The 118,721-nt window shown below is 45.9% G+C and overlaps 1 protein-coding gene across 4 annotated transcripts; it reads right to left on the bottom strand.

The window, feature by feature from the left end:
* Positions 1 to 31,433: 31,433 nt before the first annotated feature.
* On the bottom strand, positions 31,434 to 109,977 carry LOC149275469 (ELKS/Rab6-interacting/CAST family member 1-like). Of its 4 annotated transcripts, XM_089504666.1 has the most exons (19): positions 109,309 to 109,977; positions 96,473 to 96,889; positions 93,477 to 93,551; positions 92,688 to 92,843; positions 92,078 to 92,170; positions 90,140 to 90,307; positions 89,556 to 89,723; positions 86,791 to 86,928; positions 86,441 to 86,581; positions 85,153 to 85,293; positions 83,112 to 83,305; positions 80,339 to 80,350; positions 74,117 to 74,252; positions 65,140 to 65,271; positions 57,083 to 57,243; positions 45,790 to 45,937; positions 41,162 to 41,263; positions 32,257 to 32,445; positions 31,434 to 31,571 (listed from the first exon to the last, which is right to left on the bottom strand). In XM_089504666.1, exons 1-19 carry the CDS (start codon positions 109,975 to 109,977, stop codon positions 31,434 to 31,436), a joined length of 3,378 nt encoding a protein of 1,125 aa, XP_089360792.1. The 4 variants fall into 4 exon arrangements, with proteins under 4 accessions (XP_089360792.1, XP_089360793.1, XP_089360795.1 ...); XM_089504667.1 differs by lacking the exon at positions 80,339 to 80,350; XM_089504669.1 differs by lacking the exons at positions 80,339 to 80,350; positions 92,078 to 92,170.
* Positions 109,978 to 118,721: the final 8,744 nt, after the last annotated feature.

Raw genomic sequence — 118,721 nt, 5'->3', positions numbered from 1 at the left:
AGGTACGATAAAAGGTGCTGCATGCCTTTAAGAAACAAAGCGACAGGATATGATGTCATAAGGTGCGCAGCGTCTTTTAATGAAGTCACAGCATCCGTAGGATAAATAGGCCAGTTGGGGAGCTCAAAAAGCATTTGATGTAACTGTCCCATTGTGCTGAGGGATACCGGGGGGGGGGGATTTGTACCAGGGGGACTGCCACCCTAGACCCGGGCCTAGGCCTGCATACATCACTGCCTAGGGGTACTTGGTATAGTAATCAGGATACCAGTAGACCTGCGTATGACATCTGAACTTCAACTGCGATTATCAGACTGCTGGGATCTGGAAAGCCCAGGCTGTGGAAACACACGAGTTTGTGTAGGCCTCTTTTTTTTGTGAACACAGCCTCAGGGACGTTCCTCTAGTGCTGAATAGAAACAGGAAAACCATTGATGCCGGGGTAAATCTGATTGCCATTACTGAGGTCAGGAAGGAATTATTCCCATATGTGACTAACAGGTAAACCCCTGGCTTGCTGCGCTACATCTGGACCCCTACAGAAAGAGATCCTCAGTTACGTTGTAACACGCGGAGACTTTGCCGTATTTCCTCCCCAATCGCAAAAATATAGATGAGACAAAATTCACACGTTACTCCTGGAAAGGGAGTTCAGAACTAGTTATAAAAGTTATATATATATATATATATATATATATATATATGAAATTCAGCAGAGTAGGTGGAACTGCACGTTTAAATTGGACCCGTCTTTCCAAAACAATATTCTTTTAGTCAATAAATGTATAAATTTAAAAAATACTGTCTGCTTATTCTGCAAATTTCTGAATATTGCAGCGTCTCGCTTTACAAAGAACTACTTAATTAACTAATTATATTGTTATGATATAATTAATGTGTATACAATGTATTAATAATAACAATAATAATAAATTATATGCATACCAATTATAAAATAATAATACAACTAATAATAATACTGATACAAATTATACACAAACCATTTATAAAATAATAATAATAGCAGTAATAATTTATCTAATTGTATTGTTATAATTTTAAGAATTGGCTGATGAAGCTTAAGGGTTAACAGACATGTCGCGGGTCTAGGAGTGAATGAAATCACTTTATAGCCATAAAAAACATGAGCGATCCCACTGAAAAGAATATACAAACTGGGATAAAAAGGAGCTGATCCCATTGCGCCCAATATATAGTGCTGGTGACTGGGATCGATGTAAAACAGACTGGGAACAATGGGGAGCTCTAGAATGTTACCATGAGATCAGGAACACTGAGCAGCTTTCAGCACTTTTCCATAACCAACAATCTCCTATTAAGTGCCCCACATACTTATTAACCCAAAGATACCCCCCTCTTTGTCCCGTGGCATTACTGCAGGGGTAACAAGGGGCACAGTGGGACGTGGGGGCACAGTGGGACGTGGGGGCACAGTGGGACGTGGGGGCACAGTGGGACGTAGGGGAACAGTGGGAAGTAGGGGCACAGTGGGAAGTAGGGGAACAGTGGGAAGTGGGGGTACACTGGGAAGTGGGGCACAGTGGGAAGTGGGGGAACAGTGGAAAGTAGGGGGCACGGTGGGAAGTGGGGGCACAGTGGGAAATGGGGGCACAGTGGAAAGTGGGGGCACAGTGGAAAGTGGGGGGACTGTTGGACCCACAAACTGGCTTCATACAGTATCAATTTGTCTGTCCGGCATCCATTCCCTTAGTATGCACAAGTGGAGTCACGTAACATGACATCACGTGACATCGAAGTACACCGCCTTGTTCCGGTATATATCTGTCTGCCGGGAAGGGGTCTGCACATACATTACGTGTCACATTTCGACACACATCGAGTCAATACATGGGTTGCCATTTTCATTCATCGCCGTTAAACATTGACTTTGTTAATAATAATTCTTTGTTATTTGCAGCTGTTACTGGGTAGATCGCTACATTATTGGACGTCATTCATTTCAGCAGCTCAGAAGCCATTCATGTGGGTCGACACAGAACGCCTGGGGAGATTTTTTGCTTTACTGGCAGACAGGTAGATTAGCCTCCCAGCAGAAGTGGTAGAGGGTAATACAGTGAGGGTATTAAACATGCATGGGATCGGCATACGGCTCCTGAATCTAAGGCAAGACCAACGACTGATTAAGGTTTGAGTCTTTACAGTAGGCAGAACAGGGAGTATAGACGGGGGCCGAATGGGGCCGATCTGCCGGCAGGTTCTATGTTTCTTTGTTTAATATTCTGGTTATTTTTTCTTTTAACCCTATAATCTATTCAGACAATGGGTTAAGTCCCGTGTAAGGGTTTTAGAAAATCCCCTTTTCAAGGGTAGGATCTCAGCTGGAAACGACCGACTCCCCACCTCTGGCACACAATGCCTCCCTCTCCCCTCTCTGGAGAGCCGTGCAATCATCTGGAAATGGAGCGGCAACACAACGATCTGATTCGCTAATTATTTTCTACCCTTGATTGGAACAGCCAGGGATTCCCCCCCCCCATCCGCCATCAAAATCCTGTGCCCCCCAAACCCCCCCCCCCCCCACAAATAACCAGAACATCAAACTTTACTATTCATTCCGGCTACAGATAAGCCACAGCACAGCGGGCAGTCACGCTTACCCGCTGATCCCGGCCTGGGGTGGCGGGCACTTTAAAGGTGTTGTTTCGCTCTTCGGCATGCTAAGCGAATAAACCTCTGCGGATCTGACATTGAATTCTTTCCTCTGAATATGTAAATTATATATAAATATATATATATAAATATATTTATATATATTAATACAAAGAGATTATCAGCAGACTGACATTGGAGTTCCAAATATTCCCCGGGACAATAAGCAACCGCTTAGGGCCCCGTCAGGGTCCCGTGTGGCTCATGGGGCCAAAATCAGATGGTGGAGAGACATCACTGTAAAAGTGAGGCAGGTTTATGTGAATGTTACGTCCTTATTGAATAATTTGCTTTTAATAAAAAAAAAAATTTTCAATATTCCATAATGTATATATAACTAAACCAATCATGTGTTTCAAATAGGGGGCCCCTAGGTAAAAATCCAGACTACGGGTCACAAAATTTTAATTGATGGATTACAAGTAAATTACAGAAATATGAACATTTCTGAAGAATATGGAATAAAGAAAAGACACCCATTGTACATCGCTGTGGAATAGGATGGCGCTATACAAAACAATAAATAATATAATAAATATGTAATAATAATGATATCTACAGTGTAATATTGCATTTATTAAAGGTGCAGTTCCTCTTAGACAACACATGAACTGAGCTTTAGAAGGTTTTATCCCTTATATATACTTTAAAAAAAACTTCAAAAAGCTTTTTTTTCCAGTTTCTGCAGCAACAACCATTGTCACATGACAATTAAGCATTCCCTGAAAAATCATTCCCTGAAAAATATGATTAAAGTCAATTTTTTCACAGTCGGAGACGTCCTTTTCCGGGAGGGGTTTCGGCACTTCGCTGTATTCGAAATGGGGTTAAATACTCCATTTAGTTGGAAAAGTGTTACATCATCCCCTGCACTGCTGCGTTATACCACCAACTTGGTCCTGAAATGCCCCTGGGTACATATTTTACCCCCCCTAAAGTATGATAAATGAAACCAGTTTGCACCTGGAGTGCCCCTAGGCACACATTCTCAGTATAGGAAGCGAAATGCCTTGTAACGTTTCCTGATAATGAGTTAGTAACTCATGGCGAGGATCCAGTCACTGCAGGGGGGTCGCATTGGAACCACCATGATTAATGGAGAGACCCCTGCTGTGGGCCATATGTACTGTCCCGCCGGCAACATGTTGAATTTACATACCCCTACGAACACCTGAGATGGCCAATGAGGCACAGCGTTGTTTAAGGGGTGTGTTTAGAGGCGGGGCTTCACCCAATATATTCTTATTTATTTAGCGCCTTACATTAATCTTGTTTAATCACCTTTTGCTCTTGTATGTCCAAATTCTCATGTGTGCACTACTTGCTATGTCCTGTCTGCCCATTGTACAGCGTGACGGAACATGATGGCGCTATATAAATCAATAAATAATAATATAATAAACGGGAGGTACTATAAATGCAGCCGGATAATAAGTACATTATGAACAGGACGGTCGAAGTATTAATCGCGGCATATAGAGCCCTGAGATACCCTCATACCCAGCAAATAGACAAGAGGGGCACCAAGGGAAGGAAAGTGAGATCAGAGGGACTGATCCTATTAAACAGGGACACTTGGCGAGTATGCAGATGTATACATTATGGGTTTCTGGACTCTACTCGCTGCTCAGTTCAGTTTAACAAACACTCCATCTTATAATTTAGTGATCTTGCCACCTCCCAACCATAACAGAAGGAAAAAACAGTTTACGTTCTCCCCGTGAAATAAAACACAAGCCGCACATTGTTTGGGATTTCCACCCGGGAGAGGGGGGGGGATTTCTTTTTAATGTCCCTCATGTGTGTTTTTGGCTCCCCCTACATACAGGTTCTTGTTTTTTTAGTTAAAGAGCCCTGTTCCACCAGTCGCCCTGCTTCTACCATTAGCCAGATGTTCCTCATATGATCACTTAAGCTCCTGACTGTCAAGGGGTGAGGAGTGGGGCTGCTTTTGCGTTTAAAGGGTAAAACCAGCTTCCCTAATGCGGAACAGGAGCGTAATTTATAGCAGAACTTAAGAAGAGTGGGTTACCAACCGGTCAGCCTCCCGGTCAGCCTCCCGGTCAGCCTCGGTTAACTCTTACCCAGGTCCAGGAACCTGTGCTAGCTGGGGGCTGGTCGCTTATAGGCATCCATGTTTCATGGCTAAGGAACACCGATAGAAAGAACAATCATACCAGGGCAGATGTAGGGGTTGCTACAATGTACTAGACTTTGTCTTCAAAGGGCCACCAACAACTGTGGTGGACACCAATTGCCGTGATCCAACCACTGGACTACGGTTGACTTTCGAGGTTAACAAGAAGTTCTGAAAAGAATTCTAAAGCAACATTGTAACTGTTGAAGTAAGAATTAAAGGTCTTGGAAACCAGTATTAAAGACACTTTTGAGGAGCGTTGGATAATAACGCGCTTTATGATGTCTTCTATTCCGTACGCATCACAGATCTCCAGACATGGACCTTTGTTGAACTGCCCAACAGACATAAGCCTTCCCTGAAAGCAGCCTTCTCATGAAAAGTCTAAATTACACACCTTACCCTCCCCCCCTCTGTGTGCCGGGCAAGTGAAAGATATTATCCAGCCCACCAAGGCTCCTCAAAGACCAGGAACTGACAAGACCCCATAACTCTTCCAGCACAGGAGGGTTTGGAGGCCTTGCAGAAGTCCGATGAGAGTCCTAGTGGACTCACTCTTAGTGCCAGGTCGGAGTGGGCTGTCCCTTTAGCGAGTACTGAGATCTGTAGAGGAATAATGTTTTTTATTTCCACAATAAACCATTTTCCTTTATTTCTATACACATTATCGGGGTTTTTAGGGCTGTAGAACCCTGTGATACCCTCATACCCAGCAAACATTCTGACCTCCTAGAAAAGAGGGGCATCGGGGCGGAGGAAACAGGGACAGAGGAACTGAAGTTGGACTGTCCAAGCGTCCACCATAAAGACCGGCGCGTGGGTGGTATGCGGGTCCAGGGGCTATTAATGCTGTAGCTGAATTGAGATTCTGGTGCCCCCTCACCCTTCTTTATGATCTCTCGTATATGTGCATGGCGCTTGGCCCTTATGCAGCTGCCTAGGGCCATCATGGCCCTGATGATTGTATAGTGTGAGTACTGAAGGTAAGTAAATACACATAATTAGGATTAATAAACACTTCTTGGGTTTAAATAAAATAACATTGTTTCTAATTATTTTATAGCCGCCAGGATTCTACCCAACGTCTTTCTTCCCATCAAACGATCAGCTCTGTACTTTATAAGCACAGTTTAGGCGACAAGGTCCCTTTAATATCATATAAGTGTCAAATTTGCCCCCGTAAAACCTTTTTTTTTCTCCCTGTGGCTCCTGAGATCTGAGGTTTGACACGACTGGTTCCAAGGAGAAGTGTGAATAATCAGCGTCTCTCTCCCCATAACACGCGTCCCTGTATCAATAAACATGCGGTCAGCAGTGCCTGGTATTGTAACGAGGTCCATGATGGGGTAGGGGGGTAATAGGGGGGGTTCAGGAGAGGTAGTTTCACCCCTCGCCCCCCTTTGTCGTGTTTGCGGTGTGGCGAAGTGCGGATGTGAAGGACCGTCTGGTATGCGGAGACACGCTGCAGACAAACATCTCCTTCACCCTTGGTGACAGCATATATGACACAATGCATTCCGAGCCCAGACCGGCGGACCTGAAAACTATTTACACCGGGGCAGTTAGTACATCCCACAGTCCCCGCATTTAACCCCTTCAGCGGCCGTGTACAGAATGCGCTCTGATGTTAAAAGCCACCGTTGTCCAGAAAGCCAAACAAAAGGGGTAAATTGTTGTTTACTTTTAGAATACGCGAGTATTACATACCTTCTACTCCCGGCCAATCGGGATGCTGGGGGGGCGGAGCTTGGGAGGTAGCTTGACACTTAAACTGGCAGCGCCACTGTCCATGCGCACAGTTCCCAGGCACTGGAGAATAAAATTGGGGCCGCTGGATGACGGTTCCGTGTCCCGCTGAGCTCTATCTCCTTCTCCCGAAAAGTGTTGCAAAATCAGGACTGTCACGTGCAAAGCAGGGCAGTTGGGAGGCATGTTGTAGTGTGGGGGCCAACCGAGTATCTGACAGCAATACAGGTAATGTGGGTACAGATGTGGGTTTTCCACACCCAATAAAAATGAATCGGTAGTAAACTGGTCACCATAACCTGAGTGTTAATCGTGAGCGGCGGCCATTACTGGGGGGCCCCTTCCCACGCTTCAGGGGCCAAGTCTAAGCTCCTGCTGCCAACAATGAACCTATCACATCATCACGCGCTCCCCGTGTATCCCCGCCATACCCAGATATCATCTCTCCGCCATATATCCATCCTTCATGTTTCTCTAACCCCGTATCAGTGGCAGGCCGGACTGGAGGCCGAGGATCCCCGGGGCGGGAAGGACCCAAGTAATGAATCATTTACTACGGGCAGCGATCCCACTTACCGAACGATTCCAACGTGGGCGACTGTCTTTTTAATAGCTTTTTAATGATATTTTATTAAAACATATTTTACTAAAACGGCTCATTTTTTCTCTCGAAGTGGCCTCGGGGGACAAAAGGCAGAATTCCAAGTCCTCCTGTTTTTGTAGTTTACCGCATTAAAGAGGAAATAAAATCTCAAAATAAGTCATAAACGAGGACTACGGACGCCAGGCTGTAGAATACGGTTCGGGGGGGTGGGGGACTCTAACGCCCCGTAAGCTCCCACCAACAAACAATGAATATTACTTTGCAAGGCAGAGCTTCCTTCGCAGCGACCATCTTCACTACACATAGCGACCACATCATACACATAGAAAATAAAATCTGCCAGCAGATCGGCCCCATTCGGCCCCCGTCTCAAGCGCCAGGCCTTTCTATAGGCTGGGAATGTTCTTACTCCACTGGAGATTGGAGTAAAATCCCGAGAGTGAGCGTCGGACACTCAAAGCGTTAAACCGGCTGTGAAGGGGTTTGCCGGCCATCGGTGTGTTTGGGTGAATGGAGGGGTGTGTGTATGTACAGTGCGCTCAGCCATTTCCTTGGCATTCGTAATACTTGTTGTAATTTGTCAAAGGACAAAGGTTCGCTAAATACCGCCACACAGGGGATACGACTCAAGGTGTCCCCCCCCCCCAGGAAAGCCTTCCCATACCCCAGGCTGCAGCTCTACCCTCCAACCGCGCAACAATCATTAAATGTCCCCCCCAAGGTCTATAAAGTTGGGGAACATATGTCCCGGATTAACTAAGAGGCTCAGAAAAGGGGAGCCGTGAAAAGTGAGCAGTGTGAGACATGGGAGAGGGGCAGGAGAGGAAGCCGAGAGAGGAGGGAGGAGGGGAGAGAGGAACGCAGTAATGTGTAGATTGAAAAATCCGTTTTATTAGAACTGACATCTCCAGAAGGTTTAGGGAATTACAAATCAAACTTTTTTGGCACTCGAGGTAAAACAAAAAAAAATGGCCTATGAAGCTGGGGTATGAGCAGACGGGTCGCGGTGCAAGAAAGGGGGGGGCTTTCTTTATTAACCCCTTTTGCTGCTAACTTATAGAAAGGATAAAAATAATGTACAGGTAAAGAATGAGCAATTCGCTGTAACCTTCATTATTGTTACTGTTTGCCAGTCAGGGACGTGCGTCTTATGCTATCGTTTGCCCTTTCTTGACTTAATTTGAGATTAACCCCGTGCAGGCCGCACACGATGATGCGTAAAGCTTCAGTAGACATAATAAGATGTTGAACATTCTACGCCTGAGCCACAAAATAAAGTCAAGGCTTTATGAATGTTACCGGCATCGGATTTTGGCTTCTTGCGAGGTTGGGAGTAGATTCCGGCGAGAAGGGGGGAGGTAAGGAGCGCGTTGGGGGTGGGTATGCCTGTCCCCTACTGCCAACATAAAGCTTATTATATTGTTATTACTATTACACTTGGCCATTTGTGGATATCAGTTTAACCCCGTGAGCCTCACAATGCTTTGCTTGTTCCAGCTCGTATACATAGGGTTAATCCTTTGAGTACGGAGGTAGCATATTGTTTCATGGGTGGTTATACTTTTAAATTGGGGGTTGGGTGACTTTATGCTCTGAACCAGCCGGTTAGGGCCGGCATCGGCTTTCTGACCCTAATTTTGATGATGGGATTTTTAAGGAACATAAACTATGGAATCCGATCACAGGGTCAGTCTCAAAATACAAAGTTTTGGTTTAAAGAAAGATCCCGTTCCAGCAATACATAGAGGGCAGATGGGTGGAGGTGTATTATGACACGGCTTCTAGGAGATTTCCAACATGGCTCCTACTAGGGACGTCTTTATTGCTAACAAGACCCTCGGCAAAGTCCAAGTGTCCATCTTTGGGACTCAAATCCCTGCTGCCCCTCTTACGTCCTCTAATGCCCCTCTTTCTAGGAGCGCAGAATGTTTGCTGGGTATGGGGGTATCTCAGGGTTCTACAGCCCTAAAAGCCACAATAATGTGTATAGAAACAACAAATGACTTTATAAATGAAATTGTGTAAATAAAATACATTATTTTAATAAATGTCTTACTCTGTTACATACATGGCCATCAATAGGTCACAAAGTCAAATGACGCCCCACTTTAGGGAGCCAATGCTACAGCACTGGGTCCTTCATTGGGTTTCAGCTGCCCTTTTTGCCATGGCCTTCCTAGAAGATGGAAGGGTGCCTAACATCATACACAGCCCCACAACAATATGCAGGGGGTGTGATGGTTCTGACATCATGCCACGCTATGCGAGTTGCAGTGACATCATGGTACATTTGACCTCCCATAAGGATACACAGAGCCCAGTTTGGCTTCTGAGCACCTGGAGATACCAGGAGTTCCTTCAATTAGGACACAATGGCCAAGTCGATGGGACCTGAGGAGTCATGAAGAGTGATACCCAGTTGGGTTTTAGTGTAGGTCCTATATTAAGTAGGAGGTCTAACAAGATATAATTAAGGCAGCTTCCTTCAGCTGCCCTTAATATTGACAAAACTCCTTCTTCTGGTCCACAGTTGTGTGCAGCTATGGAATGTACGTAGGTAGTTATGTAGGTAAGTAGGCAGGTAGGTAGATATGTGTTTGTGTCAACCATTGAACTGGTCAAGCAGTATTGGAACCTGGCCTGTTATTTCACCATAGCACTTCCCCCAACACGTCCTAAAAGAAGTAACAATGTGAAAAAGAAAATCCATGTTTTTAACAATACTGCCTTCTAGTATCTCTGATGTACGCTATTCTCTGCTGGATACTTTGACCCAATCGCAGGTAACAATGAAATACAAAGTTAGTTCCAACATTCTATTTCTGCTCTGCGTACACGTTATCCATGGGTGAAAGACCATTGTGTTGTTCCAGAAATATCTCCAGACTGATAAACATTGAGGCATCTGTCCAGCACTTTGTATGCGAGTGAAGGCAACCTCCATTGATTCCCGCACTCAGATAACAAAGGAGGTGGAGAGGTTTAAAGATAAAAAGTTACAAAGAGTTATTGTTTCTCCCACCTGGGGAGTGCAATGTATTGATCTGATACAAATTGTATCTTCTGGTCCACGTTAACACTTACAAATGATGCCTCAGCTCAATGTAAACAGTTCAGTCAGATCCTCTTGATGCCCAGAGCTTATCTGCTTTCTCCATACACTCAGACTCTTGAACTTCTGCTGTTACCTCTCTGTATAACTCTACTCACACCTTCCATATGGTGCTCCTTAAAAGACGCTATGGTCCAATTTTTTCAGGGATCGGAAAACTTCTTCAGGCCTATCTCACCATACCTTCTTCTATGGCTAGTCTACTTCTTTAGTTACTGGCGAAGCAGACAATGTAGGCTTCACTGGCTGAACCTGGCTTTGACCACAACTTGTCCACCAACCTTCCAGTTGGCTCCTGACACTACAGAGATTTCCATGAATGGGGAATCCAGATTACTAAAGGTACCACCACCCGCTGGCCGCTGGGCTTGTACCATGTGGAGCTTTGGGAACTATAGCCTTTCCAAAACAGGAGGAAAGGAAACGTTCAGTAACATAAAAGACCGTTCCTTTAAAAAGTCTCCTACTGGGAATTATTTCTCGAAAACTTTCTTCCTAGAACATTAGGATATATTAATAATATTCAAACATTATACATTATTACCAGGACTGTATTATTCTTCCTGGGCCAAATCTGGACAGGCCATCCGCTCCTTTTCTTCCTATTACTCCAGGTTTCCCCCTGTCTATAATGTCTCCTGACATTGGATGTCTAGCAACTAAGAAATCTTTAGTTTAGGTTGCTTTCAGGCTTTCTCCTGTCCTGGTTGCCCCATTCCATATCATTAAACGTTATTTGACCCGCTATCCCCAAGGCTTACTTTCCAATTCATGATTTAAAGCCCCCACTCTTCTCTCACACTCCATCACTCCACATTTCTCATGGCTACTTCAAAGGGAAGGTGGATTCGACCAGACAGCAGATCCTTCTCTCTACCTAATTAAAACCCTGATGTTTTGTCTTGTCTAGCTGACATATTTTCATCTCTGGAACAGAACATTAGTCATAGTCCTGGGTTTATAACACCTGCAGCCCTAGAAGGTCGCTTTTCAGCTCATCCTACCCCAATATTTCTTTCTAGTGCTCAAAACATAGCCATGTATCGTATACAACAATCACGGGGAGCGGTGGAATGCTGCTTGTGAGTGGTGCACCATGGATCCAAATGTACAATAGGGTGAGTTTTGCCCTGTAATGCTCATGATGCCCCCAGACCTGCTGCCCAAGACCTATGCGGATGTCTTCAAGTCTCCAGTGACTTCTCCAATCTCTCCGCTCCACTCCTTACCCGCTTTCTCAAAGAAGGAGTGTGTCTTGCAGCAGATTATGGCACAAAGCTTTTGCATATAGAATTGATCTTCTCAAAGTATATGTTTTTTATCATGTAGTAGCAGAATATTGGTGGGATGCCCCAATATACCGTATTTGCTCGATTATAAGACGAGGTTTTTTCCAGAGCAAATGCTCTGAAAAATACCCCTCGTCTTATAATCAGGGTCGTCTTATAATCAGACCTCAAATAGGTCTGATTATGAGACTAAGATCCAGATCCCCCGCAGCGATGCAGAGGACCTGGATCCTCCTGTGTTAATCCCCCCCCCAACTTACCGGTGCTTCTGAGTCCCCGGTGCTTAGTCCGGGCTGCGTGTAGAGCTCTACGCGATACAATCGCGTAGAGCTCTACACGCTTCCCGGACTAAGCACTGGGGACCCAGATGCAGGGGACCTGGATCCTCCTGTGTTAACCCCCGACCCAACTTACCGGTGCATCTGAGTCCCCGGTGCTTAGTCCGGGCTGCGTGTAGAGCTCTACGCGATTGTATCGTGTAGAGCTCTACGCTCTACACGATACAATCGCGTAGAGCTCTAAACGCTGCCCGGACTAAGCACCGGGGACTCAGAAGCACCGGTAAGTTGGAGGGGGGGGGGCATAACACAGGAGGATGCAGGGGACCTGCATCCTCCTGTGTTATGCCCCCTCCAACGTACCGGTGCTTCTGAGTCCCCGGTGCTTAGAGCTCTACGCGATTCGCGTGGAGCTCTACATGCTGCCCGGACTAAGCACCTGGGGCTCAGATGCAGGGGACCTGGACCCTCCTGTGTTATGCGCCCCCCCCCAACTCAGAAGCACCGGTAAGTTTGGAGGAGGGAGGGGGAGTGTTAAATGTGGGTTTGAGGCATTTCTGGAGGCAGAGTGCTCTGTGAAATGCCTTTTAACCCCTTTAATGCCACTCTGCCTCCTGAAATGCCTTAACCTCCCTATATGCCACTCTTCCCCATAATATGCCTTTTAACCCTCTAAGTGCCAGAGTGGCATATAGGGTTAAAAGGCATATCATGGGGCACAGTGGCATATAGGGTTAAAAGGCATATTATGGGGCACTGTGGCATTTAGAGGGTTAAAAGGCATATCATGGGGCACAGTGGCATATAGGGGGTATAAGGCACTTCTGGGGCAGATCAGATGTGCATAACTGGGGGACAGGTTGGAAAATAGAAGGAAATAAAACCAAAATATTTTTCTCAAGCATAGCTTTTATTAAAAAATAAAAAGATTTGGGGGGTCGTCTTATAATCAGGGTCGTCTTATAATCGAGCAAATACGGTACTATTCATTTTTGAGAGCCACAGACTTTTCGGAGTAACTCCCTATCCTGCTTCTACTTGTTACCTTTAAACCACTACATAAAAATGTAAAAGGATCATTTCATGTAGAAGAGCTCTGCACGGAAGCCCAATGACCTTCACCCATTTAACTCAAATGTTTAGTGCTATTATATTGTACTTGTCTGCTGTCTGTGGACCACCCACATCACACTTTGTTCCACTTTGCGCCTGTGACCAATATCCCCCGAATTCATGGATCTTATTTTAATTGTCTCCTAATTTACAAAGTACAAACCACTGAATAAAAAGTTTTTAGGTTTTTTAAAAAAATATGTATTTTGAAGGGGTAAAAAAGTATTTCCTGGGAAGATAACCAAAGAGTTACAGTTAGGTCCTCACTGCTAAGCACCGGGATATGACATCATACTCCAGAACATGCGGTGCCAGCTAGGCACAGTCCTCCATAGTGTGCATGCGTCAGTTAACTGGCCCATGTAACTGGCCCATTGATCGGTAGATCTGTCGCCAGTTTTGTGGCAAAGGGACCATCGCGTCTTGGACCGTTTATCGACAATCAAAGGAGACCCATGGAAGAAGCACACAATGGATACACACATGGTTACAGTGCTGGCTAAACATGCAGCCCCATTTGGCACACCACCTTTTATGGACTACATTTCCCATGATGCATCACCAACCGCAGTCTGCAATCTATGGAATGCTAAAACTTCTGACCCATCTGTAGGGTACTTTAGGCGCCCCTTGTGGGCACTGGTGGAATTGCAGCGAAGAATATTTAGTTTCATGCAGGTTTCAATTCCAAACATAAGGGAAGACCCCCTCTCCTTGCCATCCGCCTGTCCTTTTATCTCCTTAGCAAAGATGGCTATTATACTCAAGGCCAGACACTTCTACAACAAATCTGTTTGCCTTCTTCTCAGACGTGGCTGTTTGCTTCCCCGACAGTGGCACAGAAGACTACGGCCGTTTCACAAGGATTTCCTCCTGTTCTTGAGGACGTTAAAAAACGAAACCACATTTCTAGGATTAGGATAGATTTCAAATTTATGTTTAATTTCCCCAAACTGCACAGTTCTGTACCCCCCCTTTTCTGAAATTAAAAGTATATTTTACGAATAACGGGAATAAGGAGACGTTTGAACTATAAGATCCGCGTAGCCATAAAAGCCACATTGTCATTGCTACCCATAGTTGTTATTCTGTAATCTTATTAGATAAATGTATCACGGTCGGAGTATTTTTTTCACCCAAAATTCTAGCGCTCCGGGTTTTAGAGACTCTGGCTTGTCCTCCGAAGCCTTTAATCATTAAATATGTGTACAGGATCTCCAGGATCATCTGGGCTGTAGAGCAGTAATCAGCACAGAGCATACAAGATAAGAGCGTTATCAGATAGGCTTGTTAGAGAAGGCTGGGGTTTAATCTCTAACTGAGATTTAAGTCTGGAGGGAACTTATCCCTTTGTTCTAAAGCACAAACTCACTCCTTATCTGCCCATCCCACTGCAGGCTTTCCTACGCAATTTGCCCCTCTGACCCTCTTCTAGTTATTCTGCTCCAGTTACCCCATTCCAAAATTCCCCCAACACCATTTTCTAAATGCTGAGACCTTTATTGAAACATTTTGTCATGGTCTGCCATTTGTCCTCATCCTGCCCCGCTCATAAGCATTCTGGTCCCACATTTGCCCTCCTACTCCTTTTGCCCTACAAGTGTTACCTGCTTAAACATTTGCCCCTGTTCATCTACCATCCCATATGGCCTCTTTCCCACAAGTCATCTCAAAGTCCCTTTCCTAAACATTTGCCCTCTGGCCCCCTTACCATTTCACTCTTTCCATCGAAAGAGGATACCTCTGAGGCCTCGAATGCTTATGTGACATCGCTTTCTTTGTTGGCCCAACTTCTACTAAAGTCTTCTCCTCCACCAATACAGCTATTTCCATCTTCCACACTGTCCCATGCCAAAACATACCCCCCTCCCTAATACCCTCTCCTCTATAATACTCAAAAATCCCCCCAACCATCCTTACCAAACTGACCACCAAAAATGACCTTGGCTCGGACAAATCGTTATCAATGAATATGGACCCGTCTGGTTCTTGGGTCGGGAAGGCTCTGAGACCGGTTCATTCACATCATTACAGTAAGTTCTAGTTCTGGAAGTCCGGGTGAACGACACGAATCTACATCTTCTCCCATTGCCAACCCACAATGAAAGCCACCTTGTACGTCCAATAATGTCTTCATATGTATCCCATTCACAGAGGTGACCTTTACCATACCTTCAAATATTTGGCCGAGCGCTTCATATGACAGGTTGGGAGGGGGGCTCTATATACATATTTGAACTAAGAACGTGCCACTAGCTATGGTATGCATCATCAGTCTGTACGTACGCGGAGGCTTCTATGTACGACAAGATTATTTAAATTCCATTTTCAACAGGGAGCAATTTTCTGTTGCACTTGCTCTTCAGAGCACTTCCTGTACCTGGTTAGGAAGACTCAGTAGGAAGTGAAGAGGTCTATCGGCTTCTGAAATGGCTGGTAGCGCCTCATACAGTTGCCCATGGCTCCTGATCATTGACACACTTGTAATGGCCGGTGTACTGGGAGGCTACTGGTGGGGTAACAGGCCACAGATCACCAGAATTAAAGCGTGTAGCTACACCACAGCATATGTTAAAGGGTAATTTATGTATCTCCAATGGCCTGTCCACCATACCCTAACCCTCACCCTTGGGTAGGTGTCAGGGAATAAACAACAGCTGATACAATGTATACAAACTTTTCAGCTTCAACACAACTGGCAACATTGTAGAACCAACAATCCCTTCATTTTTAATGTAATTAATTATTTACCGGACTGAGGTATAGGGATACCCCAAAACATTGGACACCACATTTAGAAAGACACAGCGCTCTTACTGTCCCTTAAAGAACTGACTCGAAAACGGTTGCCATTTTTTCAATTTAGCATGGTATTGCCGGGGGGGGGGGGGGGCACCTTGGAGACCCAATTAGCTTACTGGTTCCTGGTGACCCTTCAGACCCCTGATCCATTTAATTGGAAACATGTCAAGAAAAGATGCATCCTGCAGGAGGGTGATATTTATAGGGTCCCAAAGCAAAGGTAGTGAACGTGGCCAGCAAAAAGATCTGGTAGCCCCAGAGACATGTTAAGCGCACATACATGTGGTCACCGGGGTAATTCAGTGCCTGGGACATGTTACTATACCAATACCATTTGCCGTAGGTAGACCCCGGAGCAGCAGATGGTGGAGATGAATTGCTGCCTGTTTAAGGGCTTTAGGGTAATGTAACTTAAGAAACTGTTAGAATGATTTCCAGTTCTGCTCTCCAAAGCCATCCAAGGTCTTCAAGACCCCCAAAACTGCCCCATCAAAGCCCATTACTTGGTTCCCCGTGGATATGAGAACTGTTGCTGGCAGCAAACATACACACCAATGGCTATTTACCCCCCAAGTAAGTAAATTTACCCCCTTCTGCAACAAATATGCCCCAGCCAATCTTGAGCTATGATTTTAGCTACTTTTTTATTAATAAAGTCTAGTTTACTGTAATAATGTAACACTTTAACCATTTAATTTCCATGGCTCTGGAACTGTACACCCCCCCCCCCCCCGCTTGGCACACAGGGGGTTAAACCTGCAAAGCAGCCTTTGCCAAACCATCCATGGTGGTCATAAAGATACTTGTTACCGTTATGTGTAAAAAAAGACAGCTTTTTAAGACTTTCCAGTAAAAAATGTTTAAAAGTCTGATACATTTCTAGCTCTTGCTTGGCTTTTTACCCCATGAGGGCATTTAGCATCCCTTTATGGCCCTGGGACTATAACATCTAACACCAGTAAAGTTGTTTGCACAGAGGGGGGGCTGTGAAATTAATTTGGCTTAACCCTTCCAGTGCCAGCGCTGTGGGTAAATCATTACCTAAAAGTTCATCAAACCAACCTACAGGGCATTTGTTTTTAGAAACTGCCCTAAGCCTCCATGTTTGGAACACAAATCCCATAATCTAGCACCAAACTACCCCTGATCATTATAACCATGCTCTCTACAGAACAAACTGCCCTCTGATCTAGCACCAAACTACCCCTGATCATTATAACCATGCTGTCTACAGAACAAACTGCCCCAGAATTCCATCACAGAGAGGAGGCTGCAGTCTCTGGTTCAGAGGTATAAATGTTTCTTATAACCCCCACAAGGGGTTCTTTCTGTGAGTCATGGATCCTGGGAGGATTGTGAAAAGAGGAACATGTCTGACTCTAGAACTCTTGTATTTAAGGAAGAATAAACTAAGAAGAAACAGGGTGACCTGGTGAAGAACACAGGGCCGGTGGGCAAGTTTTGTAGGAGGCACCAAGATGATGGATGGTGGTCCTTAGAAGTGTTTCAATAAAAAACTCCTAATATGCAGATTTTGGGACAGACAGGGAATATTTCATACTTTTTACGAGGTTGATACATTTAGCATGAATGTTCTTGTAATGTTTGAAGGCTCCTACCTGCATGTGTCCCTCTAGCTGCTGTTCACCTGTTGCTATAATCCTGAGGGTTCTTCTCCTGTAGGGATGGGTCAGGAGATGTTCTTTATGAAGTTCCTGCACACAGAAGATGCCCCTTCCAAAAACAAACAGAAGTTACGGTGTCCCCTTCCCAGGAGCACCCCGACACCCGTGGGATGAAGACTCCACAGCACGTGGGTCTCCCCTTCTTCTTCCTCGGTGATATAATTCCACTGGCAGGGGGTGAAGTCCAAGCCCCGGGAGACGGGCTGTTTGATCAGGTGCTGTGACCTCTCGTTGGCTTCTTGTCACACTTGTTGCGGTGACAGTGCCGTGTGCGGCAGCTGTGGGGCTGTCACTGGCCTCTCACTCGGCGGGTGTCACAGCTGGAATGACTGCCACACTTAGGTCCAAAGTCGGATGCCGCCAGGCACAGCTACTCTGCGGTGCTCCAAAGGTCCTGCCCTGCGGTCTCCTGCTGTGGCTCCTGGCCCCTGGCTCCTGGCTCGGTGAGATGCTGGCCGGGATCCTGGACCCGGCTGTCCCGTGTCAAGTGTGAGCTGCAGCTCCGGAGTGATGAGGAGTCGGGGTAGGAACACAGAGCGCTGAGCGGATCGCAAGCTCCTCCCCCTCCACCCCGCCCCTCAACCTGCGGACCCGCCCCCCCGCAGCACTTACCGAGTGGGGGAGGCAGGAGAGCAGCAAGGGGGGGGGGGCGTGCGGTATATATATATATATATATATATGGGTGTGTGAGTGTGCGGGGGTTATATATATATATATATATATATATATATACGGGAGTATGTATGTGAGTATATGTGTGTGTGCGGGGGTATATATGTGTTTGTATGGGGGTATATATATATATATATATATGTGTGTGTACAGGGGGTATATATATATTTATGTATGGGGGTATATATATATATATGTATGTGAGTATATGTGTGTGTGCGGGGGTATATATATATATTTATGTATGGGGGTATATATATGTATGTGAGTATATGTGTGTGTGCGGGGGTATATATATATATTTATGTATGGGGGTATATATATGTATGTGAGTATATGTGTGTGTGCGGGGGTATATATATATATTTATGTATGGGGGTATATATATGTATGTGAGTATATGTGTGTGTACGGAGGTATATATATATATATATATGTGTACAGGGGTATATATATGTGTATGGGGGTATATGTGTGTACAGGGGTATATATATATATATGTGTGTATGGGGGGTGTATATATGTATGTATACAGAATGAAGCAAAGAAAAAAAGAGAAAGAGGAAAGAACAGGCAGCGGTCTCCTGCGCAGCTCTAAGCCGGGGCTTTGGGGTCTCTAGTTAAATAGATTGTAAGCTCATAAGAACAGGGCCGTGCTGTAGCAGTCTGTCTCGCCGTGTGCTGATGTCACATTGTTTATTGTCCGCGCTGTGGACTCTGCTGGCGCTATTTAAATAATATGTTTGTAATAGAGATTATTCAGGTTATCCTGTGTTTATATATCACCAACAGATACTGTGGCGAGGATGCAGGGGCATTTTGCATTAAACTTTTGGAGGGGTAGATGGTAAGAGACAGAGAGGAACGAGACAACCCGGTGTAGATCACTGAGAACCAGCCCACGACTAACTGGACTAACGTAAGATCAGTGGCTCCTGGTGGCACCTAAAGAGGAACGGCTGTTACAACCTACCAACACCGGCCCCTATCTGACGTGAAATTATATACATCGGGATTCCCTGCGTGGAATAAAACAAAACAACTTTGCTGAGAGAGTGGTAGATAAGTGAAATAGCCTTCCAGCAGAGGTGGTAGGAGTTTATAAAGTGGGGGAGTGACACAAATATACTCAGGAGAGCCCAGGATAATGTGGAAAAAGTTTGAAATTAATCTTATCACCATAGCAACCAGTGTTGCTGCTGATTGGGCCTTTCCATTGGTTGCTACGGTGATAACATCACTTTTTAAACTTTGTACCGTAATCTTTTTATGTAAAAACTCATCTTTCTTACTTTCTATACATCCAAAGAAGGGACCTCTGAGGTCTTAAACACGTATGATAAATGGTGAACACGAAAGACTAAAAAGATCTCAATATCTCTGGCTTGGAGGAGAGAAGAGAGGGAGAGAGAGACATTTAAATACATAAAAGGCGTTCAACAAAGTAGAGGAGAGAAGTTTGGTTTTTTTACAAAAAAGAAGAAAATCTAGAGGGTCAAAGGCTTAGAAGGAAGAACGGTTGATACGTGGAACAGCCTCCCAGCAGAGGTGGTAGAGGCTAATACAGTGAGGGGATTTAAACATGCATTGGATAGACATACAGCTTGCTGTGCATATAAGATGTACGGAAATGTATAGATTTATTTAAAGTTTGTAAAATTAGCCTCTAATGAGGTGGGTCTAGGCGCCGGGGGTCGTATTTTTGGGGGATTTCTCGTATGATCCTGATAATCACGTTTATTTTTATAATTTTCCAGGTAGATTCCTTCCATTAGTAAAATCTGCCGTAATGTAAACATTGTGTGCGATGGAGAAACACCCAGCTGGGTCGGTGACCATGCGCGGCGCACACACCCAGCCCGGCGGAGTCTCCGGAGACCCCCGGGCTTCCAGAAAAAGAGCCCAAATATCACGTCTGCCGCGACCGTCACCGCCTGGAAACCATGACTTAATATTACTAAGAAATAAGGTTTTACTGTAGAAATTAGTGATAATAAACTCGGATTTAAACGTTTCTTAGAACTTTGGCCGCTTGAAAAGTTACGAGTTATGGGTTTTTCGCGTTGAAATCCCGGGAAGGAGAGATGGGGCGATTTTATTTTTCATTTAATGATTAAAAAATGTTTATACACATATATTGCTTATTTTAACCCGTTAATAAGATTGCGCGGGTTTATTTAGTAGGTGAAACTGGAAAATGTAGGATTCTGAGAATATTTCCGTCTCTCTTTAATGTCATTATCGTCTTCTCCGTGTCTCCGGGACGCCCCCTGAAAGCAGAAAGGCTGAATTTATTATGTGACACCCCAGAATTCTTCAAAATATGATTCATTATTTTTATTATAATGAATTATTATTTTTATCATTTTAATATTTATTATCATTATTTTTTATTATTTTTATTGTTATTATTATTATTATTATTATTATATTTTATTTATATAGCCAACATGTTCCGCAGCACTTCTTACGGTCCCTACATTCAAAGCGTCCGACGAAACTAGAACCGACAGACTAAGATGAACATATATATTAGGTAGAGAGGGTCCAGCTCGCAAGAGCTTACAATCAAAATGAATGAATGAACAACCCCCCCAAGACTGCATCGGAAGGCAGCATGTAATGCCATCTTGCGGTCCTGCTCATGTATGTCTATACGTCTCAGATGTTTTTAATAAAGTCTACATCCCCCTCGTTCAATGAGTTGTCGGCATCTCTCTGGTTAGTAAGCGGTTAACGCTAGCCGAGCTGTACGTTGCATGCCTGCGCGACCCCGTCTCCCCTCACCCCACGCCATTTCTATAACTGGGACTTATTATCCTGGCTATTCCTGGGCTGCGCATAAACGTCTCTTTGCAGATAAAAAGCCGCTCTTTCTTTGGCCCGCGACGCAATTCTGTCACCTCTTTTTTTGGGATCTTTTTGTTGTTCCTCTTGCCCTAGAAATAGAAATCTGGTTTCCTCTGTTAATCCGCCCGCCGCACGCAGACTGATCCTGCCTCAGCGCGGCTTTCCACACCGCAGCCGCTGCCCCCATCTCAGGCCATAGGAAGCCTTTTGAAGGTCTGCGTCCGAGTGGCTACGGGAGCAGAAGAATGCGCGTGCCGCCGAAACGTGCGACGGTGTCACTATGTATCACCGGGATGTAACAAAGCACGAGCGGCCGGGACCAGCCTCGCCCCACATATCCATATATTGCGTCGTCGTGATGTAATAGTTCCACCGCGAGGCTGTATTAGCGCTAAAGGCCCATGCGCAGTCCGCTATAATAATGCAAGGAAGGACCAGGAAGTGGGTCACAACTTCCTGTTTGGGGTGACAGCAGAAATGTCACCCCAATGGTCGAGCGGTTGTCAGATGTCAGAAAAGCGTGGAACTTGCCACGGAGGGCTACACAGAGCTCTCCCTCTTTCTGGGGGGTGTGGCTTTATTAAAGGGGTGGTGCTAGCCCCTTTTGGTGGGTGGGGAGTGGGAGGCTAGTGGGCAGGGAGTGGGTGTGAGCAAATATCAGCACTGACAAAACTGACCCGGAGAGCCAGGGAAAGCAGACCTTTGCCCAGAGACTCCGGGTCCAACCCAGAGCGATCGGTGCGCAGAAATCACCCACATTCATTTCAGTCTTCCTGCCGCTGATTGGCTGCTTTCAAGCGGCGGCCTGAATTATTACACCACAGAGGAGGATTTGCACGGCAGCCCTGGAGCTGCAGCTTCTAATTAAGTGAAAACATTTTGTATGACTTCTTTATTATCAAGCACTCTCCTTGTTTGGGAGGCTGCCTGGGACACTGGAGTGCCCCTTTAGGGTAGTCATTCCTCCTTGGGTGGATCCTTCCTGTGCTCTCTGAGTGGACGCTCTACCTGTAAGCGCTTTGCTATGTTGGCCGGAGACACCCAGCACACACGGCTGTAAAGTGTGTTATTTTAACTGCCTTAATACTTTTCTGTTTTTGTTGTCAGACCAAATTGCTCCTGGTAAGTATACAATAGAAAAAAAACAAACTCTTCCTTAGGTTCCCTCTAATCTGCAGCTCTCCTGCAACTGATCTTCCAATTAGACAGGTCCGACCACGCCAATTAGTGGTTGTTGTGTCCCGGGGCTTGTGGGGAATGCGCAGGACCCGACACACGGAACCACAGGTGTAGCTAAACCTGTTTGAGGAAACTCCCAGCTGTGAGCAGCTGCCCGGAGAGCCTCTGATCTCCCAGAAGCTTCCAGCTCGGTCCCCCGAGATTCCAGCTGACAAAGCAGAAGAACTTTGCTTCCCAAATAATGTCCCAATTAGTGCTTCCAAGTATTCATTGATATGATTTATGTGAGGCTCTACCTGGAGAACCCAAACATTCCACCCGTGTTCTAGTTGGAACCAGGCTGAGGAACCCTGGTTGATCGATTAGGTGGTAAGCCTACCGAGTTCACCAGGAACCAACATTGGCCTTGGTTGTTTTTTTTTGAGGAAACCTCTTTATATTAGGGCAAGAGGGAAATTTCTGGAATTTCAAGGTATGGAGGGCTGGGTATTTGTACCTAGGGGTGCACAAGACATTATTTTGCCTTTCGTCTACCGCTGAAGAACTTTTCTTAACACCCATGCTCCGGCATTAATGGTGACTCTCGGTGGGGTTGGATCACTTGTGATTTAGTAAGCGTGAGCAGAGTTTCTGGTCAAAACCGGCGAAGCAAGTATGCCGCGGAAAGAGAATCCTGAGCTCGGCGTGGCGAAATAACATTTAATGTTTAACATCTTCTATTTCATTCTCGCGGAATACCTGGCTTACGCAGCAGAGCGTTCATTCATGCATTGGGTCCAAAAAGCCTCTGCACGTTTTTTTGTGGAGGTTCCTAGGATATGAATATTTTGAGACAGAGTTGAAGCTTCTGCTTTAAATTATGCTATATTTCCTCGCAAGAGTTGACGTTCAAAATTGATTTTTTGATATTAATATCTTATTGCTCTTCCCTGAGCCCCAGCCATTCCAACACATCTGGCACTGCCGAAAAACCCTCGGTCATTTTTTTTCACAAAAAGAGGAGAAAGTTGGAGGGGAGGAAGAAGCGATGCAGAATTTCCAAAATATGGATTTCAGCAGAGCTTAAGTAGCGGTAATGAAGAGGAGAGAGGTAGGAAAGCCAGACAGAAAAGGTTGCAGTAGTCAAGGCGGGAGTGAATAAGAGCATGTAGGATTTTTTGGGACTATGATAAATGTAATATTATTTATTTATTATACTATTAAATTCATATTTACATGATATACCCATACATCATAATAGGGCTGGCCATTGGGTTTCAGGTCCCCTAGGCATACTATGTACTCGGTGCCTGCTCCTGCATTCATTTGCTTGCTATTGTAGGCGAGACATGGTGAGGGGCTTCGCACCACCAGCTTGATGACGTGGGCTAGGGTCATCATAGCCTAACGGGTAGTCTGGCCCTCCGCCTGCCCCATCTTACTATCACTCCACATATATTTAACATTCTCAGCAAAGTTGCATGTATTGCCCCCCGTCTTCTACCCCACCAGAACTGCCCCCCACAATCCTATAACACAAACAGGCCAACTGGGGTAGATAGAAGTTGTGAACATTGGGAGAAATAACCACCAATATTCCAAGTTATATATATATCCCCTTTTGTCACGTTTTGCCACGTAAGGCATGTCTTTCCAACATGGCATTCCAAAATATTCAAAGCCGTCTTGTTGCCCGTTTCAGATGTTGAGTGATGCAGAACGCGTGCCGAGGGAAAGTGACCGTTTATAAACAATAAAAAACGTGGCTTTGGGGTGTTTGAGATCTCATAGTAATCGGACGTAAAACATATTAAATAAAATATGTACACGTATAAAATAAAATATAGAAATAGGAAATTTATTTTAAAATAGCAATTGCCTATTATTGTGGTAATGTTTTAGGGACATCCAAGCTTCAAACCATCCCTTCTCCTAACCCTCATTGTCAAACAAGCTGGAAGCCTCCTTGGGTATGACATCATACCGAGTGAGTAACTATGTGCACATAGTATCACTTTTAATGAGGACAGTGGTGAAATATGATGCAGAATGAATGCTCCCTTGCACCTCATTAGAGGCTTGTTACAAGCTTCAATAACGATGTGCAGGCTCATATTGGCTCGGAAAACACATATTTTGGGAGCTGTCATGTAAAAACGCAAAGTTCTATCTCACATCGTTGGTGATGGAACATTAAACCAACAACACATTGTGATCTGGAATTGTCTGCCTGCCGCACAGAACGACGATGACCAAACCTTTGGCATTTGAGTTACATTTTTTTTTTCTGTTAGACCCCATGATTTCCAAGTAAAAAAGACTGAAGACAGCACCGGACCCTTGATTTAAGTCGTTAGCCCCGATGGGTCCGCGGGAACACGAAAGAGGCATTTGTGACATTCCATACTTTAGAACTTCTCGATAAACCATAAAGTAGGAGGAAGCAGAATTTTGTCTAATTTTTTTTTTCCTGGCAAAATCGTTCAATACGTCTAGAAATCTGCAATTTATATTTGAAGCCCCGTGGTATTATATTCTGGAATCCTAAATACTAGATATTCAGCTTGTCTTATCAACCATGCAAAACTATCTGCAAGATACAAGGTTCCGATGTCAGACTTTGACTAGGTCTATTCTCTTACGACCAGCCCTTTTATTTGGTCCTCCCCTGGGGTATGAAGAGGAATCCACCTCCTTGACCGAGGCCTTCACCCCATTTCTTTAGGCTTCTGGGGAACTCCAAACACCTTGCTTCATAATACCCCCCCCCCATCCTTTGGTTTCATTTATTTCCCATCATTAAAATGCTTCAGTGAAAACAATAGCCTTGACCCTCGCTAACCCATCCAATTAGCAGCCTGTCTCTACCCACCAGTCCTGTCCTTCTTTGTAACATGTATTGAACCTTCCCACATAGCACTTCTCCTGTCTTCTCCAGCAGAGTCGTAGCTCAGCGCTGGTTCTTGCAGAGCTCACTCAATTGAAACGAGAGTCAACACGTTGGTAAGTGACCTTGTTATTTCTTACCCATTCTACTTGACCTGTTTTCGGCCTTTGTTAACTCCAGACCACCCACTTCTTCGCAGGCTTTCAATGTTTGGTCTGTCCCTTTGGTTACTCGATTCTTCTCAGCCGTCTCCTGTGTGGTACAGGAGAAAGCTACCCATGTGAAGCGAAAAAAAATAAATAAATGTGGGGACCATTCGAGATTTGACTTAATCCTAGGATGCGGGAGCAGTCGAGGTACAATGGGGGGCACCAGTTCAGCCTTCTTTCCAAGAGTTGGTCCCAGTTTGGGGAAATGTTGGAAGATCGAGGCAATTTGGGGACATGTAGGAAGGGTGAGACAATTTGGGGACATGTCGGAAGATGGAGACAATTTGGGGACATGTCGGAAGATGGAGACAGTTTGGGGACATGTCGGAAGACTGAGACAGTTTGGGGATGTGAAGGAAGGGTGGGACAGTTTGGGGTCATGTAGGCCGGTTTAGCTGTTCCATAAAAATATCCCAGATTTCGTCATTTTTTTTTCTGCTCAATGAAGAGGACAGCAGCTAAGAGATAAGGATAAGTTATAACTGGGGTTCTGCTCTGGGCCAGGCCTGGGTTAGCCCTCAAATACATCACTTCATCAAGGGCCAGAATGCATTGTAATATTGCATGGATTGTAACAATGCTTCATACTCTGCTATGTTAGGAGAATGGGAAGCAAACTCTAGATGCAGGTACCTGGGGCAACTGTAAAGCTACTACCACAAATTTCTTAGGGCAGAAACAGAAAGACGGCACTCAACACACAAGTGGAAAAGACGATTAATAGAAACATAGAACATGGATTCTGATGACAGCATTTAAAAACAATTCCAAAACCTAGACAATATTTTTAACTGGGCTGTGTGAATGTAAGGGTTAAACAGTAGACTCAGGGTTAACCAGTGGTTTAACTACTTGGCTGCCGAACTAACTATTGGTGCAAAGGCCAGGTAGGCCGCTGCATTTCGCATCTCAATTATGAGCCCGGAACCAGGGATCTGAATAATTCAACAAACTCATGTTTTATTTTTATTCTCTCTTTATTATATTTTTTAATGTTTTTTTTTTGGCATCCTGTGCAAAGAGAAAAAATGCAAAACAAAAATCACAACAAAAAAATTACATGTGAAGAGAAGGGGCAGGTAACACGAACTCGTATTCCTGCCAGAGCCGTTCTGAGTGACTGCAGAATCCAGCCCCACGAAAAACACAAAGGAAATTTAAAAAAACATTTGTTGTTGTTTTTTTTTAGAACATTTAAAAAAAAGGCACAAAATAGGCCAGTATAAAACAAAGCAAAAAAGTGATAGGACATTATTAAAGAAAGGCTGGGCAGCTGAGTCCTCCAGCTGCAGTGATGCTTGGGTACCCACTTCTGGATCCTTGCTGGGTTCCTTATCATCTTGGGAGACCCCGCGGGGTACGGCTCAGCTCGCTATGAACCCGCAGCTTCCAAGTTACCCCATGTTTATCTGCAAGGGTGGATTAAGAGTATTATGAGTTGGCCATGTTCCTACCGCAGAACGCTGGCCAAGTTAAAATCATGCAAAACGTTGGATAATTGTTGGTTGGCTGAGGACAATGAGATTTGTATATCAGCAACAGTTGGAGGTCTAAGCAGCTCAGCTCTTGCCCCCCTGAGGAGTCTGCATTGCCCCATAAAGGAGTTTATATGTTTAAAGGTAAGCTCCTCTTAAAGGAAAGCACTGATATATAATATATTATATATATATATATTATATATATCTATATTATAATATATATATATATATGACACACACAAAAGGAGTAGAGTTGGCCAGCAGCAAAACATTTTCCCTTTAATTAGAAAGGGGGTATCCTATTTACCTCCTATGCCCCCCATCCACTAAACATCTTCTGACCCCCTACAAGATGCATTACCCCCCCAATAACATGCCTAATTATTAGATTCATTTGCAATCTCTAGGCTCCTTTGCCCCCCTGTGCCAGGATTCAGAAATGTGACGTTAACCTCTACACTCCCAGAGGCTGCCAACAGAAACACGTCAGGCAGCATTTCCCGTGCGTCAGTGATAAAGTTCCCCGAAGAGCGAAGGGTTAAGCCATTAGTTGGCCTATTAGGGGTACATGCGTAACACCCGCCGTATCAATAATCTGATCCACGGTTAAAAACAAAACAAAACTAAAAACGGTGGCCGTGAGCAATTTCTTTAAATTCATAAAATCAGCCCTTATTGTGACACTGACTTGATCAAGGCTTAACCCTTTGAGGAGCGTGTGTCAAATACTCACTAGAACGGAGTACACTTATTTGCAGAAATTGCTACATTTTACACCAATGGGAGAGGCGGCGGGTGGTCTGTTTGGGTGGGCTTGCCCCCTTTACGTTTATATATATATTTGAAAGCATAGGGTAGATATCACTGATAATATTCTTTAACATACCTATGCCTCTCAACCCTCTGGCATTAAAAGGGTAAATGCCGAGAGTTTATTAATAACAGTCATCGTTACCAATTCTTCATGATTATTAGCCAACCTTCTGACCTTTTCAGTGCCCCGGCGCTGCTTCTTGCCCGAGCCTGAAAGGGTTAAACTACGCATGTACCACTCTTATTTCCAGGGGACTTCATGCACTGGCGCATGTGAATATTCTGCCGGTATTAAGGAGTAAAATACTTTTTTTTTTGTGTACAAACGTAGGCAGTAATTAAAAACCTATCAATACGGCAATTTTACTCATACCGCAAAACACACGCACACACGTTACGTTTATACACGTGCGTGTGGGCGAACAGCACACACATACGACTCTACTTCTGCGCGGTTTTCTTGTAAAATTTGTATATATATATATTTAAAAAAAAAAAAAAAAAAAAAAAAAGAATTATAAACGCCAGAGAAGGCCTCGGGGGCCGCGAAGGGCCGAGCCGGAAGCCCCTCCGTAATTAACAGATATTAGACACGTACACAAATGGTTTTATGGTTTCGATAAAGACCCGGCACAGGCATATTCACAAGAATAAAATAAAACAAAGTAAAAACTCAGAAAATTCCGATATTACACATTACTTCTCAAAACACGCCGGGAACAAGAGGTTCACTCAATTTTTTTTACACCAAAAAGTCTCAAAGAAATATATCTTTAAAACCCCCATATTTTTTATTTTTCACCCCCTAAAACATAGCAGCAGCCATTTTGCTCAGTAAGATCTGTCTGTAGTGTATTGTAACGGTTTATATATATTTCAGTTTTAGCGTAATTAAAAAAACGGATATGAATTTCTTTTAATAAAAAGAGATTTTTTTTTTTTTTTTGTGTGCGGTTGTTAAAAAATATAATACGATATCGGAAGAGGGGCGTTTAAGAAGCCATCTCCGAAATTTTTTTGTTGGTTGAGAATTGGCAGCGGGTGAGATTGAAATCATCGGACTCAACCTGCAAGGCACAAAAACAATTAACCAACACAAAATCCATGGCTAGATCGAGTCCCTTTCATAAAAAAAAAAAAGTAATAAATATGTAACAAGAAGCAATAAAATAGATCCGAAATCTGAACTGTACTACGAGGCTCCTTGGTGATCAATTTGTGATTTCTTTATATGCCATAAAAGGACCAAAAACGTCCTTATTCGGTCAAATCAAGACACGGCCGTGCTTTTTTTGGCAAAAAAGTAGTGTTTTGATGTCATAAAAGGGCTCACCGGGTAAACCTATCCCTGTCCTTATTCTTTGCTCCGGCTATTTCTACTAAAATAGAAGCGGTACCTCTCGATCCCCCTCGGGTGGAGGACAGGTGGCTGAGAGGTCTATTTAGCACCGTGCGAATCAATGTCATGATTCGGGCAACTATGTAACTAGGTAACAATGGACAATGTCCACTGAAGCAGAGCTGTCAATCGCCACTCGGCTTTATCCTCGATTTGGCAGAGAAGCTGTCTGATAAATGAATGAAGATTGATGCTTCTTCCAGAGATTCCGAGGACGAGAAGGTCTTTTTAGGTCAACAAATGCCTAATTCCCCACTTGTCCGAGGTGGGTAGTCTCAGCTTCTTCTGTAAGAGAGGGATCATGATGGTTTGTGGTCTACACTGTCATTATTAATTAGCTCTTAGTGTTGAAAAGCCTGTGAGATAAGAGGTGAGATAAAAGGATCCAAGGAAACCTTGTGTCATGGCCTCCGGAAAAGAAGACCGGAAAAGAAGACCGCTATGACCGATAATAAAGTATATTAAGGCAATATATATAAGGGACAAGATACCGGTGATCTCGAACCAAACCGAGTAGTTGGCCGGCAGCTCGCCCCCGCTGTGACCAAAACGTAGCTCCTCATCGCACCCCCGGTTATGGATTAGCACCAACGTGAGATTGCCAGGAATTAACAAATCAGCAAAGGACTCCTAGGGCTCCTTCCAGATAAAGAAACAACATTTTAGGAGGCATTGCAAGGTCTGAAGCCCTCTTATGGGGCCGACTTACTGCTCTCTGAAACCCAACTGTTCAGTCCACTCGAGGATTTCTGGATGATAATACTGATTGTATATAAAGGAGCGGAACAATTTTGGCCCTCACAGGCACCCTGAAATTTGGTAACTTATTTTAAGATCTCCCCCCATACATATTGGAGAGTATTTTTTTTCCTAGCGCTTTTCATGAAAAAACATCTACTCCAATTAGCCTTAGAGTAGTGACCTAGGTGAGCGTTGGGAACCTTTTGACCTCGACTTTGGACTAAAGATACATCCCGGTAGGGCTGGACGTTACCTACGTGGCCTTTAACTTAAAAGATTTTTGTTCCCACAGCAGCCTCTCTAGTAAAGGTCCTTAGCTGACCCCCCCCTTAGACCTCCCATCTTATCACGGATTTCATGGGATCTGTATGATAAATGGAATTCCTGAGGTTATCAGAGGATGGGGATCCTTTTACAACAAACAGAAGGGGGCAAACAGAATGTATGGGCCATAAATTAATAGGACACGAGTTGGGAGGATTAGGCAGGGCAGTAAAATCAGTAAATGTCTCAAAAACGTACATGGTGGGCTTGCGCATGAAGGTGGGCTACAGAGTTTCATCCTCATAACTCGCTTATGGCGGAAAAAGCTTGGGGGGTGTTCTGTTTCTATCCTCTGGATCTGATTTAGTGTTATTTCCAGGGAATTCATCCACAATGCCATTTATAGGACAAATAAGCCCAATATTGGTCAACTTCTACAGAATAAGTCAGCGGGGGTGATACAGAACCTGTCGGTGCCTTTAAACGCTACCAAGTACGTTCCTACATGTACGCGTTGCTTTGGCAGTGAGTTTTAAAAGTAGAACTTGGTATTTTTAAGGCTCTCTTAAACCTCATGTATCAGAGAAGCTATAAGCCTAGGCATGGAGGAGAGATGCTGGTGGCGACGATGACCGACGACGATGGACACCGCAGGGCAACAAAAGTCGGACAAGGAAACAATCGCCCAGCTAGCGATTGAGGAACCTGAGTAATGCATACACGTACGCTTATGGATAAAGAAGAAGAAGACCAATGATACAATTAAATAAAACAAATAAACTCACGCTCGCGACACTGCCAGCCACGGGAGACAAGTTCAGTGGGTGTAGAAAAGGTTAGTAGACTCACACTGAAGGCCACCAGACCACCGGCTACAAGTTAAAAGCTGGTAACGCGAACGGAATACTCAAGGCCAAGGGAGTCTGCGGCTTGGAAACAGTGTAGCGAGTGACCGCGGTCGGATTGCAGGAGCAATAATAATAATAATCTCTTTTGATTAAAAGGAAACCTCTGTAACAGTCGGTGTAGACAGCTAACAGCTTCTGGAGACCTAGCGGCAACTGCCTCTAATAAACGGAACGCTCTCTAAGGGTTTCAAGCCCACCCTTTCCCTCCAGGACGGGGGGGAGACAGGCTCTCATTGCATTTGTGATGAACGTTTACAGCGGATTGCCAAGGAGTTTCCCCCCTCTTGCACTCACAAGATCTGCGGTAGTTGCCCCTAACCCAAAAAAAAAAAACAAACAAAAAAAAAAACCTCCCCCTAAAATCATTTTGGTCCTGAGGGAACAGACTGCGACCCCCAGAACGTTGTGTTGAGAGTCAGCTCCTGCGGTCAGTGGGAACGGGCTAACAGCGCAGTGAGCTGACAGGCAGTGCAAGGCTGAACGTGTAGGTCCCTTCTACGAGGCAAGAGTCCGTTGGTATAGGGGAAGGTCATTGGCTAATGCATTGTCCGTCCAGAAGGGCCACCGGCGGGGTCCTCTTCTCTGTCCAGAGTAAGGTCAGGATGACTCCTCCAAGGCATTAACTACTTGCTCCAGTATATCGGGGCAGTGGTCGGCGATCTGCTGCAGGATGGTGTTGGCAAACTCCTGAAGATCGGCGCTCTCCCGCTCACACTTCTCCAGCTCCTCACTCAACTACGGGGAGAAAAGACGGCCATTGTTAATAAAATAAATATGGAAGAAAACCCATAAAACGTTAAGTCGTGTTCTCACCGTGTCTATACACGGGGGGGGGGGACATTCTCACGTATTTTGAATGCTCCGGAGAAATTAAAATTAAACCAAAAATGCCCAGTTTCTGAAAAAAAAAGGGGCAGCTGTATTGTGCTGCCTGCGAGACACGCGGCTTCCTATTGGCTCACAGAATCGAAGCCCGGACGCCGGCTTTTAGAAGGTTCCAAAATAAATAGCAGTTACACAGCAGGCATCAGAGAAACATCTGAGCTAATGGGGGATAGGAAATCAAAGACACTGTCTGTCTCCAAATCTGGGAGGGGATAAAAACAACATAAAATATACACATGGCTTATTTGCGACAGCGAGGACCCATTAATTACTTCTAAGTATCTGTGTCACCCCTGCGACTGGTGAAAAAGGTACTCACAAGAACGCCGTGCTTCTCCAGACACTAAAGACGTGTCCTTTCTGGGGCGACATCTACTAACTAACGAGGGAAGGCGATGGATCCATGTTAATTAAACTGGATTGCCCTGCTGTTTATAATGGATACAGCACCAGGGTAGGGTTAGTTAAGGAGTTAATTTTAATAAGGATCACTGGAACTCCCCCCCCCCCCCGCATCTGCTCAGGTTATTCTTACCTGGTCAGGTGTCATCTTCTGCAGCCTCTGTTCCCAAGCTGCCTGGCCGTCTTCCAGGTAGTAGGAGGCAGGCGGGTGGACGTTGTGGAGTATCTGGGGGTCTCTGTCCTGGCAGAGAGCCGTCAGGTGCCCGATGTACAGTTTGAGCTTGCTGCGGTTTTGGTCGAGGTCTATAATGGGTTGGATCATCTGAACGGAGAGCAAAAAGACAAAAGGTCAACCAGATGACAAAGATTTATCCAGCTAAGAAGAACAACCCCCGCCCCCCCCACAGAAATGATATGGGAAGGACAACACATGGAGATAGGACAAGAGAGAAGCCTCCACCACATCTATCGTTACCGGGCAAGGAGCAAACGTTCTGTTTGGGAAATTCTCTATTAGTTACGTGGTTAAACTGAGTCTATTTTCTCATATCCCCAGAGCGGAGTGGTCTGGATTACCCCCCCCCCAATAGTACCATGTGCCATAAAGGCCAAGTCCTGTAGACCTCTCTGAATCTTGCGGGCCGGAAAAACATACTTTACATCTGTATGTATGATCGCAGCTCGGGTTCGGCAGAGCAGACGGCATCCACCGGCTCGCGGGACGACGGTATAACGTGTGCCTGCTCTGCTGGAGTGCTGTAACTCAAGAGGCTGTCAGCGCCCGGATAAGATGGAATAAAAACTTCTGACATGAGCCAGTGAAGGCAGAGAGAGAGAGAGAGAGAGAGAGAGATAGGGGGCACATATTTAGACATCAACTCCCTTGGGTTTTACTAAACCGCGTGTAAAGAGAGCTAAAGGAATCGCAGTGTACGGTGGGGGGGGTCTCACTCAAAATATCTCTTGATGAGAGGGTTTAGCCATGAATGAAAAGTGCTCCTTAAGTTGGGAATCCTTCCAAAGTGGCCAGACACGTAGTCATCCTGATGCTGAGCGGCAATAGTGTGTATAAGAGGTTCCAGCAAAAAAAATTTGGATATAAAATTGACGAGGATACAAAGTCGCTGCTTAAAGGGTCCCTGTAGACTGTCCAGAGCGTGGTGGTAAGGACCATCTTAGAGGACTACCCAATCCTTCCCACAAGCGAAAAGCAATACTTGGGAAACATAGCTTTTAAATACCATTCCACATACAGCTGTCCTATTCCATCAGTCGAGATGGCGGAAACAGACTTCCAGTAACATACTGGTAAAGTAGAAATGGCAGGCGGAATACTGGATTAATTAAGACAGAGTCTCCAGGAATCCGAGGAACTGAAACATGCCGAGGAAACCACGGGAAGACAAGTTGTCTAAGTGCCAGAAATCCGTCCTAACATTACTTCTCCTAAAGGTCGTGTGGTGAAGACTCATTCAGCTTCTTCTACAAAATCTGGAACCCTTTGTTGTCTCAGTAACTGGGTGGTGGGAACTCATACACACGTAGAAGGGTAATTATAACATGGATCAAATATAAGATCAATAGGGGACAGAGATTGAGTGGATATCAGGGTTCCTGTAAGTGCTTTTATCGTGGTCACAGGAGGCCATCCTATACGTCCAGGTCTACACACCGAGGGCAACTGGAAAGATCCATCAACCCCAAGGAGGGCAAGGGCCGCAGAGAAATACAAGACGTTTAATTTGTTACGCAGGATGGGGGCCGTAACAAATGGAGTTTGTACATGTCCAAGTCAATGATAAGGGTCTAGCTAAAAACCATCCATCAACCAGGATCAGCATGTCACCCTCTCGGTAATGTGCCACATCCCATCGCCGATGAGCAAGAGTCTGTCCTACGCTACCCGGGACATGAACATCTGGGAATATCTTAAATACCAATAATGTGTATGTGTGTGTGTGTGTGTGTGTGTATGTGTATGTGTATATACATACATATATATATATATATATATATATACACACATATATATATATATACACACACACACACACACACACCGTATATATACACACACACATCTAAAACGCTACCCAACCTAATAAAGCATAAAGCTAGGGTTTGGGGGGCCGTATCATCCATTAAATACACTGAATGACCCCCCCCCGGATTTAAAGGGCCAAAGACACTTTCTTCAGAGCAGTAGTGACTTTGCCTACAGAAATCCTTTTTTTTCTCCTTCAAAAAAAAGAAATAAGCTTTTTTAATGCACAAGCCCCCCCCCCCTTTTCGATTGGTTTAATTGTTTAAAGGGCTAGATAGATATTGAATGCGATCATTTATGGATAAAGCTTAAGAGTAAGCGCAGTGTGTACCGCAAACCGAGCTGGCATATCCCGTCCGTTACCCCGTCCCGGCAAAGTGTCATTGGAAGGATTAGACGGCTCTCTCTAAAACTCGACCGGAAGAGACACCCATCTGTTTGCAATGTTGTATAAAACAGCCCTTGATTTGCGTGAGGCTTTGATCTTCAGAGGTAATAGGAGGATAGAGATTGGATCCAGCTAGACTTCAACCAAATGCGTCTGTCTAATTCAGAACAGAAACTGGGGGCCCCGGATTCGGGCCCTGTGATTGGTTTAATACCGAGCTATGCGCAGGTTGCTCTAAGATCAACCCCCCCCCCTCCAAAAAGAGTAATGGGTAACTTTAGACAGCTCTTCCCGGGAATGCGGACCTCTGGGAGTCATCATTCTGACATGGCATGCCTCGGAGTGCTAGGTCCTGAGATACTGCTAATGCCAACGAGCTCCGGATCAACAAACCTAAAGCGCTTGTGCGGAGCGGACAGAAATGATTCCCTTCTAGTTTACTGTAAAACGGGTCATTCCTGGGAATTTAGTAAATGAACCTAAGATTCTTTAACCCTTTAATACGTCGTCACAAACATTCTATTCTAGAAACTCGTTGAAGGCGGCAACCAAGCGGTTCTAAGAACGACCCTTATGAAAACCGTGACTCAGGAGGTAAAGATGTTCTGAATTAAATCACCTGTATTCAAGGAGGGATTTCTGCTGTGATATAGCAGAGAGAAAAGCACCAAATGGGATGATCAGATGTCATTAGAGTAGAATAGGAAGCGGTCAGCTCCAGACAATGAAGACCCTGAGAATCTGCCCCTTCACCCTGAGGTTGGGGTAAAAAAACCCAAGGGTGAAAAGTGCTAATGGCTTCAGTAGACTTTGTAGACATTGGAGATCCGCAACACAATTCACTGTATAAACAAGCACCGAACATGGTTAAAGACAATAAATCGTTCTATGTGGGAGGAACGCTGGAAATTCCCTTCCTACATCTGGGGGACAGATACCTCGGGGGTCTCCTTCCGCTCTCTCTCTCTCTCTCTTCCAAAGCCACCAGAATCAGATCAGGTAACCATCTTGCTCGCTAGTACATAAGGACTTAACTCCAAATTGATGGACCACGACAAAGAACTAAGTTACAATGTTACTATTTACGAGGCTTTTTGTGACAAATATTCCATAAATACCCCTAACAACCTCAGAACAATAACTAAAGTTATAAAATGTGTGGGGTTTGCAAATAGTCTTAAACTTGTCCTACCACCAACCTCATCCTCGTACATTAACCCATTCATCTTGTTGGGGATAGTTTTGCCATCGTTTATGGTGTCCATCGTGACATTGGTAGGGTTCTCCTCTAGGAACGCTTTCATTTAGATCGCCATACAACTTATTTTGATTCAATTGGATTCATTCTGAGATTATATACAAAATGTATTTATAATAAATAGTGTTTTCTTTAATTAGAAGAAAACAGACAGGAATCTTTGTGAAGGGAGCAAACCCGGAGATGGGAATTTAAGCAATGCTTGAAGACGAGCCACCTTATGAGAGTCCAAACGGCCAGCAGAGAGTTAAGCAGGCAGTAGGTTAACGCTGTGTGAGTGGGTGGCTTGTTCCTTTGTCACACCGGGGTAAGAAGCGGTTTAGGAAGGGTAAACAGCAGGGGCACTTGGCGGTTCACATGCTCCCGCAGGTCCCCGTCATCATGCCAAGGGACACGAGAGTTCCTCAGATGTGCGGCCAGCCATTTCTGAACCCCCCCCCCCCCGAGGGATGCGGTCCAGCTGTCCAGCCACAGAACGCCGCAGGTGGGAGCAAAAACTGCACTTCCCCGGCTAAGAACACGGAATTTGGCTGGTTTTGTTTCTTTTTTTTTTTTTTAGAATCCTGATGTAAACGGTGTTTTGAAGACTGTCTTCTCTGTCTCTTTGCCGCATAAACATAATCTACAAAGGGATTCTATTTGGAACGCTGAGGCTTCGCGCCCACTAAGAGCTCATCTCTTCATGCATACTCACGGGGTTAAAGGGGGACAGTCAGCTTCACTGCTTTTCGCGTTATATCAGCGGAGTTAATTTGGAGATAGGGAAGAACTGTTACGAATGACCTGTTTGTCCATCAAATCTGCTTTTTCATATACTCTTTTATTACTCATTTATAACAGCCTAGTCCCCCCCCAAACGGTATTTATATTTTAATGCATAGATTCCAATGCATTCGCCTGCATGGAAACTGGAGCATGCATTGTTTAATTATTGGTGGTCTCATGTAACTCCTCCCCCCGGCTGCCATTACTACGAACAGGAAGCATTCGTCAGTACACTTCTCGCACATGCTCAGTAGCTCTCCCGTTGACAGCAGCCAATACTTATATATATATGGATATAGACCCTCTGCTCAGACACAGTGACCACTTGAGTTAAGCTCTCAAAGGGTTAATGATGGGTGTTCTGTCTCAGTACTGGGAAGCTTTCTAAAGCCACAGGTTGAGTCTGGATTCATCAGCCAGCATTTTTGGAGTTAAGTTCTCCCAGTGTCGCTCGGATACAAAATATTTGGCAGCTGAGCAGAGGCACTCGCTGGCAGGAATGTGTCGGGGGCCAAGAGAGTTACGGATTAACAAAGTCCTTAATGGGATGATAAGCACAACGGCCACCACTTACAAAGACACCCGCAGAAGACCCTCGAGTCTTCCGATAAGGGCGGCCAAACGCCGCAAGATGTTAGAACCAGAAGAGACGACAGGGTCGTGGTGTTGAAGTGTGTGTGGGTCATGCGCCTGGTCATGAGGTGTCACCTTGTGCAGGGTGACGGTCCGACCCGACAGCTCCCGTCACCGAAATTACATCCGGACCTCGATGTTCTTGCGACACAGGCGGCAGGACTGAAGCTTTAATATTAGTTCTGTACAACAGAAAAAAGACCAAGTAAACCTGCCTTGTAAACCAGACCTGGAACCAGAAGCTCTTCTCATAGCCTTGAACTACAAGTCTCACATTCCTCAGCCGAACAATGGGCTACAGCAATTTGAGACAAAAGAGCCCAAAGGCATCGTGAAAGGCGCAGTCCGAGAACACCTCGATGGGACTCGGTCACCCAAGCTTTCCATCGGGACAATCATGTAAAACACGATCCGTATCGTACTCGCAGCTGTTGGAAGGAAAATAGTTAAGCGAGCCGGTGGATTTCCAAAGTCTTTGATCTGTGGGCATCAAATTAAATCTCAGGGGGTCAGATAGCTGTGACCTTGTGTCTAGCACTCTATAAGCCTCTATCAATGAAGTACCTCGGCATAAAGGCTCCTTTTGCTCGAAACACACTGACAGATTAATAGTTCAGCGTCCCATTCCCAGAACGAGTTGGGAAACCCCCGACACATATAGGCGAGGCGTGAGAAGGTGCAGGAAGGGTAATGGAGGTAATTAATACACCGGTCCACGGCAACAGCTACACAGCCATACTTAAAGGAAGGACCATAAGGATCAAGACTGGGTTTGTAGACCTCCAAAACCTTCAACGGGGCTTGGGATTTGCCCAAAGACTGGATACATTCTTGAAACAATCCATTCGAGACAAGTGTCAAAAAAGTTTTAAGGGATCTCAACGGAAGGGAGAACGTCACTCGAGTCTACAATTGTATCTTTAATGTATCCATTTGTCTCAAACCTGCCGGTTCTAGTTTCGTCGGACCCTTTGACGGTAGGGAGTGTAGGAAGCGCTGCGGAAATTGTTGGCGCTACATAAGTAAAAGATATTAACGATGTAAAAAGTGGATTATTGTAGATCTTATATGTCTAAAATCTATTCTTTAGTTATAGTGCCGTATCCGTATTAGCGCTTGGGATTTCCGCTAGTCATCTGGCCAATAAGCACGGTGGGACGCGCTTTCGTCTCTGGGATGTGTCGGTACGCTCCGACCGCCTCCATGGCCGACGAGGGGTTACACGGAGAGGGTGAGATAGGAGCACCCTGATCCCGTCACTATGCTTGAATAACCCGCAGCTATGCAGAGGACAAGAGGCTGGAGGGATATTCCCATAGATTGGTAGAACATTCACAATGCCCAGGACTATGCATTCCTCTAATTACATGCTCCGTGAGTTCTTCCAATGTCAACAACACACCAAAAAAAAAAACCCCCAAAAGCAGGATTAAATCCCGATTAACCCCTTCACCTTTCGCTTCAAGAGCTCAGTACTCTGCAGGAGTTGGGTTATCAGAACAAAGCGGACTTTAATGATGCAATTACCTTGGGAGGGGCACAAAGAAAAAAAAAAAAAGAAAAAAAAAAAAAGTCTTAATATGTTTTGTTTCTCACCCCAAAAAAAAACCACTTGATTTTTTGAAAAAAGAGAAACGAATTAATATGTGGCACAAGGAGGACTTTTATAAGCAATGGAATAAAATACAAAAAAAAGACGAATATATATAAATATATAAAATAACTGGAAGAGAACGAAGCAGAACGTGGATAGGGGGTATTACTGCACCAAAGACCACGGAAGAGGGATATGTGTAAAGCACCAAGGACAGGGCCGGACAAACCATAAGGAACATTTAACCCCTTCCCTTGAATGACACAAGAGGTGGGCACGGTTAAATGTTAGCCCCACCCAGTTCAGGGTATGCCCCACCCATGATAATGTTAAGATTGTGGGGCAACTTGGATCTATATATCCGGCCCTGACCACAGAATGAATTTCACAATGGCGAGAGGGGTATCGTAATGGACACGGGGAGGAAAAGGACGAGCAGCATGCAGGAGGATGAGCAGCGTGGAAAAACAAATCGGCCAATGATTAATCAAAGCAAGATTCTCACCGTTCTGAACAAAATGGCTGACCTAAGCGTCTCATTGGCTATGCCCAAATACCCTCCTCATCATCCTGTTGGGTCAGGGATGACAAGGGCAGAGGCAGTATCAAAGAGCAGCATGAGGGGTGGAAAAACATTGTGTTAGTATCAGGAGTAGAAACATTTAAATGCACGTAGAATGTTAAACAGACCCTTCAAGAACCCTGTGCTCCCCGGCCCCTAAAACAGCAATAAGTTACCTGCATTATGAGAACCTGGAAGGAAAAGGGTTAAACATGTATTATAGAGAACCTGTTATATTCATATCTGAGAACACTAAGGCCAAGATGGACCACCAACAGCCCTGAGATGCCTACCCGGCCAGCGTCCATCGCTACTAGGCCACCAATGGGTCCCACAGAGCATCGCCATGTTTCCGCAAGCTGTTTGAGTCGCTCTTTTTTTCCCGAGTGAAAAGTTGTGTTTTAGCGGAGCGTACGATCTCCAAAATTTTAAACCGCCAACCTTCACCCACATCTTCCTAATCTGGAAAGGAAAATGGCGGGCAGCGGTGGGATTTTAGACGAGGAACAAGAACCTGGCCGACTGTTCTACCAAGGCATTCGCACTTTTACTTAAATGGCTTTAAACGAACCCAAATGCTCACCAGAGCAGGAAATGTTGCTTGCATTTTATTTTGACTTTTCAGGTCCCCCGCCCCCCAGCAATTTGTAATTAATTACAAACTTCATCGTGAAAAGGCAAACAAAAAATGTTATGTTCCAAGCGGCCGGCTAGTTAGCGTAAACCGGCTATTAAAAAAACCCCTGAAAACTGCTGAACCATTTAGAAACAAGGCTTCGGTAACATTTAGACTGTTTTCATGCTCTATTGAATGATGTAATTATTAATGTAACTTTCTGAGGTTGACATTAACTGCGGGAATTAGCATAGAAAGGAGAACGGGCCGTTGGAGGGTATGCTGGACGTCTACGGAGAAGAGGGGGTATTTTAGGGCAGGGGCAATTGCTATATATAGAGTTTTCGGAGCCTGTGTACCGTTGGGGGTTGGCGTTAGGGATCGTGGGTATTTGGCCCCGGGATTTGTCCAGCCTCACCTTATTATTTTTATATTATTTTTGGATGAGAATTCATGGAAGAAAATCCCAGGACAGATGGTAGATGTTATTAAAAGTTGGACAGCTCCGCAAGGCATGCTGTAGACAGACAGCAGTTCGGAACACACGAGACAACTTTGTTAAAAGCGGAAAGCTTGATTTTAAAGTTTAGTTCTTCTTTAATTCCAGATTATCCGCGGGGAGACATAAGGAACCTTTTGTGAACGGGGCTTAGAGAGAGAAAGGATCCACCAAGGGCTTGGCATGGGATACAAGGAGGAAAGGAGTCGGGGGCGGGTGGCTCGCATAATGTTTTGGAAACCCCGGGGTCCTTGTATCAAAGCTAATGTCCAACGGGGGCCACAGCATTCCTGCCGGGACACAAGAGGAAGCAATCACGCTGAACTCAAAGAGATGTCATTATTCATTGACCTGGCGTTTTATCGTCTTTTTACCCCGATACACAAAGCCAGGGCTGGATTTCACGCGGCTTGGCCAATGATGCAACCATTTAGCGGACGTTTCCCCACTTGGCTTTCACCTGAAGCTGCAGTTCAGGGCATCCTGATCCAAGTACAAACAGCAAAGTCCAAAGGGTTGTATACGCTTTAGGGGTGTCCGGTGTTGCCCCCGTTTCATATTGCCATAGGCGTCGAGGATGCCCGGTGTTTAACCCTGTCCTCTTTGCAGCCCTGTCCCAGAAGCTAGCTGGAGTGTTAAAATACAATTAATGTGCGATTTAACGCTTAGAAAACCATACCTGATCTGGGGAGGGCTTGTGGTTGGTTTGGTTGGCGTGGGCAGAAGATTTCATATGGTCCCCTTCATAATTATCCGCCATGAGCTTCATTCTGTTTTGCGTCTGCGGGAAGAAAGGTATCTGATGTATCAGCATTCAATATTTTAAGGATACAAATGCAACAAACAAAACCAAAACAATTACTCTCAGCCTAAATTACGTATGGATCAAAAATCCAGATTCCGGTAAAAAAACGATTCACTTTATTATGTAAATAAATAGATTTTTACAAAAATCACCAATCCTGGAAATGACGATTGCTTTGCGGGCGAGCGACGTCTATGATCTCATTATTATCATTCTTTACTTATTAAACGCTAACACATTCCGCGTTGCTGTACAATTTAAATACGATCTGGTTGGCTGGCCCCCTACAGCAGGAAAGGGTTAACCGCGTTCCTCCGCAGAAGCAAAAAAAAACAAAAAAAAAACACGACATCCCCTGAATCTCAGGCTGGATGCTGCAGCCAACTCCTCTGCAGCGAGTGTGGAGGGGTCATCCAGCCATAACAAGCGCAGGGGGTTAAACAGCTGAGTACATACAAAAGACATGAGAGCAGGAATTTGCACATACGTGCAGGACACTTGTCCCCAGCTGGGCCTGATGCTGACATAGCATCCTAACACCCAGGAGTAAATATTGCTTCAGCTCCAAAGTATTTCAACTTGAGCTTCGGGGGTCACATGTTTATTTACAAGCGTAAGGGAATAAAATAAGTTACTTATTACAGGGGTAGACAACAAAAGACTTTGCGAAGGGTATTTAACCGAACAAAATGGACTGGTTGCCAGGCTCACATAACATACATTATCTGGGATCCTCTGGCCTTAACGAGCCAGGGCCACCTAGTCATCCCCAGTCCGGCCCTGCTGGTTACCCTTGCCATGGACACTTTGCCGGAGGCTACGTAATGGTGAAAGAAGCCCCATTCCAGATGAAGACGCAAATCCAAACGCAATGTGTCTACACCGAGCACAATGCCGAAAGCTCTATTGCCAGCCCTGACCATGGACCTTGCTTTTGGCCCGTGGACACCGGCCATTGGCATCCTCCAGCTTCTTCCAGCTAAACGTTGTTCGTTTTTGCTTCTCTAACTCCCATGATTCTATGCAGAGAAATATAACTTGGACTTTTTAAGGCTGAAAAAGTCACAAAAGGTCCATCAAGTTCAGTCTTATTAGATCAACGTCATCGTTTGGGACGCAGAAGACGACTGGGGGGATGAATTTATTTTAAAGGAATGACTGACAGACGACATTAATCACGTGGAATCCGGCAAGAATTGTTAACCGAAGGAGAGACGAGGAAAACTCCGGGATCTAAAAACGGGGACGTCTAAAAGGTTCGGTAGAAAACGATACAGAAAGGGAAGGTGTGACACGTTAGCCGATTTTATGGTCATTCACAGATGGCTAAATGTTCTAAAATGTAATGCTCGTTAAATGGAAGATCTTAAGTCCTTAACTACCACAATGTTCCTACACAACACACAGCCAGTCTCGACTTATTCTCATAGTTGTTGGGTTGTGTAACTCTTGTGTCTGCGTGCTCCAGCCTAAACACCACCGATTCCTCCTTTTCATGTCTGTTTCAAAGAACCGCAGATGAAGTGACTGTTACTGAACGGCCATGCTCTTGTCAGACGGATTCTCGCCGCTGGCCAAAGACCTCTCCGAGCTCGCGAGACATGACACTAGCCGCAGAGAGAGAGAGAGACAGAGACAGAGAGAGAGGACGGAGAACGTGACTCTCCACCAGAAGGCTCTGGGAATGTGTGAGAGACGACCCCATTAGGCTAAATTAGAGAAATAATAATAATAATAATGATGATGACGGGTGAAATATGACCAATATGATGCTGTGACATTCATTCTCTGGAAGCACATGGATCACTTGAGAGGTCAGTGGAATGGACACCAATACCATTCATCTATGCCATTCATCATCTACTATGTACCATACGGAATGTTTCAGCGTTTAACTGATTAACATTCATTAGGTTGGAATAATTAGAATAGCAAAGCTAGAAAAAAATTTAAGGAGCGCCATCTTGACAAGGTTGGCTGCTGTTTTGGGAACCGCTAGGGCCTCCATCTCCACCTCCAAGAAGGTTGGGTTGCAATGGCATGTTACAAGCAGAACATAAGGAAATCGCTCTACTTTCCGGAAAACACCACAATGGGGTCAAGGTGATGAGACAAACCCCAACGGAGCAAAGGGTACCGGTCCTCTGGAGAGGCTGAGGGGCAACGGCAAAGGGACTGGGACATGGATATTATCTGGGGAAGTCTGGCACCAGGACTAAACTAGGGGAAGGAAAAGATGGAATTATCTGCGATGGAAGAGATGAAGAACGCCGGCAGTGGGCAAGCAAGCGGCTTCCAGGAAGTGCTTCTGCTTGCAACACTTGACAGTGTTCTACTTGAGAGTTTCTGCCACTTAGTAAAGCCCTCCGACAGGCCAGTAGCAGGTTTCATTAGCACCCCAGTGATGGGTGATTCGGCGTCGTCCTCGCTAACTGATCTTTACGACCCAACGGTCTTAATTAAGGTGTCACCTTTCTGTAGTTACAAGTAATTAATGGCAGGGTGGTGAAAGGGCCATAGAGTTAAAGAATCACAGAGAGATCAAGTTTGCAGTTTCTAAAAGGAAGTAGCAGCGGCCCTTCACATCGTAAAATGAGGAACACCTCGCCTTTCATGAATTTTACTACCGGCATGCACTCCACAAGCCGAAAAAAGAGCGGAAATCTACAGCAAAGATATTAACGAATAGTTATTTACTTGTTGCCAATGAAACATTTTCTTTTGCACCCAATCGGTATCCAGAAGCAATTCATTATGGAATTAATGCACAGGAGCAGGTTCTCTCTCCATGCTGCCACCATGTGAAACTGCAATCAAACTATCACTTGATCTATACATTTGCAAGCTATTTGGCTGCCACAATGTATAGGACATCCACTTTTTTCCTTTCAAAAGCAACGATGTCCCCCGACTGCTGGTCCCACAATCTCCCAATCCATGAAGGCACAGACGAGGACTTAGAATTCCTAGAGAACGTTCTCTAAGGGAACGTTTAAACACCCGTAAGAAGAGCGACAAGAACATTAAACCCCATGTCTCTTGCGGTTATCAAAGCCGAACCGGGACGCAGGGAAGCGAGTCATGTAATATTTAAAATGACGTGTACGATTTCCTAAAGGTCCTCATACCGCACAATCCGTGGAAATATGCAGTCACTGTTCACGCTGGACGGAATCTGGATAGGGAGGCTCTGTCGAGCCCTGACGTCTCAGAAACTTTACTATTTTTGCAAAGGACGTCCGTCGGCTCCTAAAAGGTCGGTTCCACAGGAACGTCTAAACAGAAGCTGCATTAGTGACTTCTAGAACTACAACGCACCTACATCCCGCAGCCTCACCGCTGACTGGCTTAGTGTTTGCCGTTATTCATCTGGAACTAAAAACAGGAAAATATAATTCCTTCGCAGCTAACAACGACCCTCAGTGTGTTGTCGTGAGAGAATATCACTTAGTCGCATGATGGTAGCCTGTCACAACTGTTAATTGCACGAAAAGACATCAATATCCCTTGCCCAGACTTCCGATGTGGACTGATCCAAGTGCTGTCATGGAAACAACAAATCAAGTAAAGATATCCTATGTAAAACTTTGAATGTTCCATTCAAAGAGTTTTTGCAGGTGATGACACCAATTTTATACATAAACAGCCTATGTGCCCTAAAGTTATCCATCAGGTGAAGCCAGTGGACGGAAAGACAATAAATACCAAGAAATATACTGTTCATGAGACCAAAATCCCTCATCTGAGACAGAAGAAGGCACCAGTAACACAACGCCTGGTGCTATTTCTCCAGAACAGACACAAACCAAGATATTTCTATGAAGAGTGTGGGACCAGGACATAAAAATGTGAACTGGAAGGATTTACGTCTGATCTCATCCTCACGTCTGCAGAGTGTCACAGAACACTGTGTCTACACACACACACCCTTCACTTAGACCGCTGGCGAGAATCCCCATATAACATACGCTATTCCTAGGGAAAAAAATGCCTGGCAGTACAAACCAAGACCATGATTTATAATCTGTAGTAACCTAGAGCACCATAATGGTGGGGGGGGGGGGGGTGTAAGAAGAGGGGAACGAAGGTGTCCACAGCAAACATCAAACCCTTACGCAAAGGTCAGCTCTGGTGCCTACAGAACCGCACCGGGGAGGCGGCACTTAATGCCCCGAAACTGGTGATTTTACATACAATATATTCCAATCTCTGTAACAGAAAAATACTTGCCTAAGGAAGTTTCTAAAACAAGCCAAAAATATATAGATTTCAGACCACTTTAAATGACACCGAACGGGTGACTTTGGAGAATGAAAGAAAATGTGGTTTTGAAGCGTTAACAGCAGTTAATCTAATGCCATCGGGCACCGCAATGTCCCTAGGCCAGGGGGGCAGGGGTGTCCAACCTACGGCACTCCATCCTCCTACATCTCCCATCCTCCTCTGCCAGCCTGAAACCGCTGTCCTTTTAACCAAGGGCCGCAGGTGGCCGTGTTGCTCACCTGCTGTTTGAGCTGCTGCACTAGCCTGTCTTTCTCCCTCTTCAGAGAAGCGACCTCGTCTTGGGTTTTCTTTTTTTTGGACGAGGAGAGTTCCAGCAGAGCGATGTTCGCGTCTTTTTCACTGATGGCGGCCAGGAGCGCTTCCTGCCTGCGGGGGGGAAAAAAAACAAATAAAAAAGCAAAAAAGCAAAACAGCCAGGACTGGCCTTAAATATATGGCATTGCCAGCTTTTAGCTTTGTCCCTAAAGACATGATATATGGATCACATGCTATATGGATCAAACAAAAAAATACTGTTCTCAAAATTAAATTCCAGCGATATTAAAAAAACAAAACAAAAAGGAAAATAAAGGACTCCTAAAGTTCTAAACCTGAAATCCCGGGGTATGATATGTATCAAGAGCTCTACATAAACCTATCAAAACCCAGACATTCTACCCTTAGGTTCTGCCCAACAAAACTAAAGTCCCCCTGCGCCTATTCTAAAGTCTTCCAATATCCTTAAATAACTTGTCTACCCCAGACACTAAAATTCTAGCTAAAAGCTATTAATAATCCGATTAGACATCGGGGTGACTATACCGACATAGCTACGAATACAAGCACAAAATTTAAAAAAAACCCGACGCGTTTCACCAAAGAGAGAAACTCGGCTTCGTCGGGGGGGGGGGGGGGGGGGGTACTGAGGATCAAAGCAAAGGCTGAGTTTGGCTTAACGCGTGGAAACAATCTCCAAAACATAGCAAACATCACAGTGTGTGTGTGTGTATGTATATATTATTCAGGATAGGACAGCCTTTTTGGGCTTGGATAGTAAAAGTTGTTGTTAGATTTGTAAACCAAATATAGCATTAGAAGCATCATTCATAACACTTAATTGTCACGTGACACAAAGCAGGCACCGATAGGTTATTGCCGTATAAATGAAAAGCCTTGCTAAAAGCTTCTGTGTTGTTTTGATGGGAAAGAATAAAATGACAGATATGATAAAGGCTTGTTTGCTTAACACAATACAACAGAGGGCAATTAATGTTTATTTTTATCACTATTATCATCTTTTATTTATATAGCGCCTACAATGTAAGCGGCGCTTCATACAATACATATACTTAAGGGGTCTAACAAGACTAAACTTGGCAGACTAAGACAAACCGATACATCAGGTGGTGATCTTACAGTCTAGAGATGTTTAGTGTAAGTGGAACACCACCTTTAATTGATTCATAACACAAGTTTATTGTGTGTCGAGCAGTGATTTCCTGCACAACTTCTTCTGCTCCTGATATTATGTATCCCATAAAAGCTTAAGTTTTCCTTCATACCCCCCGTCATGAGTGTCCAATGCGGAAAAATAAGGGTAAGCGAAATGCGTCGTAGCCTATGGGTGCGAAATGCATTAGGAGGTTTGTCCCACGTCTCTCCCTATACTGCTGATACATCAGCTTTTTAATGGATCCAGACTTTTACCATGGACATGACTTACACAAAACTCATATATAACTTATACATAGGGTTACCTGGATAATTAGGATTTTATTTTATAATATATATTATATTTTTTTTCATTCACATTTTGAAATTTAAATATAAAGGGGAAAATGAGCTGAAAGAGACCAGTCATTGCTCATCATGGCAGAATATTTGGGGATTTGATCAATAAATACAGTTTTCACAAATAACATGTGTGGTCTTCTCTAGGAGGCTTCAGGAGAAACGAGTAAGTCGCGGCCATAGAGCAAGCGCCGTTAGCGTCACGCTGTCCGTGGCGAGGTCCGGAGGCGGAATTTATCACCCTACCCCCAAGGGAAGGCAACCCCAAGGATGGGCAGTGAGAGCCTACACCGAGACAGAGCACTTTAGGGCAGACAGGCGGAATATCAAGTGTCTAAAAATAAGGGCCATGAGCACTCGAAAATAAACTATGTTAAGTGGGGGTCTGACCTCTGCTAGAGGAGTGTTAACAGGCGCTAGGGCCTGGATGCTGTCAAATCGCTGCCGTCTGTTATGTTTGTGTGAGTTCACTGAAAAAAGAGACAAGCGCCACGGAATATATATCCCCGATACGTCGAAAGGTTATGATGAGAACGCAAGAACCGAAGATTCCGTGTTATAAAGCGCAGGCGAGAGCGACCTCACGGAAGTCACACTAAGAGTGGAATACAACGGTCACGGTAAATCCATCCAGAACGAACATATAACAAAAGAAAATGTCCCACCAGGGCTAAAATGGACCATCTACCTGTACGGTAGAGACCTGGGAAGACGTCGCCCTCCCACAGGCACTGTATAGAAGATTTCAACGCGGTGACCACGTGCAGGACACATCCGGTCTGGTAGGTGGACAACCATGATGAAGGAGAATCAAAGCCAAGCTTGGTATGACATGACTCCTAAAATACCCGGATAGCATAATCTGAATTACGAAGAATCTGGACAGGTCATCTTAGACACTTCACAACAGTTTTTGAGGAGATGTTCTGGAATTTATTAAATCCCGGTGGCATTTATAAGACAATAAAAAAAGAAGAAGAAGAAGATGAAGGTTGGATGATTCCAATACGCAACATTCCATGAGGTTAAGACATTCGCTGCCAGTGTAAGGTGTGCTAAACCGTGATGGCAGCAAAGGGTTTAAATCACCCAGAGCCGAGACACCAAGCGCCATCACACAGGACCCCACACAAACCTGGCTGCAGCGTTAGACTCAGCGATGCTAAATCTTAATGATTGTTTGTTAATCCCGCCGTCTGCTCCAGAATCACAGGGTCCTCCGAGTTATCCCTGCTCTGTGTCATTATCCAGCTGTTTATCTCCTGCTCTCCAGCAGACCCCCTGTCCGTGATTCCTGGGGGTCTCTGTTCCCAGAATCCCCCACCACCCCTGCATTCCAGACTTGACAGATTGAAGAATAAGTGATGCTTCAGTGGTCAGGAGTCGCAAATCAGGACTTTAACTCCTGGACCATCACCTGACGTGACCTCTTCCATGTCTGGGCTCCAGACATCCAGACTCAGAACGTGGAACATCTCAACAGTAGTCCCGGAGTTAAGCCGTATTTCCCAAAACCAAGGACGTTAAAACACGGGATTTCTACAAGTGCAATGCCCAAAGTATTAACGTATTCCACAAATATTTGGAGCTCGTACCTGATTGAATGAAGACTTCTGCAGCAAGGTCGACGATGCAACGCTAAGATCAGAGAAGAGAAGTCTGGCGTTCTACAGAAGTAATTTTATTTATAATAAATGTTCAGAGGGTCTGTTCGCTAATCACGTTTCCTCTTTAGCCCAAAAGCTACAACAAAATCACATTTCATGGCTCTGCTCCGTCAACGACGTTCGTCGATGGGCCACCTCGAGCCGTGCTGACCAAATGTGGTCCTATTTCTTTATTGATCTAAATGTTATTCAACTCACATGATCTCTATTTCTTGACTTAAAAAGAGGGGGTTGAAGCAGATGTGCCATTTCCCAGTTCAATCCATAGACTGACAAGTAGTGGGCCACTTGCGCCTCACATTTACACTGGGCAACTGAGCTAACACTCTAGGAGAAGATCAGGTGCCGCGGTGTGTGACCAGCCTGGTGAGCGCTACATGAGCATAAAAACACAGCGTGTGATCAGCAATCGACCGCCCCTAACGTTATCAGGTGCCCACCGGCCTTAAAGGGCCATGGCTGCCTAATGATCGCTAAACTGTAGATAAACCTAACAAGACTTTTTCTTACTGCATTTCAGGACAAACAACTCCAAAGTCCTAGTCTCTCTCTCTCTGCTTTGACACATTGCCATTGAAACACACTACTTTACCTCTGATAATTATAGGGTTAAAAGTGCCAACATGAGTGTGTGGTGGGGGGGGGGGGGCATCCCAGTCCGGACTTTAACGGGCTCCCAGAAAAAGACCAATGAATGACCCCCCCCACCTAAAAAACTCTCTTTTTTTTTGTATTTGACGTACAAGAAAATAAATAAATATTAAGTTGTTTTAGGCAAGTTTCACTTTTTTTTTTTTTTCGGCGTCTCCCTCCCTCTCGACAAACTGTGGAAGGCGTGACGGCTCGGAGGAGACTCGGAGGAGACGCGGAGAAGGGAGGCTGAGCTCACGGGATGCAACAGTAGCTTCATTATACCCGGCAGTACGAGCCTCACCTGAAAGTTATTAAATAAATTGATATTCCTGCGGGCCGGGCCGAGAAACGTGTGGCCCCCCAGTCACAAGCCATTGCTATTTTCTGCCCTTGGTAGCCGGCCAGCAGCTGGAGGCAGTTACACGAGCTTCTAAAATACAAACACACGCGCAGCGCATGCAGGGGACGCACATGCATGTGTGTGTGCGCAGAGATTAGCACTTAGCAGATGGGGGCCGCATTCTGCGCTGCACATGGGAGGCTTCCAGACCTGACCCGTCAGGCGGAGGGGTGGGGGGGGATATACACGGACTCCCCGTCACCTAAAGCAAGGAATGCTTAGAAGCGTGTACATGCTAATCATTACCATAACGCGCGGCCCACCGGGACGGCGCCCGTGCCCGACACTGATTGGATGCGACGGGGATTCGGAACACGAAGGGCGAGTTCTAAGAAACATTCCGAAGAAGTTACAAGAATACGAGACGGGGTAACAGAGAGGCGGAAGAAACGCGGGAAGCGGGTATGTGGCACAAGAAGAGGTGATCTAGAGTTATACGGCGTAATAGGAGTACTTTTAGGACGGGGTTATACGGAGTAATAAAAGTACTTTTAGGACGGGGTTATATGGAGTAATAAGAGTACCTACACCTGCCAACATGCATAGACATGGTAACGTGTGCATGCGCTGCCCGGTCACCTGCGACAGGCACGACATGCGTGTGACACGGTGTGATTTCACCTCTCATTACACTGAAGGACGCCGTGACCGCAATGAGTTAATGAGGGGGGGGGGGGCGCATATCACGTCCACCCGTCGGGGATCTTAATACCTAAAGCCGGCACTTCTCCCCCCCCCCCAGGCATCTCTTTCACACGCGCACAATGGTCTCTTTGTCCGGAGGGAAGGGATTAAGGATTGTGTTTTCTATCATTGTGCGTCTGATTAATCCTAACCTGGTCTCACTTTCCTCCTTTGAATTGTGGGGATGGAAGGGCCCCCCGAGTCACTGCACCCACCGCTCAGCGCTGCCAAGCCCTTTCACGCCTCATTTGCCACTTAAGTGATTACATTATAAACCAAACGGGCGCAGCTGCCTCCATCGGGGGTCCCACAAAAAACAATCACTTTCTGTTCTAGGAACATTAAACGGACTGGCAATGCCCAAGACGGAGCAGCCATACCGGTGGGATGACGGCTGCAAAGGGTCTTGATTGCCATACTTGTATGTATTAACTATGGAACAAATATTTAATAGATACTATTATCTAATAGATATTTAATATGTTTTTCTACATCCGTAATCAATGACAAACACTTCGATTAATTATCATACTGCCTGTGGGAAACATAAGAATGGCTCAGTCTTAATTACCCAGTAGAACACTCTCCCTGCATTGGGAGGCGGGCACGGGCAGTGTTGCCGGTGCTGCGGGCGGTCAGGCACTGTACCTTCCCGTGACTCCGCCTTGTTCCTGGGCGGAGCAAGAGAAGAGACACTGTGAGGGAGCAGCGAGAAGGCAGCCTTGCGGGACTGCGCGGGAACTCTGCAGTTCAGGTAAGGAGGTGGGGGCGTAATTGGCCACAAATGTGGCGGGAGCGGAACACCCACATTGCGGGAGCGGGCAAAAAATCAGCGGGAGCGGGATTAAAAAAGCCATCCCGCGCAGGGCTCTAGAACGGACTTCATTAGCATTGCCATAAAGCACCCAACATATCACACGACTGACAACAATGGCGGCTCCAGGTCTGCGGATAAAGGGAGTTTATTGGAACAAAATTAGATAAAACCAGTTTTTTGTCACCCACCGACATTACTGTATACAGCACTGGGGGTTATATTACGGTATACAGCGTCGGGGTTATTACTGAATACAGAACTGGGGGAGGTTATTACTGAATACAGCACCGGGGGTTATATTACTGTATACAGCGCTGGGGGGTATATTACTGTATACAGCGCTGGGGGGTTATATTACTGTATACAGCGCTGGGGGGTTATATTACTGTATACAGCGCTGGGGGTTATATTACTGTATACAGCGCTGGGGGGTTATATTACTGTATACAGCGCTGGGGGGTTATTACTGTATACAGTGCTGGGGGTTATATTACTGTAAACAGCGCTGGGGGTTATATTACTGTATACAGCGCTGGGGGTTATATTACTGTATACAGCGCTGAGGGGTTATATTACTGTATACAGCACCGGGGGTTATATTACTGTATACAGCGCTGGGGGGTATATTACTGTATACAGCGCTGGGGGGTATATTACTGTATACAGCGCGGGGGGTATATTACTGTATGCAGCGCTGGGGGGTATATTACTGTATGCAGCGCTGGGGTTATTACTGAATACAGCGCTGGGGGGTTATATTACTGTATACAGCACCGGGGGTTATATTGTTGTATACAGAGCTAGGGGTTATATTACTGTATACAACGCTCTAATATAACCCCCCGGCGCTGTATACAGTAATAACGCTATGACAACCCAGTGTTGTACTACTTCCTGCCATTAGAGGTTGGCACTTCCTGTCATCGGCATCGGGTTACATCACTTCCTGTTAGAGGCCAAACCACTTCTTGTTACCAGCTAGATATTTTTTTAACCAACAACACAGTTTGTCCAGCTAAGAACTCCTGAGGTTTCTTGCTTGGCTCTCTCGAGTTTGATTGTAAGCTCTGCAGAACACGGTATAAGTGCATATCCGGTAGAGAAATACATGCATTTGGTACACCGGATACATTTCATCTGCCTCTGGATTTCTCAAGCGACACGTTAGGGACACGGAGGGGACAGCTGGACATGTTTTCAGTAAGCTGTGGCAGAGGGTTATACCCATAAGGGGGCAACGTGTCAGAAGGTCACGGCTCTACTTCCTACCGGGGTCAGAGGTCATGGCAGACCATCCTGGAAAGAATTATAAACTTTCATAAGTGCAAAATATTTGGGAAATAGATGATAAGAAACAACAAAGTCTGCCGTGCTCCCCGGAGTGAAGTCCAATCCCCTGATGCCCCTCTTTTGCTGGGTATGAGGGTATTGCAGGGTTCTACAGCCCTAAAAGCCCCGATAATGTGTATAGAAACAGCAGGAATGACTTTATAAATGACTTTATAAATGAAATGGGGTAAATTAAACACTGTTGTACTCTTTGATATCGATTTGTGTTTATTAGACCTTAATCATAGACCGGCTCGCACCTGATGGGCAGCTTCACCAAGCGATAAGCTCATAACAACTCAACCCCCCCTATAAATAACGGTCGGACCTCTTATGTAATCTGAGTATGACTCGGTCTTGGTGAGGAGGACTAAAATCAAACATATTCAGCGATTCAGGCTCGTCCGCTTGGCTAATGCTGGAACCATAAAAGCCAAGTTATTAATCTAGGGGTCTGAGACACGGCCAGCGGTCTAAAGGCCAACATAACGTGTTAACATCGTACAAAAAGAAAAAGAACACATTGGGGAAGAAAGGAATATATTCAAGCCCATTGAATACATCGACTACGGCCCCTGAGGACCAAGAAAGCCAAGCGGCAAGTAGTTCGATTAGCTGTGAATAAGCTGAAAGAAAGTCCACCCTAATGAAGCATGGGGCATGGCAAGTAGACATCTTTCTTAAAGAACAGTCATGCCAATTTTGCTTTTTTTTCATCGTTATTCTCTTAAAGACCATATTCCACAAAATGATTTACGTCCCTAAAGACCTAAATCTGGCCATTGTTGGGGCGAGTGGCAGGAGCATGAATAATGAGAACGGAAACTTCAGGGCCATCAGAGGTAAGAACAAGGACCTTATTGATGACGAGATATGGCTCAATGCCAAGGTCATGCCCTTCCTGACAAGGTCATGCCCTTTCCTGACACTTTTACTTTTTAGGCCCCCAAATTAAACCTTCATTTCTTAAACCCCCCCCCCAGGTCTGCTATCATATTCCTTTCTAAGACAAAAAGAAAAGTAACAGTATAAGGAGAAAAAGTAACATTTGAAAGGGTTCCAGTGGGGTCTCTGATGGGGGTTGGGGGGGCATTAGAAGCAGGGTTTGGGGTACATTGGCAAAAAACCCCTTTTTTTATAGGGATCCGCAACAACGTTGCGTTTATTTTAAAGGGCGTGATACGTGGCAGAATTTTCAGCTGAAATGTTTTTACAGCTTTAACAAGAATTATAAGGGTTGCTTAATATTCTAAATGATCTTGTTACATTGAATCTTGTGTGTTAGCGGTGTGGGATTTTTGGAGCACTAACTGAGTTGAGGGGGGCCGTGCCAACATTTCGTTGGCAAATGCCGCACAGTGAAGCGGCTCGGCTACACAACCGATGAATCGAGAATGTGCGACCAAGACAGGCGGGACGGTGGGGTATATGGAAAGACTCGAAGCCCCAGGGGTGGGGGTTCATGGCTCAGCGAGAGGTATCTAGGGTGTGTGAAGGAGAGTTTATTTGTAAGGGGGGGGGGTTGCTTTGGATCACTTTCAGACAACGCTTTTGGAGATTTTGCACCTCGCCTGCTTCTGTCGGGGTCGCCGCGCCTCATTAGCAGAATACAAAAATGTCTCTCGCAGGCGGCCACGGGACAGAGAATTTCCGCTTTCTGGTGACGCGAAGCTTGGAAGAGGCCGGCTGCTAATGAGTCGGACGTAGAGCCAAAAGAAGGCAGCGAGAAGCGGGGGCGGGGGGGGTCTTGGGGAGGAGAGATTATTTCGGATCCTGTGAAAGACAGGAGACTCGGCGTACGGGACAGGCGCAACGCCAGCTGAGAACCACATTAAAAGACAAAGAGCCACACAGGGCCTTGACGTGCCGAGTGCACCATGACATAATTATCACATCTTGCGAGCTGGCGCGTTACAAGGCAACACGAAGACACTTAACCCCTTTCCGTGTTAGGAGAGCGGTCGCTGCCCTTGGCTTCAGGGGGACGCAGAGCGCTCCGGGTGTTAAAAGACTCCTGCTACTTAGCTGGAGTAGGACGTGAAATAGACCGACCGAGACCAGAAATGAGGAGATATTTCCCTTGTGCTTAATGCTTGGCACCACTTAAGGAACAAGGATTTCACAAGTTACAATATATCACGTCAGAAGAGAGTATAACTGCGCTCAGGAGAGCAGAAATCGTAGGTAGGGCATCGACTTCGGGTCTCCCACGTTTGGAGCTTTACACTTTCACAACGCCGAGGACCCGTTGCGAATACGCGAGGCTTATCTGTGGCTAAAGGTGGTTGAAGCGGGATATTTAATTCATTTTCCGTCCTGAAGTTCTCTCCCTTCTCTGACCCCAACAAAACCGTCGGCAGCTTAACAACAAGGGGGGGGGGGGGGGATAATAGGCTGCCAGAAACATCTAATTCTTTATAAAACATGAATATTGAAGCAGTAATATATCACATATCAACATTATATACACATACATATACATTATATATACCGTATTTTTCGCTCTATAAGACGCACCTGCTGATAAGACGCACCTAGATTTTAGAGGAGAAAAAAAAGGAAAAAATATTTTGAGCTAAAAAATGGGCTATAAAAAAAGGACATCATCCTCCCGTCATGCCTGCACAGAAAAAAGCTGGTCAGACATGATGGGAAGTGTAGTTGGACTACAAGCGCCGTACTGGGCATGCGCCGGCGCCATACGTGACACGGCGCTTGCGTCAAATCCCCCCGTCCTCTCCATCCAGTCCGCCCTTAGCCGTCGCAACGGACCAGAGAAGAGGAGAGGCGGCGACAGAGGCGGCGGTCTCCAGATGAAGACCTCCCCTGGACGGCGAAGCGAGACAGAGACTGTCCGGGACACTTTTGGTGAGTACCGTATTGGCTCGGATATAGGCCGCCCCCGTATATAGGCCGCACCCTAAAAGTTTGGTGCTTTTTTAAAGAAAAAGTTTTTTTCTTTAAAAAAGCACCAAAAAACATACTGCCACTCTGCCCCCCCCCCGCCCCCCGAGATATGCTGCCACTGTCCTCCCTCCCCGAGATACGCTGCCACTGTCCTCCCTCCCCGAGATACGCTGCCACTGTCCTCCCTCCCCGAGATACGCTGCCACTGTCCTCCCTCCCCGAGATACGCTGCCACTGTCCTCCCTCCCCGAGATACGCTGCCACTGTCCTCCCTCCCCGAGATACGCTGCCACTGTCCTCCCTCCCCGAGATACGCTGCCACTGTCCTCCCTCCCCGAGATACGCTGCCACTGTCCTCCCTCCCCGAGATACGCTGCCACTGTCCCCCTCTGCCCCCCCCTCCCCAACTTACCGGAGCAGACTCCCGGGTGTCTTGCGGGGCCGGCGGGGGACATCTACGCAATACAACTTCCGGTGCGGCACATCCGGCACCGGAAGTTGTATTGCGTAGACGTCCCCCGCCGACCCCGCAAGACACCCGGGAGTCTGCTCCGGTAAGTCCGCGGGGGGTGCAGAGGTAAAACGCATCCGCACGATGCGCTTAGACAACCTCCCGTGCCGGCACCCCCCCCCCCCCCGTGGGAAGTGCTGGCAGGGGAGGCTGTCTGAGCGTATCGGGGATTAGGATGCAGGTCCCCTGCACCGCTGCGGGGGATCTGTATCCTAACCCCGCTGCCTGCCCGGCGCCCGGGACTGCATGTCCCGGGCGTCGGGCGCTAGACCCCGAATATAGGCCGCACCCCCACTTTAAAGTCTTAAAGTGGGGGGAAAAAGTGCGGCCTATATTCGAGCCAATACGGTATATCGTTGCCCCCCCCCCCCTCCCTGCCTGCATCTTCGCTCCATAAGACGCGGCTGATTTTTCATCCTACTTTGGGAGGAAAAAAACTGCGTCTTATGGAGCGAAAAATACGGTATATATATATGTGTGTGTGATGCGTCAAGAGCACATGAACTTGGCTACCAGCTGTTAAAGCGCAAAATGTGACCCGGGTGCGAATGGCTGTGGTGGAGACCATATGCCAAAAGGAACACACGTAATACCCAATAATCCTAAGTATAGCTGGGTGAGAGCTACATATGTGCTCTATGAATCCATGATTGGGGATTTATGGGTTTTTTTTGTGGTTTTGGGGTAACAATCTGATTTTTTTTAAACTTTATTAAAGAACTAACACTGCCGACAGGTCTGCTGTGTTCTGACAAAGTATTTAAGCAGAGAGGTGATACAAATCGGATCTTACTTCATTTCCAGCACTTCCTCCAGATGCTTGCGTCTCTCGGCCCGCAGGCTGGTCAGATGGATCTCCTTCTCAGCCAAGGACTGCTGCGTAGAAGACAACTTGGCCTTCATAGACTCCAGCTCCTGCTTCACCTTCTCCATCGCCAGCATCAGCTCTTCCACCTGCCATGGGGAGAAAACATTGGCTTAACAGCTCTATAAAAGGTACGTCCATAAGGAAGCAAGACAGGGTTGGGACACCTTTAACCTTAACTTCTACTGCCTTCCGTTCAGCTGCAATGGACTATGATCGGAGGGTCCAACGACAGCTGGACAGGTTTACCGACCGATGGTAGACCAGTATCACAGACCTAATACATTGCACCCAACAGCTGTTACAAGAGAGAACCTCATGCGCCACAAAGTAACCTTCATATCTTTTGATAACCACTTGAGGATATGTATAACATCTCTCTCTTTTGATGCTTGGAGAAGGCACTTGGTGTAAAACCCATTACGCCATTAAACAGGTCCCGCATTTTACAAGGAAAGGTTCGAGGGGACCAGCTAGAACACACAACGATCTGCTCCACCGCTATGATTTAATTTGTAAGCATGCGTAACAAAATAGAATAAGACCCCCGTAACATGTTACAAGAAGGTCCCCTTGATGTATACAGCTGTATTCTATGAGAGCAGACAGGGGCCACGTCCCTTTAACTCCTAAATAAAGTTTACAATCTGCTGTTCACACCGCGGGACCACCTCGGCCTCTCGCGGGTCTGAAACATGCCTGGCATAGAACAAGAGGGCGTTTCAGAGCGTCCATAATAACCTACTGATTAAAAGGCAATTATAATTAAAGAGGGCTTTTGTGTGCACATGCCAAGGTCGCTCCATGAATAGGGTTCAGTGTAAAAAAACTGTTGTCCCGTTCGCCGAGCCTCGTACGGATCTCCGGAGCGAGGCTGGATAACGCAAGAACGGGGATGACTTCCATTCAGCCTCTCCTGCAAGGTAAAAGGGGGCTTTAGCGGTTTGAGCACAGAGAGGAGGCTGTCTGCTGAAGCTCACGGGCATCTCGGTTCCTTCCTGACCTCAACGCTTAATTACACGTCAAGCTGCAGGTGGAACACAGCCCTGTCCCTGAATGTCTTCTCCATGTGCCGGGGCTGGGACCGCAGCCACACAGACTGCCAACCTCACAATCCGCTTAAAGCCTCAGCAAGTAAAATGATTGAAAGAAAAGGGACTGCTCCGCTAAGTGTGGGGTTAAAACACCCATCTCCCTCGGTCGCAAAATTAGGAAAAAAAGAAAAATAACTAGGAATATAAATTGTGAAAAAACCCCTAAAATAGCCATGTTTTGGGGGAAATGATGGTTTGGAAGAGACAGACTCGGGGAGGTTTATTTTGCTGCTACACCTAGAAGGAAAGGAAACCAGAGTCTATTTTTCTGGTTTCTTAATGTGGGAAAAGGTCACATAAGGTTACAGCAACGGCAAGAGCCGGGACGGAGCATAACCAGCCAGCCGTTATACGGAAGAACTGCACGTTAAAAAAGGCAATGAATGCTTTTTCTGCCAGATTGCCCACCAAAGTCAGATTCCAGGGACAGAAGAAGGCTGGCTGTGAGTGCTGGGAGTGTCTAACGACCTAGATGGATCTGGTCCTAATATGAAGCCAATTAATTAGTCCTCCTCTACCAAGGACCTTTATCAGAGATGTTCTAGCACGGGGACAGGGAGGCAATTCCCAGCTAAACCACCTCAATTCAAAGAATACGTTCTACGCTTGGCCACGGATGGTACTTGAGACATTAGTCACAATTCCTTTATTAATTAAAAAAAATTGCCCCAGACAAAGTTGCCAAAGAATATTTTGACTCCGTATATTCCAATCACGGACCGGCGATAATCCCTGGTTGTTCCGTGGTGCCAGGAATGGATTTCACGTGAGATAGCCTTGCGGTTCTAGTGGTAGCCTCTTGTCATCCTATGGATCCTATGGCCCACAAGACACCGCCAAGAATGACTCAAGACGTGTCCTGGTTAACGCAACGATCTAAGACTCCATATTGTTTCCAGGCACCATCATCGCCGGCATAGCCAACAAAGCCATAATTTGTAATCCGGGAGTATAATTAGGAAGTCGATTTAGAAAATAAACTGATTATATATATATATATATATAAATAAATAAATAAATATCTTAGATCTCATTAGTTTGCCGAAAGCCAAAAAAACATTTACGAAACAAATCACATCCGCTCGGTGATGAACGAAACCCCCGTCTGCTGCTCGCTGCCAAAAAGCCGAGGAAACGAGATATCGGAAGGCTGGCGATCGGAGACTCTACCCGCGACTTATTACTGCGTGTGAAACATGGCCAGAGTTATCCGTGTCCTGGAACAAAATGGTTGACGTGTAGCGGTTGCCCTCACGTTAATTTTTATGACATAGGTCTCTCTTTGGGGAGAGCAGGTTGTTGTTTTTGGGTTTCTCTGCCAGGTGGAGTTCAAGCCCTTAGGTAACGTTCAAGGAACATTTGATCGGCGAGTTCCAGGGTTAAGTGGTGATCTTGGCAGATTAACTTGGTTGGAAACCTAGAAAGTTAAGTCAAACCAGCCGCGGGCGCCTAAAAACGGAGCGATTTCTTATTGACTACAAACAGCTGTGCGTTGCAAAAAAAAAAAAAAAGAAAGGTCCATGTTTGGACACAAATTTATTGGATCAACATGTAGGTCGCGGCTCGTAAAAAAAACTGTTCTGTTTATTTATTCCCTTAAAAAAACAACACTAAATAGGTAGAATAAAGACGATTTTGGAAGTTAAATTTTGCATTATAATAAGAAAGAAAAATTTACAAAAAGCTCTGCTGTCTACTAGTCATACTGCATTGTGGCTATTGTAGAAAGGCTCAGTTTTAATCACCCAGATGGACTCTCTGACTAAAGTCAGTCTATGGCGGAACGGACCTCATTAGCGTTGCCATAAAGCATCAGCCCAATGTGGTGTTTGAGCCAAGAAAGTCACCCAAAATATCACATGACTGACAGCAACGGCGGCTTCAGGTCTGCAGAAAAAGGGAGTTTATTGGAACAAAATCAGGCTTTTGTCACCAACATTATTGTATACAGTGCTGGGGGTTATATTACTGTATACAGCGCTGGGGGTTATATTACTGTATACAGCGCTGGGGGGTTATATTACTGTATACAGCGCTGGGGGTTATTACTGTATACAGCGCTGGGGGTTATATTACTGTATACAGCGCTGGGGGTTATATTACTGTATACAGCGCTGGGGGCAGATATATTATTGTATACAGTGCTGGGGGTTATATTACTGTATACAGCGCTGGGGGTTATATTACTGTATACAGCGCTGGGGGGTTATATTACTGTATACAGCGCTGGGGGTTATTACTGTATACAGCGCTGGGGGTTATATTACTGTATACAGCGCTGGGGGTTATATTACTGTATACAGCGCTGGGGGGTTATATTACTGTATACAGGGCTGGGGATATATATTACTGTATACAGCGCTGGGGGGTTATATTACTGTATACAGCGCTGGGGGGTTATATTACTGTATACAGCGTTGGGGTTATATTACTGTATACAGCGCTGGGGGTTATATTACTGTATACAGCGCTGGGGGTTATATTACTGTATACAGCACTGGGGGATATATTACTATATACGGTGCTGGGGGTTATTACTGTATACAGCGCTGGGGGTTATATTACTGTATACAGCGCTGGGGGGTTATATTACTGTATACAGCGCTGGGGGGTTATATTACTGTATACAGCACTGGGGGGTTATATTACTGTATACAGTGCTGGGGGTTATATTACTGTATACAGCGCTGGGGGTTATATTACTGTATACAGCGCTGGGGGTTGTGTTACGCTATACAGTCCAGGGGGGAGCATTGGGGTTAATGCTCAGGGAGAATTATTCCCCCCCCTTTAAGTTTACAGTCACGTTACTGGGTAAGAACGATGAAAGCTTTAAGACTCCAGTAATGCAGAAATATTAACGGGGCCGTCCAGGCGCTCGCTCACCTTAATACATTTATTGCCTTTTTTAAGGATCGGTTCACTTGAAAGTACGGCTTATTTATGGAAAGTTAATGAGGCAAAAACAGCAGTTATTCACAAATCCAACACAAAACTTTGAAAACGGTGCAAAGAACTGTAAAAACAATTGTCTGGAAGCGAGAGGAACTTTTCCGAAGATTTCCTCAGGCTGAAGTTTTAAATTGCCTGTAATGTGACTCACACTTCTGGGGGATTAGAGGGGCCGACGCGCTTTGGGGAGGTTTCCTTGAAGCCTAGTTTAACCGCCATGGAGACGTATCTTCTGTGTTTCGCCTACAAAAAAAAGCTTCTTAACGTGCCGGTCTGTAAAACACTCCAGACTGGACCTCCTTCCTTCATACAATGTATATCTCCCAACTTTCCTGATATATATATGGCACAGTCCCGTTCCGGGGGCTGTCCTGCATGTACTGCGAATGAAAGAGTCCTCCGGCGACTCTGGCTATTGGATAACGGTGAGGGATTCTCGTCATTGGACGGCAGCTTAGGCAGTAAGCCTCATCATTGGACAACGACAGTGGCGTTAAGGCTCTTCATTGGATGGTGGCTGAGCCAGGGGTGTGACAGGGATAAGCCTTGGGTACGGTGACCCTGTAACAAGGGGCAATTGCTATTGGGCAGCAGCTCAACGGGGACCTTCATCATAGGATAACAGAAAGGAACTCATTTATCATCTCCATCTCTAAATCTTTTCTTCAATAGGGGAACATTTGAAGATGATATTCAACGGCTGTCTTCGGGTCAGAAGATAAACAGAACTTGATGGAACAATAAGAATAAAAAATATATTCCTTCAATCCTGCAACTCTCTACAACAGTTAATATTTAAAGGGGCTTTCCCTTTAAACCCTGGAAGTGACTCTGCAAGCGCTGCATTCTCTCTCGTGGTTTATTATGGGTTTTTTTACGCCAAACCTTGGAAGATAACCCTATTAGGCTATAAGTCACCAGGAGTAGGTCTCCTGTAAAAAGTCTAAGTGCGGTCAACGTGCCAGGTTCAGGCCCGAGCCTCTCCTGCCAAGTCTCCTTCTTTTCTCCGATCGCGTATCAGCCGGTTCTGCTTCAGCAATTGCTTAATTAAGTAAGAGATATCCTGTTATCTGCAATAACCGAAGCTGGCACAGAGCAAAGGGAACTATTTACGGAGCATCTGGGACGGTTCCAGGCACGGGGTACGGATCCACTCGAGTCAGGGCTTCTTAAGTCCAATCGGCGTGTGTGCAATGATCCGGAACGCCACTCAGAGGATTCTAGTTACAGAACAAATGCAAGACGTCAAAAAAAACAAAAACAACTTAATTATAAAGGAACTTTGCTCTCCAGATATACATGTTATCAAAAAAGTAACCTGGAGTTATTCACCAGGTTTTGAATTGTTGGTTGAGTTAACTCTACTTAACCTGAAATCAATCGCTAAAACTCAACTAAGCCAACTATGGGCGCTATCAGGTTGAGTTGGGTCAAGCTCCTGTCGAGCTTTCTGCTGAGTTGGTTTGAGTTGACTGCTGTCGAATTGATCATTGCATATGGCGGTCCTACTGAACTTCATAAAGTCCTTGGTTAACGTACATCCTCATGATGAGTCAAGCTCATTTTGGAGATCTTTTCTAGACCATCTAGCTGAAGGCACGTTGACCGTCAAGTTAACTTTGAGTATAAGAGCTGCCATGCATTCCAAAGTAGCTTGCTGTGAGTCGACAGTCAAGATAAATTGAGCGGTGGTTGAGTTAGTAGTTGAGCTCACTTTAGTTGCTCGGTCTCGGCCAACTAATTTGGGTTGGCTTGAGCAATCCAACTGTCTATGTAATAGCCACTTCAACCTTTGTGAATGGAGCCCCAGAAGCCTTTGACAGCTACCACAAGAATGGTTATGTACTTGGTCACTTTAAGAACACAGATCCTACCTGGTGGGTAGCATTTTGGCTCCAAGATAACTCATGGGTAATAATGCCCCTACCAATAACCTCAACTATGAGTCCGTATAGATGGAGTAGCAATGGGGTGGTGAAGTGAATCTAAGCAATAGATGCCCCTTGGCCAACTATGGAACCTAAACGTTCAAATAAATGTTTTCTTCTGTTGGCTCACATTCATTGGAAAAGATCCATGACAGCAGAGTAAGTCATTCCTTGTGCTATGGAATAACAGGGCCAGACCTGGCATTAGGCTACAATCTCGGTGGGAGCTTCGTGTCTTGAGATGCACTATAATCGCAGCTGGATCGGATGCTGCTGTCTCTGTCGAAGTCTAAGATGTGCCAACTCAGATCCCAAACACGAGATCCTCTCCAAACCCGATAGGTTACTCCTCACTTTGTCCTCGCATTCCCCTGTTAACACCTTTCAACCCGGACCAATTTCCATAAGAAGGTGGTTAATGATGAAAGATAAAAAAAAGGCATTTTTTGGACAATAAACCCAGTGAAACTATTCCATATAAAGGCATAACAAAAACGGTACATCTGATGTAGGGACCCAAAGCACTGTGTTTAGAAAAAAAATACCACTGTATGGTCACGGATAACGGGCATTGTAGTTTGAGAATTAATGGAAGGATAGAGTTTCCCTGCTCATGATTTTTAGTTTTCCTTCATCAGATTTTACTTCCGGAATGTAAGCAACCGATTGTCACATAAAAAAAAAGTCTGTAAACTAAAAATTCCACCGTGCGGGACAAGGCCACGGTCCGGAGGTCTCGTTCTGCTGTCATTGTGTATTTTTGTCTGCTGAGCTATTATTGGGCTTGGATTGCGCGCCAGAATGCATTACGTAAAGCGGACAATTAGTTGTGGTATGTGAGGTTTTTTCGTAAATTGAAGAAACAGAACTAATAACATACAACGTCAAAATCTGCAGCTTTAGAGGAAAAAAAAAATATCTGAAGGGTAGGCAGCAAATCAAATGCTTGCGGTGACATTTTGGTACACGGTCAGACGCGGGAAGGTGGTGGGACGAGGGAGGTAAGAAGAGGCAAAATCGGACAACAGACAAGGGCTCTCCGTACCTTGGCCCATTTAAAGGCAGGATGGCCGACCTCGTGCGGGCTTTCATTAGACAGCTTCAGGCCGGCAATGTAAAGAAATAAAAAAAAATAAAGACAGAAGTGACAGGCATGCCGTTACAGAAAAGCAACCAACCCGCCTGAACTCTGTAGGAAGCTTAAGGGGGTTCTCCAGCGGATCAGACCCTCAAATGTAACCTCTGGGTTTAACGTCGGGGATACGGGATCCCGCTTGGCTTCGACGTTAGCGACGCCGAACGGTCAGAATCACTCTTAAAATTATAAAGCCCTGCTGAGTTTAGTGTTAAGACTACAGAGAGGGGCAGAATCACGCTGCTGATTGCCATTAATGGTATAGGGTCTGTAGCAAGTGGTCTAACGGTGACTCTGATGAGCTTTATCGGCTGAAACCTGGGGGGAATTTTTAGGGTATTCACTCCTGCAAAATAGTAACGTTCATATATACATTAAAGTTGGTTATACACATGAAGGGGACCAATGAATGATTTCAAGAGTCTGACATTATGCATTAATTAGACATATACATGGGTGATCTCCAAATGCCCCATTGTTCTTTCGCTGAACGTTCTTACCTGTTTTATTTAGTGACATCACCAATGACTTACCTTTAAATAAATAACTGCTGCCGTATTGCCAAATACCCAAGAATTCAGAGATTGACTAGCTGTTAATATCGGCCTATTTGTACTTGATCAGAATAGGTAGCTCGTGATCATCCACAGAAAACATGTTCTTGTTTTTAAAGTTAATTAATTTTTAATAAATAACTGGAATTTTATAACTGAAGATCCCCCCCCCCCATGACATCTTTAATTCTTAAAAGGCATTAGAGGCATAAGGATGTACTAGTAACGAGAGCATAGCAATATGAGACATGGGTAACGGATTGGGGTTTTCAGACCCATCAGAATTGCGACAGACACACTCGCTAAGCTCAAGATGTCCAACCTGTTTTTGGTACTTGGTCCTTGAAGCCTCCTCTTGGGCCAACACCATTTCTCTCTCAGCTGTAATCTGCACGCTTTCTCGTAGAGCTTCTTCCAACTCCTCGATGCGTTCGTCTCTCTGACGCATCACGTCCTGTGGAGACGGAGGCATAAGGCGTGAGGGTTTGGGGACCTTAAAAACCTGCGAGGGTTAGTGGAACCAGAAAAGGACCGGAAAGCAGAAGACATGTTGAGCCAGATGTTGATTAGTGGTCTTCGCAAAGAGCCGAAGAGCAGGAGGATTAGTGACAGAGACAGATGTGCAGCAGGTGAAGGTTAGCACAGAAGAAGGCAGGTTGTCCTGAGGACGAACAGCTGGTGGGCAATGCCATTTTGGGGTCTGCAGTAATGAGTGTTCCTCACTCCTAATTAGGGCTCTCCATCAGTCGAATAGACCTCATGGTCCCACCAAGCTTGGTGGACACCATGCATAGTACCTTTTCTCAGACGACTACAAACGATGCATATACACACCGCATGAGGTGGATTCTCTCAAATAGTCAAAGTCCAGGTCTAAACTAAGCTGAGCTAAGCTAAAGCCCCGGTTAGATGGCTCATGCACGTTCTCTGCCCGTTCTTGTCCTCTGTATTTCGGTGGCTTTTGAAATCCATAAAACTCATCTGAGAAACTGTGGATTCTTACTATCAGATACATCGGTTTTCGGTCGGTCTTAAATCTTACAAGCGCATTGCCTCGTGCTCGTTGGTCAAGTTTGTTGTCCGCCAGGGCCCGCAAGAATGTTACGTAGCAGAGAGAGGGAAATAGAGAGAAGGCTGAGGGGCTGCAGGAGGTGACAGCAGTATTAGGACATGCAGCAGGTGCAGGAGAAGAGTTAGCAGAAGAGATTAGCAGGGCTTGTCCCGCTTGAGACAGGAAAGCTGGAGATGGTTAGTTTGCAGCTGTCGGTAGATGCATATATTTTGTGTAAACAGATGGATTCTGTGTGTTTCTTTCCCCGGCCACATCCTGATAAGACATTAAATGCTGCGGATACACCCAACAAACCGCAGCGTGCTGTGATCCTCGGCTCCGGCAGCAGCTGTAACCAAATTCGTTTCGTTCTGGTCTATTGTAAGGAAACAGATGTGACGAACGTCTATACACAACCCGGGATCTCAGGAGAGGTTTAGTATCTGGAGTCAGAACTACAGCTTCATCTTAGACACGTCCCCACCTTCATTCTCCTAATCCATAGCATGGACACGCAGCCTGCAGCAACTCAGCTCCTGTAGATCATGGCTCCTACGATGAAGAGCCCTGATGGTCATTACCAGTAGGCCACAGCATTTGCCCCAGGCTGCCTGTCCTTACAGCACAACATGCACACACCAGTGTGCAAGCAGTATCCAAAACATAATCAAGAATACAGATTCATAAAGCAACTCTTTGAAGTATTCCCAGATGTCACCCCCTTTGCCGTTCTGTACACTAAACAAGCCCACGTAACAGCTGTTACACAATAACACATTAAAGGATCTGCATGATTATTCCTCTCCTATTGATAAGTTGCTGGCTGCTATTGATTGGTTCAGGCAGCCTTTGTGAAGGAGGGAGAGACGACGGAACTCCAGGACAGCAAATGGGTTAGAAAATGCTAAATGTGCTGCATTCAGGACAAATATCAGCTTCTGAAAACCATAAAAAAATCACACGACGAACCAAAAATGACAAGTTACAGGTCATTTTAATACAGGAATTTAGGTCTTCCTTGAACCACAGGCTCTGAAAAGTCTTAAATGCAGAATATGATTAAAAATATAAAAAAAAATCACAGCGCATAAAAAGTTGTATGTTATATGTAACGGTTTATCTTCATGTGTGTTTATTGTAAGCGGCGCCGTCACTTTTCTAGACGTTTCAGGGTGTGAAACAGGACGCTATCCATCCCCTTTCCTACAAACTCAATTCTGGGAAATTTGGGTGGGATACACAGCTTTCCTCTGTTCTTACCCATTAGGCTTCAGAGAGCCTGTCCTGTTAACAACCAACCTCAATTTCTCCATTAAGGGTTCTCAAGCTGTCCGCTTTTAGAAATTAAGGTATTCTGAATCTATTTGGCGTGGACACCCTGAAATACTCGCATGTGCCAAGGGGAAGAAAAAAAAATAACTTTGCTGTTACGATCCCAATCATTCAAAGTTGGTGCCAGCCCCGTAGTTTATTCATTCAGGCTGCTCAGGTCCCCCTCCAAGTTGCCTCGACAGCAATCTGGTGCGAGTCCAGGGATTTCATCAATTTGGAATTGTTGCTCTCGTCCTTGGCACCCAACAGCCACACATCAGAGTTACCTCTCTTGACTCCACCATTAACGATGTGCATGGAGCCTGCTGATACCAACTCCCTTGCCAGGTCACCGATGGACAAACTTATTGGGCTGGGACTGGCACAGTGATGAGAAGACAATGGACTCTTGCCTTTAGAACCATGTCTAGTAGCCTTTGGGCACCTGCCTTTGTCACTAAAAACCTGGCCGAGCTACTAGCTCTCGATGGCCTACGTTGCAAATATTTTTCCGACACTCCATCGTAGACACGCGCTCAGAAGTCCAGTTGAATCAGTTGAATCGATTGTCTCCTTGGCAGTTGGTAATTTGGACCCCAGACTCTAGCCGAGAAGGAGAAATGAAATCCAGATGTCGCTCTGAAGTTGTTTTATATATAAAGAGGCTGGAAATACCTTCCAGGAGAAGAGATGAGATTGTGTTACAGGTTCACGTGTATTCCTGCATTATTATGAAACGGAAATGGTTTGCGTTAAGACTTTAAAGGCAATATTCTGGATTCTTCAGAGCACTCGAGCTCAGGAAACCGTTCCTGTTTGATGTTCATCTACAGACGACCCGGGATGAAATTTCCCTGGATCTTTAGGAAGTCTCAACCCTGCTCCCTCAGCCCGAAAGCGTGTACGAGCGAGAGGGGGCCTTCTGAGGATTCTTCACCTTTAAGCAATAAGCGACGTTCTCCCCGCAGAGACGCAGCTAGGATTATTCCGACATGCCTTCAAATACAAGGCATTTTTAACTTGGGGTGCGAATGTTTGGACACATTAAGGGCTTTATAATTAACTAGAATCCACAAAGCATGGGGGGGGGGGAATTGAGCGCTGAAGACACAAAACGTTCTCCTCTAGAAGATGCAAGAAACTAAATACGCTGCCCACCCAGTCGGAGCATTTCCCTGCCATGCCGAAACACGAGACTTTGATCATTAAAATCCCCAAAAAAGGACTATATGAGAAGCTCAACCATACATTATCGTTTTACCCGAGACCCCTTCATTTGTATTATATACGCACGTATATTTTATGCAAATGCCCCTTGGCTTCCCATGATCCACCAGTGCCTTAGAATCCTCCCGTAAGCCAAGGGAGTTCTAACCCGCGTCCGTGACTTTACGCTTGACCCTCTAGCTCCATAGAGGACTATATATTGGGTAAGTATTAGGACGGGGATCTGGAAGGCGAGAGATCTTCTCTAAAAGCAACAGTATGTGATAGGAAGGAGACAACTGTAACAATTGTAACAAAATCTAAAAGAGAAATACCAAAGCTAGAACACTTTGGGGTCTGGGATAAACATATCTCGAGGTTTTATTAAAGATCCAACGCTTCTAGACCGGAACGGGCTTCTGACCGGTTGCTAGAACGCGAATCTACCATCTCCAGAAAAAGGGATACTTTACCGGCGGTGACTCCACTATTAACTCGCCACTATTGTTTCAATTAGTGAACTGTGATCTTACGCCTTTTTCTAAGACGTTCCCATAGGAGGAGAACAGTCTGTCAACGCAGTCATTAATCTCCCTGACGTGATCCAGCACAACCCGAGAGCCCAGATCCTAATCTCACAAAATAAGACCCCACTCCAAGTAACCTCGAAAAAGAGGCTCTTCGCGGTGGGACGCGGGGGCTTGGCGGCACCGGAGCGAGTTTAACCGCAGACTCCTTCGTACGCTATAAACCGGTATTGGACCAAAGTTCTAAACGTGGGGCAATCATTGGAAACCAATGGAACGTCCCTCCTGGTTACGGCACAATGGTTTCCACGGTTACTACTACCTATTTGTAGTTCACAGCAACTGCCTGGTTTTATTGTGATTAACCCTTTATACAGTTCTATACATTAATTTCATCTTTTTCATTAAAATTCACTATTTTATATTAGCAACCTGCGTGGGGAATGGGAGGGGGGACTTCAGGACGGGAAACTGACTAGGCAATGCTGATTCTGCCACAGGCTGCCACTGACTCCGTAAAGTAAAACTCTCTGTAACATTTACACCGATCGCTGAACAAAAAGCACAATTGATATGAATGAATTTAAAGGCTGCGGCAGAGACCGTTCCACTTTAAATGTCAGCTTTTGGTCTTCCAACAGACGAGACTTCATCCCCGTAAACGCTGGGACTTCCTGGGTAGCTCAGGACAGACCGGGCTCAAACAAGGGCCATCCAGTAACACCTTGTTTGTCCAAAGTAAACAGGCAGGGTGAGCTGGAGCGGCCCCAAACCACAATCCCTGCGCTGGACACCATGGCAAATAGCCAGCTCTACGAAACAAGATGGCCACCTCTTGAGGTCCGTCCGTGTGCTTTCTGGCACCTATCCAAACCACGGGCCCTCTGGGACCCGAAGACATCCTTCCAATCACAACAACCTGAGATACAGAGGCCAAGCACCTAAATCACAGACTCTTAGAGAGCCTCCACTGACTAATTGGAGACATTCTTTGGGGGCCCTAATCCGTCTCTCTCGCAGCCGGCCCCGTGAATGGTGCCTCTGTCCCTGCTCTTTGCCAGACTCGGATAGGAAAAGGCTTTACGGGGATGTTCTAGAAACATGTCCAGAGACGCCGAAGGGCAGAAACGCTTTCTAGAGACTGTGCAAAGTTTTCTCTAAAAGAAAACTCTCACGGTATGTTTATTAGTTAATTAATTAATTAACACTCAGCTAAGAACACCGAGGACCCGAGGCCAATGGACCTCTAATAAATAAAATGGAATCGCTCCATTATATATCCAGCTATTATATGTGGCTACAAAGTCGCTTAAAGGGAATTTATCAACTAAATGGCGTTTGCAGGTTTGATGCAGGGAGCATATATGTATATCTATATTATCCATTATTTGTCCTAGTGAGATTCAGCAGATCCATTACTCTTAATCTCGACCAATGCTTTGTCCCTACGTGATATAATTGGCGATGCTTAAATGTTTAGATGGGACAACTGCCCCAAATAGTTTGTATTAACCCTTTTGGTTGTTGGGAGCCTTCCTCGCAGTGAATTATATATATATATATATATATATATATATATATATATATATATATATATACACGCTGTAAGAAGGGTGCACTCTGTGATCTCGTGGGTACGCGTTATCCTCTCCGCTGTCAAAGCTTTCCTCGTATCCACCGGAATCCGTGGGGCACAGAGAATCCTCACAAGGCGCAGGGTGTGTGCTCTAAGTGTATTTATACGGCCGGACGTGCAGATGGCGTTTACGGGAACATGCAGATCTTATTTTCCGAGGTCTCGTATTGTGCTATTAATTCCGGCCAAAACCACATAGACCAACAGGATCTAAAACTGGGTTTTCTGTGAACTGACCCCAAACGGTTGGGCAAAGTGAACGGAACACACATTCTACAGCCGCCTGTATCTATGTTTGTCCGTGAGTCGCTATCTACCTAACAAAATTGAGAAGAGATATCCATACGTCCGTTTATTACCTGAATATAAGTCATATAATGTGAATACTGACATTTCTTCTAAAAAATTACATGGCTGTGAGGAAGTAAATATAATAACATATATAATAATTATATTATTTATATTAATTATATACCAGGCTGTATATATATATATATTATTTTTTTAAATAGTGCAACATGCACTGAAACCTAAGGGAAACAAACACTTATCTTTTATAGAAGCTGCAGCTCCATGGCTGCAGTCACCTATCTCCTCCATGTCCTGATGAATCGTGCCATTGATTGGCAGATTGAACCAGCCAATCAGTGGCAAGAAACTGCTCCCACTAAAATCAATGGGGGTACTTTCCACACATGTTCATGAGGGGGGGTTCATTAGACGGCCCCAGCAGCGTTTTGGCCAAACGCATCTCCTGCATGGAATATAGCTGGAGGGTGGGGAAAAGGGGCAAATGAATAGGGGGATTATGCATTTACAAGGGTGGGGGGGCATCAGGGAAATTTAAAGTGACCTCTCAGCTATCATTTGCACTAAAGGGCGTATAATGGCTGGAGTGTCCCTTTAAACGTAGACATGCCGATATATATGTCCGCCACATTCTCAAACCCAAGTCCTGAGTTCAGAACGCGTCTCTGATGAGCGGAAACCTCTTCTTGGGTCACTCCTGTGCATTTCCTAAGCTTTTTTTTGGCTTCTGTGTTTTGCATGCCTTTGCATCTTTAAAAAAAAAAAAAAAAAAAAAAGATACAAAACACAGAAAAATGTGAATTGTAATAAAAAGGGGAGAAAAGGGATAAAAGAATAGATGAAAGTCTAAAAAAAAAAAAAAAAAGACACAGGAAAGTCAACAGAAAGATCGTGTTCTAGAAGGTATCAAACTAAGACACATGAGCTGAGATGGTGAAAGCACCGAGGACCTGGGTGGTTTAACTGTAGGACAATACCATTTGTTAACCACGTAATTGAATTCAAAACAGGCAGTTATAAATCAATCCCATAAGTGTGGCGGCCCTAGATTTTGAAGAAAATGTTCATTTTTTCCCCCTCCCGACTTCAGAATGTGTCACGGAGTCGGCCGGGAAGAGGGGCTCCCGGCGCACTGAGCGAGATTGAGATGTTTTTAATGTATACATTGTAACAATCAGCGGCAGATGAAAGGGTTAAGGAAGCGATTTGCATCCAGCCTCCTTCACGGGGAGAATGGAAACTCTCAGGGAGTAGAGGCTCGTTTTACATCATCGGACAGAGAGCTCCTATGCGCCCCACCAGAGAGATCCCACCAGAGAGATCGGCAAGAGAGCCGAGGGGAAGGAGGGGGGGGGGGGGAGCTGCCAGACTTCATTAAATTCTCCTTATTTTACCAGCAAGTCTCCCAGTTCAAGTCCTTCTTCATCTCGGAATGAAAATATTCCGCTTGGGCTTTTGAAAACATGAGCCGGGATCAGCCAGGAATGTCGGCACAAGTGGGATTTGGGAATAGGATGCCAGGCGAGCCCCCCACCTCCTCCCACCTCTGCTGATAACCTCTGTAGCTCCGAGCTAAAGCCCCTCTTTACATCAACATATCGGAACAAATGGTCTTGTTCAGTGTATTTCAGTAAAGTCGTTTGGATTCCATGTTCCAGTTTAACAAGAGACATGTCGGCGGTCTGTAAATAAATACCGAACCGGATTACGAACCACCGCAACTTTCACAAGCAACAGATTTGGGTGGGAAAATTGCATATTTATTATTATTATTATTTACTGTGTTTTTCATTACATTAGTTAATAATAAAAAAAACCTAAAAGTATTGAAATAACGTGTGAATATCTGTGTAGCAGAAGGGTATTTGTGTAATAAAGGGTTAATCCTTAAAGTGAATATGTTAGTTTCCCCCCCCCCCCAGACAGCGGCAAAAAAAGGCATTCATTTATGGGATAGTGTATCGACTTCAGACCTCATATCAGAACACATTCACTCCGCGCAGAGATATTATATATTTACACGAACACAGGAGTGATGGGAGTGATAAAGGGCCATTGGAACACAGGAGTGATGGGAGTGATAAAGGGCCATTGGAACACAGGAGTGATGGGAGTGATAAAGGGCCATTGGAACACAGGAGTGATGGGAGTGATAAAGGGCCATTGGAACACAGGAGTGATGGGAGTGATGGGAGTGAAAAAAGGCCATTGGAACACAGGAGTGATGGGAGTGATAAAGGGCCGTTGGAACACAGGAGTGATGGGAGTGATAAAGGGCCACTGGGACACAGGAGTGATGGGAGTGATAAAGGGCCGTTGGAACCCAGGAGTGATGGGAGTGATAAAGGGCCGTTGGAACCCAGGAGTGATGGGAGTGATAAAGGGCCGTTGGAACCCAGGAGTGATGGGAGTGATAAAGGGCCACTGGGACACAGGAGTGATGGGAGTGATAAAGGGCCACAGGAGTGATGGGAGTGATAAAGGACCTCTGTACGCCTCTGAAGAGATTACATTAAAACTCAGCCCTGTTCCCCCAGACCCCAGCTCTACCTTATGACATCTAACTAGCAGACTATGGGTCCCCCCCTTTCAGGAGAGCGGGGTGCAGAGTCCAGACGCAGCCCTTCTCAGCCTGGTTTGTATCAGGCATGTGGCGGGTAATCCTCCTCTGTTCCAGAACCTATGGCGAGTCATTACAGAGATCCTTATATCCCTCGTACGGCTTCCTTAAGTTTACTGTATCTCGAACTCCAAGAATTATTAAGTGAACAGCAGATTAAGCAGGATTACCCCAAAAGTCTCTATTCTCGGGAACAGATGGCTACTTTAAGTAACGCAGAATCCGAGCCTTAACCGACCAGTAATGTGCGATAATTTCACCCGGAGGAGTCCAGTATGTGGAGGTTTTAGGACAGTTAAAGAGCCACCTATGTGCTGAAGGTTACCAAAACAGGCCCTACCTGCTGCCGGGCACCAAACAGGCCCCACCTGCTGCCGGGCAACAAACAGGCCCTACCTGCTGCCGGGCAACAAACAGGCCCTACCTGCTGCCGGGCAACAAACAGGCCCTACCTGCTGCCGGGTACCAAAACACGGCGTACCTGCTGCCGGTTACCCACAGTCCCTTCCCACTGTGGGGTATCCACAGACCCCAGCCGCTACCTGTCCTACCCATTGCCGAGTACACATAGGCTCCTCTCCCACAGGCCTCACCCGCTGCTGCTTGCCTAAAACCCCGCCGCCCAGCCACGCGCCCTACCTGCAGTTGTTGTGAGCTGTCGTTCAGGTTGTCCTCCCTCCTTCTGGCCTCCTCCAGGAGCTGCGCGTTCTTCTTCTTTTCTACCTGCTCCTTGTGCTTCAGAGTCGCCACTTTTTTGCTCTGGTCTTTGATTTGTCTGAAAGCGGAGAGAGAGGTTGGGGAAGAAGTTAGGTTTGAGTTGGATGCAAGGATGGCGCTGATGTAAGAGAACTTTAACTCCATGTTATTCTATGGAGACCATTAACCAGCTTGATGGGGCTACAGAGATTATTAACTCCCCCCAAAAAAAGATTTTAGACATACAATAAAAAAAAAAAAACAATCCCGTGTATTTAAACCCCTAAAATAAAAATGATTTCAGGTAGAGAAGGTATTTATATATATATATATATAGTATTTTGTGTGTTAATATGTCTATGTATAGAGAGAAACTACATACAGTGGTATTTTATATAGCGCCATCACAATCCGCAGTGATATACAACGGTAAACACGACATAAGTAGCAAGCGACATAACAATTTGACTTAACGAAACAAGACGTAAGGAGGGCCTTGCTCAAAGGAGCTTACAATCTAGAAGTTTTTTACACAAACAACGCTCTTCCGATAAAAACCCCCCCTCTTTTGGCTTATTTATGAAGATATAGGACTTGCTTGGCCGTGCTATAAGCTGCTTATTGTACCCGGAATACGGGCGTTGAGAGGAACGCTTTGACTTTTGCGCCCAGAGAGGAGGTATACGGGGAGGCAGTCAGGGGCTCCGTGCCTGCGCAGCTAGGAGATAGGCAGCGGCGTGTACACGGGAGGACAGCAGGCTGCGTTTGCAGAAGGCGTTGGTCGTATCTGGAGTCAGTCAGCTGATGCGACTGAATTAGACATGAATCGACCTCTGTGGCTTGGACTCGACGCTCAAATCATGAACCTGGTCCAACCAAAGTAAAAACGAGTGGCCGAGGACGCACGGAGCAGTCACCGCACTGGAGCCGCGCCAGATCCTCCGCACCGCTCTCTCCCTGCCCATCACAGGATAAGCAGCCCTTTAATTAACTCTCCAGTAACGAGAAGCCATAAAACGGCTTCCTAACTAGAAACGGAATTCTGAAATAGCTTTAATTCCCAGCATTCTACGGGCGAGAGGAACGGCCACGCCAGCCAGTAGAAGACCTGGACGCTCTGCACGCCATAAAGACTCTGTTGGCACTATATATATATATATATATATACATACACACACACATACATATATATATATATATATATATATATATATATATATATATATATATATATATATATATATATATATATATATATATATAACAATTCTATCCCCCCCTCCCCTATCCAGAAAGTTGGGTGAAACAAATGGGGGGGGGGGTAAAAGGTATTTAGGAAGGAGATTAAACAAATGGTGAGAAATGGTGGAAAGAAATGATGGATCATTTGCTATAGAGCGCAGTGGATGGGGGGGAGAGGAGGGAAGAGAGAGTCACCCAGACTTGTGATTTGTGGGTCGTCTGGTTGAATCACCGTGAAATGTGAACCGGTGGAAGGTTTACCGGCCAGATAACCTGTTTCTAACCCTAAAGCATGATTTAGGGTATCCTGGAGCCTCCATCAATCTCGTTTGTTGGGGGCTCTGGACTCCAATCCAGGAAGAAAGGAGGATCAAGTAACATTATTGCGCAATAAGTCATTCTGGGCTCTGCGTATAGCCTTCTGACCTCCCAATGTATACAGGTCACTATACAGAGATAGTAAATACAGCGATGGGGTTATAAACACCGCGCAGTAAAGGGCTCTGCTGTAAAACTAATTCGTTTTGGGTTTTATTCGGCTTACAGGACATTATTCTCCACGGAAATTATACGTCTTCTGCTATAAACTACAGGGTGGTCTCTGCTGACGGCGCGGATGGTTCGGATCTTTTTATCGAAAACGTATAGAAGTCCCTACGAAAAGAGAGACATTGTTTCTTATGACATCATTCAGCGACTTTAGTAGGAACCGCGATAAAGTAGTGCTCCGTTTGCATCGGCTGGGCATCATGGGAGTTGCCCATTACTTGTGGTTTACCGAAGGCAGAGCAGCGGAATAACAGAGAGTTAATCGAGGATGGAGCCGTCACATTATTTGGGTCCCTGCAGGTCTCCGGGTGACCTGACCCTAAAACGCACTGAAAGCCCAGACAAAGGGTTTGCTGATGATCCGGAACGGACCCCCCACCAGAAACGTCCAGGAGCGGCCGGCCAATTCACGCGGACAATAGCCGGTCCTGCATTCACACACACGGGACCGCGCCGCCAGACCAGCACATAAAGCCAACGGCCGACGCTTTATCACCGGGGGGGACCCGACTCAGCACAAGCCACTCGCCCTGCTGACCGAGCACAGGGACACGCGGACATCACGGGACCGACCCTTTCAGCGCCGGCCCGGTGCAATACACACACTCGCCAACCCGGAGACAATCCCATGCGGAGGGTCTCTGCCAATATATATAAGACGCCTGCGTGCTCGGGACCCCCTTCATAAACTGTATTTCTAATGTCTATAAACGCATTGTTAGTGACTTTGGCAGGGGGTCCGGGGGGCATCGGAGAGGATATCCCGCGGCTTCGTGGACCCTTAACTCCCCTGAGTTTATGAGAAGCAGAATCCACCCATTAATAGTCCGACCCAACGCTTGGCGCGGACCCCCGTTATGTCAGCGGGGACCCGTCCCACCAGCCTAGAAGATGGATGGGGAAGCGTGGTCATGTAACACGCTCTACCCCAACACGCTAAGGCCATAAAGAATTTGCAGCTGCCCCGGAGGACGGCGGCGAGAGACAGGGGGCCGCAAATATATTATCTCCATGAAAGACACAGACCTCGCGGGGACAGGAGGGGTTTAAATATTTGACTTGTGTTTAGAGACGGAGTAATTGTAAGCGAAGGGGGTCACGCCGTGTCCTCATGTCTCCCGGGCTGCTGACAGACCGGCGTTTAACTGGAGTAATTAATTCTTAAAAGGGCTGAGCTTTCCTCGCTGCGACCCCCTTTCCTCGGCGCGTCCCCTCTTACGGCATCCTTGGAATATTTCATACTGTATTAGTCTCTAACACCTCTGCTGGGAGGCTGTTCCACTCAGCTACCACTTTTAGTAAATGAAAACTTCTTTACATCTATTTTATTTTTTATGATATATATATATATATATGCACACACACATGTTTAAGGGCATTGTTAATTTATGTAAAGGCAGGCGACGGGCCAAGCCGAGGAGAGTAAGATAAGTGATTAGCGCTCTGATGGAGATGTTATCCTTCGTAGGCCCCCCCCTCCGGCTGGTGGTTTTTATCGCTTTTTGTGGTTTGGGTAGATACCAAAACGCATAAAGAGGTGCCAAGGAATAACCGCACAGATAACGGGGCCTTTCAACAAAGGCCAGAACTCGTCGACGTTCTGGAAATGCCTGATCCGGCTGCTCGGGTTGGAGAGGGCAGCCACACTTGGAGCTAGATCCAGGAAACGTGAGGTGGATACACGGCACGGTCTGCCAGAGGTATGACAAAAGTCAGAAGCCACCGGTAACATTCTAGAAGCCGCAGCTGCCTGGCTCATGAAACTTGCCCAATCCTCGTGGAGCAAATGTTTCCTTCGATTTTAATGAGCTTTATTTAAGAAGATCGGTCGCTGGAATGAGCGCAACTGGTTCTGCTGGAAGGCTATTCCATGCATCAACTCCCTAATTTCCCTTCAAAGCTAACCCCCTGCTCGTTCTAACTCCTTATGCAGAAACGCTACTGGTATATCCCTTAATATAATGGTCACCCGGTCATGTCCCCGAATCCCAACCAGCACCAAACCTTAAATAATAAGGGCATTCCATACTAAATGCAGAGAGCGAGAATAGGCTGCGGAATAAGGGACATATTATATAATCGCACTTCTGTTAGAACGCCAACAAAGAGCGACATGACAAAATCCCGGGACAGCGTGTAAAGCTTTAAACAGATCCGATACCCAAAGGTATCACCGGCATCAAATATCAAACATATTGAACACATTTAATCTATGGAATTATAAATAAAATATACAATATATATAATATACAATATATATAATATAAATATAATATACAATATTACATATATGTGTGTGATCAGAAAGAAAAGGCTACACTGCTGGCAAAGTTTAAATGCGCTAGAAAAATTATCTTACAAAAGTTGTAAACTCCTTCTTTAGCGCTAAACACCAGATACGGAAGGTTCTTTTTATTGTTGTTGTAAAGAGTCGTGGAGGCGAAGACAGAACCAAAAGGAACTGAAGGCTGGATCCAGCTCCGGGGGTCCGGGGGTATTAACGCGCCCGTCACACAAGCATTCCCATTCCACAGCTAATGCGGTAATGTGTTGGTTTTGTTACTCTGTGTCACTTAATTCCAGGAAAATGGTTCTCGAGTGCTACTCATCTCCGTGTCCTTAAGTGACCTTCAGGCCATTAAAGGTCTTGACATAGTAGCGGTCCTAATGGTCTCAGCTTGGATAAGACACTGATGTAAACCGAGGAGCCACACCAATATACACACTGGAATTGGGAGCCCACCACTGGCCACGCACCGGAAAGCTAATGGTATAAGCCCCTCATTCTTCACATTCTGGGATTAAGGTGGTCACTAACTAAAAGCCTCACCGTATTTTGTTTGGTACCAAATGTAACGTTATTAATTCCTAGTAACAAGATAGCTATCTCCACGCAATCTTGGGGACATCTCTTAATCCTCCTTGCAATGTCACGGTAATCCCCGTATCTATGGCTTATCTCCTGTGTGTTTTTTCTAGCCCATAAAGTGACAAATGTTTAACTCGGAGGCTTTGGAAGAGCTTGCCGGTGGCAGCTAAGTGTCACCGGTGATAGGAGATGGACCAACGGTGATGACAAACATGATACGGGTTATCTCCTCGACGGCCAATGACATGTATTAGGACATAAGATCGGGATGATGGACCTAGTTTATTGAGAAGGCAACGTGAACGACGTGTTCTCCAAAGAAAGAATCACGACTGGAACGGAAGTCAACCGGTTTATGAGTTCTAACCTCTTCTAAGGCTCAAGATTAAGCCCAATATGGTATCTGCTGAGACCCTTCGAAAGAACTCCGTCAACGATGGACGTTCTGCAACGGAATTCCGGTGGTCTTTGTGGATCTCATCAGAAACCAGTGGAGAGCGACTCTAAGCATCAAAAAACATGGAGGCTTCCACTGAAGTTGATACTTTTTTATTGGCCAGACATCAAAATGGGACCTCAAATGTCCAATAAATATATCAACGTCTTCTAGAGACTCCATTTTCCTGTTGGGCGATTTCTAATAAATTTGAAATATTGTATAAAAATCTGAGTAGACCCATCAACAGAACGACTCTTACAGAACGACGGTTACCCTATCCAAGCGTATGTAAGGAGTGCGCTGTCCCCCTCCCCCACCCAGACGGCAGCTGCCAGCTCCCAGGCATGCGGTGTTCATCCCGGGGCTGCAGAGTGTTAATCCCCCGAGACTTCACACGTCTAAGACATATTCCCAGCCCCATCGCACACACGTGTTGTGTCTGTATATATTGCACAGAGCGCGGCAGCCCGAAAAAAAAAACGGCTTCCACAATAACGTTTCGCTGAACGGCCTCCGAGCGATGGGATCGGCCCCATTCGGCCCGCCTAGTCTGTAAAGACTCAAACCTTAAATCGGTCGTTGGTCTCGTTTTGGGCATACGGCTCCTGAACCTATCTCATGCATGCTTAAATCCCCTCCCTGTATTAGCCTCTACCACCTCTGCTGGGAGACTGTTTCACTTATCTACCATCCTGCCCCACCCCCCCAAAATGCATGGATTTGCCAGAATCGCCTCCTTGCCCCTCGGTTTTTAGGACATGCATTCCTCTCAGCGGATCTCCTGCATATATATATATTTTGCCTATATTAAGCTGTAATCCAAATTATTAATGCACTAAACTATGACAAAGGATTTCCAAAAGATACTTAATTGGATCATTATTTAGTAGAGCGCCGTTATGCACGTGGCGTTGTACAAGGACTACATCTTTACAAGACAGAGGCTCTGTTCATATATCATATATATATATATATATATATATATATATATATATATATATATATATATATATATATATTATCTATAACCCAACAATGAAAGGTTTCTTGAGCATCATTTACTAACCTTGATGTCAGGCTGATCGAGGCCAGATGTCCAGGAATAACAGAAGCAAGAAGAAAGAGTTAAACAGAAAGAGACGGTTAATGGAAGCAAGAGGATCACTGGTATTAAGACAGTGAAATAGAGACAGATTATTGAGAATATCACAGTGTGTGATAAGGGAAAAGAAATGTGTCCCTTACAGGCATCCTTACAGTCCAGGAATGTGTTTTCCTCCATATATATATATATATATATATATATATATATATATTTAAAGGTGCTGTTCCACTTACACAAAATAACAGCACTCGCTTGTTAAGGCAATAGACGTCGGCAGGTCTTTCATTTTAATCTTTTCTTTTGAAATGTGTTTTGGAATCACAGAAGAACAAAGTCTTAAGAAGTCTTTAATTTTTTTTATGGCAACAACCTATCAGTGCCTGTCTGTGTGTCACATGACAATTTTAGCGTTCCCCCGACGATACAAAACATGAACGAGACTAAAGTTAAAAGTAAATATTTCTGGAAAGGGTTTGGACGCTCATTAGTAGCGAGAATGATCATGCAAGTGTTAAATTCAACAGAGTAGGTGGAGGAGCAGCCTTATCATAAGCATTTGTTTAGTAATTACATTTAGTAGACAAGCCCCCAGACATAGGTGAGACCTCTAGGATTTAGCGCTGTCAACGTATAGGAAAATGATCGATGCAAAGCTACAAGCAGGTGGTAACTTTGAATGGTTCTGGCTTATCTTAAGACATGTTCTAGCTAAACGCACAAACAGGTTCACACCTGCACCCGAACCCAAACATGCCTCTGGGCAACACCGTAAGACCCTCGCGCCTGCGATCTGCCACGGAGGGGGGTTTAGCAAAACAAAGAGAAAACAATGCGTCTCGCAACGCGTCTACAAGAAAGGGGGGAAATGTGTCAACGGGCTAATTCCTCTAACAGCCCGAAAGATAAGAATATGTGACGAGGTATCTTCTGGGCTGCCTTAAAAGACATAACCTGAAACCTGCCCTGGAACATGGCTGGAAAGAATGGATAAGTATCCCCCCCCCCCCCTCCCCTGTGAGATAGCAGGTGTTTTTTTTCAAGACCCCTTGACCCTCCAAACAATAGTTAAACCTAGAGCTGAGCCCAAGCCTAAAAGTAGGGGCGCCACAAGGCGGGGAACACAGCGTCAGGGGTGAAGTCTTTACCAGCTGAATTGACTTCATCCTCCACATGCTCAGCACCGTCAGAGGACCCGACATCACAGACACATTCAATGCAGTGTTGTTTGGGGGCAAAGATGGCACTGACAAGCAGTTTGGGAACAAAGATGGCACTAGTAAGTTGGTAAGTTGGGGACAAAGATGGCACCGACAAGCTGTTTGGGAGCAAAGCTGCCACTGTGGGAAGCGGGTGACATGTTATTTGGTGAAGCTGGGTGGTCCACAGAGGTGCAGTGTTTTAACCTTTTCTAAATTTATTTAGTGCCCCAAACGGTAAAATATAATATTTAATAGGTACCCGAGACTTTAATCCTTCCGTCCCTTAACCCCCGGAAACCCGGTTATCAGAAAACTACACACAGAAGCTGAAGTTTTGCGTTTTGTCCCACCGCCGAAAACAAAAACAGAAAATCAGAATTTTCCTTTTAAAATGTCACTAATTTTAAACTTCACTAATCTTGGACCAAAGCGGCCGACCGTCAAGCTGGCAGCGTCTAATGTTATTAACCAAAACGCAAACTTTTACTTTGCCAGAAAAGAAAGCTACGGAACAAATAATTACTGAAGGAGAAACGGATTTGTAATTCCTTTTCATTTTTACGTTATTTATACAGACAAAAACGTGCCTGTTCTGGTCTCTTAAAGCCGGTGGCCAAACATCTACGCACCTGACCCATGACTAAGGCCGCAGACGTTGCTTCCAGGAACCCCCTCGAGTCAATCTTCTAAACCAGCCTAGTTCCATGGTAAAGATTGATCAAAAAAGGGTATTATTCCCCCATTATAATTTTTTAGGGTCCTGTTCCATCTGTGTCACAATGTAACACTCAAATTATTCATCCAACGTTCCAAATGTCCTGCTTTATACACTTAGAATCATTATGTACCCTTTATCTCCCAGAGGTGATGCTTGCTGGTGTAAGGAAGATGAAGAGCATTATTATGGGACTTTATGGGTTAACTAAACAAAAAAAAAGTGTATGTTTTGGCTTTAAGATTAATGAAGCGAGAAAAACGGCCCCAAAAAGAAGATACACACTGCCCTCTGCTGCTAACGCTTCTACCTGCAGGATGCCCCGTCACATTAAAGACATGAAATGTCCCAATTATATTGATTGGTGGAAATTGTATAAACCACAGGAAAAATGATTCCCCCCCCCCCCAAAAAAAACTATAATCTAGACCCGAACGAGTGTTTACGGAAGCTGTTTTTTTTTTTAACAGCCAATAGGAGATGGAATGTTTTTCTTGCCCGCCTCCCATTGGCCGTAGAGGGTTCTTTCCATCATGTATCCTGAATGAAGCCAACAGCCCTCCACCTTCTGTAAAAAACCCCATGACGTCCCAGTACGGGAGGAACCAGTTGGCTCCCGGTGGTCTATAATCATACAGTCTATTATTTAATGCAGTTAGTAGACCAGAGCTGCAGAGACAAAGGCGCGAGCCCAAAGACCATTGTTGAGTAATGTCAATGTCCGCAAGCAGATGGACACATCTCATGCTCCACAATGAGAGAGTTAACATTTTAAGGCTTGCTCCACGCTCAGGACCCATCATAAAACGCAAAGCCTCACCTTTCCAGCTCAGCGATCCTGTTGTCCTTCTCATTCTTCTCATTTTCCATCTCCTTTAGGATCTCCAACAGCCGATCGACCTCCATCTGGGACTTCCCGGCCTCCCCGCGTAGCCTCGACACATCCTTCTCCAGCTGCTGAACTCGCTCGTTCGTCTCCGGGTTGGACTTGGCCTCCTGAGCAGCTTCAAGAGCCTAAGAGATGAAGGACACTTAAATAAAACAGAAATGCGGGGACGACTTGACGCGAGCGGACAATATGGGTCAAAAGGTAAGAGAAAGGGGGAAAAATGGGGATGAGACGTGAAGGGAGAACAGCTTGACAATGTGCGGGCATTAGCCATAACGAGGGGGTCATGGAAGCAGCAGATGTCTACAAACCATCCTCCACTGGGAAGAAAACATGGAGAAGTTTTCCAGAACTTAAATGTTTTGAAGAAACTTTTGTTAGCTAGGAGCCCAAGCTGGGATATATATAAGAGAAATGATGGTACGAAAAAAATAGTAAGTAGTCCGCAGGGTGCCGCGGGGACAGCTTGTTGTGAAGGTTTTTGGCCTAGAATTGCACTTGATAATCACGGCGTAATGCTTTTGTATTCTGACCTTTCCACTGTCGGTAAAGATGATACCTTTATTGGCTTTTTTTAGCCCCCACGCTGTATAATGAGGTTTTGCCACTCAAGGGTTGGGAGGAGAAGGGCAGTTATGTACCCAGTCGGCCCCCCTTGTCCTCCATCCCATTTGGCCGCCAGTACGGGCGATAATTAGCAGTGGCTTGTTTAGAAGAGGCAGCCCTCCCATCCACCTGGCATGATCCCGCCACCTCAAACACACTGAATGCTCTGTCGCCAACTAACACGGCCAGGTCACGTCAACAGGACACGCATAAAGGGGGGGGGGCGAAACCACAAAGAGCTAATGATAGGGTGAAGGAGGTCACCAGATTACCCCTTCATAAAGGAAGAGGAGCAGAACCCAGTGAAAGCAGAGACCATGGACAACAAGGCCACTATTACCCAGCCTAGAGACACACGACGCAAATTAACGACAAGCAGACATGCGACAGACAAAGGCAGATAAAAGGACACAGGAACGTAGAACCTGCCGGCAGATCGGCCCCATTCGGCCCCCGTTTATTCTGCCCGTTTCTCCCTGCTGTAAAGACTGAAACCGTAATCAGTCGTTGGTCTCGTCTTAGATTCAGGAGCCGTATGTCTATCCCATGCATGTTTAAATCCCAGGGGCAGCAGCGCTCCTCGGCGCGGATACCGATAACATACAAGCAGTACGACCCATTCACTAGTAGAGTGTATGACGAGTCGACGTGGTCATGCGGTGGGGACGGTAAAATGCACAGGGGCCCATGCATTAGAGACTTACTGCTTTCCCAGGGGCCCCGTCGGTGTGCTGAGAGAAGGATTAGAGAGAGAGAAAAAAAGGGAAATTAGACAGACTGAAATCCGAAGGCAGTGTGCGAGACAGGCAGCGCACGCGAGAGACAGGCAGAGTGCGAGAGACAGCATCTGAAAGAAGCAGATCCCAGAGATGGGGTGAGAAAAAGGCAGAGATGTGCAAGAGAAGAGCAGAGACAGCAGGCAGAGAGACAGCATGAGACACGCAGAGACAGCAGGCAGAGAGACAGCTTGAGACACACAGAGACAGCAGGCAGAGAGACAGCTTGAGACACACAGAGACAGCAGGCAGAGAGACAGCTTGAGACACACAGAGACAGCAGGCAGAGAGACAGCTTGAGACACACAGAGACAGCAGGCAGAGAGACAGCTTGAGACACACAGAGACAGCAGGCAGAGAGACACGACAGCACATTGTCTCCATCATACGGGACCTCTGCCAACAGCCTGGGCACCCGGCGGAATGAACGGGCACTCGGCGGTCCCCGGCAGGTAATACACGCAGGCCGTCGCATAACTGGCTGAGTAGTTTTCACACACGTTTAATGCCATTACCCCAGAGCCTTAATCTGCCCCCCCCGTAAGCCTGGGTAAGTTGCCCTGACTCTCTGTGCCCCCGGCGGTCCTCACCTTCCGGAGCTGACTCTCCAGCTTCAAGAACTCTTCCTTCCTCTGCTCCAGCGCGATCTCCAGGGTCTTCAATCTCGAGTCCTTCTTAAGGCCGGAAGACGCGAGAGAAGAGGCATGTTCCTTCAGATCGAGGAGCGAAGACTGTACCGGGGCAAGCAAAAGACGGACCTTAGACGCAGATCACAACGGAGCAATACGGACAAAAGGGACACATTCTACCCCCACTGGAAGGCTATTCCACACATCTACTACCCTTCCTGCACAAAATAATTTTCCCATATTAATAGTAATCTTATTTTCTTAGTCGGGAGATGGGTCTCTGGAGCTACCAAATATAACCTCAGGGTAACGGGGGGTTAGATTCTTGGGGGCCACTCAATCTTCACGTTATATTCTGTTTAAAAATAAGCATCTTTGTAAGTACTTTGTGGACTAGTATATTACAGATGAAATCCCTGCTTGAAAACAGGTGACAGCCTTACATGTTACCACTAGGATAGTATGACTGATCCTAATAGAGGGTATGTAAATCGGTTTATTAAAATGGTTAATATCACCGAAGGTCTGGTGTAAGTGAATCGGCAGACACAAGACAGTTGGTTTGTACCTTTTCCAAGCATGCAGTATCCACTAAAGCCAGTGCTAATAACATTGTATTAGCAGGGAGGGGGCAACACATCTGCCCCTGGGGGTCAGGGTATTCAAAGAGCTAAAGCGAATTGGTTTTTAGGACCAGACGATGGCAAAGCGGAGATTTACAGAGGGAGTCTGGAGGAGCGGGGGGTCCTGGGTCAGGCGGAGCGACTAAAGCTAGGCAAATATCGCCTGCCGAGGACTGCGCGCTGGGGGATTAACATAAATTATCACCAACGCATAGAGTGCAAATATTCGCAAGGAGCGTGAGAACGCCGGGGAAGATCACAGATCACTGTGCATAAGGTCTATTAAATAATGACTGTGAATATATATAAATATATATATATATATATATACACACACATACATGTATACACATATATATATATATATATATATATATATATATATCACATACAATTTTTTATTGATATATTTAGTGTAAAAATAATTTTTTCATGTTTTAAATATTTTGCAATGTTAAAAAAGCTCCGGTCTTTAGGGAACACAGTCCCCTTTTGGTCATTAATAAATCAGATCAGTGACTGCTCAGTAAGCGCAGAGCCGTATTATACCTGGGATCATTTTAACCCTTTGAAACTAGACTGCTCCCTATAACCGGCCTACGCCGGTCGGCCATATTTCTAGGCACCTCTTTCTCAGACAGCTCTCCCTGTAACACGGTGACTTTCTCCTTCATGTCCTTCAGCTCCTTCTTGTAGGACTCCAGCTCCTCCTGTTTCTCCCGTTCATCTCGATCCCTTTGGTCTTTCAGACGTTCGATGATCCGCTCCTGGAGACGGGAGAGAAGTCAGAGGTCCACCAGAACCTTGGGAGAAACCTCTAGAAGCCTTGAGAGCCGGGATAAAACTTTTTGGCCCTGTCTGTAGTAGCAATGTCCATGCTGTGAACACGGAGCCCCCCCCCCTCCCGTTCTATCGCTGGTGGAACCGGCGGCACCTTGCTAATAGCCCAGAGTTTGCCGCCGTAGCCTCCGCGTACCTTCTCGGCGAGCGCCTCCTCCAGCGTGGTCAGGGCAGTGTCTGTGTTGGTGGTGTCCGCCTGCAGAGACTTCACCCTCTCCTTCAAGCTGCTCAGCTGCTTCTCCTTGTCGCGAAGCTGTTCCTGCAGGTTTTCAATCTGGGGGGGAGAGAGTTAAAGTCGGAATATCACGAACTGAATCTATTCGCCAGCCACGCAAACCCGCCGGCCATCGTTCACGGCCTAATGACATTCTTACTAAGTGGTAGAGAGGTTTAAAAAACTAATCTATGCAACAGCGCCCCAAAACGACACAGATTTTCAGGGGCTCCTGCTCTTCAGAGTCAGCTTAGTGTCTGGCAAAATAGGATCATGGTGTGGTGTAGCTCTGGAGCTGCAGCTTCTCCAAAAGGCAAGTCTGATGCTCAAGAAAGGCACGTTTTCCTTCACGACCCATGATCCTCTGGTGAAGTTGTAATGCTTCCAGAACACTGGTTCGTTTAACCGCCGGCCGCGCAGGTCCTTTCTAAAACTATTATCAAAGACGCTTTAAGGCTTTAAAACACGCGATGCGGCAGCCGTCATATCAGAAAATGACAAGACGGAGTTTTAATGCAAAAAGTTATGTCGTATGTCGTATCTATGCGGAAATGTGGTCTGGGGAAAAAAAAATAAATATATATATATATAATAAATAAAAACTCAAAAACTAAAAAAATAATAGACAAGATAATTAGCAACTGAGGGGGGCAGTTATTTATACTTTTGTCTTGAAGAACTAAAAAAAAGTGCGATGATTCTATGTCATACAGAGGGTCAGGAATGGTTTCGGGGTAAAATAGTAACGTAAAGGAACCTTGCGCATACTCGGCTGATATAAGCGTTTGTCGGCTGGCAGACGGCTTTTTCGATGAATTCCCCTCTAGGATGTTCACGTAGCGGCTGCGACTTGCCCCAGAAACAGGACTCCGAGCCGCGAACCCAACCGGGGACGCGTTAGTCCGACTTGGCACAGGGGAGCGTTAAAGCGCCTCGGTAAACACACCTCCCCTGTTGCCACGAGACTTTAGATGCCCTCTAATTAACAGATCTCTGTTTTGCCCGCAACGGGGTCCGATCACAGACTCCTCTGTGCGCGCAACATCCCAAATACGCCAAAAATACCCATCGTCGGAAAATAAGCCTTTTCAGCAAGAAAAAAAAAAACCCCCGATCAGGAGATCCCCGGAGACAGGCGACGTTTGTTGTCTGATGAGTTTTTTTTTTTCCGCAGCTGAAAAGATGGTTTAGGAAACGAGAAAGTGGGCAGATACCCCACCGGCCAGACCAGACGGGGAAGAACGCGCTCATTAGTTTGGGGGGGGGGGTGACGTTTAAACTAGTTTTCCTAACCGAAGGACATCATTGTCTAAAAAAAAAGTTTTTATATACCGACACCTATCCACGGGAACAAATTTGCCTGTATTGGCTACTACCAGTTTGGCTTCTTCGCACCGGCCGAGAGGCCTGAAGCCGCGTACGATGGTCATTTGAACCCGGCAAGATTTAAGCCAACTCATTCAGCCCAGAAGGCAAGCAGAGGGGATCCTGGTGAACATGCGTCTCCCAGCAGAGGTGGTACGGCAGGGGGATTTAAACATGCACGGTGTAGGCACATGGCTAAAAGGAGACTAATTATTGATCGGGGAGAACGGCTCCTACTGAATTCAGCTGGGAATCCCCTATTCCATAAATCATGCTACATTTGACTTGATTGGAGGGACTTTTTGGGATGCAATCATTTAACCCATTAACGGTTCTCAAGGTTCCATTATCTATGCGCCTACACCAACACCAATCAGGATCCTTTATCGCAGTCCTGGCGGCATTTAACCCGCGGAGTGGGGCACACGGAGCGGCTTAACTTAACACGCCATCAAGACCGGCTCGTTGATTTTTTGAACTAGAACTACAGCAGACCGTCCGGATCAAAGCGTCCGTTAAAAAACGGGGCTATTTTAGATCAGGCAACCCAAGTGGCAGAAGATGGCAAAACCCAAAAGGCATAATATCTAATACTTTGTCCTGTTCGGAAGTTTTCTCCCTTCCAAACCAATCAAAAACAATCAGCGACTTAACAGATCACAGGCAATATAACGGGGAGGAATAATCATGCAGATTCCCATGGTGGGCACATAGGTATCCAATACAAACATTGCTTACTCAATCAGTAAGGACAATGACACAAGAGCTTTTCACTTTATAGACAGGGGAATTTCTTCTTATCACAAATCTTTCAGATCATTCCCAGAGGATCATGGGAATTGCAGTTTGACTCAAATTCTCAATAATCCGTCACACGACCATGAAAATAGATTCATTGCGTTCCAGTGGCACGTTGCGCTCGCTAATCCAAGTTTAAAAGGCTAACTGATGGTTAGAAAACCCTTTTTTGCGATTTTGTTACGGCCAGAAATGTCCTTGTTTTCCATGAAAGTGACCCCAAACTTTTGAACGGCAGCGTGTATTCATTTGACCATCAGTCACTTGTGAGTTAGGGCAACGTCTACTAAAACAAGCCACGAAGGCTTACAGGTAGAAGCAGATACATTTCTCACGAGTCTGTGAATAACATAACTACCTCTGTTGTAACAGCGACACCTAGTGGATGGGATAATATTACACACTCCATCGCAAGTGCATTCAGAGGGTCCGGGAAGAACTTGACATTTGGGGAGTCCAAATGAGCATCTGAAGTTCAAGGTTTCCCACGGTGCCGGGTCGCGAGGAAGATACGGCCAACCTACCTTCTTCTGCAGTACGTTGACCTTCCTCTCCTTCACGTCCAGCATGTCCTTGAGGTCGTGGATCTCCCCGGACAGGGTACCCTTCTCCTCCGACACCTCTTGGATCTGCTTAGTCTTCTTGTTCAGCATGGTCTCCTTCTCCTCCAAGCGCAACCGGAGCGCATCCACCTGTGACAAAATCACAACTAAACTGAGTAAATTCGTAAACTGACCCATTAAAAGTCCGTCCCACACAAGCCATCTCCTTGTGGCTTACATATTCTGTTGGGTTCTTATAAACAAAAACAGATACCTGGATCCCCGCTCCTGGGACAAAGCCACCTGGTACGGAACGACAACTCTCACATTGACCTTGAGAAGTCTGGCAAGGTATCATCATAAGGTGTCCATGCTTTCCTGAGAATCATGGGACTTGTAGTTTCACCAGAGAAGAGGATTCTGTTGACTATCTCTAATATAACCTCTTCTGACAGCCCTTGTTGCTACATGAAATCAGTTTCTGGCTCACGTTACCGGTCATCCTACTTAAAAAAGCCCCTCGGCTTCTCAGTAAAATGCACCCCATTTCCCCGTGGACGGTGTACCTCTGTCTGCAGGATGGCCGCCCGTTGTTCTTTGGCGGTGAGAGATTCCTTCAGGACCTCCACGTGCTGCTTGCTGTCGGAGAACTGATTGGTGAGGGTCTCCAGCTTGGTCTGCAGGGCCAGCAGTTCCGTGTCCTTGCGAGAAAGCTCCTGCTTGACCTGCCCGATCTGTAAGGGGCATCACAGAGAAGGATTATACATCGGCTATCAAAGACGGGAGCGCCTTAATCACAGCTGCGGTCACAGGACGCCAATGCCTTAAAATGAAGAGATCAGGTGCTTGTAAACATTATAAAAAACGTTCTCTTCCATGAAGATAGGGTTCTAGGTCTGTCAAGGTATGGACAAGCATCATTCCTTGTGATCTGTATTTTCTTTATTGTAATTATATATATATATAGTATTGTTTTCTAAAATAGACATATTTTTAGCATTCAACAAAATGCAAAGTGAAGAAAAATCTAAATCAAATCAATATTAGACCACCCTTTGCCTTCAACACAGCCTCAGTTCTTCTAGGCAGACTTACACAAGGTCAGGGATTTTGTAGGCATATCGTGTTTGATTAAATAATTATACCAAACAGGAGCATAATCAATTTAATAGGTTGAAACACAATCATTAACAGAAACAGTGGAGGAGGAGGAATAAAGCCGGTTGAGGAACAGCAAAACCAACAAGGAGAGGTTGCAGAAGACGGTTTAATGGGAAGACCGAGCACAGCAACAACACACAAGGTAGCTACGCCGCCTCAGCACGGTCTCTGCCAGGCTGAAATTTCGAGGCAGACAGGGTTTTTTCCGGTGTTCTTTTGAAGAAGGCAAAAAGAAACGGGCAATGTTTTGGATCGTAGACTCTGTGGTCAGTTAAGGAGAAGATGGAAGATGACGCTTACTTCCCTTCGCAATCGGAAGATGTCCAGCAGTCCCACCAGCTCAGCATTGGCAGTAAACAGTGGGACCCTGGTACAGCCATCTACTGTCTGGAGAAGTCTGGTCAGAAGTGGTCTTTATGGAAGACTTGTGGCCGAAAAGCTGTACCTCTGACACGGAAATAAGGAAAAGCGACTCAACTGTTCGCAAAAACACAGGAACCGATTGCAGAAACATGGCAGGAGGGCTCCGGACTGATGAGTCAAAATGAAATATTCAGCTGTAGCAGACGGCAGTTTGTTCGCCGAAGGGCCGGAGAGTGGTACAAAAATGAGTGTTTGCCGGCAACAGTGACGCAAACATACAGCCAGAGCCGTTAAGAACTATTTTCAGCGTAAAGAAGAGCAAGTCCTGGAAGTGAATGTGTGGCCCCCACAGAGCCCTGACCTCAGCATTTGAAGGCAAAGGGCGTCCGCACCAAATATTGATCTGATTTAGATTTTTCTTCTGTTCTCTCACTTTGCATTTTGTTAAATGACAAAAATAAACTATTAACATGTAACTATTTTTGACAGCATTGTTACTTTACTTGAAACGATGTTTCAACTCGCCTAAAAACACACAACTTGGTGAATAAAACCGAGAGAGCGACACAGAGAATGTTTATGACCCTTTTTCATTTTAAGGCATGCGTCCCTTTAAATCCACTGTCAGAAAATCAAACCAAGTCTTCCCTCCATCAGAATTTAAAGAGAAACTCAGATATCAGCAGGAGCAGTGAAGGAGGGCAGCGCTGTTATGATGTGGGCTTGGTAAGCAGACTGTGTACCCCAAAGAGCTAGCAATCTATATCGATCATTAGACCGCACAGTGCTCCTCGAGGCAGATAAAGCTTGGTTTTCCCAAATGGATACAGAAAGGAACCGTGAAAAGATGCTTTAAGAGAGCGAAGAGGTTAATGAAGATTAGACAGACACTAACAGGTAGAATGTTAGCCAGAGTTAAAGTCAGTGATAGGGGCTGCCGGAGAAGAAGGAAGCCTCCGGCACACAATAACGAGCCTTACGCCAGACAGCTCGGCTTGCAGAGCTGACACTCTCTTCCTCAGGTCGTCCGCCTGACTGTCTTTCGCACTCAGCTCCTCTTTCAGTTGCTCTACCTGCCGTGACATCAGCCGTGTTATAAACCACCTAACCGCCCGGCGACGCTTCACGCACCTCTACAGAACTCAGATGGTTAACGCAAAATAACAGAAAATCATTTAATGTCATCCGAGAAACCCAACTGCTGCTTTTCTCTTTGGCTACATCACATCTGAAATATCTGCTTGAACTTTTTATGTTCTTGTTAATAATGGAAAGTCCTTCTTTCAGGTGACAAATCCTGTTTGTATCCAGTATTTTTTATCACTCTTAATATATATATGATTGCCTGTATCTGAAGACGTCTGTGGACTTTAAGAATAAGCTCAACTTAGTAATAGGGTTACTCGTAAAGATAATTATATTTGGAAACGGCCCTGAAACTGCAAAAACCCAAGTCTGGTCTACAGATGTGGATGTGCCAGGAGACCACGATCCTCAGACTAACATGGTTTTATAGAGCGAACACAATACCACGGCACAGTGAGAGGTCCATGTCCCTTTCTTGGTACGGCGTGGCGATGAAAGGCTCACCTTGTTCTTCATGAACTTGGAGTGGCTGCGATAGACCTCCATCTGCTTCATCTCCTCCTCGCGTTCTTCTGTGCTGAGAGCACCGTTTGATTTCAGCATCTGGATCTCGTCCTCCATGTCCCGCAAGCCACGCTCCATGGAGGAGATTTTAGAATCCTGCAAAGGAGGACAATTGAGGACCACTGACCCAACCGTTACCCAAATGGGGGCATCAAGACGCCCAAGTACCAATCAGCGCCCTAGTGAGATGCTAGAGCGCCCAAGAGAACGGTGGTCGAAGAGCAAGCAGCGCTGTACACCCTGTATACCACCAATCCGACCACGCATGGCTGTATTACGGCTACATTAGCCATCTGATTCCATTGGCGGGCAGAAGGGTCACGATTTAAATATTAGCTCAAGCAATTACCAAGGACTAGAATTGACTGGGTAACAGAACACTCATTTATAACAACTACAGCGGCATAAAAAATGGTGCATATATCATTAGAGTGCATAACGGATGTAATCAATCCCCGCTTTATACACGCCACCTCCATTATATGATGATACTAAACCCCAAATATAAAATACAGCCATCGCTCAGCTAGCAAGGTGTTGGCTGGGCATCTCAGGAGCCTTTTGTTCCTAGCAGTTGGAATCCTAAACCTTGCTCTGCAAGCGAAGAACATGCTTATACAACCTTAAATGTTCCCTTTTCCACAGTCTTAGTAACGCGCTTCCTCCCGATTGTGCTGCCGAAGCCACTAACGCAGGTAAAAAGAGCCGGGCGCACTAAACGTCGCGTACCTTCATCTCGATCACCGTCTGCAGGGCTTTCGTCTTGGCGGAATCAGGAGCGTTCTCAAAGCGTCGATGCATCTCCTGCAGATGAGGAAACGGAACAGATAAGAGAAGGTCCTCCTAACGCAGAGAAAGCTAACGATATAACGCAGAGCTGAGCCAGCTGACCCATTAAAGGTCCGTGAGCGGAGCGTTCGGTGTCTCACACACAGGGTGACGCAATGCACTCCGCTCTCTAGATCGGTTACCAGGAGAGATACCGATTCTCCCCTCCCCAGGGCAGAAAATAGCTTCTAACTCCCAGGTGTTAGGCTACATACAGCAAAGATAACTGTGTGTGCATATATATATATATATACACACACTCACATATACTCACACACGTGTACACATACGTACACGTATATACAGTACTGTGCAAAGGTTTTAGGGAGGTGTTTAAAAACGCTGTAGAATAAGAATGCCTTCAAAATACAAGTTACTAGTTTATTTTTATAGCCCAGTCTACTAGACAAACACCCCTACTCCTTATCATACTGCCTGTGAGAAACTATAGAATGGCTCAGTATTAATCACCAGCCAGACACTCTGACTACTGAAAGTCTATGGAGGAACGGACTTCATTAGCATTGCCATAAAGCGTCAGCTCAGTGTGGTGTTTGAGTTGGGAAAGTCATCCAAAATATCAAGACTGACAACAATGGCCGCCTCCAGGTCTGCAGATAAAGGGGGTTTATTGGAAGAATATAAAGAGATAAAACCAGGTTTTAGTCCTACAATACTGTATACAGCTCCGGGCTTTATGATCAATGAGATCTGCTTGCATGCAACGTCCCCTTAAAAGAATTAAATACAAAGCAGAAACAAGAATGGACAAAACGATATAACACCATGTATACACATCACGTATAGACGCTTATCTGTCTCATTATATAAGACTAGAAATTTTCACACTTTGCCCGCCTTTGATAATTTAACAAAGCGTACGGGCAGAAAAAAAATCAAGATTTTTAATATGATTAACAGTGGGTGGAAGCGAGCTGTCTGGCAAGGCTTAGCTACAATTTCCCGTATTTTTATCATTTATTTTTCTGTTTGTTCTTGTAGATTAAATGATTACAAAAAATATATAAGATTTTTATAGCTAGATAAATATTTCAACAAATAGAATGATTAAGGTTTGTTTATTGTCAAAAAAAAAAAGATTCTGCACCAAATGTACCCTGCAAAAATTACAAAGCAATTTGAAGCTTCCTAACAATAAAAAATACATTTTAGATTCCTTACCCTGCACTATATGTTCCACATGACCATATACACACACACACGAATACCTGAAAGTATACTTCCAGTATACGAAGCGGACTTGGTATAGACACACCATGGTGCAGTACCCTCTGTATCCACTAGATGGCAATATTCACACCTACTATTTATCGCTTGTATTGCCCACCCTGCGTTATTAAAGGGGTAGATTTCCTAACCAGCGAGCTATAAAAGTATAGAATTTTACTGCTGTAGAAAAAAAAAGCACATACATGCCTTTAGAAGAGACCTAGTGTAGAAAGCTTGCAATTTATTATACTTAAGTTAGCCAAAATGTTACCAAATGTGCTGATTTTCTACTTACTTAGTCAGTTACAATATGTTTTTTTTCCCAAATCTCGTCTTTTGATTATCCATTCTTTTTTTAAAAAATGCCACAAATTAACTTTCTAAGTGCCCGTTATTATGTCTTGATATCCTTGGGAATTCCTTCGACACCTCGCCAAGATTTCAAGGGGAAGTGCCATCGATTATTCTTTTATCAATCAGCGTAGTGCCATTGGAGACGATCGGCAACTTAACAGGGCAGAGATAACTTAATGGGGAGGAATAATCATACAGATCCCGAGAACAGGAAGTTTACACGGAAGCGGCCATCTTTACAAATATATATTGTTTATTTTAATACCAAAGGGGTGTTGCGTGTGTTTAATTAGTGTGCAGAGCTGTAAGACGGAGTAAAACAGTATAGGTCTAAGGTGTGGCGGTGTTCCCCTCTCTGGCGCACAAAGGGTTAAACAGACGTCTGCCTCCATCGCCCCTGCGCAGGAAGATACACCCCCCCCCCCCCCCGTGTCTCCTCTCTCAGGCCTCCCGGTCTGCCCCGCACATGCTATTTACAGCGACAGGGGAAGGAGCATTTATCCGACACCCACGGCTGCCGTGGCAACCGTCGCCGTGGAAACAGGAAAGCTGCCGCCTGTGTGCGTGGCGCAGGGTAGGACTTTAACCCCTGCGTTGCTGGCACCCTGACCCTGTAACCACCGGCCACGGAGGAATTCCGCCGCAACTCACGGCTAACGGTACATTATAGGTCCAGGGCTCCTTTATGGTGCTTTATAAATCAATCAATAATAATCAATAACCGATTTTAATGCCGGTGCACCTGCTACCCATAGAGTGCCACAATATTCTGCACCCTGCAGATAAAGGACTCTCCACCATACACCAGCAGCCTCCTCCAGAGGCCCATAGCTTGGGAGCCCCTGAAAATGATTTCCCCCTGACCCCCCGGCTCTTTGCTGCGCAGGAGGTGTGTTTGGGCCGAACGCGTCTCCTCGCATGTCATTTACTTGGCTGCTTCAAGCAGGCAATCAGCGGCAAAAATCTTTGGATGGTGGAGTAGGAGGGCCAATGCAGGGCCGCAGCTTCCTGGTTGCCTCCTAAACTCTTTTAAAAACGGACGTTGCTGAATCGAGGCATTACAGCAACACCATTTATAGATCACTTTCTCAGCTTGTTTAACGAAATGACGTGCCAGGCATGTCATTGGTCGTCACCTGACCGGTTTTGCGTGACGTGCCCGACCCGTCAAGGGACGTTAAAGGGTTAGGGTTGCTCAGATTACTTTAAGGGAGGCTGTAAATTGTCCCTTAAATCCAGATTTAAGATATCCACCAGTCTAGTAAAGAAAACCCCCACAATGATTAGAAATGTATTAACGGATCCTTCCATACCTCTCGAAGGATGCTGTTTTCCTTCTCTTTCTGGTCCAGGAGGCTCTCCAGGTGGTGGACGTGCATCTCGGCCTCAGCCAGCCTGCGTGTCCTCTCGTGGTCTTCCTCCATCAGCTTTGAGGAGATCCCTTTGCTCTGAAGCATCTCCAACAGCTTTTTAATGGACTCGTCCCGTGCGTTTAGCGTCTGTTTCTGTGTCTCGATCCGCAGCTCCATCTCCTCTAGGGTCTTGCGCAGCAGGAAGAGCTCCTTGGCTTGGCGGTCGTGCTCGGCGTGAAGCAGGCGGAAGTTTTCCTCCGTCAGCTCGCCGGTGAAGGAGTCTTTGGGGCGGCCGCCGCTATCCTGCTGGAACAGTTGGTTGAGATCCCGCTGGATCCGCAGCTCATCCTGCAGAGCTTGGATGGTCATCTGTAGGTGCTGAAAAAGGAAGAACGAGAAGGTCAACAACCCGCACTACACAACTACCGTCACTCAGACCTGCAATGGACCCAGCCATACCATGCCCCCCCCAGGAAGCATTCGTCAGTACACTTCTTGCACATGCTCAGTAGCGCTCCCAATGAGGTCACTGGACCATAAGCCAATGACATTTATGCAATTGGTTGCTCCTACGCTCACTAATTTCAATAACAGTTGAGCCGCCATTGACTAGAATGGGAGTTGTACAGAGCATGTGCAAGAAGCATACTGAAGTACACTTCCTGTTTCCAGTCCAGGTAGCTGGGGGAGGAGCTAAAGGAGACAGAAGTAGAAATTCCCAACTCCAATAACCAAGGAATGCCTGGACCGATTTGAATGCCGTAAAATGCACCGGAGTCCATGCGACGTGGACTCCGATACTCATTCAACATGAAAATCGTGCTGGAGCATCCCTTGAACGACCTAAAAAACAAAAACCTCGCTCTTCACAAACTTCCCCTGATTTTAATTTTCAACAGAACTCAACTGGAACAAATCTTGATCTGTACATTATGTTTACTAATTGCAGTTAAAAAGGTACACGCCACCCGTAGGCCTCAAAACATTATTTGATGCAGAAACGACAACTTTTGAAAATGTATTTGTATGCTTTTTACAAGAAAGGAAAGAAAAAAAAAAATGGTGGGAGTTCCTCTTTAAAGCGCGAGGAAGGTTCTCAGGCAAGTGTTCTTTTTTATTTGTACAGCTCTGAGTAATAAACCGAGCAGCGAAAGGAGCGCTTTTCTCATGTCACGATGCTGCAGACGGGGGGAATTTACGGCTCCGTATTTCAGATATCAGTAACCGGCTGTTTAAAGACTCCATGGCGCTGCGTATCTCTCACCCATAACCCGAGCAGATGCCAGGAATCCCCAGAACCCCACCACCTCCGAACCTATCAATAGCTCACATATCACGCGGGGGACAATAAGCCCGTCTGCGGGGGGGGGGGGGGGGCACAATGTCTGCGTTGGCGGCCAGGCTCGGGAGTTGCGGGGAGACAGGAGGAGGATGGTGAGCAGGGGCTACTGAATGGCATTCAGCTTCACTCAGAGACACAGACGGAATACATAATGTCCCGCGCTGACTGCCGGCAGAGTCGGCAGACAGGTTCACGCGAGGCAAAGGCTCCGACTTACGGCTCGTTCGTCTGATTATAGCGCCCTGAGACCTATGAGGATCTAAGAGGACTATATCGGGGTCACTAAAGAGTACGTTTGCTGAGAATAGCCCTAAGATTAAACGTTTTATCTTCAATTACTTGCAAGTCAAAAAAACTTGAGTATAACCCCCCCAGCACTGTATACATTAATACCCCCCAGCGCTGTATACATTAATACCCCCCAGCGCTGTATACTGTAATATACCCCCCAGCGCTGTATACTGTAATACCCCCCAGCGCTGTATACAGTAATAAAACCCCCCAGTGCTGTATACAGTAATATAACCCCCCCAGCTCTGTATACAGTAATATAACCCCCAGCACTGTATACATTAAAAACCCCCAGCGCTGTATACATTAATACCCCCCAGTGCTGTATACATTAATACCCCCCCAGTGCTGTATACTGTAATATAACCCCCAGCACTGTATACATTAAAACCCCCCAGCGCTGTATACATTAATACCCCCCAGTGCTGTATACTGTAATATAACCCCCAGCACTGTATACATTAATACCCCGCAGTGCTGTATACTGTAATATACCCCCCAGCGCTGTATACTGTAATATAACCCCCAGCACTGTATACATTAATACACCCCAGCGCTGTATACAGTAATATAACCCCCAGCGCTGTATACAGTAATATAACCCCCCAGCGCTGGATACATTAATACCCCCCAGTGCTGTATACATTAATACCCCCCAGTGCTGTATACTGTAATATAACCCCCAGCACTGTATACATTAAAACCCCCCAGCGCTGTATACATTAATACCCCCCAGTGCTGTATACTGTAATATAACCCCCAGCACTGTATACATTAATACACCCCAGCGCTGTATACAGTAATATAACCCCCAGCGCTGTATACAGTAATATAACCCCCCAGCGCTGTATACAGTAATATAACCCCCAGCGCTGTATACAGTAATATAACTCCCCCAGCGCTGTATACAGTAATATAACCCCCAGCACTGTATACAAGTAATATAACCCCCAGCGCTGTATACAGTAATACAACCCCCCAGCGCTGTATACAGTAATAATACCCCCCAGCGCTGTATACAGTAATATAACCCCCAGCGCTGTATACAGTAATATAACCCCCAGCGCTGTATACAGTAATATAACCCCCAGCGCTGTATACAGTAATATAACCCCCAGCGCTGTATACAGTAATATAACCCCCCAGCGCTGGATACATTAATACCCCCCAGTGCTGTATACATTAATACCCCCCAGTGCTGTATACTGTAATATAACCCCCAGCACTGTATACATTAAAACCCCCCAGCGCTGTATACATTAATACCCCCCAGTGCTGTATACTGTAATATAACCCCCAGCACTGTATACATTAATACCCCGCAGTGCTGTATACTGTAATATAACCCCCAGCACTGTATACATTAATACACCCCAGCGCTGTATACAGTAATATAACCCCCAGCGCTGTATACAGTAATATAACCCCCCAGCGCTGTATACAGTAATATAACCCCCAGCGCTGTATACAGTAATATAACTCCCCCAGCGCTGTATACAGTAATATAACTCCCCCAGCACTGTATACAAGTAATATAACCCCCAGCACTGTATACAGTAATACAACCCCCAGCGCTGTATACAGTAATATAACCCCCAGCGCTGTATACAGTAATATAACCCCCAGCGCTGTATACAGTAATATACCCTTTCCCAACTCAAACACCACACTGAGCTGATGCTTTATGGCAATGCTAATGAAGTCCGTTCCTCCATAGACCATTAGTCACATGGTGGTGGGGGGGTAGATGCATATAAGGGGGTTCTGCAGAAAGCCCTATGCATTCGCAAGGAGGACAGCATGGAAATGTAAAGGGTCCTCTCCTATGCACTTTAATGCATGTGATAGCTGGAATGCCCCTTTAGGGACCCTGTGATCGGATGGTAGATGAAGGACTTCGCTGTACATGAAAGTGAATCGGATCGAGGAGATTTAATACGGTATTTTTCCAGCGTTCACCAGTGGGGAAAAAAACTCACAAGAATGGAATGTTTGGCAGCAGAAATAACGCTGTAAAAATACACCGGCCAAGCAAGTAACTGCCGAGTACCTGCACAGAGAAAAGATCCACAATGTACATCAGCGACGAGTATAATTCCATTCATAATGTTATTCAGTATGATGCCGTAGGCCTTAAACTACAACTCCCACAATCCTCTGCCAGGCAAATAGGAGGACCTTGGGAGTTTTAATCCATCCCCTTCTGGGGCGATGCCTTGGGCTACAGATTCCATACCCTAAGAATGAATAAGCAGAGACCGGCAGATACAGAATTTTAATGCTTTCATTTTTTTTTTTTATATTTTTTTTGCACAAATCTGTATCTGTAAATATGATTAATTTTATGTGTGTGGGGGGGGTTACGAGGCTCAGAGATATTTAGAAACATTAAAAAAATATTCTACACAGCCGATAATAAATACATTTTAATAGTGAATATTCCAAAGAAAGTCCCCGGCTACAAGAACAAATTCAGTATTATTACTATTATTATTAATTACCATCCTTTATTTATGTAACAATATGAGGTCAGATGTGACCCCAATCCCCAATATTATTTTAAACCCTGAATGTTTGTAGACATGTATATTATATATATATATATATACACACACACACACGCACATACACACCGGCGCAAAAATACACTATTTATGAAAAAGCATTTTCCTGAAATGTCACGTCTGAGTCCTAATATGACGGGGAGATGATAAAAACTCGCACAGAGATCGCCAACATCACGACTCACTGAGAAGAGCGAGAGGAAAACAAAAAGAGAACAAGACCTAGAGGAAAAAGAGCGAGGAAAGGAGAGACCAAAAGGAAGAGAGAGAGCAAAAGGAAAAGAGTGAGAGCAAAAGGAAAAAGAGAGAGAGCGAGAGAAAAAGGGAAAAGAGAGAGCGAGAGAAAAAGGAAAAGAGCAAAAGGAAAAAAAAAAGAGAGCAAGAAGAAAAAGAGCACAAGAGGACTTGTTACGTTATATAATTATGAGAGGAGAGGAGGAGAGGCGCAGGACTGGAGACAGAGCACCGCTTTACAGATGTCATTAACTCTTTGTGGTTGGAAAGGCTTCCCCTGGCTTTCGAAGTGTTAAGTCAGGGACGTGGTCGGCGGCCAACTCTCTAGCGCAACAATCACTGCAGAGAGGGGCCGCCTGTCACGGCCGGGGCCGCTTTGTGTGTCTGCGTGACGGGATCATTACTACAATTAGCGGGTCGTTATGAAGCAGCACAGTGACTCATTCAGCGGGGGGGGGGTTGGGGGGCTAATGCGCTGGAAAATCGGCGCTGGACTGTAACTCCCAGCACTGCCAGCCAAGCCTTCCACTGTCTGGTAATGATGGGAGAGGTTCTGTATTTACTCCTGTGTGACCCCTGACCCGGAAGGATCTCAATAGAGAGGTGGAGAGGGTGATATAAGGGAGATTGGAGAGGGAAAGAACTTGGTATGAGACGTATTCCATTAAAAAAAGGTAGTTATTGTTTGGAATATTCGCCCATACAAACCCTCGTGTGCTCGTGGAGTTATTGGCCATTCTATTTACAAGAGTTTATTTCAAAGAAGAAATGTTAGAACAAGAGACCATAATCTGAAACTGGACGGTCAAAGGCTTTACAAAGAGAGTGGTAGAATATGGAACAGCCTCCCAGCAGAAGTGGTAGAGGGTAATACAGTGAGGGGATTAAACGTGCATGGGATAGACATACGGCTCCTGAATCTAAAACGAGATCAACGACTGATTAAAGTCTTTACAGCAGAAAGAAGGGAAGACTGGATGGGGGCCGAATGGAGCCGATCTATGTTTCTATGTGAGTAACACTTGCTGATGGGTAGGATTCACTAAAACTACATTTTAGCCCTCAGTTCTAGAAACACAATCTTACCCTGGTGGTTAAAGAGTTAAAGGAAGTGAGATGTATGAGTTTGACCCGTGTGCCAGAAGAGTCGACTCTTAAAGGGTTAAGAAGATCGGAAGAGTGGATTGGATTAGCTCAAGGAATCCAATTAGAACGTAAAAGGATTTTTGGCCTGTGGGGGGAGAAAATGTGGTTTGGGAGCCTAGGGCCGGGGGGGGAACAACGATGACTACAACCCTAGGACCGGCTCGGTGGGGACCCTAGGGCTGTTACTCCAAAGCATCACAGCGCAGATCCCTGGGAAAGGCGGCCTTTTCCCCGACACGCGCCGTCCGCAGCCAGAAACACGTGTACACGCCACATACTGAGCACGCCAGAACTGGAGCCTGAGAAACAAGCACACGCATGTCGCCTCCTGAAACAAATCCCAAAAGATACAGAAACAACGTCACGAGGCCAAGACTAAAACCAAAAGCTAATGCTAGGGGCACTTTGGGCACGCGCCCCATGCTTCTCTGGGGGGTAACTGGCATCAGAGAAAGGAATATTTATCTGGGGCTGCGTTGGAGGAGAATTTACATTCACCGTTGGGTTCGAAACTCCGGCCGGTTAAATGTGGAGACCCCCTACCTACCCCTCCCCTCCCCATCTGTGAGAGCCAATCAGCTTCAACTAAATGGACCATGTGACTTAACAGGTTGGGGCACCGAAAAGTCCAGAGGCACATATTAAAGATGGCTGCCACTATACAACACATAAAAAGATCTGGCAACGCATTTATCAACGTTAAACCGGTGTCTGCTATTAATTCGTCAGGGGGGGGGGCTGTTCTTTTTATCAGTAAAAAATATAAAAATTCATGACAGTCGGACAAAAAAAGGAGGTGCGGCCGTGTTCCCGAACCGTGATAAATAAGTGTGGGTGGGGGGAAAGATTGCGTATGGAACGTACGCGGCGTCTGCGACAGGAGGGGACAATCTGCTAAACGGTGAAACAGCTTGTATGATAAGCCCGAGCAGCACCGCGAGCCATGAGATTGTTAAACTCCCACGCCAATGTCTCCCTGCCAGAAACCCAAGGAGCATTCCCTCCAGCAGAGAAGGAGTTAAAAGGGCATGAGAGCTTCTGACAAACACTATCCTGTACTCTGAGCCGCTTTCATGGAAAACGAGGAGATTTCTGGCTGAAACAAAAATTACAAAAATGGGTTTCTAATGATCCATCAGCCTTTAAAACTTAAAATTGGATCAGGGAACACAACGTGCCATTGGAACCCAGGAGTGATGGGAGTGATAAAGGGCCAATGGAACCCAGGAGTGATGGGAGTGATAAAGGGCCAATGGAACCCAGGAGTGATGGGAGTGATAAAGGGCCAATGGAACCCAGGAGTGATGGGAGTGATAAAGGGCCAATGGAACCCAGGAGTGATGGGAGTGATAAAGGGCCATTGGGACACAGGAGTGATGCGAGTGATAAAGGGCCTATGGAACACAGGAGTGATGGGAGTGATAAAGGGCCATTGGAACACAGGAGTGATGGGAGTGATAAAGGGCCATTGGAACCCAGGAGTGATGGGAGTGATAAAGGGCCATTGGAACACAGGAGTGATGGGAGTGATAAAGGGCCATTGGAACCCAGGAGTGATGGGAGTGATAAAGGGCCAATGGAACCCAGGAGTGATGGGAGTGATAAAGGGCCATTGGAACCCAGGAGTGATGGGAGTGATAAAGGGCCATTGGAACCCAGGAGTGATGGGAGTGATAAAGGGCCATTGGAACCCAGGAGTGATGGGAGTGATAAAGGGCCATTGGAACCCAGGAGTGATGGGAGTGATAAAGGGCCATTGGAACCCAGGAGTGATGGGAGTGATAAAGGGCCATTGGAACCCAGGAGTGATGGGAGTGATAAAGGGCCAATGGAACCCAGGAGTGATGGGAGTGATAAAGGGCCATTGGAACCCAGGAGTGATGGGAGTGATAAAGGGCCATTGGAACACAGGAGTGATGGGAGTGATAAAGGGCCATTGGAACCCAGGAGTGATGGGAGTGATAAAGGGCCATTGGAACCCAGGAGTGATGGGAGTGATAAAGAGCCATTGGAACCCAGGAGTGATGGGAGTGATAAAGGGCCATTGGAACCCAGGAGTGATGGGCGTGATAAAGGGCCATTGGAACCCAGGAGTGATGGGAGTGATAAAGGGCCTCTGTGGAGATTCCATTAAAACTCCAGCTACAATAGTCATTTACAACATTAACCCCGTCTGCGCTGGATTTCTGATCCATTTCATGTTATTTTAAGGCACAAAAGCTGCTTTTCTTTCAAAAACAAGGACATTTCTAAGTGACCCCAAACTTTTCAGAGCCGGCTTTTGTGTCACATGACAATTGTATTTTCCAGCAAAAATTACACATGAGCCAAAATGTTACCGGGCAGGGAAAGAGTCTATCGTGTTATCTAACCGCGCGGTCAGTGTTTTGTCCAAGTGGAACAGCACCTTAAACGCAACTAAATGTGACGGATACAATACGCAGATTCTGGGTGGACGCGCGTTCTTTTTGGCTGCTCCTTCCTGTCTGATATCACTTCATGTTCTTTGGGGGACGCGTGCAGGGCAGTACCCCGAAAACAGAAGATTCCAAACCCTCGAGAGCGCAGAGGAATGCGATGAGACATTCACTGGGAGAGAGACCTTATAAACAGTCTGTCTTTATAGGGGAACTCCCACGATAAGTTTTCTTATTGAGCATATGGGTGTATATAGCGCCAACATATTCTGCAGCGCTGTACGACGGTTTCATTAAGGACGGCTGTTGCTTTGACGACATCAGACGTTACTACAGCCCTGCAGCTCACCAGCCGAAATCAAACTAAAACAGCAAAAAATAAATATAAAGGTAAATCTCTACGCAAGGCGTCCCCGGAGATCACTGCGATCGGCTCCGGGCCATCAGGAGTCCGCAAAATTCATAGAGAAATAAATCGGTAATTGGAGACGGCAGAGAAACGCTGCCTCGGGGTAAACACTTTCATCAATCACCCCCCCCCCCCAACTCGTCAACCCGACCCATCACTATCCGCTGTTGTGAAATTCGGCACGAGCCTCGAGCCCAGCTTCAGCGGATCAACACGTGCCCCCCCCCCCCCCCGAAAACTGCCTCTGACTGATAGGTCTAGCAATGTTCTAAAAGGGGAATTATTCCTCCTGAGCAACCCCCCCCCGCGCTATATACAGTAATATAACCCCCCACGCTGTATACAGTAATATAACCCCCAGCGCTGTATACAGTAATATAACCCCCAGCTCTGTATACAGTAATATAACCCCCAGCACTGTATACAGTAATATAACCCCCAGCGCTGTATACAGTAATATAACCCCCAGCTCTGTATACAGTAATATAACCCCCAGCGCTGTATACAGTAATATAACCCCCCACGCTGTATACAGTAATATAACCCCCAGCGCTGTATACAGTAATATAACCCCCAGCTCTGTATACAGTAATATAACCCCCAGCACTGTATACAGTAATATAACCCCCAGCACTGTATACAGTAATATAACCCCCAGCACTGTATACAGTAATATAACCCCCAGCGCTGTATACAGTAATATAACCCCCCACGCTGTATACAGTAATATAACCCCCAGCGCTGTATACAGTAATATAACCCCCAGCTCTGTATACAGTAATATAACCCCCAGCGCTGTATACAGTAATATAACCCCCAGCGCTGTATACAGTAATATAACCCCCAGCGCTGTATACAGTAATATAACCCCCAGCACTGTATACAGTAATATAACCCCCAGTGCTGTATACAGTAATATAACCCCCCACGCTGTATACAGTAATATAACCCCCAGCGCTGTATACAGTAATATAACCCCCAGCTCTGTATACAGTAATATAACCCCCAGCACTGTATACAGTAATATAACCCCCAGCACTGTATACAGTAATATAACCCCCAGCACTGTATACAGTAATATAACCCCCAGCGCTGTATACGTATTTGGCCGTATTATACGCGGCACACCAGTGGGCTCCCAAGTTGGCTCGGCGGACGCAGTGGGTGGGCACTCTGAATCGTCAGACCCCAAAGAATGGACATGGAATACCCACGGGGTACCTTAATATGGTTTTGTTTTTAGGGGGCTGTCAGGGGCATTAAACGGCCCCTTTAAATGTATTTTTTATTACAGGAAGGCTAAGCGCACGCAGCGGGCCAAGAATGACGGATCCTACAGATAAAAGGCAGGAAAACAGAAATCTGCCCCATAAACACAGCCAGGGGCCCCGCGCATCTGTCTCTACACTCTAATCCAACAACTACCCCATCTGTACACCCCTGCAAGCGGCATCTAAACACTAACAGGTGTGTAGGGGAACGGCAAAAACATTTCTCCGCTCGGCCCTATCCGTGGCCCTCGCTCGGAGGAACGGATATATAGATGATCTTCATCTAGATGCTGAATCAGAAAGGGTTAATAAAGAGAGCGAAGCCCCCTTGACACTGGCCAATGGGAGTTATGTAAAAATCGCCCTTCATAATGTATAGTGTAATTGAGTTTAATATTTTCAGGCAGCTGCATATCAGCCAGTTCTCGCTCCAGTCTCTGAGCCCCAATATACTAGACATACACCCCGACTCCTTATCATACTGCCTGTGGGAAACAATAGAATTACTCTGTCTTAATCACCCAGCCGGACTCTCTGACTAATAATAGTCTATGGAGGAACGGACTTCAATCTACAGCGCTGGATTTTGAGAAATTATTTTTTTCATAGGACTTCCCCTTTAAAAGGTGCCGCGGGGGGCCGTTTGATTCGGGAGCGTATGGAGGGTCCCGGGGGGGGGGGGGGGGCACATTTTGTGTGATATGATAATCGGCGAACGCTCAGCTCGTTCCACATACGGCTGAACTCTGCCGCAGATCCACAGGGCTGATCCTCCAACTGTTATGCCTGAAGCCGTGGCCCCCGGGGGCAAAGGATAGCAGCTCTTACACACGCGAGTCATGAAGCCCCAATTAAAAAAAAATGTAAGTTATACGAGGCGGGATTTTCTCTTTTCTATGATATTCCTGGTGAATATTCCATCATTTTATTATACGGCAAAGGACGCACACGATATACCTGCATTGGGGCAAAACCCTCACGTGTGTAATAGCCATGCAGGAGCTGTGTTTATATTTTCCTCCAATCAGCTCCAGCATGAGGGCAGCTGAAGTAGTAGGGCTGCAGTTTTTTTTTTTTTTAAAGATTAAATAAATATTAAAAGTTCCAATGGTTTGGGTTACTTAAAGTACTTTTAAGAGGTATTCTTCTTCAGCGGGGCTTCAGGAAAAGTAATATTTATTTATATATATATATTATTAGTTTTATATAGCGCCATCAAATTCTGTAGCGCTGTACAACGGGCAGACAGGACTTAAGTAGTATATAACATAACAATTTGACTTACAGAAACAACAGGTGAGGCGGGCCCTGCTCAAAGGAGCTTACAATCTATGTATATGTATCTCATCAGTCCCGAGTCCCGAAGCGGCCACGTCACGAGCCGTGAACCTCTAGATCGAATTACCAGCACCTTTCGGTTACTGAGTAGGGTCTTTGTGCGCTCGGCTCTTATGCATTAAAGCGTCTCAGTGTTTAAAGATCCATACGTAGCTCCGGGGGTTAACGCCAGCCGTGTGCAAAACATATGGCCTTCGGTTCAAGCATCTAGAAGCAGACGTCATACCTAGTATACCACCGGGGAGGAATAAAATATACAAAGGAGGGGCAACGAAAAGGGGTGATCCCGGGGATATCTCCTTATAAAACCCCTTAACCATTTATCGTCTGCTGGAACATTTATAAATTACAGGTACGAAACATATAATATATTGTAGTGATATTATATTATAATAAATAAAGAAAAATTCTGGTGAAAAACTGGTCTTATCGCCATAGCAACCAACGGAATGCCCCAATCTGCAGGAACATTCGGCTGGTTGCTATAGCGATAAGACCACTTTTCAAACGGTGTACAAGAATTTTATTTTAGTACATAACCCCCCCCCCCCCCAATTTTTATTTGAATATTTTTTTTTTCTTCCGGGAATACTAAGCTGAAAATCCCTGCTCTGAATGAGCCTAAATTGGTGAAAACGGCTGCCGGGGGACGCGTGATGTTTAAAGTCGTACCCCGGAGACCGTCGCCAGCCGCTGATTTGCCGCAGAATAAAAATAAAGCTAAATGGAGTGAAGCCACCTGGGGGGGGGGGGGGGATTCTTTGCCTCATTTCTAATGAGATACTTTAAGAACGCCAAATTCATGCAAAAATAAAACCCGGGAAGTTTTTTTTTGTTTTAAGAGCTATTCTGCATGTTGAAAGCTTTTTTTTTTTGGTATTTGAAGAATCATTAGTATTTTTTTTTTATATTTTTTTTTTAAATTTTTGTGTATTTTTATTCCCATGGCTTCAAAATCTGCAGTATCGTTCTAGAGCTTTCTTCTCTAGAAAGGACTAAAGGGTTAAATGGGATGGCAATACCTATTCTTTCTTCTCCAGAGGTGCTCTATAACGCGAGCGATTTTGGGGACTAATTTGATTTCTTTAAATCTCTGCGGATCAGGAACCGCTCTGACTTAACCGCTCTGACTTTAACCACAGAGGCTTCCCCCGCTAACCTTCGACGAAGCCGTCCATTTTCCGCCAGGTCCTCGAGAGGCAGCCGTCTCAGACGCCCGCTAACGAACGCCAAGCTTAATTAGGAAGTGCTGGTGGTTTACTGTAATCTGTTAATTAGCAGCCCCCCTGATTCTTCGCTTTGGCAGTTAAATTGCACCCTTTGTTTTTCGGAGTGGCGAGCATTGACATAGCGGATCATTAACGGGGAGACGTTACATCCATCCCCCCCGCTGGGTGACGGACCACGGACCACAACTACTAAATGCAGCTTTCAACGGCAAAGCCACACATAGAGCGTTAACAAGATAATTAAAAGATATTTAAATGGTACACTTTATAAGAAAAAGATTTATTAATTCCTCCCCAATCGAACCCCATGGGTCTTTCACGTAGACCGGCAGGACTCAAGAGTGCAATTAATGTAATTAAAGTGGAACAGCACCTTAAAAAAGAACAGCAATGGGTAACATGATCGGATCTGTCCCTTAAAGGGTCATCATAGCCGGCCTGGCACATCCGGAACTCAGCACTTGCGCGTTATAGCTCTGGGGCGGTTAAATTTATTTAGCAACAAGATCAGCTTTTTGGGGCAATACCATGACAACGAGAAAAAAAAAACCCTCACCTGATTCTCTTCTTGAACGACTCGGTATTGCTCCTTCCACACGGAGATCTTGGACACCTCGTCCTTGCGCAGGGCCCGCTCCTTTTTCAGCTCGGGACTCCAGAAGGTCTTGATGCTGTTCATCGACGAGCTCAGCTTGCTCTCTTTCACCTCCACGTCTTTGCGCAGAATGTCGTTCTCGCGCAGAACCTCTTTCAGCTGGGCCTGCAGATCCATGATCGTGTTGTCCCGGGCCTGCCGCAGAGAATGGGGCACCGTGGACGCCATGCTGACGGCCGGCAGGTGGTGATCTCCGAAGGCGATGGTGTCGCTAGCCACGCCGCTGCTCGCGATATTAGGGCTGCTTCCCATGGCCGTCATCCTCACCCCGTAGGGCAGCCGCCCTCCAGAGCGGCCCAGGGTCATGGTGCTCTTGGGGCTGTCTCCCCCCACGTTCTCGTGGTCACTCAGGTACATGGGGCTTGCCGTGGCATAAGCGGCGTTGAGCGACTGAATATTCTCCATGGAAAGCGTTTTCCCGCTGCCGCCCCCCGCCGTTCCTCCTCCGCTCCCCCCGGTGCTGTTGGTGCGCCGGTGACCCAAGCGCGGCGACCTGGGCAGCCTCGGAGAACGTCCGGGACTCTGGCTGTTGGACTCCACCTTTCCGACGGACCGGGAACTTCCGTACATGTTTGTAGCGTAAGAACCGGGGCAAAACAAGTAGAAATCGGGGGTTTCCGAGACGCCTTATGCAAGATTAATGTTGACGAAGATTAGCGCTGTCCGGGTATCAGCAGAGTGTGAAACGCGACTGGTTTCCCATGTTTGACGGATGCCTCAATCTTATGATCTGAAAAGAGAGAGAAAAAACTGAATTATAGAAAAAAAAAGAAGAAAACAAAACCCTTCTATTAGATCACCACGAAAGATCTTCATTTCATATGAAACGCCTTAATGTGCATATCTGACCTTTTGAAACCTAGAACCTCATTTTAGAACCCAAAATATCCTTAAAATATCCTCCCGCTGGAAATGGTAGCCGAAATAAGGCTGAATATTATTTTTGAGACGCTTTCCGTGACTCCGTCCCTTTGGGGAGAATCGCATCGTATGTAAGGACAGACCGCATGCCCAGCAGCCCAAATCTCCCCGAGTAGATCCGACAACGCGGACGCCGCACACAATCCAGACTCCGGGCAACGTTGACGACGACCGAGAATCAAAAGATTCAACGCCCCCCCCAAACGCTATGTAAATGCATGTGGCGGAAGTTAACCCCTCCGAGACCTTCCAAAAACAACGGGCTTTAAAGCCTGCTGAGACGGCACGGACCGCCAGGTAGAGGTGACCATGGGAAGGCAACACGATCAACGATGATATGTCGACACTACCCCTACGGGGTAACAAAGTGCCCTTGGGAAAGAAGGGTTAAAAGAGGCAGGCCAATGGATAGCTTGGAGGAGAGAAGAGAGAGATGTGATAGAAACATTTTAATTTTTAAAGGGGTTTAACAAAAGTGCAGGAGGGACGTTTATTTCAAAAGAGGAGAAATGCTAGAACAAGAGGCCGTCATCTAACACTAGAGGGTCAGAGGTAGATTTGTGGAACAGCCTCCCAACAGATGTAGTAGAGGGTAAGGATATTTAAACACGCAAGGGATAGGGATACGGCTATCCGGCTTCTAAGACGAGACCAAGGACTTGTTGCAGTCCTTACATTGGAAGTAATGCGCCAAATGGGTCTTATCTGCCCCAAAATTCTATGTTTAATGGGGTGTAAAGAAAGGTACTTAACTTCAGATGGAAAAGGGTTAATAAAAATACCCTCTGTGTCCCTAAGAGAGCAAGTTATAAACCAATGAGCACAAAGCATTCCGATCATTAACCTAGAATCTAGTAAAACCCCAACGCGTTTCACAGACCATAAAGCAACACGGGACGGAAGACCCGAGGATGGAGTGAAGGTGACCTCGCCGCGTTTTCAGCTCGTTCTAAATTGAAAGGCAATGTTCCGAAACGCCATGATCACCATGACAACCTAGAACGAGCATCCAGAAGACGGGAACACGTTAGATCTTAAGCGCCCGCGTCCGTCTAATCGCTAAATGTTCCGGCTTTGTGAAGCTCTTAACCGGAGACCTTTCCCCCCGGAGATGTGACATCAATCAACATAAAAAAGGCTTAAAATAATGTGAATACGTTTCTTTATAGATCCGTCAAAACAGAAACGGTCACCAAATTCCTTTATTACTAATACCGGATAAAAAAAAAAAAGAAAAAAAAATGCATACTGCCTGTGGGGGACAATAACTGGCTCGGTCTTAATAATCCAGTTGGACTCTCTGACTAATGAAAGTCTATGGAGGAACGGACTTCATTAGCAGAACGTTCGCTATTTTTTTCACCCTCCTCCGAACTCTCCTGATCAAAGGCTGTATAAAATCAGGCGATCACCCCCAACAACTCACACGGTACCCCCCCCCATGTAAATCACGCGGCGTCACGCATGTTGCTTCATTCCACTGTAACAAAGATGGCTTTTATTTGTGAATAAAGGAAGTGCGTTTGGGTACGATCCACGTGGGATGCAGAGACTTTTCTTAATCATCGATAGATATCTGAACTAAATTATAATATCGTATAAAAGGGCCGCCTGATTCATACTCTGATCTGCTTTACTTGTATTGGGTATATAAGAATGACTGGGTCTTAAGCACCCAGCTGGACTCTCTGACTAATGAAAGTCTATGGAGGAACGGACTTCATTAGCATTGCCATAAAGCATCAGCTCAGTGTGGCGATTGAGCCGGGAAAGTCACCCAAAATATCAAATGACTGACAGCAGCGGCGGCTCCAGGTCTGCGGATAAAGGGAGCTCCGTTCGCTCATGTTAAAGGGGTAAAGGGTAGTAGGAGGGAGAAAATGGGATGTCACACTTTGAATATGTTTAACCTTGGATAATACTAAGTTTCTGATGATGTCATAGATACCCCCGGTGCAGAATCCGGATCTCCAACGAACCAGGAGGGGTCCGCGGTCCTTATCGGTCATCATAGGGTCCAATCAGCTTGGGACACGGCCATTAAAAGGTTATAGAAGGATCTTTTATGAGACGGGTCCCCCCCCCCGCCCCCCGCCCCCCGCCCCCCGTTCAATCCCACCCTCAGATCTGGAAGTAAACCGAGAGACCGTTGGGGCTGATAGTTTCTCCTCCCGCACGGACATAAAATCAGAAGGAATTCAATTACTGAATCCCCATCAGGGGAGGAATAAAAAAAACAAATGGAGGCAGCCGGCAGGGCTGTCATTGGGCAATGCCGTGTTGGTGGAAGGGATCAGAGAGCGGATCTCCGTGAACGGCGGGTGGGCTTAGCGGGAAGAGTCTTATCTCCCGCCACTTAATGTAAAAATAACAGCCGAGGAGCCACCCGTGCCAACAGCCTGCGGAGGGACTGAGCCGGAAAAAAGGCCGCGTGATGCCGCCACACGCCGTGGCCACGGATTTCGCAATACACAGATAGACACGCTTACACCGGTTACGTTAACCCTACGTCTACCGCCGAGCCGCCATTTATAGGGGGGTGACCACGGGGGGTGCCCAGAATAACAAACCCAAACTGCCTATTCACCCCTTTTGGTGCAAAGTCTAATAAGTGGTGTCACGGGGGCAACCAACAGAATGCTGATAACCGTGTTGGTTGCCACGGTGACAAGACCATCATTCAAATTCCGCACCAGAGGAACCCTTTATTAGTCTTGAACACGCGGAAAGATGCTCGTGAGCTTGTGTTAGATTGTGGTCTGGCTCAACACGGGCAAACTAATCACTGCTGACCAATAATAATGTTTTCTTATTACACGGAATCGTTTAAATCGATAATCACCCCCGTTTATTGCGGAGCGGAGATGATAAGATCCGGGGTTCTGCGTGAGAACGGGGAAATCATCTTCTTCTTGGCAGAAATGTGTTTTTTCCGTAGCAGCCGCAGCTTGCCGACGATCGTACATTCTGGAGACTCAGGAGCCAGAAACGCAACCGAGCCAAAGCATCCCCTGCTGGGAGGCGGATCACTCCAGGATCCGGAACAAGAGAAAGGATTATTCCCTCGCAGCGCTGTGGCCGATCTGCGTGCAGACAGGTCCCACCGCTGCTCCGCATTATTATATTATTATATTACCCGATACTGTATTAGCCTCTGCCACCTCTGCTGGGAGGCTCGTCTACTTTCCTCCCACTCTCTTACAATAAGCACAAGGAAACAGATCCACTGCTGAAATGTACGGAATAAGCCGAGTTACTTGCACAGGACCCCCGAGCGCTTACCCTAGGAAGAAAATGTAGACGGGGGAGGGGATCAGGTAAATAAACACAGGGGCGGATTTACAAAAAGGTCTATAGGGTTTAAGGGGGGGGGGGGGCTGCGCACCTTTGGTCCTAGAGGTCAGCAGCAGGTTAGCAGATCTTTCACTGGGAGTCCCGGACCTGGAAATGCCAGCCCTGGGCTACCGATGGTATCAGCACAGGTTCGGGACTGAGGGGGGGGCTCAGCGTCGGCTCGGACCCTTCGTCTGCGAGGATTGGATCCGTTTCCTGTAATTTTAACCAATCAATTTCCCGGGATCATGCAGTGCAGCGGGGGATGGGGGGGGGGGGGTAGCACTGCATTAGCAATCAAGATAACCCCTTAGGCGCTGGGAAAAACCATACAGATACAATAGCAACGGACCACCAATGTATTCAATGTATATGTATTGGGGGGCAGCAGGGGGTCACTCTACCCCCAGGGTGCAACGAACTGAAAGCAGGACTCACAGGAGGTCATCGCTTTAAACATACACGTGCTGGGGCTAAGGGGTCCGCATAAAAGGGAACCTGCCACCTAAACAGGGTTTACGTTGTGAACATAGAACACGGATAACCGCACAGGAATCAGCTGGGTCGGGCGTCATAAATGACATCGCATATGACATCATACCTGACACTATATGCAAATAAGTTATTGCATACGGTGGCTCACAGTGATGTCACAAATATACTTCGGTCCCATCAAGGGGGGGGGGGGTTGATAGAATATAAATATTATATTATTGGAAATCCAGTCCAACACCGCCAGGCTTATCGGTTTCCGGCCGTCCCCCTGTCAGAGGCTGAGATAAGGGACCAATCGTCCGCGAGGACTCCGTACTATTACTTTATGTGACCGGGAGACCCGAGAGGCGTCCGGTGTCCGCATCACAGAATCGTGTCGGTGGATTAGAACCATTCGGCCCATCTAGTCTGCCCAGATTCTGAATACTTCCATTAATCCTTGGCTTTATCTCATATCTAGAATAGCCTTATGCCTGTCCATCTGCTGGAGGTCAATTCCATGCATCTACTACACTCCTACTGATATTACTCTTCAAAAGTGGACAAAATACCAAAATAAAGGCTCACGCTGTGGTGCTGAAGGTGTTAATAATGAATTTACAGGATTTATTATTATTATTATTTTTCTATTTCGAATTGATATTTTAGGAAAATAAAATAATAAAAAAAACAAAACTAGTTCGGTACGTTAAGAGGCGGAGAGATGTTTGAATTACGGCGGCTGCGATAATGACCGTAGCGCAATAAATTACATATAAAGCCTAAAATATTTTATGATAAATACACAAAAAATAAAATATTGGGGAAGAAAATAAAATGTTGCAGCTGTCACATGAATGCTGCAGCTGTCACATCAGATGACGAGATACACGGTCCTCGCAGAGACTTAACAGCGGTGCGCTGGCCGCCGTGGCACGGAAAGGGTTAAGCGGCATTTAGCATTCTAGCGCACAATAAAGATGCCGGTAAGTAAAGGTCAGACGGGCAGATGAATGGGACGCTATAAATTCACCCCCCCCCCCCCCCCCCCCCCCCCCCCCCCCCCGAGCGAGGGAATGGAATGCAAGGATGGGGTCCGGAGGAATTCACAGCATCGATCAACTGGATCCAACCGCGGAGGCGAGAAGAATCGCTTATTAACTGGATCATCACCACGGCAACCACATCCCAGATCCAAAAGGACCAAGATCCCGGCTTAGCATCCAAAAGCCCCCCCCCCCCCCGATCAAAGCTCACTATGGCTTCCGTGCCACCGCATTACCGATCCAGACCCAATCTTACCAGCAGAACCCAAGCCAGCATGCCTCATCGTTCAAATAACCCCACCCAAGGTGAAACCCGCGGAGGACGCAGGGCCACAGCAGAAAGCTGAAGCACGAGGGCTAAACCCGCCGGAAGGTGGAATAATAATAATTATAACGATAATAACGATAATAACCAGACCCGCTGCGATGACCAACCCAACATCAAGGCCACGGAGAACAGTTTGCCCCACATTCCACACCCCGGTGTCACAAGCCGGAGGGCTCGGGACCAAAACATAGAAAAAAAAAAAAAAGCTGATTACAGCAAAATCTAACCTGAATTTCAAGAGAAAAAAATATTTAATAACAAAAAAAACTCCAAACCGTGAGCTGATCCAAAACAATAAAAAACAATCAGAACCTGACAGATCTTTAATCCCAGCGAGGGCTGCTTTCTATATTATGGGCCCAACCCTGCTTATCCAGAGCCAGCCACCCAACACCATCCTGAGGGACAACTGACTATGGGTCAGCCACAGGCTCCTGATGGACTACAACTCCCAGCATGCCGTGAAAAGCCTGGCTGGGGATGATTGGAGTTGTAGTACATAAATAAGGTTAGCACTCCCTAGCCCTTCATATAGCAGAACCAAATCACTGCAAAGCCAGGAATGTGTCCCTATGGGTGGGCCCCTGAGCATCTCCACTGCTTATGATGGACTATGCACTGCAGGTAGCTGGCTGAGGATGATGGGTGTTGCACTCCACCATCAGCTGGAATGTGGCATTGCACAGTCCTTGCTCATCCTCCATTCCAGTCCGGGCCCACTGCCCTCTTCCCCGGGTCATCGTCGGTACCGAGCACAAAGTCACGTCTGGCTGGGTGTTTCCAGTCCGTTCTCTGCAAAACTACGCCGTAGCCGCCTTCCCGTTATTCCCCTTACCTGTCTCGCCGGCTCCGGTTTCCTCTCTACAATCCAGGGCGGAGAGCTACTTGAGATGTGACGTGCGCGCTCACCAGCGGAACAGAATGTACCCGGGGGGCCACCGTAAACCACCGACTCCGCCCACCCTCACAGGCACTTCCCACGGCAGATGTGATTGGCAGCTCAGCCACAGGCCCCAAAGTGACACGTGATGCGCGAGGCATTCTGGTCGAAAGCCAGGGTGTCGTCCTAGAAGGGCGGCCATTTTGGGAAGGTCTAAATGCTTTAGAAGGGTGAGCAGGTGGTAAGTTCCGCAAAGAAAATTTTGGGATATCCCCAACATGCGTTAAGAAATTAAATAAATTAGTACCTGTTTTTTAAGAAAGTTTATTAAAAATAAAATGTTATAAATATTATGTTGTAATTAATAAGTACGCCTGGATAATACCAAAAAAATACATGGATTTTAAAGGATTTAAATAAATAAAACTTGGCATCTTATCTTATATATATATATATATATATATTTAATTTTATATATATTTACAACATATAACACCAAGGGTCACGTTAATGTTATTTGAGACCATTTAACTTTTCCTCCCCAGCCCCTCAATACTGCTCTCCAGCCCCTCCGTACGTTTGTGTCCGCAGTTGGGTTTGCTGATGTAAAATGTAGATTAACTATTTTTGGGGTTCCCTAGGCAAGCGTGTGATGTCACATGCTGTCATTGGAGCGGCGTTGTGACATTCCAGCTCTCCTTGCCAAGGCTACCTCGTCTATACGCGGGTGATGATGCCCACCTTGGGCATTTCGCATGGACCGTAGCCCTGAGAATCAAGACTGTCGGCAGCTACACGGTGTTGCAACATTATATCCAACAGAATAGAGTGAATTATTCATGGTGGTTCCTAAACCTTCTGGTTAATTACTTTGTCTTGGGCAGGCTTGGGTGGGTTGCTTGTCAGCCACACGTGAAAATGTGCGACCCCCAAAAGAGACAAAGTCACAGGCGTGCGCCAACCCAGCCTACCCACCACTAATGAACTGCAAATGTGAAATTAGCATCGGTCCTTTAAGACCAGGAACCAAGGTAGGTCGCAGGCGCGTACCTGGGAACCCTGGTCTAAGGGTGAAGGGGTAGATTCTCAGGGTGATACAGTCTGGAGCTGACTTCTTCCTATTCTACCCCGCTGTGATCGTATATAAGCCTCCTGGTTGGTGCCTTTGCCACCAGTATGTTATGGTTGATATTTCTGCTTGAATGCAGGTGACTCAAGCATATCTGATGGGCTATGAAAGGGTTAACATTTCACGTGCGGGCCAGGTGCGACTTATATGGCAGGAACGGAAACTTTAACAAACGACTTGAAAGGAGTAGAGTGACAAAAAGTGTTTACAAGCGTCTGGGTACGGGAACAAGGAGGGGCGAACACGTTTATGCCGATGGCGTAAGGCCAGTAAATCCCAGCAGCCCATTGCCAGCCTCTCCTGCTTTAAACCTCTGGAAAGGACCTCTCTCTGGTCCTTATGTAGAACTCCCCGCATTCTCATACATTTTCAGTAACCAGCCTTGGTCTTTAGGGGAGCCAAACCGGTAGCCCCCCCAACTGTTACTCTAATTATCCTCAGCCATCCTAAGCAATTTCGGGTAGCTTCCCCTCAGTAAGGGTTCACCTCAAACCAGGGATCTCACTCGCTTCCAAGGTATTTAGCGGAAGATTTTTGTGGTTATGCCAAACCAGCAGCCGGTTTCTTCACCGCATTGATTTGGCGCTCGTTGCCATTAAACAGACTCCCAAAATGTTTCAGTTTCCAATAATTCTTTAGAAGACCAGATGATTTTAACAATTTCCACCCAAGAAAAGTGACCTCTGATGGAGCAGAGCGGGCCTGGGGTCCCTGCACTGCAAGAAGTGCATCACCCCAGGTACGTCGCACCCTGCAGAACTTTCCCAGCGGTTACCCTTATATCCTGAAGTTTGATATAAATTCCCGCAGAGCGTTATCGGTTCGGACATCGCTCCTCCAAGCCAGCCCCGGCACGGCTCCCATAGGCAGTCCGAGGCGAGCTCAGATGCGTACAATGATTCGGAGCATTTGGTTGTGGGGTGGCCTGACATCAGCTCATGAAGACATATCTCCCATTGACAGTACAGAAACTAACATTTTAATGGGGTGCCTGCTTTGGTGAGGCACAGATGCACCCCCTTCCGGTTCCTGGGTGTACCAAGATGGCAGCCACAGCATTGACTTTGCCTGAGCGTGAAGGCCACTCCGCTTGGGGAAGGGAACGGAGTAAATGGATGCATTTTCTCTCCATTACATTCCAGAAATAACCCTCTCGGCCTCACACAGCCCGGCAACTCGTTGTTCCAACTCTGCGGCTGTACA

Source organism: Sceloporus occidentalis, unplaced genomic scaffold, assembly GCF_023333645.1.
Source record: "Sceloporus occidentalis isolate IW3139 unplaced genomic scaffold, rSceOcc1.0.p SCAF_284, whole genome shotgun sequence".
NCBI classification, from domain to species: domain Eukaryota; kingdom Metazoa; phylum Chordata; class Lepidosauria; order Squamata; family Phrynosomatidae; genus Sceloporus; species Sceloporus occidentalis.
The sequence above is the reverse complement of the archived record's forward strand: the minus strand, read 5'-3'. Positions and strand labels throughout refer to the sequence as shown.

Excerpts from the sequence above, each read along its gene's own strand:
- LOC149275469 (XM_089504666.1), bottom strand. The coding sequence starts at position 109,977 with ATGTACGGAAGTTCCCGGTCCGTCGGAAAGGTGGAGTCCAACAGCCAG. Across the intron at positions 93,552-96,472 it reads AAAACAGCATCCTTCGAGAG|GAGATGCATCGACGCTTTGA; the intron begins GTATGGAAGGAT and ends CCTCATCTGCAG. Across the intron at positions 32,446-41,161 it reads ACAAGCCCTCCCCAGATCAG|ATGATCCAACCCATTATAGA; the intron begins GTATGGTTTTCT and ends CTCTCCGTTCAG.